Source organism: Pristiophorus japonicus, chromosome 11 (assembly GCF_044704955.1).
Source record: "Pristiophorus japonicus isolate sPriJap1 chromosome 11, sPriJap1.hap1, whole genome shotgun sequence".
In the NCBI taxonomy this organism is placed as follows: domain Eukaryota; kingdom Metazoa; phylum Chordata; class Chondrichthyes; family Pristiophoridae; genus Pristiophorus; species Pristiophorus japonicus.
This window is the reverse complement of record NC_091987.1, coordinates 83682873-83827051: the sequence shown is the minus strand read 5'-3', so window position 1 is coordinate 83827051 and position 144179 is coordinate 83682873. Positions and strand designations below refer to the sequence as shown.

Sequence of the window (144179 nt, the reverse complement as noted above, 5' to 3'; positions counted from 1 at the left end):
ATAACCTCACATTTATCCACATTATACTGCATCTGCCATGCCTTTGCCCACTTACCTAACCTGTCCAAGTCACCCTGCAACCTCTTAGCATCCACCTCACAGCTCACACTGCCACCCAGCTTAGTGTCATCTGCAAACTTGGAGATCTTACATTCAATTCCTTTATCTAAATCATTGATGTATATTGTAAATAGCTGGGATCCCAGCACTGTACCTTGCGGTACCCCACTAGTCACTGCCTGCCATTCTGAAAAGGACCCGCTTATTCCTACTCTTTGCTTCCTGTCCGCCAACCAGTTCTCTATCCACGTCAATTCATTAACCCCAATACCATGTGCTTTAATTTTGCACACTAATCTCTTGTGTGGGACCTTGTCAAAAGCCTTTTGAAAGTCCAAATACACCACATCCACTGGTTCTCCCTTGACCACTCTACTAGTTACATCCTCAAAAAATTCCAGAAGATTTGTCAAGCATGATTTCCCTTTCATATATCCATGCTGCCGTGGTCATCCTGTCACTGCTTTCCAAATGCTATTAAATCTTTAATAATTGATTCCAACATTTTTCCCACTACCCATGTCAGGCTAACCGGTCTATAATTCCCTGTTTTCTCTGTCCCTCCTTTTTTAAAAAGTGGGGTTACATTAGCTACCCTCCAATCCATAGCAACTGATCCAGAGTCTATAGAATATTGGAAAATGACCACCAATGCATCCAATATTTCTAGGGCCACTTCCTTAAGTACTCTGGGATGCAGACCATCAGGCCCTGGAGATTTATCGGCCTTCAATCCCATCAATTTCCCTAACACAATTTCCTGACTAATAAGGGTTTCCTTCAGTTCCTCCTTCTCGCTAGACCCTTGGTCCACTAGTATTTCTGGAAGGTTATTTGTGTCTTCCTTAGTGAAGACAGAACCAAAGTATCTGTTCAATTGGTCTGCCATTTCTTTGTTCCCCATTATACATTCACCTGATTCTGACTGCAAGGGACCTACATTTGTCTTCACTAATCTTTTTCTCTTCACTTATCAATAGAAGCTTTTGCAGTCAGTTTTTATGTTCACTGCTAGCTTACTCTCATATTCTATTTTTCCCCTCCTAATTAAACCCTTTGTCCTCCTCTGCTGAATTCTAAATTTCTCTCAGTCCTCAGGTTTGCTCCTTTTTTTGGCCAATTTATATGCCTCTTCCTTGGATTTAACACTATCCCTAATTTCCCTTGTTAGCGACAGCTAAGCCACCTTCACCGTTTTATTTTTACATCAGACAGAGATGTACAATTGTTGAAGTTCATTCATGTGATCTTTAAATGTCTGCCATTGCCTATCCACCGTCAACCCTTTAAGTATCATTCGCCAGTCTATTCTAGCCAATCCACATGTCATACCATTGAAGTTACCTTTCTTTAAGTTCAGACCCTAGTCTCTGAATTAACTGTGTCACTCGCCATCTTAATGAAAAATCCTATCATATTATGGGTATACCTAAGGGGCCTCGCACAACAAGATTGCTAATTAATCCTCTCTCGTTACACAACACCCAGTCTAGGATGGCTAGCTCTCTAGTTGGTTCCTCGACATATTGGTCTAGAAAACCATCCCTTATAAACTCCAGGAAATCCTCCTCCACCGTATTGCTACCAGTTTGGTTAGCCCAATCTATATGTAGATTAAAGTCACCCATGATAACTGCTGTACCTTTATTGCACACATCTCAAATTTCCTGTTTGATGCGATCCCGAACCTCACTACCACTATTTGGTGGTCTGTACACAACTCCTACTAGCATTTTTTGTCCTTTGGTGTTCCGCAGCTCTACCCATATAGATTCCACATCATCCAAGCTTATGTCCTTCCCTACTCTTGCATTAATCTCCTCTTTACCCAGCAATACTACTCCACCTCCTTTTTCTTTCTGTCTATCCTTCCTGAATATTGAATATCCCTGGATGTTGAGTTCCCAGCCTTGGTCACCCTGGAGTCATGTCTCCGTAATTCCAATTACATCATATCCGTTAACAGCTATCTGCGCATTTAATTCATCCACCTTATTACAAATGCTCCTCGCATTGAGACACAGAGCCTTCAGGCTTGTTTTTTTAACACTCTTTGTCCTTTTAGAATTATGTTGTAATGTGGCCCTTTTTGCTTTCTGTCTATGATTTCTCTGCCCTCCACCTTTCCTTATCTTCTTTCTACCTTTTGCTTCTGCCCCCATTTTACTTCCAACTGTCAACCTGCATAGATTCCTGTCCCCCTGCCATATTAGTTTAAACCCTCCCCAACAGCACTAGCAAACACTCTCCCTAGGACATTGGTTCCAGTCCTGTCCAGGTGCAGACCGTCCAGTTTGTACAGGTCCCACCTCCACCAGAACCGGTTCCAATGTCCCAGGAATTTGAATCCCTCCCTCTTGCACCATTCCTCAAGCCACATATTCATCTTAACTATCCTGCTATTTCTACTCTGACTAGCACGTGGCACTGGTAGCAATCCTGAGATTACTACCTTTGAGGTCCTACTTTTTAAATTTAACTCCTAGCTCCCTAAATTCAGCTTGTAGGACCTCATCCTGTTTTTTACCTATATCGTTGGTACCTATATGCACCATGACAACTGACTGTTCACCCTTCCCCTCCAGAATGACCAGCAGCCACTCCAAGATATCCTTGAACCTTGCACAAGGGAGGCAACATACCATCCTGGAGTGGAGCCTCGATTGCAGCCGCAGAAACGCCTATCTATTCCCCTTACAATAGTATCCCCTACCACTATAGCTCTCCCAATCTTTTTCCTGCCCTCCTGTGCAGTAGAGCCACCCATGATGCCATGAATTAAAAACTAAATTAAAAAGTAGGACCTCAAAAGTAGTAATCTCGGGATTGCTACCAGTGCCACGTGCTAGTCAGAGTAGGAATCACAGGATAGCTCAGATGAATACGTGGCTTGAGCAATGGTGCAGCAGGGAGGGATTCAAATTCCTGGGGCATTGGAACCGGTTCTGGGGGAGGTGGGACCAATACAATCCGGACGGCCTGCATCTGGGCAGAATCGGAACCAATGTCCTCGGGGGAGTGTTTGCTGGTGCTTTTGGGGAGGAGTTAAACTAATATGGCAGGGGGATGGGAACCAATGCAGGGAGATAGAGGGAAACAAAAAGGAGGCAAAAGCAAAAGACAGAAAGGAGATGAGGAAAAGTGGAGGGCAGAGAAACCCAAGGCAAGGAACAAAAAGGGCCATTGTACAGCAAAATTCTAAAAGGACAGAGGGTGTTAAAAAAACAAGCCTAAAGGCTTTGTGTCTTAATGCAAGGAGTATCCGCAATAAGGTGGATGAATTGACTGTGCAAATAGATGTTAACAAATATGATGTGATTGGGATTACGGAGACGTGGCTCCAGGATGATCAGGGCTGGGAACTCAACATCCAGGGGTATTCAACATTCAGGAAGGATAGAATAAAAGGAAAAGGAGGTGGGGTAGCATTGCTGGTTAAGGAGGAGATTAAGGCAATAGTTAGGAAGGACATTAGCTTGGATGATGTGGAATCTATATGGGTAGAGCTACAGAACACCAAAGGGCAAAAAACGTTAGTGGGAGTTGTGTACAGACCTCCAAACAGTAGTAGTGATGTTCGGGAGGGCATCAAACAGGAAATTAGGGATGCATGCAATAAAGGTGCAGCAGTTATAATGGGTGACTTTAATATGCACATAGATTGGGCTAACCAAACTGGAAGCAATACGGTGGAGGAAGATTTCCTGGAGTGCATAAGGGATGGTTTTTTAGACCAATATGACGAGGAACCAACTAGGGGGGAGGCCATCTTAGACTGGGTGTTATGTAATGAGAGAGGATTAATTAGCAATCTCGTTGTGCGAGGCCCCTTGGGGAAGAGTGACCATAATATGGTGGAATTCTGCATTAGGATGGAGAATGAAACAGTTAATTCAGAGACCATGGTCCAGAACTTAAAGAAGGCTAACTTTGAAGGTATGAGGCGTGAATTGGCTGGGATGGATTGGCGAATGATACTTAAGGGGTTGACTGTGGATGAGCAATGGCAGACATTTAGAGACCGCATGGATGAACTACAACAATTGTACATTCCTGTCTGGCATAAAAATAAAAAAAGGAAGGTGGCTCAACCATGGCTATCAAGGGAAATCAGGGATAGTATTAAAGCCAAGGAAGTGGCATACAAATTGGCCAGAAATAGCAGCGAACCTGGGGACTGGGAGAAATTTAGAACTCAGCAGAGGAGGACAAAGGGTTTAATTAGGGCAGGAAAAATGGAGTACGAGAAGAAGCTTGCAGGGAACATTAAGACGGATTGCAAAACTTTCAATAGATATGTGAAGAGAAAAAGGTTAGTAAAGACAAATGTCGGTCCCCTGCAGTCAGAATCAGGGGCAGTCATAACGGGGAACAAAGAAATGGCAGACCAATTGAACAAGTACTTTGGTTCGGTATTCACTAAGGAGGACACAAACAACCTTCCGGTTATAAAAGGGGTTGGGGGGTCTAGTAAGGAGGAGGAACTGAGGGAAATCCTTATTAGCAAGGAAATTGTGTTGGGGAAATTGATGGGATTGAAGGCCGATAAATCCCCAGGGCTTGATGGACTGCATCCCAGAGTACTTAAGGAGGTGGCCTTGGAAATAGTGGATGCATTGACAGTCATTTTCCAACATTCCATTGACTCTGGATCAGTTCCTATAGAGTGGAGGGTAGCCAATGTAACCCCACTTTTTAAAAAAGGAGGGAGAGAGAAAGCAGGGAATTACAGCCTGACATCGGTAGTGGGTAAAATGATGGTATCAATTATTAAGGATGTCATAGCAGTGCATTTGGAAAGAGGTAATATGATAGGTCCAAGTCAGCATGGATTTGTGAAAGGGAAATCATGCTTGACAAATCTTCTGGAATTTTTTGAGGATGTTTCCAGTAGAGTGGACAAGGGAGAACCAGTTGATGTGGTATATTTGGACTTTCAGAAGGCTTTCGACAAGGTCCTACACAAGAGATTGATGTGCAAAGTTAGAGCACATGGGATTGGGGGTAGTGTGCTGACATGGATTGAGAACTGGTTGTCAGACAGGAAGCAAAGAGTAGGAGTAAGTGGGGACTTTTCAGAATGGCAGGCAGTGACTAGTGGGGTACCGCAAGGTTCTGTGCTGGGGCCCCAGCTGTTTACACTGTACATTAATGATTTAGATGAGGGGATTAAATGTAGTATCTCCAAATTTGCGGATGACACTAAGTTGGGTGGCAGTGTGAGCTGCGAGGAGGATGCTGTGAGGCTGCAGAGCAACTTGGATAGGTTAGGTGAGTGGGCAAATGCTTGGCAGATGAAGTATAATGTGGATAAATGTGAGGTTATCCACTTTGGTGGTAAAAACAGAGAGACAGACTATTATCTGAATGGTGACAGATTAGGAAAAGGGGAGGTGCAAAGAGACCTGGGTGTCATGGTACATCAGTCATTGAAGGTTGACATGCAGGTGCAGCAGGCGGTTAAGAAAGCAAATGGCATGTTGGCCTTCATAGCAAGGGGATTTGAGTACAGGGGCAGGGAGGTGTTGCTACAGTTGTACAGGGCATTGGTGAGGCCACACCTGGAGTATTGTGTACAGTTTTGGTCTCCTAACCTGAGGAAGGATATTCTTGCTATTGAGGGAGTGCAGCGAAGGTTCACCAGACTGATTCCCGGGATGGCGGGACTGACATATCAAGAAAGACTGGATCAACTGGGCTTGTATTCACTGGAGTTCAGAAGAATGAGAGGGGACCTCATAGAAACATTTAAAATTCTGACAGGGTTAGACAGGTTAGATGCAGGAAGAATGTTCCCAATGTTGGGGAAGTCCAGAACCAGAGGTCACAGTCTAAGGATAAGGGGTAAGCCATTTAGGACCGAGATGCGGAGGAACTTCTTCACCCAGAGAGTGGTGAACCTGTGGAATTCTCTACCACAGAAAGTTGTTGAGGCCAATTCACTAAATATATTCAAAAAGGAGTTAGATGAGGTCCTTACTACTAGGGGGATCAAGGGGTATGGCGAGAAAGCAGGAATGGGGTACTGAAGTTGAATGTTCAGCCATGAACTCATTGAATGGCGGTGCAGGCTAGAAGGGCCGAATGGCCTACTCCTGCACCTATTTTCTATGTTTCTATGTTTCTATGAACTTGGCTGCTGCTGCCTTCCCCTGATGTGTCAGCTCCCCCAACAGTACCCAAAACGGTATATCTGTTTTGGAGGGAGATGACCGCAGGGGACCTCTGCACTACCTTCCTTCCACTGCTCTGCCTGATGGTCTCCCATTCCCTATCTGCCTGTGTAACCTTTATCTGCAGTGTGACCAACTCACTAAACGTGCTATTCACAAAATCCTCAGCATCGCGGATGCTCCAGAGTGAATCCATGCGCAGCTCCAGTGCCGCAATGCAGTCTGGCAGGAGCTGCAGCTGGACACACTTTCTGCACACATAATAGTCAGGGACACTGGAAGCATCCCTGACTTCCCACATAGCACAGGAGGAGCATGACATGGGGTTGGGCTCTCCTGCCATGACTTAACCCTTAAATTAACTTAATTTGGCAACAATGCCAAAGGTTACCTACTGATACTTACCCGCTTGGCTGTGACGTCACACTTTGATTTCTTTTTACTTCTTTGTTTACCTTCTGCCCCTGCGCCAGCTAGCTCCCAACTGCTGGGCCCCTTTTATGGACCTCGCTGCTCCCGACCTGCTCCGCTCCGACCTCTGCCGCTTCTTCGACTGCTGGGCCCCCTTTTATGAGATTGTGTAGCATGCAGCTGAGACTGCAGGAGAGCAGTCTGAGCTTCAATGCCAGCAACCATTCTCTGCATTATAGCACACGATGGTGCGTGGCTTCTGCAGGTACGGCAATGGAAGCTGCCACATCACCCATGTCACTCGTCATAAGGTCTGGGTCTGCACGATCTCTCTGGGAGTCAAACGTCATCTTTATTAGTCGGGAAATTGTGTTGGGGAAATTGATGGGATTGAAGGCCGATAAATCCCCAGGGCCTGATGGACTGCATCCCAGAGTACTTAAGGAAGTGGCCTTGGAAATAGCGGATGCATTGACAGTCATTTTCCAACATTCCATTGACTCTGGATCAGTTCCTATGGAGTGGAGGGTAGCCAATGTAACCCCACTTTTTAAAAAAGGAGGGAGAGAGAAAACAGGGAATTATAGACCGGTCAGCCTGACCTCAGTAGTGGGTAAAATGATGGAATCAATTATTAAGGATGTCATAGCAGTGCATCTGGAAAATTGTGACATGATAGGTCCAAGTCAGCATGGATTTGTGAAAGGGAAATCATGCTTGACAAATCTTCTGGAATTTTTTGAGGATGTTTCCAGTAAAGTGGACAAAGGAGAACCAGTTGATGTGGTATATTTGGACTTTCAGAAGGCTTTCGACAAGGTCCCACACAAGAGATTAATGTGCAAAGTTAAAGCATATGGGATTGGGGGTAGTGTGCTGACGTGGATTGAGAACTGGTTGTCAGACGGAAGCAAAGAGTAGGAGTAAACGGGTACTTTTCAGAATGGCAGGCAGTGACTAGTGGGGTGCCGCAAGGTTCTGTGCTGGGGCCCCAGCTGTTTACATTGTACATTAATGATTTAGACGAGGGGATTAAATGCAGTATCTCCAAATTTGCAGATGACACTAAGTTGGGTGGCAGTGTGAGCTGCGAGGAGGATGCTATTAGGCTGCAGAGTGACTTGGATAGGTTAGGTGAGTGGGCAAATGCATGGCAGATGAAGTATAATGTGGATAAATGTGAGGTTATCCACTTTGGTGGTAAAAACAGAGAGACAGACTATTATCTGAATGGTGACAGATTAGGAAAAAGGAAGGTGCAACGAGACCTGGGTGTCATGGTACATCAGTCATTGAAGGTTAGCATGCAGGTACAGCAGGCGGTTAAGAAAGCAAATGGCATGTTGGCCTTCATAGCGAGGGGATTTGAATACAGGGGCAGGGAGGTGTTGCTACAGTTGTACAGGGCCTTGGTGAGGCCACACCTGGAGTATTGTGTACAGTTTTGGTCTCCTAACTTGAGGAAAGACATTCTTGCTATTGAGGGAGTGCAGCGAAGATTCACCAGACTGATTCCCGGGATGGCGGGACTGACATATCAAGAAAGACTGGATCAACTGGGCTTGTATTCACTGGAGTTCAGAAGAATGAGAGGGGACCTCATGGAAACGTTTAAAATTCTGACGGGTTTAGACAGGTTAGATGTAGGAAGAATGTTCCCAATGTTGGGGAAGTCCAGAACCAGGGGTCACAGTCTGAGGATAAGGGGTAAGCCATTATTTTCTATGTTTCTATGTTTCTATCTGTCAGTGATGGGCTCCATGGTGTGCGCAGAGCTCTGTGCAATGTTGGAGGAGGGCTCGTCCACGCTCCTTACCATTGACGAGAGGCTCTCGGGCACCCTTGCCATTGCAACTATCATCTCGGTATAAATGGCCATCACCCTTCTTGTGAATGTCTCGCCATCGAGGCCCTCATCAGAGTCCTGGGCAGCAGAACACAGGCGCGAACTCACCCTCTGGGGAGCTGCCTCCCGAAGTACCCGGCTCCTGAGATAGCCTTTTCCTTTTGCCTTGCTGCAGTCCATTCGTCCCCAGTGTAGACCCCTCTGTAGGTGACCTGCAAGGAAGTGAATCTCCTGATGGCAATGGCTGATCCCAATCCCAGGGGAAAGGAATGCAGACTGTATCAGCAGCTGGAAAGTGATAAAGGCTTCTGGTGTGAGGGGGAAGTGGGATGAGAAAAGGAGAGGGGCCGAAGATCCCGTCATTGCCCCCAAAGGATTCAATATCGCCGACTGCCACAGCCCCCACCACCTGCTGCCCAATGAGCTGCAGCACTCCCTCCTCCAGCTCTGAGAGCTGCTGGAGCTGTGATTCACCCCCACCTGTCCTCCAATTGGGGGCCATCTTGGCCTGCAAAAGAATTGAATGTGTGTGAGTCAGAGCTCAGCTATGTGTTTGGGGGCTATGCCTGCCATCGTTGAAGAGCTGTGATTGTAGGCAAGGCGTGAGATGTGGATATGAGTTTGAGTAGTTGCAGATGTTTGGTGGGTGAATGGTGGGAGAGTGGTGCTTTGCGCAATGTGCACAGACAGAGGTTCGGATGCTGGTATGTAGGCTTTGTTGAAGCATGTACTCACCTCCATCTCCTCCTTCTGCACACATCTTCTCATCTTCGTCACTGCCTCTGCTCCCTCTCCCTAAGGTACTTTAGCGTTATGGGGATTGCCATTGGAGTCCCCATGACTTTCAGCAACTGGTCTGGTCAGAAGCTTTTAAAAAAGAATGAAGATATTCTCCACATGGCCCAACACTCCCTGTTACCTTAGAACCTTGAAAGAAGTTAATAAAGCTGCTGGAGTAGCAGAAAGTTGCCAGAGCCAGTCAAACTGCAGAGTCAAGGCAGCTACAGGTTGTTGCTGATGATCCCTTTATTAGCACTGCTGCAGCCCCCTTCTTGCTTCTCAATGCACTGGTACATTAAAGGGGAGGGCCAAGCTGCACTCTGCGGGGCCCTACCTGGATCAGCGGGAACAGAATGCCGGGCTGCCAGATCGCGGCATGGACTCCACGTTCAATGAGGCAACGGGCCGTGACAAGTAAGTTGGACAATTTTTTATTCATCCCTTTAACTAGCACCCTGCGAGCGGCCGGCCGCCATGTATGTGCCCCCTGAAGCTGTCTCTGGCATCGCCTGGCGCAGCTTCAGGGGGTGATACCGAATTTTTACTATGGGGCGAAAATGGGTCACTGCGCACGGGAATGAAGTCGTGCATGCTGGCGCAGCAGAGCGGGCACTACCGGTTACCACCGCAGGTAAACTCTGGCGGAATTTAGCGGGAGTCGTTAGCAGCGCCACATCCGGGCAAATAATGTTACACAATTGCTCGGCACATCAGGAATAAAGTGCTGGAATTAGAGGTATATGCAACGTCAATGGCCATCATTCAGAAAACAGCCTTCATTATGCGGCAATCCATAATGTCTGCATTACTTGAAGAAAAAGAAACACCGGGTGGATGGCTACTGAGAGGCCAGGGCTAATATCACTGAGAAATACCCTAACAGCAGGCTTATAGCCTAAGCATCTGTTTGCTGTGCCTCAGTCATCACTTCCATTTGCAAGAAGAGTGTGGCATCCAGTGTTGACACAATGAAATAATCCATACAGCAAAGATCATTATTGGTATAGTGTTTTAAATAGTATCTCCGAGGTGATTTTCCAGGGCTGTGCCACAAATCTCTTCCACGTTCACAGCGAGTACGAGGATCTGGGCGGCTGCATTGACTTGGTTGGCAATTGCCCTCCATGCAACTGGCACCTGTGCTTTAACTGGAGTTAGGGCCCCCTTCCTGCAGGATACCTCCAAATCCAAAGGTGCCTACAACAGGCCAAGCTCTCTGGAAAAACAATTGATGTGCCAGTTACTTAATAATAATAATAACTTTTATTTATGTAGCACCTTTAACATAGTAAAATGTCCCAAGGCACTTCACAACACTGTTACAAGACAAAACAGATGAATTTGACAATGAGCCACAAAAGAAGAATTTAAGGCAGTTGACCAAAAACTTGTTTAAAGAGGCAGGTTTAAGGAGCGTCTTAAAGGAGGAAAGAGAGGCAGAGAAGCAGAGAGGTTTAGGGAGGGAGTTCCAGAGCTTAGGGCCCAAACAGCTGAATTCAATTTAGGCCGAGGGACTCGTATCAGAACATTATTTAGAGCCTGCTCTCGGAACTTCCAGCACTTTGAGCTATCGACTCAGGTGAACCTGTGACAAGCAGAAGTACAACCCTATTTTTGCCTGACACGTGAGAAAATAAATCCTACTTGAACTAAATAAAGGTTGCTCCCAAAATGTGATTTACCTCATTACAAAACTACATGAAACATTAAATTAAATTTAGAGTATAAGATAGTATCTACAGCACCAAAGAATTAATGCAACATTCTTCTTACTTGTGTAAACATCGGCTCCCCAAGGATTGTTGGACATTGCATTTTAATATTTCTCACTGCAGGAAAAGCTGGAAACCTGTTGTAGGAGGGGCCCAGGTATTTTTCCATCCACATCTGATGGGCGGGGGAGATCTGGATCACGTTACAATGGCCAGGAGAAGGCATGTTACATTTTTGTGCAGATCGCCCAAAAATGGGCATTATTTCCGGTGTGGGAAGTAAAAATGGGTTTTCAGATTGCCGGCTTATCGCCCATTCTCAAAGCCCCTAGTCTCCATTTTTGAAATTGGGCGTTACCACAAGTGATATGAAATGGACGTTAGCGTAAAATCTCTGACCTTCTGCCGTAAAGTGTCGCCGTCCTTAGCAACGGCATGGCAACGCTCGTTTCCTGCGATTCAGGAGGTCAGTGGTCATCATTACATGTGCAGAAGAGGAGACAGAAAGAGAGGGAGCAGAGAGGGACTGAAAGCGTGTATGGTGTGGTGTGTGCTTGTTTGGCTGTTGTGAGAGGCACGAGGGAGATTCACCAGCAGCAAAAAGCCTACTAAGCACCAAGAACATGGTTGGCACCGAGTTTTTGTCCAACAAATAATATATAACATGGAAGGGATGGAGGAGGCCCTGGAGCTGGTAGCCAGGAACACTGGTGGCAGAGGGCTCCCAGTGGTCCCAGAGCACGGCACTGCACCCCAAGGTGCCGCACCCCATTGCCAACGACACATCAGAGCCAGGAGCAATATCTTGCTTCTGGCTCGGAGCACGTTCCCACCTTGGGATCGTCCTCTCCTGTATCCATCCAAGCAGCGGTTCGGCTGTCATCACCCCCTCCCAGTGAAGCAGCACCTGAGGAACTCTTCAGCCAGGTGGCTTGGAGTCAGGAGGGGAAGGGGAAGGGGTAGATATGGGGAAGAGAAGCTGGGGGCGGAGGGAAGGGTTGGTTTTTACAGAAATACTGATGACTTCAGACAAATGTTCAGTTTAGAAACATAGAAACATAGAAACATAGAAAATAGGTGCAGGAGTAGGCCATTCGGCCCTTCTAGCCTGCACCGCCATTCAATCAGTTCATGGCTGAACATGCAACTTCAGTACCCCATTCCTGCTTTCTCACCATACCCCTTGATCCTCCTAGTAATAGAAACAGTATTTTATTTAACAAAACCTTATTGCGCCTTGGCTCTGATAACTGTACCGTTACACGCTGGTGATTCCTTAACATCAAAGGGTATAATTACACTTAAATTCAATCAACTTAAACTTTAACTGTCACCAAGGTGATGCCCACCATTGATGTATAACTTGCACACTGCAGGGGAGGACGAAAACCCCTCATTTTACGCAAAAGGAAAAGAGCTGTGGGATCTGTCTGTGCTGCAATAAAACAACAGGCCAGTGTCCTGGAAGGAACAGGGAACCCAGAACCAGATGTGGATTGAAACTAAGATGGTGTGGCCTTGGCAGGGCAGTCATTGGACAGAGGAGGACATCGGAGGGCCAATGGTGGGACAGAGTCTGGGCTATTGTCTCCCCCATGTTTACACTAGGGAGGGATATTATGCAGGCCTTAAGAAAATTAGGGAACCCAAAACAAACCGAGGGCCTACACAATGGCTTCAGGAGGCCCACACCCTGCCAACCCAATTAACACCAACTCAACCCTTGATTAGGTTAACATCAGGGATGGCCAGTGGAAAAACCCCACAAAATCCAACACTGCTGCATTTTTCAAAAAACACAAGCCCACCAATAGGAAAGATTTATTTCAGCACGAAAGTCTGGCTGGATAACTGGATACAAGAAGGGGTTTCTGCCCTGACAAGTGGTTCCGTTCTCGTGTTCCAGCAAGCAGTCAGCCTTTCGACACAGAAGGAAGACCAGTGTCCGAAGACACCAAAGACAGAAGAAGCAAACCACCATCCTGAGACGGCATCAGTTCAGCCTCCTTTCGCTACTGGAGACTGAACCTTTTCTTTTTCCATAAGGATGCTCCCCTGAGAGCTGGACTCAGGTAGATCCACAGCAACAACAAGACGCAACAACCAAGTTTCCAAGAAAATCACAACCGAAAAAGTAACTTCAAGATCCTGAAGATAGCAAAAGGAGAACCCCGAAACCGCATTTTGACCTGGAAAGACTGTAAAGGCTGTGGTGAGTATAATCTTTGGTCCCCAGAACTCCCAACTCAGTTCGGTCAGGAAGGTGGGAGGTTGGGCATTGCACTGCTGTTAATCTTGCGTAAAAATTTTCGTTGTGTCCGTTTAGTGGGATTTAGGGGGATTGTTTTGTAGGTGTATTGCTGTTTGTTGAGATACACCTCGTCAAATAAATTGGAAGCTTAAAGTTCCTCTTGGAATCGCCTCGTCTCAATTCTGTTGTATTACATCTCCTGATCGTGAGTCTTGGGTCAGAACAGTGTAAGGGAAGCGAGGAGCGCCTCGAAAACGCTCAACTGTGTGCCTCAGGCTAGGGAAGAAAGGGATTAGGAGTGTTTGACACTCACAGGTGCCTCACAGGCTAGTCATAAGCTGTGGGAATGCATGAGTCTCAAAAACCCCTTCATAAGCTGTGGACACAGTCTCTCCAGGAGTGCTCTTGCAGCACTCAGGGTACCTCACAGGTCAGGCATAAGCTGTGAGGGCAGAAGCTCAGAGAGAGACACCCAAGGCACAACACTCTCCAGAACAACTTACAGAACGTGGTGACCGCGGCAGGACACAAGCAAACAGGAGATGTTAATATAACAGATGAGGTGATAAGAGAGGAAACTGAAATGGAGGAGAGAATTTCCTCATACATTTTTGGCAAGGTGAACCTCACCAAACCTTGGGTGCAAGCCCTCACTCGGGCAGAGCGCCCAGTGGATGCTACTGCTCAGTGGACAGCAGGGAAGGACCACAACCGCAGGGTGGAAAAGGCCATCTGGCTTATCTGCCTCACCTGCCAAGTCCGAAAGCTCGACCAGCGGGTGAAGGATTTGGAAGAGCCTTCAGAAATCAGAGGAACTTTCTGCTATCTGGGCTGCTGTTGGGGACAACCTGCTGGCCGAATTAACTGAGGAACAGCAAAGGAAGAGGCAGTTGGAGGAGACCTTCCGAAATAGCCGGGACTATCTTCAGTGTCAGGTTACTGAGGCCACGGGTAGTGAGGGGTCCCTCCGGGAATGGAACTCTCGGTACGCCCAGAAAATTAGAGAACTGGAGAATTAATTAAAAGACGTGCAGGCAGCTTATATGGTGGCCAGTAGCAGTGAGTTTCAAAAGACAGATCACGGTTCCCGCCCAGGAGAGGATTAAAACTCTCAACCACGCTCTATCCCAGGCAAAGGGGATGGTCGCCCTGATAGGACCTGGAGGGTCCACAGGAGACAAAGGAGAGTATTGCGGGGTAGAGGAGAATCCAAAGGCAAGAGACGCCCGACCACCTCTTGAGGCACTGATGGTTTGTCCGGTGGGGTACCAGGAGGAGCGGGGCACGCAGGTAGTAGCATACCCAGGGCTGGGGGCAGGACCAATGTGTCCCGTTCGGCAGCAGGGATGTGGGGCTCCCGCCGAGGGTCAGTTAAGGGCGGGATCAGGCGACCAGGCACTGTCTGCTGCACTGGGTATGGGGGGACAGCCAGAGGTAGAGGGACCAGCGCAGAAAGATCCTGAACCGGGGCAGATATGCCCTGTCAGGCAGCGCAAGTACGGTCCTCCACAGGCAGGTGGCCAAGGTTGGGGAGCGCTGGAGAGCGACTTTATTATTCCCCATGGAGTTCAATCACTCAGGGCCATGGTGGCCCATTTGGCCAAAGTCACTCGCACTGGGGACCCGTCTATCCACTTCATGGAGGTGGTGCAGGCAGGGGAAATTAATGGGTGCGACGAGGCAGAGACAGCCAAGCTGCTGCTCTTCTCTCTGGACAGCAAATTGTACCAGGCACCCCCAGCAGAATGCCGGAGGGGGCAGTGCACATTTGCTGAGGTCCAGAGGGCCGTCCTTGAGACTATGGGCTTTGATGACGATAGTCCTTTCAAAAGGGTCGAAAGGACAAGGCAGCTTGCAGGGGAAACCCCGCAGGCGTTTGCGGACAGGCTGTGGGTGGTAATACCACGCAGCCTGTGGGGAGCTCCTCGACCGGGCGAATCTTTCCGCGGTACAGACCGGCCACTGGCTGAAGATGCTGGTGGCGAACTGCTTGCCCCGGCTCAAGGCCAGTGCAGAACTGTGGTTCGATTCCCGGGACCCCAACCTCACCGAGGAAGCTGTGGTCAGGCAACTGGCACTGATCCAACAGAATGGAGGAGGGGAGGAGGAGAAAACCTCCCAAGGTCGCGTAAATGAAGTAAAACCCAACTCGATTCCCAAAAGGGAATGGCACCAGGAGGGTGGCCGCTCGTCTGATAAGGAGGGAGTGTGCTACGAGGGTGGGAAAGCTGGGCATTTTAAAAAGGATTTCAGGAGCCCAGCAAAGAGATATGGACGGGGGTGGGGGTGGAAACTCCTTCAGGAGCCGCCCAGAGTGGGGGAAGTGGAGGGAGCTCCTCACCATCCCTTGACGAGATAGTAGCTGCAGTGAGGACAGTGCTGGAGGGGACTGGGCAGCTAGCCACGGCAACAGGCAGGGAAGCACCAGCAACCCTGCCAGTCAGAGGCTGTGACTAGCCCAAACCCAGCCTGCATACCTGTGCCCACTAGAATACGACCCCTGGGGATGACCCTGGGTCAAGATGGAGGTTGAGGGTGTACTGGGTACTTGCCTTCTGGACACCGGTGCTTCCAGCACCATAGTCCATTCGGAGGACCCTGCAACCTCACCTCTATCAAACGGGGTGTGGTATCAACAATTGGGTTCACAGGAAATGAAAAGGCTGGGTTTTTCTCAGTCCCGCTCGCAGTTCGTTTAGGAGCACTCCAAACACAATGGAAGTGCGTCCTGATGAACTGGGAGCAGGTGGGAAAAGGGATCTTGGGGGCCGATTTCATCATCGCTCGCCAGATCCTAGTAGACTTGAGGAATCATTGTCTATGGGGCACAGTGGACACGAGAGTAGAGGGAGAAGTCATGGTTATTGATAAGAAACAGGGAAAAGGGACTCTGTGTACCGTGAAGCCAAAAGGGGGTTACGACTTGGAGGTTCTGGTCGGTAACACCCCGGCAGAGTACCGGGCCTATGTGCAAGCAAATCTTGCAGCATTTGCCACCCATAAACATGATTGTGGGAGAGTCACAGGAGTGGAGGTTAGAATAGATGGGGATCCCATGTCCCGCCCGCAAAAGCAGTATGGCTTTCCCCAAGATGCAGAAGCAGACTTGGAGACAACTTTAAGTTCGCTTGACGAGCAGGGCGTTTTGAGACCCATAGCCACCCATGTCAACTCCCCGTTTTGGCCGGTTAGAAAACCGGACAATTCTTGGAGGGCTACTGTGGATTACAGGGTGCTCAATAAAAACATCCCAGCTTGTGCTCTCACGGCTGTTGCAGATTTGATCGGGGAAATCCCTGCATCCGTAACCATGTTCACAGTGTTGGACATATCCAATGGATTCTGGTCTATCCCTGTATGGAGGGAAGACCAGTACAAGTTTGCCTTCACCTTCCTGGAACAGCAGTATACATGGAGCTGCCTCCCACAGGGCTTTCATAACAGTCCCAGCATCTTTCACCAATGCATGGCGAACTGCTTAAAAGGCTTCAGCCAGCCACACCAGCTGGTCCAGTATGTGGACGACCTGCTGCTGTTCACAGACAGCAGTGAGGTACATGGTCCACTGCTGGCCGAGCTGCTGGTCTTACTAAAGGAAGGGGGTTTTAAAGTTAACCCCAAGAAAGCCCAGATAGGTCTAGAGGAAGTAAAATTCCTGGACCTGACGATAAGGGCAGGAGAAAGGGCCATTGATGAGGCTAGAGGAAAGGCAGTGCAGGAACTCCCTGCCCCTACGAATGTGTCGGGGGTAAAGTCTTTCCTGGGGATCACTGGCTACTGTAGGGACTTCATCAAAGACTATGCAGCCACTGCCGCCCCTCTGCTCAGACTCCTACACAAGGGGGTCGAGTGGGAGTGGGACGAGGGCTGTGAGGCAGTAGTTGTCCATCTGAAGAGGGACCTGCAGGTAGCACCGGCCCTAGGGGCAATTGATGGGGGAGAGGAATTCTTCCTGGAGGTGGCAGCCAGTGGTGACAGCTTAAGTGTAGTGTTGCTCCAGGAGTGAAACGGCCAACTGAGACCGGTGATGTACTCCTCCAGGGTCCTCAACGTAAGTAGAAAAGGGATACTCCAATTGTGAGAGGCACTTGCTTGCCACTCACTGGGCAGTAAAGAGAGCTCAGATCTTTACTGGAGTATCCCCCATTACACTCCTCACCCATCATACCCCGACGCAGATGCTGTTGCACGGGAGGATTAAGGATGGGACAGTGAGCAGGGCTAGGATCACTCGCTGGACCCTCCTCCTCTCCCAAATGGCATTAAAAGTCAAGGGGCTCTGCGAGCCCAGGCTCGCAGCAAATCTAATCTATCCAAGGCAGCCGCATAGATGCTCTGTACAGAGGGTATGGGACATCAACTTTGGATTTCGGGCAGGGATACACCCCACAGGCCGTGAGATCTATGGTGATGGCTCCAGTTCAGTGTCCACGGGTAAAAGACTCACGGGCTGCGGAGTTTGGGATCCCAAGGCAGGGATTGCCTTGGCTCTTAAACTCCCATGCACCCTGAGCGCAAAGCATGCAGAACTCTCGGCGGTGATGTATGTGGTCACATACCCTGAGAAATTTCCTCCCCCATACACGATTTGCTCGGACAGCATGTTCACTTGCAATTCATGTACAGAATGTCTGGTGATTTGGTCACGCCGGGGGTGTTATGTCCTTACACTCTACTGCAAATCAATATGAGGCACATACCGGAGACAAGGTCACTCTGTGTCCTGTACCTTTATTCACAGGACCAAGGAGTGCTGACCCTGCGTGGGACCTCTCTTTATATACCTGGATGACCAGATGAGAAGTGTCTCCCACAAGTTCACGCCCTGTGATCAAGTTGTGCATTTCTTAGGTGTATACCATGTACAGTATTGTTATATGAAGGTTACAGTTACATGAAGATTACATACATGATATCACCTCCCCCCCACATCTTTGGGTCAAAGATTGAGTCTTTCAGGCAGTCGACGCTCTCTCGTGGAGTGCCGCAGTTGGGGCTCTGGTTGTTGAGCCTTGGCATGCGTCTTTGTCACCTATGGTGATTCCGGCTCGTCCGGGCTGGCCGCAGGGACTGTGCATGCTGCTGACGGTTCTTGTTGCTCGTTCACTGGCGGTGGTGTGGGCAGCATCTCATGATTTTCCTCAGGTTCCTCAGTGTCCATGCTGAACCTTTCTTTTACTTGGTCCAGATGCTTGCCGCATATCTGTCCATTGTTAAGTCTGACCACTATGACCCTATTCCCCTCTTTACCAATTACAGTACCCTCAAGCAACTTGGGCCCCAAAGCGTGATTAAGAACAAATACAGGGTCATCGATTTCTATACATCTCCGCTTTGAGTTACGGTCACGGCACTCATTTTGGGACTGGCGCTTGCCCTCTTGTATTCACTGGAGTTTAGAAGAATGAGAGGGGACCTCATAGAAACGTTTAAAATTCTGACGGGTTTAGACAGGTTAGATGCAGAAAGAATGTTCCCAATGTTGGGGAAGTCCAGAACCAGGGGTCACAGTCTGAGGATAAGGGGTAAGCCATTTAGGACCGAGATGAGGAGAAACTTCTTCACCCAGAGAGTGGTGAACCTGTGGAATTCTCTACCACAGAAAGTAGTTGAGGCCAATTCACTAAATATATTCAAAAGGGAGTTAGATGAAGTCCTTACTACTCGGGGGATCAAGGGTTATGGCGAGAAAGCAGGAAGGGGGTACTGAAGTTTCATGTTCAGCCATGAACTCATTGAATGGCGGTGCAGGCTAGAAGGGCTGAATGGCCTGCTCCTGCACCTATTTTCTATGTTTCTATGTTTCTATGTCTGACAGGACTGGATAAATGAGAGACAGCCGAGTTTTAAGTGTACGTTTCATGAGTAGTTCCGCTGGCGGGACTCCCGTGAGCGAATGCGGTAGGGACCTATAGGCCAGCAGGAGGCGCGATAGGCGGCATTGAAGGGAGGGTCCTTGAATCCGGAGCATGCCTTGTTTTATGATTTGGACCGCACGTTCCGCCTGGCCATTGGAAGCCGGCTTGAACGGTGCTGTCCTGACATGTTTGATGCCATTACCCGACATGAACTCCCGGAATTCATAGCTGGTGAAGCATGGGCCGTTGTCACTAACCAGGATGTCTAATAAGACGTGGGTCGCAAAGACCGCACGCAGACTCTCCACTGTGGTGGATGTCGTGCACGAATTCAATATGATGCACTAGATCCATTTCGAGTACGCATCAACAACAATGAGGAACATTTTCCCCATGAATGGGCCCGCGTAGTCTACGTGAATACGTGATCATGGCTTGGTGGGCCAGGGCCACGGGCTGAGTGGGGCCTCCCTGGGGGCATTGTCCAGCTGGTCACACATCGTGCACCTGCGAAGACAGTGTTCCAGGTCTGCATCAATTCCCGGCCACCATACATGTGACCGGGCAATGGCCTTCATTTGCACAATACCTGGGTGCTCGCTGTGGAGTTCCCTGATGAATGCTTCCCTTCCCTTCTGGGGCATAACTACCCAGCTGCCCCATAGTAGGCGGTCGGCTTGGATGGAGAGTTCATCCATCCGTCTGTGAAACGGTCTGACCTCTTCAGGGCATGCTCCGTGTGCAGGCGCCCAATCCCCAGTCAGGACACATTTCTGAATCAAGGATAGGAGGGGATCTCTGTTTGTCCAGGTTTTGATCTGATGGGCTGTGATGGGGGAGCCTACACTGTCGAAAGCATCGACAGCCATGACCATCTCAGCGCTTTGCTCCGCTGCCCCCTCAGTGGTGGCCAGTGGAAGCTTGCTGAGCGCGTCAGCGCAATTTTCGGTGCCTGGCCGGTGCCTTATGGTGTAGTCATATGCAGCCAGTATGAGAGCTCATCGCTGTATGCGAGTTGACGCATTGGCATTGACAGCTTTGCTGTTGGACAACAGGGATGTTAATGGCTTGTGCTCCGTTTCTTCTGCCAAAAAGGTACTGGTGCATCTTTTTCACCCCGTAGACACATGCGAGTGCTTCCTTTTCAACCATCCCATATTCCCTTTCTGCTTGGGAGAGCGACCTGGAGGCATAAGCCACAGGTTGGAGTTGGCCCTCATCATTACTCTGCTGCAACATGCACCCAACCCCAGAGGATGATGCATCACATGTCAAAACCAAATTCTTACAGAGGTTGTACAGAGTCAACAGCTTGTTAGAACAGAGCAGGTTCCGTGCCCGATTGAAAACCCGTTCCTGACAGTCCCCCCAAAACCAATTGCAACCCTTACGCAGAAGCACGTGTAGTGGCTCCAACAATGTGCTTAAGTTCGGCAGAAAGTTCCCAAAATAGTTCAATAGTCCCAGAAATGAACGCAACTCCGATGTGTTGCCCGGCCTGGGCGCGCGATGGATCGCCTCCGTTTTGGATTCGGCAGGCCGGATCCCGTCTGCGCCAACGCTGAATTCAACGGGCAAAATTATGCCCTCTCTTAGCAACCTGTCTAACTCACTCTCAATTTTCTCCCGCATCACATACGGCACAGCTCTGGCTTTATGGTGCACTGGTCTGGCGTCCGGGGTGATGTGTATCACTACTTTGGTACCTTTGAAAGTACTGACACCAGATTGAAATAGTGACTCAAACTTTTGTAGGACCTGTGAGCATGAACTTCGCTCCACAGAAAATGGCGTGCACATCTCCCCATTTCCAGTTCATCTCGGCTAACCAGCTCCTCCCCAAAAGAGCGGGACCATTTCCCGGGACAATCCAGAGTGGCAGCCGGTTCTCTGATCCATTATGTGTGACCACCAACATTGCACTGCCTAGCACTGGGATGATCTCTTTGGTGTACGTCCATAATTGCGTGTCAATGCGTTCTAGTTTGGGTCTGCTAGTTCTGAGTGGCCATAGTTTCTTGAATTGTTGGACACTCATAAGTGACTGGCTGGCTCCTGTGTCCAGCTCCATGTGTACCGGGATGCCGTTTAACAGTACTCTCATCATCATAGGTGGCGTCTTTGTGTATGAGCTGTGGATGTTTGCCACCTGAACCCGCTGAACTTCAGCGTCCATTGCTGTGTCCCAAGCATAACCCTGCCTTTCTGATCCCTCTTGTGGTTCATCTGCTTCATAAACCAGCCTCGCTGCGGGCTTGCTGCACATTCTGGCCAAATGCCCACTGAAGTTACAAGTTCTGCAGATAAATTGTTGAAACCTGCAGGTTTTCGCAGCATGTGTGCCCCCGCACCTCCAGCATGAGCTGAGATCATTGTGAACAAAAGAGCTGTTACCAGGCATTCCTCTCTGATTGTCTCTTTGATTATTCTTGAGCACTCTGTTAGTGGGTGTCAATGGCCCCATCCCGGGACGTATTGTCTCTTGTGATGGTGTAATTGTCCGTTTGACCTGTCATTGTCTCTGTTGAGGACCCACCCTAGAGTCTGTTACTGCCTGGTTGGTGTCGAATTGCCCTTGCCTGCCTGCGGGGTTCTGAGTCGCGTTTACCATGTTAACTCCCTGCTCCATCGACACATTGGGAGCAGAGTTGCGCGCGTATATGATCTTGGTTTCCTCCTCCCCCGCCATGAAGGTTTGAGCCATCAATGCCGCTGCTTCCAAGGTCAAGTCCTTGGTCTCAAATAGCTTCCTAAAATTCCTGGCATAACCAATGCCCTCAATGAAGTAATCCCGCAACATCTCCCCCGTGCAGGCGTCTGTGAACTTACAGAGGCTGGCCAAGTGCCGAAGGTCCGCAACAAAGTCCGGTATGCTCTGCCCTTCCCGACGTCGGTGCGTATAGAAACGGTGTTGGGCCATGTGTATACTGCTCACCGGTTTAAGATGCTCACCGATCAATTTTCTGAGCTCCTCAAAGGTCTTGTCCGCAGGCTTCTCGGGTGCGAGCAGATCTTTCATCAGCGCGTATGTCTTAGGTCCACAGCTGGTCAGTAGATGCACCCTTCGCTGCCGCTCCTAGCCAGTCCTTCGTGACAAAGCTCTGCTGGAGCCTCTCAACGAAATCATCCCAGTCCTCACCAATACAGTACTGTTCCTCTGTGCTACCGGTGGCCATTCTCGTGAGTCGTTGATTCCCGTTTCTCATCGCCAAATGTTATGTCCTTACACTCTACTGTAAATCAACACGAGGCACATATTGGAGACAAGGTCACTCTGTGACTTGTACCTTTATTCACAGGACCAAGGAGTGCTGACCCTGCGTGGGACCTCTCTTTATATACCTGGATGACCAGGTGAGAAGTGTCTCCCACAAGTTCGCCCCCTGTGATCAAGGTGTACATTTCTTAGGTGTATACAGTGTACAGTGTTGTTACATGAAGGTTACAGTTACATGAAGATTACATACATGACAGGGGGTACACCTCTGCGGATGGGAAGCCCGTTGTGACCAACCCCCTGCTAGAAAAGATCGTGGCTGCAGTGGGAGAAACCGGGGATGTGTATATCCATAAGGTGAAGGCCCACTCCAAAACTGAGCCACGGGGTAAAGGTAACCAGCAGCCAGACCTGCTGGCAAAGGAAGGTGCTCGTACAGGTTGCCTATGTGACCCATACGAGGCAGGCAGGATAGCAGCAGCAAGAAGCAAGCCAGGGACACAAGGGAGCGTAGGGGCAGCTGCGGCCCCGGACCTTAAAGTAGTCCAGATGCAGGATCCGGTCCTGAAGGCTGCCTTGGCTGCGATCAAAAAGGGGGAAAAGGCTGAGCTGTGCCGCAGATATTGCTGTGCGGGAAGGCATGCTGTTTAAAGGGGACAAATAGTGCCGCCACAACACCGGAGGGAATTCCTTCAACTAGCCCATGAGGGTTCAGGTGCGGGTCACCCCGAGCAGGAGTCTACCTGGCAATGGGTAGAAAAGGCAGGGTGGTGGCCAGGCCTCCGGCAAGACGTCCGCGACTTTTGTGCGGGCAGTCTGTTTTGCGCTGCAAACAACCCGGACCCCCAGAAAAGGAAGGTGTCCATGGGACACATCAGGCGGGTAGAGGGACCATGGGAATCGATCCAGATCGACTACATCGGACCCCTACCGGCCACCCAGGGAGGTTATAAATACTGCCTCGTCCTGGTGGATGTGTTTTCCAAGTGGATTGAAGCCTTCCCTTGCCGAAAAGCTACCGCAGTGGGGACTGCAAAATCCTGGTGAGGGAGGTGTTCTCTCGGTGGGGCCTACCTCAAATCGTGGAGACCGACCGGGGAAGCCACTTCACCGGCCAGGTGATGCAGGCCACCCTAAAGGTGCTGGGGATAAGAGCCAAATGGCATGTCACCTGCAACCCTCAGTCCTCAGGCCCCATAGAACGCCTGAACCGGACCCTAAAGGAAAGGCTGTGCAAAGAGATGGGAGACTCACCTAACAAGTGGGTGGAGGTCTTACTGTTGGTCATCATGGGAATCCGGGCCAGGCAGTCAAAGAGCATAGGGTACTCACCCCATGAGCTGATGACTGGCCGGATCATGAGAACTCCATTGCATGTGTTGGCGCCAGTTCTCACCGAAGGGCAGCTTCGAGAGGTGAACCGGGACCGCTTCGCAGGAATCTGTTCGAACAGCTGCAACAGATCCACTGGCAGGCGGCCGACAACATGAGAAAACAGCATCGCAGCAATCGGCTGCTGCTGGAACCCCACAGTCACCATGATTGGGAGGTGGGAGACCAGGTGATGGTGAGAAGCTTCGCCCGGGTCGGGGTATCTGAACCACTGTATATGGGACCATACAGCATAGTCGACAAGGCTAGCTCTATGGTTGATGCGGTTCAATTGCCTCGCCGAGTGAAGTGGTATCACATTAACCAGTGTAAGTTGTTTGACCCCAAAAGGGGTAACAAACAGAGGGGATGAGCAAGGGAAGGGAACCAGGCACTGGAGGAAGAACAGGCCCCGGTGGATTTGGAGGCTCCGGAGGAGGCAGCGGGCCCCGAAGCTCTACAGCCTAACTTGCCAAGGGAACATACCTCTGGAACGGTGGTGGTGGCTCTGAAAGCTCAAGAGGGACGTGGGAGACTGACACTCGGACTGGGAACGCCTGGATAATGATACCTACCGAACCATCACGGGGTCATCTGGCGGGGTCACGGTGTGCTGGGAGAAATGGTGGGCATACGACCAAGGGATTTATTTGTGATTGCGGGGATCCACTCGCGTGTGTTCAGCGGGGGTCTCCATTGCTTTCTATAGGTAGTGGCAGGATGTCAGGGATGGGGTGGAATGGGATCACAGCGGGGAGGCATGTGTGACCCCCAATCACCGGGTACCAGTAAACGCCACCGAACTAGTAGTTCAGGAAAGGAAGCCCCCATTCACGGCCAAGTCCACCGTCCCACACAGATGCCCGACAACAACCAAGGGGCCGGGGAATGGTTTATTGTTGATCCCCACTGAGAAACGACTTCATCAGGGGGTACACTATGCGGTGGCATCAGTGGTGCTAAATCTGACAGAAGTCCGCCTACCTACGTGGTGTCCCCAGGAAACCGAGCTGTTGTACCATGCTCTGCTGCGGGAGATGTTCCGGAAGTTCGACGAACTGGACTTCGGGGATGTCAACGTGACAGACTTGTATAAACAATGGGATAGGGCCGAACCGGGCAGGCAGAGGCGTGGCACTTTAAATGACATTTTCACGGGGTTTAACACCGGGGCGTCCACCATAAACAGTTTGGATAACGTGCAGCTGGCCCTCCAGATGAATGGGTTAAAGAACCAGCTGCGCAAAATCCTGGGGGACGAGAATACCATAGTGGGATCTGCGCTCCACGAAGATGTGACAATGACGGTTCACTTAAAGGAGATTATTTCTCAATTGGAGGCACAGGCCAGGGCTGTAAACGCTTTGATTCGGGAGGATAGAAACGCCTCTGATCAAGCTGCCCAAAATGAGGTGTGCGTGCTCTATGGGGCCTGGTTGCTGGGAGAGGGACGGAGTAACCTCGAGGATCTGAGACAGGGACAGGTCCCCTCCTGGATCAACAACCAGCACTTAGCAGCACTGCATCCTTATACTAATGTTTTGAGTCCTTGCCAACTTCGTGTAGCGTCAGAAGCCTACCCGGTACCGGTGGACTGTGGAAAGTCAAATCATACCATCATGGGTGTGGTGGTCAGGATGCCCGTGATGGGGGCGTCCACACGACCAGCCCCCCTGTACCGAGTGGAGAATGTGAGAGTCATTCGTAGAGGGGTGCATGTTCGATTCCAAAAGGTCCCACCTTATGTCACAATGTGGGAGCACACTGTGACAGGTACAGACCTCTCGGGTTGTCGGAGCAAGGGAGCACAGGTTATCCTGTGCCCCTAGCACTTGAACGCTTTTGCAAGGCCACAGTGCGGGTTCAGCCCCTGGGGCAGAGCCTATCAGTTGCACAATGGAGGTAATGGCCCCTAACCACATGCCTCCACAGTTTGCATATGTAGGCGGTAGGACATATTGTGTCACCACAAGTGCCCAACAGTATGAACATGGACCGGGAAGGTGGTATCCAATAGCCATACAGCAGCTTTTGCTTTAAACCCAGGGCAGAGATTCAAGTGGCATACACCAGAATCACACCCATCCCTGAACCTTCCACGATTCACCTCATGGTACAAAACAACCTCATCCACCTACAACAATATGTCGCCCATTTTGGCTATCCCATTGCCCCGCTACCTGAGAAACTTACAGCCCTCCTCCAGGCAGTGGATTTGTCTCAAAAACATTTTACATCATGGAGCAGAAAACTGAAATTCTAGCAGGGGAGATTGCCCAGATTAAACCCCCAGCATGGTGGGATTTGGGGATATGGGCAGACATACCTGCATGGATCCGGGTGGGATTGCACACCTTGGTGATCGGCCAACTCCTGATTGTAGCTTATCTGCTAGTTACAAGCTGTAAGCTCAGGAGAAAAAGGAAAAGAAATCAGTTCCTAAGGCTACTACACAGAGAGGAGAGCCGTTGCTAAACACTCAAACAAAGCTTGACTGCAACACTCAGGCTGTTTGTTATTCAAAGGGATTACCGTGTTTTCATATGTGGCCCCTGGGGAGTTTACAGGGCAGGTTTGTTTGTTTCGTGATTAAGTCTGAAATGACAATGTCTGGGGCAGCCAGAATGAGGCTCATTGGACAAATACTGCTGTAATCTTAGGCACATGTATACATTGCTGTTGTAAATATTGCAACCTGTTGGATTCTGTGTTCTGCACTGTGCTAAACAGGGATTACGATGTATATGGACTGGGACAAGTTTAGAGTTAAACTGGGGAAAGTTGGGCAATTTGGGAGACCAGGGGTTTTCTCAACACCCTGAACTTTGACACACTCGAGTGGTGTCTGACTGTGTCAGATGGGGGATTATGTAGGGGAGGACGAAAACCCCTCATTTTACCCAGAAGGAAAAGAGCTGTGGGATCTGTCTGTGCTGCAATAAAACAGCAGGCCCGTGTCCTGGAAGGAACAAGGAACCCAGAACCAGATGTGGATTGAAACCGAGATGGTGTGGCCTTGGCAGGGCAGTGATTGGACGGGGGAGGACACCGGAGGGTCAATGGTGGGACAGAGTCAGCCCGAAGCAAGGGACTCCAAGCCAATGGGAGTGCCCTTGCTTGAAAACTCGGGACTGACTCATTACCGATACCGGGCTATTGTCTCCCCCACGTTTACACTATGGAGGGATATTATGCAGGCCTTAAGAAAACTAGGGAACCTAAAACAAACCGAGGGCCTACACAATGGCTGCAGGAGGCCCACACCCTGCCAACCCAATTAACACCAACTCAACCCTTGATTAGGTTAACATCAGGGATGGCCAGTGGAAAAACCCCCGCAAAATCCAACACTGCTGCATTTTTCAAAAATCACAAGCCCACCAATGGGAAGGATTTATTTAAGCACGAAAGTCTGGCTGGATAACTGGATATAAGATGGAGTTTCTGCCCTGACAAGTGGTTCCGTTCTCGTGTTCCAGCAAGCAGTCAACCTTTTGACACAGAAGGAAGACCAGTGAAGACAGAAGAAGCAAACCACCATCCCGAGACGGCATCAGTTCAGCCTCCTTTCGCTACTGGAGACTGAACCTTTTATTTTTCCACAAGGATCTTCCCCTGAGAGCTGGACTCAGGTGGATCCACAGCAACAACAAGACGCAACAACAACCAAGTTTCCAAGAAAATCACAACCGAGAAAGTAACTTCAAGATCCTGAAGATAGCAAAAAGAGAACCCCGAAACTGCGTTTTGACCTGGAAAGACTGTAAAAGCTGTGGTGAGTATAATCTCTGGTCCCCAGAACTTCCAACTCAGTTCGGTCAGGAAGGTGGGAGGTTGGGCATTGCACTGCTGGTAAACTTGTGTAAACATTTTCGTTGTGTCCATTTAGTGGGATTTAGAGGGATTGTTTTGTTGGTGTACTGCTGTTTGTTGAGATACACCTTGTCAAATAAATTGGAAGCTTAAAGTTCCTCTTGGAATCGCCTCATCTCAGTTCTGTTGTATTACATCTCCTGATCGTGAGTCTTGGGTCAGGACAATGTAAGGGAAGCAAGGAGCGCCTCAAAAATGCTCAACTGTGTGCCACAGGTTCGGGAAGAAAGGGATTAGGAGTGTTTGACACTCACAGGTGCCTCACAGGCTAGTCATAAGCTGTGGGAACGCACGAGTCTCAAAACCCCCTTCATAAGCTGTGGACACAGTCTCTCCAGGAGTGCTCTTGCAGCACTCAGGGTACCTCATAGGCCAGGCATAAGCTGTGAGGGCAGAAGCCCAGAGAGAGACACCCAAGGCACAACACTCTCCAGAACACCTTACAACACCAAGCAGTGTGTCAGCCTTATAAATACCACCAATGTTCTTTCAGGCAAAGCGCTCATTTATGAGCACCTGACGTAAGAGTCTTGCAGCTATCATGCCACCAAGGGCGCTTTCATGCGGTCTACACGGGGGCCGGGGGCATGGCTTCAGCATCAGCCTGATTGTCTGGCCTGATGTCAGCATCCACCTCCTCGTCCTCCTCTTCGTCTCCCTGGTGAGGTGGACTGTCAGAATCATCGGGCAATTCTTGTCCCCTCCTGATAGCCAAGTTGTGCAGCATGGAGCACACCACCACGAATCAAGCTACGTGCTTAGGGTGGTATTGGAGCTCGCTGCCTGTGTGGTCCAGGCATCTAAAGCATTGCTTAAGCACTCCAGTGGTTTTCTCCATATTGCGAGTGGCTCTGTGGCTCTCATTGTGTCGCCTCTCGGCTGCGGTGTGGGTGTCACGCATGGGGGTCATCAGCCAGGTGGCGAGGCCATATCCTTTGTCACTAAGCATCCAGCATTGACCTTGTGGCTGATTGTTAAACAAGTCAGATACAGTGCTCTCACACAGGGTGTGAGCGTCATGGATGGTGCCTGGAAATTTAGCATTCACTGCCATAATAATTTGCTGGTGGTCGACAACGAGTTGCACATTCAGGGAGTGGAATCCCTTGCGGTTCCTGAAAACCTCTGCATCCTGAAAAGGTGCCCACATTGTGATGTGCGTACAGTATATTGCTCCCTGCACCTCAGGGAAGTTAGCAATTCGGAAGAATCTTGGAGCCCTCTCAGTCTTAGCCTCCTGGTAATAGAGAAGCTGGTGAAGTCCATCCTGCGTGCGTTACCTGTTACCTGTCTAATGCAGCAATGTGTGGCATGCTGAGACATACCGCAAATGTCGCCAGCTGAGGCCTGAAAAGAACCCGACGCATAGAACGACAGTGCTGCGGTGACCTTACCTCGACGGACAGTGCGGTCCTGATGGTGCTGGCAGGCTGCAGATCTCCCCTTATGACCTGGCATAACCTCTTTGTGGAAGCGCAGTCTCCGAAGGCAGGTGGTGTCGGGCAAGTTGAGGTAAGACCGCTTCTCCCTGTACTTGCGGGGTGTGTAACGTCTGGTCCTCCTCATCAGTCTGGCACGTCTTACATTGGGCACATAATGCTGTGGAGCGTACCTTCTGCCATCTCGAGTCTGCAGCATGTAATTTGTCATCAAGAGAGTGTGAGAAAGGACAGGGCCCATTCCAATAGCTATCTGTTTTCCACCGATTGGTCACAAAGAATGAATGTCCCGACGAAGACACCTATTAAATTCCAATCATCCACTGTACGATAAAGATGTTTGTTCAGATGTTCACATCACCTCCAAAGACCTCCAGAGTACATCCGAACTCCCCCGAGTTGAAGCAGAGCAGCCTTTTAAATGATGCGACATGTGATTTGGAACATGGCGTCCATACCGCTGTGACTAGTTCTGGTTAATTCCACTTTTTCCCGGCGGTTTTTTAGGCGAGCGATATTGTGGGCGAGATATGTGCGAGGTGGTAAAAATGACGCTGGGCGATCTCCTGGGTGTTAGTTTTGGCAAATGTGATCTGCACGACAAACTAAAGTGGTCAGTCGGTATGACTGAATTTTGGCATTAATTATGTGCGGAATGTAATGTTGAGCGACATGGGCATTGGTTTCGCCCATTCTGATGATTACGGCCAAAAAAAATGGGCAGGTGGTATTATTTTTTCCCGGCGTTACGCACATGGGGAAAGTAACACTCGGCGATAAATGTCCGAAAAATGGGTGTCAGTTTCCAGTTTGTGGCTAAATGGGCAATATCTGGGCGTTACATGTAATTTCAGCGGTAAAATGGACATTAAGTGGGTGCTATGCATACAAAAAAAGTGTAAAATCCCGAGTGTGTGCTGTGTTAGCTGATCTGCTCTGGAGTGGTGGTATTGTGCTAGAACCAGCCTCAGCACTCTTGGGCGAGTTAAGGTAGAGTCAGTCAGGATTCTTGGCGCTGATCACTATTCAGTACATTTGCTGGGAGTCTGCATATGTCTTCTCTTCTTAGGCGGTCCCTTGTATCGAGGATGACTTGTGTTGTGTTCCTAACACAGATGAGACTGCACACAGGGAGGTTAAAGTAACAGTGACCTCAGTCTTTATTAAGACACTCCAGAGTGAATAATAGGCCTTAGAGGCCGGATATATACAGTGTTCCCAAGGGATGCTGGGATCCCTTGGGACTTCAGGGGATGCACTCCCTGGTGGCGAAACATGGGAGTGCATGCTTTACAGATACACAACATCACTCCCCCTCAAAGTCAAAGTGAAAACTATTTACAAGGTGAGGCGGTCGGGAGCGTTTCTTTCCCTGGTGGACCGCCTCGGTACAAATGTCTGTTCTGGTGTGTTGGCTGTGCTCTCGCTGGGCTGGAGTGTTGTTGGCCCTGCAGGGCTGCTGGATGAGCCTGGCCTTGCTAGGCTGTTGGGTGTGATGGGTTCGATTTCCTGTTCCGGCGTGGTGTCGTTGATCCTTTGGGTGTGTGTTGTGGGCTCGAAAAAGGTGGTGTCTGCTGTGGATTGTTCAGGGCAGTCTGTGAACCACAGCCTTGTTTGGTCCAGGTGCTTTCTGCAAATTTGTCCATTGTCTAGTTTGACTATAAACACCCTACTCCCTTCTTTAGCTATTACTGTGCCCGCGATCCACTTGGGACCATGTCTATAGTTTAGCACATACACAGGGTCATTCAGATCAATTTCCCGAGACCATCCTTTACATTTTGTTGCTGCCGCCTGCTCTCTACCTGATCAAGCAGGTTGGGGTGAACCAGTGAGAGTCTGGTTTTAAGTATCCTTTTCATGAGTAGCTCAGCCGGGGGCACCCCTGTGAGCGAGTGGGGTCTCGTGCGGTAGCTGAGCAGTACTTGGGACAGGCGGGTCTGGAGTGAGCCTCCTGTGACTTGTTTAAGGCTCTGTTTGATTGTTTGTACTGCCCGCTCTGCCTGCCCATTAGAGGCTGGTTTAAACGGGGCCGAGGTGACATGTTTGATCCCATTACAGGTCATGAATTCTTTAAATTCGGCACTGGTGAAACATGGCCCGTTGTCACTGACCAGTATGTCAGGCAGGCCGTGGGTGGTAAACATGGCCCTCAGGCTTTCAATGGTGGCGGTGGCGGTGCTTCCCGACATTATTTCACATTCAATCCATTTTGAAAAAGCATCCACCACCACCAGGAACATTTTACCGAGAAACAGGCCCGCATAGTCGACATGGATCCTCGACCATGGTCTGGAGGGCCAGGACCACAAACTTAATGGTGCCTCTCTGGACGTGTTGCTCAACTGAGCACACACGCTGCATTGCCGTACACAGGACTCTAAGTCAGAGTCGATACTGGGCCACCACACGTGGGATCTGGCTATCGCTTTCATCAACACTATACCGGGTGTGTGCTGTGGAGATCCGAGATGAACATCTCCCTGCCCTTTTTGGGTAGCACTACGTGGTTACCCGACAACAGGCAGTCTGCCTGAATGGACAGCTCATCCATTAGCTCTTGATTAGCTCTTACATTTCAATGGGGATGCTGGCCAAGCTCCCATGCAGTACACAGTTTTTTACTACGGACAGCAGAGGATCTTGGCTGGTCCAAGTCCTAATCTGACGGGCATTGACAGGTGATGTATCATTTTCAAACATTTCCATGACCATCAACAAGTCTGCAGGCTGTGCCACCATCAAAAAGTTTGCAGGCTGCACCATTTCCACCCCCGTGGTGGGCAATGGTAGCCGACTGAGAGCATCCGCACAGTTCTCGATGTTTGGCCTGTGGCGGATGGTATAGTTATATGCTGATAGCGCGAGTGCCCACCTTTGTATGCGGGCTGAGGCATTAGTATTTATCCCCTTGTTTTCAGCAAACAGGGATATGAGGGGCTTGTGATCGGTTTCCTGCTCAAATTTGAGACCAAACAGGCACTGATGCATTTTCTTTACCCCGAACACACACGCTAATGCCTCTTTCTCAATCATTCTGTAGGCCCTGTCGGCCTTAGACAAGCTCCTGGAAGCATAGGCGACAGGTTGCAACTTCCCCGTAATGTTAACTTGTCGTAATACACACCCGACTCCATATGACGATGCATCATATGCTAGCACGAGTCTTTTACACGGGTGAAACAATACAAGCAGCTTGTTGGAGCATAAAATGTTTCTGGCTTTCTCAAAAGCAATTACTTGTTTTTTTCCCCATACCCAGTTCCCACCCTTATGCAATAACACATGTCGGGGCTCTAAGAGGGTGCTTAACCCCGGTAGGAAGTTACCAAAATAGTTGAGGAGTCCAGGAATGACCGCAACTCCGTGATGTTCTGTGGCCTGAGCGCATTCCTGATAGCCTCTGTCTTGGCGTCTGTGGACCGAATGCTGTCCGCCGCGATCTTTCTCCCCAAAAACACCACTTCAGTTGTCATGAAGAGGCATTTTGACCTCTTCGGCCGCAGCCCTACACGATCCAGTCGCTGGAGACCTCCTCCAGGTTTTGTAGGTGCTTGACGGTGTCCCGACCCGTGACCAATATGTCGTCCTGAAAAACCACCGTGTGTGGTACCGACTTGAGTAGGCTCTCCATGTTTCTCTGGAAGATCGCTGCAGCCGACCGAATTCCAAACGGGCATCTGTTGTAGATGAACAGTCCCTTGTACGTGTTGATGCAGGTGAGACCCTTCGAAGACTCCTCCAGCTTCTGGGTCATGTAGGCCGAAGTCAGGTCGAGCTTGGTGAACGTCTTGCCTCCTGCCAGGGTTGCAAATAGGTCATCTGCTTTCGGTAGCGGGTATTGGTCCTGTAGCGAGAAACGATTAATAGTTACTTTATAATTGCCGCAAATCCAGACCGTGCCATCACTTTTGAGTACTGGAACAATCGGGCTGGCCCACTCACTGAATTCCACTGGGGAGATGATGCCCTCGCGTTGCAGCCTGTCCAGCTCGATTTCCACTCTCTTCCTCATCATGTGAGGTACTGCTCATGCCTTGTGGTGAATGGGTCGTGCCCCTGGGACGAAGTAGATCCGCACCTTCGCCCCGGAAAAGTTTCCAATGCTGGCTCAAAATGGGAAGGAAATTTGTTAAGAACCTGGCTACATGAGGCCTCATCGAAATAGGATAGCACTCGGATGTCATCCCAGTTCCAGCGGATTTTGCCCAGCCAGCTCCTTCCAAGCAGTGTGGAACCATCGCCCGGGACAATCCAGAGTGGCAGTTCGTGCACCGTGCCCTCGTAGGTGACCTTGACCATGGCGCTGCCCAGGACAGTGATAAGCTCTTTGGTGTACGTTCTCAGTTTCGTGTGGATGGGGCTCAGGGCTGGTCTGAATGCTTTGTTGCACCACAGTCTCTCAAACATCTTTTTACTCATGATGGATTGGCAAGCGCCAGTTCCATGGCTACGGGTAAGCCATTCAATTTTACATTTAGCATTATCGGTGGACATTTCGTCGAAAATGTGTGCACCCCGTGTACTTCAGCATCTGCCTCCTCTCTCTGAGGCTTGAAATTGCTTTGATCCACCATGGACCAATCTTCCTCTGCCACGTGGTGGTTAGCAGGTTTTGCAGAGCTTGCAGCTCGTTTTCAAGCTCGTTGGAGGTGTCCTATTTTTCCACAGCTCTTGCAAACATACCCTTTGAAGCGGCATGAATAGGCTGAATGGAAGCCTCCACAACGCCAACAAGGTGTGAATTGTCTTGCATTCATCCTTTGTTGGGGACTCTGATCATCTGGGTCACCTGAGGCCTGCTGGCAGTTGCAGACTCATGGGTTCTGCCCTGTACATTTCTGCTCGCAAACACAGTTCCAGTTAATTTATGAACATTGCTAGCACTTGTGTGCTGAGAGATTTGTTTGATGTTGTCACTGGTGGACATAAACGCCTGTGCTATCGCAATGACCTTACTGAGGGTCGGTGTCTCTACAGTCAAAAGTTTTTGTAGGATGGTCTCGTGGCCAATGCCCAGTACAAAAAAGTCTCTGAGCATTTGCTCCAGGTAGCCATCAAACTCACATTGTCCTGCAAGTCGCCTTAGCTCGGCGACGTAGCTCGCCACTTCCTGACCTTCAGATCGCTGGCACATGTAGAACCGATACCTCGCCATCAGCATGCTCTCCCTCGGGTTAAGATGCTCCCGAACCAGTGTACACAGCTCCTCATACGACTTATCTGTGGGTTTCACCGGGGCCAGAAGATTCTTCATGAGGCTGTAGGTCGGTGTCCCGCAGACCATGAGGAGGACCGCTATCCTTTTTGCAGCACTTCCTTCTCCGTCCAGCTCGTTGGCTACAAAGTACTGGTCCAACTTTCGACATAGGCTTCCCAGTCCTCATACTCCGAGAGCTTCTCCAGGATGCCCACAGTTTGCTGCATCTTTGCGTTGGATTTGTGTACTCGTCGCCAGTTGTTGTGTTCCTAACACAGATGAGGCTGCACACAGGGAGGTTAAAGTAACAGACCTCAGTCTTTATTAAGACACTCCAGAGTGAGTAACAGGCCTTAGGGGCCGGCTTATATACAGTGCTCCCAAGGGATGCTGGGATCCCTTGGGACTTCAGGGGATGCGCTCTCTGGTGACGGAACAACTTGCTTCCATGCCAAAAAGGGATAAGTTCACAGGTGTTTCAATGAAGGACCTAATAGTCCAGGTCCCAAACTACATATTGAAGTGTGGAAGATACCTGTGCGTGGATTTTTTTAACGTGTGGTGGCCGTTGCACACCAGCCACCACACCGACTTTACAGAGCTAGGTCTTGGTCCAGTGGCAAGGATTAACCAAGATGACTGGAGACCCGCTCTGCTGCACGGACCTGGTGCACACATATATCGCAGTGTGGGCTCGCCCGTGCTGCACTAGGGCCCTCGCCTCTGCTGGGCCCCGAACTCACGCCTCCCCTGAGCCCCGATCATGTTCCTCTGCAAACTCTCGCCGCTCCTTTGCCACGACCTCGCCAATCCTGCTGTACCTGCCTACGCTCCAATCAGCGACCTGGGTTATGGTGATGTCCAATACAGTTGCCCTCCTCCAAGTCGTCGCTCTCCTGCACCAGCTTGCGCTGCTCCCTGAAGTGGTATGCTGCCATATTGGTTCCAGGGCCGCTCGTCCCCACTGCCCCGACTTGCGGCTGGTGCCCCCCCCACAGGTTGGGGCCGCACCCAGGAGGAAACACCAGCCATAGGCTGGGGCCACAAAAGGCGACCGGCCCCAGAACCAGCGCGGCAGCCTCGATCCACGAGGATACACCAACCACAGGTCGGGATCGGAACAGGAGCCCCAGCAGGCACTGCAGCATGGAATAGAATAGACATATAAACTATGTGGGAACATGATGAAGCTATGTGGGGACATCTGAAGGGAATTTTAATCAAAATAAATAAGGGAGGGTCAGACTAAATTAAAGAATTGCAAGAAGCACTAAAAACAACCTTGCATATGGTACACAATTTTTGAGAGATTCAGGATAAGGTTAATGAGATCATTAAAGAATTTGAAGGAAGTATGGACCAGTCTTCTTAGGGTATCACGTGTGTCATGTATGGGAGTTTCCTATTGGATCAGGTGCAGAAAGGTCTGATGAACATTGAGCATAATAAGATACCTAACTTTGTGTATGACAAATATTTAGAGAAATGGTTCAACAAGACTGAACCATGGTGTGCTGTTCGGAAACATGGGTCAGCTTACTATGCGTAATTACCATGCCCAGACAGGGAGAATAAAACCTTCTCATACCTTTAGTCTTATGGTTGCCCCGATTAAACAAAACAAATAAGTGGGAAGTGTTCAAAGTAGAATCAATAGGATCTATGGAAGGGAAGGAACTCAAACAATATGCAGTATACTTGATCAAGCAAGGCGTGACCTGGAAGACCCCCTAATTTGGATTGTTGTGCTAAAAATAAAGGATCATGGATGTAGAGATGTGACAATCTCGAGCCAGGAATACCAACATGCGGGTTCACCATAGATGAAGAGTCACCGATTTGCATTATCCAGGTACAAACATGGGGCAATAATTGAACTTCGGTTAGTTACCTAAGCCACGCACGTTATACATACATACATACATACATACAAAATAGGTGCAGGAGTAGGCAATTCGGCCCTTCTAGCCTGCACCGCCATTCAATGAGTTCATGGCTGAACATGCAACTTCAGTACCCCATTCCTGCTTTCTTGCCATACCCCTTGATCCCCCTAGTAGTAAGGACTACATCTAACTGCTTTTTGAATATATTTAATGAATTGGCCTCAACTACTTTCTGTGGTAGAGAATTCCACAGGTTCACCACTCTCTGGGTGAAGAAGTTTCTCCTCATCTCGGTTCTAAATGGCTTACCCCTTATCCTTAGACTGTGTCCCCTGGTTCTGGACTTCCCCAACATTGGGAACATTCTTCCTGCATCTAACCTGTCTAAACCCATCAGAATTTTAAACGTTTCTATGAGGTCCCCTCTCATTCTTCGGAACTCCAGTGAATACAAGCCCAGTTGATCCAGTCTTTCTTGATAGGTCAGTCATGCCATCCCGGGAATCAGTCTGGTGAACCTTCGCTGCACTCCCTCAATAGCAAGAATGTCCTTCCTCAGGTTAGGAGACCAAAACTGTACACAATACTCCAGGTGTGGCCTCACCAAGGCCTTGTACAACTGTAGCAACACCTCCTTGCCCCTGTACTCAAATCCCCTCGCTATGAAGGCCAACATGCCATTTGCTTTCTTAACCGCCTGCTGTACCTGCATGCCAACCTTCAATGACTGATGTACCATGACACCCAGGTCTCGTTGCACCTCCCATTTTCCTAATCTGTTACCATTCAGATAATAGTCTGTCTCTCTGTTTTTACCACCAAAGTGGATAACCTCACATTTATCCACATTATACTTCATCTGCCATGCATTTGCCCACTCACCTAACCTATCCAAGTCACTCTGCAGCCTCATAGCATCCTCCTTGCAGCTCACACTGCCACCCAACTTAGTGTCATCTGCAAATTTGGAGATACTACATTTAATCCCCTCGTCTAAATCATTAATGTACAGTGTAAACAGCTGGGGCCCCAGCACAAAACCTGGCGGTACCCCACTAGTCACTGCCTGCCATTCTGAAAAGTCCCCATTTACTCCTACTCTTTGCTTCCTGTCTGACAACCAGTTCTCAATCCATGTCCGCACACTACCCCCAATTCTATGTGCTTTAACTTTGCACATTAATCTCTTGTGTGGGAGCTTGTCGAAAGCCTTCTGAAAGTCCAAATATACCACATCAACTGGTTCTCCCTTGTCCACTCTACTGGAAACATCCTCAAAAAATTCCAGAAGATTTGTCAAGCATGATTTCCCTTTCACAAATCCATTCTGACTTGGACCTATCATGTCACCTCTTTCCAAATGCACTGCTATGACATCCTTAATAATTGATTCCATCATTTTACCCACTACCGATGTCAGGCTGACTGGTCCATAATTCCCTGTTTTCTCTCTCCCTCCTTATTGTGTGAGCACCTCTGCTACCCAATTTAACCACGGGCTAGACACCTGTCAGGTCAGATGGCCAACCTTCTGCCTGAAACTACTGAAATGTCTAGGGTAGGAAATACCCATTTGATTCCCATAAGAACTCCCAATATAACCCAAATACAAATGAATATTACCTATGCAACAGGAGGCGCTAGAGACAGTGGTAAAATTTGGACATCCGATTCCATCACTATCTCTCAATTTAAAGTCTATTATTGAAAGAAACACCCGGTCAAAATGCAGCAAAGAACGTCCACATCGAGAAAGCAACAAGACTGAACCATGGTGTGCTGCTAGGAAACATGGGTCAGCTTACTATGCCTAATTACCATGCCCAGACAGGGAGAATAAAACATTCTCATACCTTTAGTCTTATGGTTGCCCCGATTAAACAAAACAAATAGGTGGGAAGTGTTCAAAGTCGAATTAATAGGATCTATGGAAGAGAAAGAACTCAAACAATATGCAGTATACTTGATCAAGTGGTGGGAAGCAGCGTACAATGTCAGCCAAACTCCCTGGTTAAGAATGCTGGCCTTATTCTTAGGAATAGCTGTTGTCGGGGAGCAGCGGGAGTTCGTGGAGGCGGAGCGGCAGCGTTGGAGAGGCTAGCTGGTGCAGGGAGAGGAGGCAAAAAAGAAGTAGAAAGAAATCAAAAGGTGATGTCACAGTCATGGGGGTAAGTGACTAGCTGGTGATTGGTGAGTAGTTTTTCTTTTTTTTCTTTTCCTTTATCAGGAGGTAACCTTTATCATTGTTGTTACCAAATTAAGTTAATCTCGGGGTTAAGTCATGGCAGGAGAGCTCAGACACATGTCATGCTCCTCCTGTGCTATGTGGGAGTCAGGGACGCTCCCAGTTCCCTGACGACTACATGTGCAGGAAGTGTATCCGGCTGCAGCTCCTGACAGATCGCATTGCAGCACTGGAGCTGCGGGTGGATTTACTCTGGAGCATCCGCGATGCTGAGGAGGTCGTGAATAGCAGGTTTAGTGAGATGGCCACACCGCAGGTAAAGGATACACAGCCAGATAGGGGATGGGTGACCAACAGGAAGAGCAGTGCAAGGAAGGTAGTGCAGGGGTCCCCTGCGGTCATTCCCCTGCAAAACAGATGCACCACTTTGGGTGTTGAGGGGGATGACTCATCAGGGGAGAGCTGCAGCAGCCAGGTTCATGGCACCGTGGGTGGCTCTGCTGCACAGAGGGTAGGAAAAAGAGTGGGAGTGCTATAGTGGTAGGAGATTCTATTGTAAGGGGAATAGATAGACGTTTCTGTGGCCACAATTGAGACTCCAGGATGGTATGTTGCCTCCCTGGTGCAAGGGTCAAGGATGTCTCGGTGCGGCGGCAGAATACTTTGAAGGGGGAGGGTGAACAGCCAGTTGTCGTGGTGCATATAGGTAGCTACGATATAGCTAAAAAACAGGATGAGGTCCTACAAGATGAATTTAGGGAGCTAGGGTTTAAATTAAAAAGTAGGACCTGAAAGGTAGTAATCTCAGGGTTGCTACCAGTTCCACATGTTAGTCAGAGTGGGAATAGTAGGATAGCTCAGATAAATACGTGACTTGAGGAATGGTACAGAAGGGAGGGATTCAAATTCCTGGGACATTGGAACCAGTTCTGGGGGAGGTGGGACCAGTACAAACCGGACGGTCTGCATCTGGGCAGGACCGGAACCAATGTCTTAGGGGGAGTGGTTGCTAGTGCTGTCGGGGAAGGGGTAAGCTAATATGGCAGGGGAATGGGAACCTATGCAGGGAGACAGAGGGAAGTAGAATGGGGGCAGAAGCAAAAGATAGAAAGAAGAAAAGCAAAAGTGGAGGGCAGAGAAACCCAAGGCAGAAAGCAAAAAGGGCCACATTACAACAAAATTCTAAAGGGGCAAAGTGTGTTAAAAAGACAAGCCTAAGGCTCTGTGCCTCAATGCGAGGAGTATTCCTAATAAGGTGGACAAATTAACTGCGCAGGCAGCAAGTTACGAATATGATATAATTGGCATCACAGAGACATGGCTCCAGGGTGACCAAGGCTGGGAACTCAACATCCAGGGGTACTCAGCATTCAGGAAGGATGGACAGAAAGGAAAAGGAGGTGGGGTGGCGCTGCTGGTTAAAGAGTAAATTAATGCAATAGTAAGGAGGGACATTAGCTTGGATGATGTGGAATCGGTATGGGTGGAGCTACGGAACACCAAAGGGTAGAAAACACTAGTGGGAGTTGTGCACAGACCACCAAACAGTAGTAGTGAGGTTGGGGACAGCATCAAACAAGAAATTAGGGATGCGTGCAATAAAGGTACAGCAGTTGCCATGGGCGACGTTAATCTACATAATGATTGTGCTAACCAAACTAGTAGCAATGCGGTGGAGGAGGATTTCCTGGAGTGTATTAGGGATGGTTTTCGAGACCAGTATGTCGAGGAACCAACTAGAGGGCTGGCCATCCTAGACTGGGTGAGGTGTAGTGAGAAAGGACTAATTAGCAATCTTATTGTGTGAGGCCCCTTGGGGAAGAGTGACTATAATGTGGCAGAATTCTTTATTAAGATGGAGAGTGACACAGTTAATTCAGAGACTGGAGTCCTAAACTTAAGGAAAGGTAATTTCGATGGTATGGAGACGTAAATTGGCGAGAATCGACTGGCGAATGATACTTAAAAGGTTGATGGTAGCTACGCAATGGCAAACATTTAAAGATAACATGGATGAACTTCAACAATTGTACATCCCTGTCAGACGTAAAGATAAAACGGGGAAGGTGGCTCAACCGTGGCTAACAAGGAAAATTAAGGATAGTGTTAAATCCAAGGAAGAGGCATATAAATTGGCCAGAAAAAGCAGCAAACCTGAGGACTGGGAGAATTTTATAATTCAGCAGAGGAGGACAAAGGGTTTAATTAGAAGAGGGAAAATAGAGTATGAGAGGAAGCTTGCTGGGAACGTAAAGACTGACTGCAAAAGCTACTATAGCTATGTGAAGAGAAAAAGATTAGTGAAGACAAACATATGGCCCTTGCAGTCAGATTCAGGTGACTTTATAATGGGGAACAAAGAAATGGCAGACCAGTTGAACAAATACTTTGGTTCTGTCTTCACGAAGGAAGACAAATAATCTTCCTGAAATACTAGGGGACCGAGGATTTAGTGAGAAGGAGGAACTGAAGGAAATCCTTATTACGTGGGAAATTGTGTTAGGGAAATTGATGGGATTGAAGGCTGATAAATCATCAGGGCCTGATGGTCTGCATCCCAGAGTACTTAAGGAAGTAGCCCTAGAAATAGTGGATGCATTGGTGATCATTTTCCAACAATCTATCGACTCGGGATCAGTTCCTATGGACTGGAGGGTAGCTAATGTAACACCACTTTTTAAGAAAGGAGGAAGAGAGAAAGCGGGTAATTATAGACCAGTTAGCCTGACATCAGTAGTGGGGAAAATGTTGGAATCAATTATTAAAGATGAAATAGTAGCGCATTTGGAAAGCAGTGACAGGATTGGTCCAAGTCAGCCATGGATTTATGAAAGGAAAATCATGCTTGACAAATCTTCTAGAATTTTTTGAGGATGTAACTAGTAGAGTGGACAAGGGAGAACCAGTGGATGTGGTGTATTTGGACTTTCAAAAGGCTTTTGACAAGGTCCCACACAAGAGATTGGTGTACAAAATCAAAGCACATGGTATTGGAAGTAATGTACTAACATGGATAGGGAACTGGTTGGTAGACAGGAAGCAGAGAGTCAGGATAAATGGGTCCTTTTCAGAATGGCAGGCAGTGACTAGTGGGGTGCCGCAGGGCTTAGTGCTGGGACCCCAGCTATTTACAATATACATTAATGATTTAGATGAAGGAATTGAGTGTAATATCTCCAAATTTGCAGATGACACTAAGCTGGGTGCAGTGTAAGCTGTGAGGAGGACACTAAGAGGCTGCAGGTTGACTTGGACAGGTTAGGTGAGTGGGCAAACGCATGGCAGATGCAGTATAATGTGGATAAATGTGAGGTTATGCACTTTGGTGGCAAAAACATGAAGGCAGAATATTATCTGAATGGCGGCAGATTAGGAAAAGGTGAGGTGCAACGAGACCTGGGTGTCATGGTACATCAGTCATTGAAAGTTGGCATGCAGATACAGCAGGCGATGAAGAAGGCAAATGGTATGTTGGCCTTCATAGCTAGGGGATTTGAGTTTAGGAGCAGCGAGGTCTTACTGCAGTTGTACAGGGCCTTGGTGAGGCCTCACCTGGAATATTGTGTTCAGTTTTGGTTTCCTAATCTGAGGAAGGATGTTCTTGCTAATGAGGGAGTGCAGCGAAGGTTCACCAGACTGATTCCCGGGATGGCAGGACTGACATATGCGGAGAGACTGGATCAACTGAGCCTGTATTTACTGGAGTTTAGAAGGATGAGGGGGGATCTCATAGAAACATATAAAATTCTGTCGAGACTGGACAGATTAGATGCAGGAAGAATGTTCCTGATGTTGGGGAAGTCCAAAATCAGGGGACATGGTCTTAGGATAAGTAGTAAGCCATTTTGGACTGCGATGAGCAGAAACTTACTCAGAGAGTTGTTAACCTGTGGAATTCCCTACCACAGAGAGTTGTTGATGCCAATTCATTGGATATATTCAAAAGAGAGTTAGATATGGCCCTTATGGCTAAAGGCATCAAGGTGTATGGAGAGTAAGTAGGAAAGGGGTACTGAGGTGAACGATCATCTATGATCTTATTGAATGGTGGTGCAGGCTCGCAGGGCCAAATGGCCTACTCCTGCACTTACTTTCTATGTTTCTATGTTTCTCAGGATCCGTACTGATGATCTTGGTAATATTGTTCCAAAGATTGCATCAAGGCTCACCTCCAGTACTCTGACATCCGACCAAAGGACCTCGAGAATACAGCAGCTAATAAAATCCAGTGGCGAACCCTCACGTGGACTGCCTGCCAGACCTTCGAAGAAAGCCGATGTCAACGTCTGCGGGACACTAGAGATAGACGACATCAGATGGCAGTACTGACAGCATCAGGCACATCGAACTTCCCTTGTCCGACGTGCAAGAGGCTATGTGCATCCAGAATTGGTCTGTTCAGCCACTTGAAGACACATGCCATTGATGATTAGCACATCAACGTCTTTGTTGGATACGACAGACTACCAGAACCTACGACACTTGATCAAAAGAATAGGGAGATGAGCCTATAACTTAGAATTAGCTAGTGTAGCCAAAAGTATGTTGTGAGAAGAAGGGAATTGTAAGAAATAGTTATTCGAGCCAAAAATTGAGTTTTAATTCTTAGGGAACAGAATGGGTTTACAAACGGAAGAAGTGTAGCCAGGAACCAACTGGAGGAATGTCAGTAAGGTCAGATAACAAACACAGAGAACAGATGGCCGAGGCCAGAACATCGAAGTGATAAGGGAGTCGTAAAATACAAGACAACAATCAAAATGCAGGATGGTAGAATAAACTAAGGACTAATGAGTTTGTCTGACACCATACGCTACCCCCCACCACCCGCGGTCCCCCAACCCACCCATCACCCTCTCGATGTGAGCATCGTTCCGCTGCACCCAATCAAGCCCCTCTCCCTCAAGGACTCCGAGGAAAAACCCAACAGCCAGACAACACGGAGCCAGAAAGTCAAAAAATGTCCCCAAAGAAACACAACAAGACACTCCCCAGAAAGACAAGAGAAAGGCCCCGTCGACCATCCAGGAAGGGACGGCGAGGGATTTCCCATTTCACAATTGGATTATAGATGGGGAACAAATGATTGACACCAGGTAATCACCAGCCCATCGAAATAAAGTATAAAATTAGGGGAACGAGAAGGAAATAGTCAGACAGCTAGGGGCGAAGGCTTCCTCGAGGTGGAAATCAATGCTGGCTTAAGGCCTAACACCTTGATCAAGTTTAGTCTCTGAGGTAGATCGTGCTGGTTCATAACCTAACACCTCCAACAGCTCGAGGGACGAACCAATGGAAGTGACCGCTGCCGTAGACTTCAGAGATCCACTGACCTGAGACCACCACGTGTCTCATCAGGCATCTAACCGTGTGTCTGTCCATACGTCCGTCTGTCCGGTCGTGGCATTCCGCTTCAAGGGTGGTAGATCGCTCTCTACGGTCACGGGTTGTATGTCTATTATACTCATCTTAACCACATGTAATATCTGATTATGCTTTAAACTGTAGCTCTTTGATAAAATACCTTGAAACTCCTAAGATGTTTGAGTATCTGTGTGTGACCTGTGATCCAAATCTTACAGTGGTGTCAGAAGTGGGATCCACAGTGTTTAGGAGTTTTAAGGGTGCGGGTTAGTGGTGGACCAGGGAACTTGGTCAAACGCACATGATCATTGCTTAGACTGAGTAGTTTTCTCTCTGAAAGAAGGGAGCGGGAAAGACCGTGTTAAAAAGTAAAACCAGAAATACAATGATGTTGGCATTTCACCGAGAATTGTTAATAGACAGCCTGGCAGAAAAGGTCGGTAAGGCTGCGGCAACGGGCGTTCAAGGAATTTTAGAAGATAGTAACAGGGACTATGATTATCTGCTTGACAGACTTTCTGAAAACTAACCTGGGGGTGGTGGGGGTCCCCACCGACCCCCTAATGCATCACTCCACTCAGCTCATCTCCCAGCACCGACCCCCTCGAACTCAGGCAGCGGTGGAGAATATTTTGAATCACCGATCCAGAACGAGAAGGGAGCAACCTTAAACGTGTCCTCCTGGAGGCAAGTTCAACAGAGCTAAAACAAGAAATGGGAGGGCATCCCATTTGCCATGGGATCCAGGGCAAAGTGGCAAGTTGGATCCAAAATTGGCTCAGAGCAGGAAGCAAAGGGTAATGTTTGATGGGTGTTTTGTGACTGGAAGGCTGTTTCCAGTGGGGTTCCGCAGGGCTCACTGCTAGGTCCCTTGCTTTTTGTGGTATACATCAACGACTTGGATTTGAATGTTGGGGGTTTGATTAAGAAGTTTGCAGATGACACAAAAGTAGGCTGTGTGGTTGATAATGAAGAAGAAAGCTGCGGACTGCAGGAGGATATCAATGTTCTGGTCAGGTGGGCAGAACAGTGGCAAATGGAATTCAATCCAGATAAGTGTGAGGTAATGCATTTGGGGAGGTCAAACAAAGCAAGGAAATACACATTAAATGGTACTACACTGAAAAGTTAGAGGAACAAAGGGACCTTGGAGTGCAGTTCCACAGATCCTTGAAGGTAGCAGGCCAGGTAGATAAGGTGGTTCAGAAGACATATGGAATACTTATTAGTCGAGGCATAGAATACAAGAGCAAGGAGGTTATGCTTAAACTGTACAAAACACTGGTTAGGCTGCAGCTGGAGTACGGTGTGTGTTGTGTATGTAAATAAACAGACTAACTGAAACAGGAGTAAGGTAACTTAACTGTGGACTTTATAGCAACAACCCAAAAAGGTGTCCAACACCAGCATGAACTACAATGTTTCCACCAGTGTGTGAATAGCTCCTGCAGGGTCGTAATGCCTGTCTAGTGAGCTGTAACACATAAATAGAGTATGAACACAATAATGTGCAGTTCTGGTCACCACATTACAGGACAGATGTGATTGCACTGGAAAGGGTGCAGAAGAGATTTACAAGAATGTTGCCTGGACTGGAGAATTTTGGCTATGAGGAAAGATTGGTTACGCTGGGTCTGTTTTCTTTGGAACAGAGGAGGCTGAGGGGAGACCTGATAGAGGTGTATAAAATTATGAGGGGCCTTTCTGGAGTGGAGTGGATAGGAAGGACCTGTTTCCCTTTGCAGAGGGGTCAACAACCAGGGAGCATAGATTTAAAGTAATTGTGGGGAGGTATAAAGGAGATATTAGGGGAAAGTTCTTCACCCAGAGGGTGGTCGGGTCTGGAACTCACTGCCTGAAAGGGTGGTGGAGGCAGAAAGCCTCACCACATTTAAAATGTTGGTGGAGAATAATGTGCTTAAAAACAACTTCCCTAAAGGCAATTGAATGCTTGACACAAAGTTACCGCTCATGAGTTTTAAGTATAGATTCATTTCAATAATTGGAACAATTTGGGCAGTGTGAGTGAGGGGTTTGGAGCAAAACATTTATCCCATTAAGATACCATATGCACAGTTTTTTCACACCTTATGATTTTCTGGAGTTTTAGCTCTCAATCGCATAACATTCCCTGTCAGGGAAGTCGGAAGTTGACCAATTCCAAGGATTCTGGCAATGATGCCCTTCAGACAGCTCTATGAAGTGTACAAGAGTGGCCGAGGTTTACTTACCCGTTGAATTTTACTCATTCATTGTAAAATTACTAAATTAACAACCACTTGCCTCCTATTCAACAGCTACTCATCTCCAATTGAATGTTATGAAAAGTGGACGGTAATTTTCCATGTTCAGATTTTTAAATTGACATTCCAGCAATGACAGGTCTAGTTGTAGTCTCGGTACGGGCTCGATGGGCTGAATGGCCTCCTTCTGTGCGGTAACCATTCTGTGATTCTATAAAATGAATTCATCAATCCCACGCTCTCAGCAGGAAGCCATGCTGAAAAGGAGTTTGGATCAGAGATAATGCTACAACACTGTAGTATTGAATCTCCAACCCTTTGGGCTCAATTTTCCCCAGTCATTTGCACCATTTTTTCTGGTGTATTTATTTTTTCCAAGTTTCCCCCTGCGATCTGCACCAGTGTAACTGACTAGGTTACGATTTTTCTAGGTCAGTTTTTTTTTTGACGTCATAGGGGATGTTCCCTCATGTCTGCGACGGTTTTTTCAATTGTTCGCAGTTTGGCCAACATTTTTTCCTCTTCGGTCGGCATATCTGGTGAGTTAAGAAAACCAGCGCACATTCACAAATCTGCGCTGAAAGAGGCCATTGTTTTTAAATCGAAGATTTTGGAGGGAGTCACGAACACTGTCAAAATCAATAATAAAGTTCAACTTTTTTTTACCTGTCAACATAGAAGTGTAAATCTGTTGGATTTCAGAAGTTTTACTCACTCACATGCCACCATCGAACGTCTTGAAGCAGGGCTGAAGGGTCGTAGGTTTGGCCGGCAGAATTGGCCTCACGCCCGGACACAGCGGCTCGGGGTTCGGCTACAAAAAAAGCCGTGGGGTGGGGGGGGCAGGAGAGAGAGCGAGGTGCCATCGGAAGGCTTGGAGCCCGGGAAGGGGGAGGGAGAGAGAGAAGTCACAAGACTACAATTAGTAAAGGCTGGGTGGGGGTGGGAGGGGGAGGCGCGGGGGGGGTGAGGAGAGGAGAGAGAGAGAGCGAGGTGCCGATCGAAAGGCTTGGAGCCCGAGGAGGGGGAGGGGGAGAGAGGAGTCACAAGACTACAATTAGTAACGACTGAGTGGGGGTGGGGGGTGGGGGGTGGGGGGAGGCGCGGGGGGGTGAGGAGAGGAGAGAGAGAGAGCGAGGTGCCGATCGAAAGGCTTGGAGCTCGAGGAGGGGGAGGGGGAAGGAGAGAGAAAAGTCACAAGACTCAAGGGGGAGGAGTGGGGGGGGGGGGAGAGTGAAGTCACAAGACCTTTGGGTGTGGTCCATCCATACAGACTTGGAGAGCTACAACTGCGAACCTGTGCTGCCTGCTCTCCTGCCGTTTTGGGCTTCTTTTAAGTATGGGGGCAATACTGACAATCCCATACCTTGTGCGAGCCTTCTGCATCGTGGTGCTACATAGGAGACAATTGATTCGACTTCATCGCATCAGGAACATCAGAGCCCATAGGGTGTTGGGCAGGCGGCCTTACCCACCTTGGGTATATCGAGACAGGTGTTTGTACCTCCACCTGAGTGATGCAGACTGCGTCAGAAGGCTGCGTGTCCGCAAAGAAGTTATAACTGAGATCTGTGAGTTGATCAAAGCAGACCTGCAACCTAGAAGCATCAGGAGGAATGCTTTGTCAGTTGAAGTGAAGGTTACCCCAACACTGGGACCCTCAACCTCGGAAGATGTGAAACCATGGAATGTCCCACCAACATTCAAACCACTAGTCACGGAACGGGCTGTCACCTCCATGAGCGGCACCTCCTCCCAAGTCAGTACAACAGTGGGAGTTTCATCCAGCTCCATCCCCTCCCCTTCAGCCTCATGGATGGATTGGAAGATGTTCTTCTCTTCAGGCTAGTCTGTGTCTGAATCTTTTTCTGCACGGGCAGGGTTGGCCTCAAGTTCTGCAAACTATAACAGAAAAGTCAAATGCTTAGCAGCAGAGGAGGGGGCAGGGTGGGTGGCATGAGTAGGCTCACACATAGCAGGCCAGGCAGCAGGTTGATTTGAAGGACCATGATGAATTTGCAGGACTTACCCTCTCCCTCGAGTGTGGGCCCAGCTTGTGCAGTCATGATTGCTTTTTTCCAGGCAGGACCCATCGAAGCAGCGACCCTCTCTTCCAAGGGTGTCAGTGGGTGGAGATTTGCCGGGCCTCCTCCTATTCGAGTTCTTTCCCTTTTATTATGTGCCACCTTCCTCTGCAAAAATGAAAATGCAACTTTTTAGAGAGGGGGTCCTACTTACACTAACTACTTGACCAAGGTCCTGCCACTTCTTTTTACACTGGCCTCCAGATCTCGGGGTGGTCACCACTGCACAGTAATCTCCTGCAAATTGGTTCCGGCGTTTCTTCATTTCTTTGGATGGAACCTTTATGTGACCTCTGCTGGTGTCCAGCTCCTGCCATCTATTCTCAATCACAGTAACTACTGCCTCCATTTCTTCCTGTAAGAAATTCTTGGTCCTTGCACTGCGTTGCATCTTGTATTACTGCAGGTGCGATTTTTCCAATGCTCTCACAACACTCCTTCTCTCACACACACAACTGGCTCTTTAAAAATGGGCAATTGCCAAATCCAAGCTGTAATGAGCATGCGCATCCATTGGAACGATGTCAAAAACGTAACTTTTTTTCCACGTATGTGCAGAAGGTGCGGTTTTGTTTTTCGGCGCAGACAGCAGGCTCCACCCCCCGAGGCGACTGGACACGCTGCACGGCGCCATATTCAAATTATACATCAGGGAAACTTTGGCAAAATATTTCTGGCACCTTTCTGGCCTAGAAAAACGGGTGTAACTCTGGCAATATGCCAGAAAACGGGCTTGGAGACAATTGAGCCCATTATCCCTTCAATTGCACTGGAACATGAGGTTGGTGAATTTATCCTTGTCTCATAATCTGAGCTCGGGATGTGAAGCAAAGTAAAACAAATATATAAATGAGAATGTTCAGTGCCATTCCTTGGAAATAATGTCCTTCTTCTCCTTTTAAGAGCTTGTGCTTACCACTGCACTTTCTAATTCCTAATTATCTAGCCTTTGACCTGCTATTCTTCACGACATCTTTGCAGCTACTTATTAAATCACACTCTCTCCATCAACTTTAATGCCCTTGGCCCCTACTTAAACCATTACTATCTCTCACCCTGGTTGTTCCCCTGGTATACCCCTCATCTCTGCTCCCTTAAACCTAAGGGACGCAGACTTGAATGTCTTTGGCGGACAAGTGGTCTAATTATACAACAACCGATTTGGCTGGACCAGATAAAGCACTACTGGGTGGTGCTTTCCATCACTAAAACCGCCGAGTATTCTAATACCATCCAGGATGGCAAATATAACACCAGGCTTCTCTTCACCACTAATCAGCTTCTCCAACCACCCTCTTCTGCCTCTTCCTCCTTCACCCCCAACAATAATTGTAAGGAGCTCATGAATGTCTTTGTTAAAAAGATTGATAACATCCATTGAACTGCTTCTGCTTTCAATTCCCCACTTCCCTTGCCCATCGGATCTTACTTCCTCTCCATTTTCCCCTACCCTAACCCTAAATTTGCATAATTCTCTAATTTCTCTCCCATCTCCGCTCTTGTCCTTTCAAAGCTGATCATGTCAATGAGATCGACTGTCTGCTCTCTTGATCCTATTCCTACTAAATTGCTGACAGCCAACTTTCCTTTCTGGCTTCCATGTTAACAGATATTGTTAATAGTTCTCTTGTATTGTTCCCCTTTTGCTTCAAATCTGCTGTCATCATCCCTCGCCTCAAAAAGACCCCTCAACCTCTCTGTCCTTGAAAACTATCTTTGACCTCCCTTTCCTCTCCAAAGTTATTGAATGCTTTGTCACTTCCCAAATCCATGCCCAACTTTCCCAGAACTCCTTGCTTGAATTCCTCCAATCTTGCGTCTGCCCCTGCCACAGTACTAAAACTGCTTTTACCAAGCTCACAAATCATATCCTAATTGACTGCAAAGGTAATCTATCCTTTCTTGTCCTTCTGGACCTGTCCGCAGCCTTTGACACGGTTGACCACAAAATTCTGCTCCAACACCTCTCCACTGTCATCCAGCTGGATGGGACTGCACTTGCCTGGTTGCATTCCTATCTTTCCAGCTATTCCATGGAATCACCTGCAATGGCTACTCTTCCCGATCCCGCACTGTCACCTCTGGTGTCCCCTAAGGATCAATCCTTGCCACCTCCTATTTCTCATTTACATGCTCTCCCTCGGTGGCATCATCCAGCACCACAATGTGAGTTTTCACATATACGCTGATGATACCCAGCTCTACTTCTCCTCCACCTCACTTGAACCCTCCACTGTCTCTATACTATCAGACTGCTTGTTCGACATCCATTGCTGGATGAGTAGAAATTTCCTCCAATTACATATCAGGATGACCGAAGCCATTGTCTTCAGTTCATACCACAAACTCCATTCCCCTTCCACTGAATCGATCTCTCTCCCCGGCAAAGATACAAGGCTGACCAAGTCTGTTCATGACCTTGGTGTCAGATTGGATCACCATTGAGCTTCCTACCTCAGATCCGTTTTATCACAATGACAGCACATTTCCACCTTCATAACACTCCCACCTCTGCTGTTACCTCAACTTATCTGCTGCTGAAACCCTCATCCATGTCTTTATCACATCTAGACTTGACTTTTCCAATGCACTCCTGGCCAGCCTCTCTAGTTCTACCCTCCATAAACTTGAGGTCATCCAATACTCTGCCGCTCGTGTGCTCGAATACACCAAGTCCCACTCACCCATCTCCCCTGTGCTTGCTGATCTACGTTGGCTCCCAGTTAAGCAACACCTCGATTTTAAAATACCCATCCTTGTTTTCAAAACCCTCCATGGCCTTACCCCACCTTATCTCTGTAATCTCCTCCAGCCCTATAATGCCCTAAGATCCCTCTGCCCTAACATTTCCTTATATTGTTTGGTGTCAAAATCTATTTTGTTAACACTCATGTGAAGTGCTTTGGGACGTTTTATTATGTTAAAGGCACTATATAAATAGAAGTTATTGTTGTTGTTTCCCACACCCTGCCCAGTAACCTCCAGCATTTCAAGGAGCTTCGGTGTCTGGTCCCACCCCAAAATCCACTGTCACCCACATTAATTGTGTAGCCAGTCCTTTTAAAACATTGTTTTTTTTTCGAGGTTCACGCACATCTAAATGTCACTTGGCTGAGGGATGGACCGGCATGGTACCCATGGAAACATATATCAGGAAGTGCGTCAATCCTTCATTAAAAAAATGGTGTTAAGGTAAAGAAACAATAATATAACCACATAACACCCTTCCTGCAGGCATCTTGGCCCGTAGAGGGACCGGGACATTGGCAGTCATGATGACAACCAATGTAACTGCATTGTTATCCAGCAGTCGTAGAATTGATCTACAGATGTTCTGTAGTCTATGGTTGTATAGTTCTACGAGAAAAGTATTGAAATGGCACCAAATGGTGAAGGCTGTAACTGTGCTTTTTTCTCCTTTAATGTCATTTAGTATACAACAAGGAATAAATATGCATCAATGCATATTCCACACATTGGAATATGACGAATTTTTGAAAACAGTACAGCCTATAGATTTTCAACATTTTGTTTCAAAAAAATACATTCATTTAAAAAGCTTTTCCTACATTCTTGGAATTTTGATTGCTAATCTTTTTATTCTGTCATATTATGAATCTCATAATTGCCAAAAGCTAGTTGGCACCGATCTAAATCAGCCTTTAACCCTTTTTCAAAGGGCACACATAGGAAAGAAACACATCTACTTCATTCTTTATAATGACTCGCTTGGGATGTAAGTTATGTGGCAGGTAATGTGCTATCGTCATCTCCCAAGCATTCACAAATGCCACCTTGATGCCTTCAAACATTTTTCTGAGCAGTAAATCAAGCTGATAGGAGTACCAGTCACTGTTGTAGAGACTGGCCTGCCGTGGAAGGGCCTGGACATTGGCAGTCTTTATTACAATCAGTGTATCTGGACTCCTATCCAGCAATCGCAAAATTGATCTCCGGATGTTCTGCAGCCTTCGGATGTATGTTTCTACTGGAAAAATGTTGAAATGGCACCAAATGGTGAAGGCTATAACTGTGCTCTTTCCTCCTTTAATGTCATCCAGTTTATTTGCCATGAATGGCAGGTCCTGAAGCGAAATAGGAAAGATTCGGATTGGTTTGCCATGGGCATAATATTCCAGCTTGATCTTTTTATCAATATCCAAAGCGAGGTGAGGGCTGGTATTTGGAGAATTGCCAAGATCAAACTTCCTGAGACCGAAAACAAAAGATGTCACAGGATCAAACATGATGCTGTCATAATTCTGCAGATAATAATTATTAGCCATGAAATGAACGTACAGTTTTGGTCTACATATTTAAGGATGGATATACTTGCATTGGAGGCTGTTCAGAGAAGGTTCACTAGCTTGATTCCGGAGATGAGGGGGTTGACTTTGAGATAAGTTGAGTAGGTTGGGCCTATACACACTGGAGTTCAGATCTTATTGAAACATATAAGATAATGAGGGGGCTCGACAAGGTGGATGCAAAGAGGATATTTCCACTCAAAGGGGAAACTAAAACTAGGGGACATAGACTTAGAATAAGGGGCTGCCCATTTAAAACTGAGATGAGGAGAAATTTCTTCTCTCAGAGGGCTGTAAATCTATGGAATTTTCTGCCCCAGAGAGCTGTGGAGGTTGGGTCATTGAATATATTTAAGGCGAAGATCGACAGATTTTTGAGCGATAAGGAAATAAAGGGTTATTGGGAGCGGACAGGGAAGTGGAGCTGAGTCCATGATCAGATCAGCCATAATCTTATTGAATGGCGGAGCAGGCTCGAGGGGCCAAATGGCATACTCCTGCTCCTATTTCTTATGTTCTTATGTTCTTATGTCATTACGTCAAAACTAAGGTCACATCTGTAAGAACCATTCAGGCTCAAGGGCCGTGTCAGCTATCAGATTCGGAGGCACCCAGAGCAGAACAATGCACTGGAGGTGGGCAAGCAAGTGAATACATGATGTAGGAGGCCTTGTAGTTGGATGGGGCAGTTTCTGTAGGGCAACCTTTAGGATGGGGCAACCACCCTCCCCAAACAAGAGATAATACACATCAGAGGGAGCATGGCCAGGGGAAGGGACTTTTTCAGATAAGTGAAAACAACTGATATAGTGACTTTAACATACAAAAAACCTCCCAAGCCAATACGTGTAATCAGGCAAAAATTACTGAGACAAAGGAGATATTAGGGTGGTGACCAAATGTTTGGTGAAAGAGGTGGGGTTTGAAGAGTTTTACAAAGGATGAGAGGGACGTGGAGTGGGAGAGAGGTTTAGGGAGGAAATGGCTGAATTTGGCCTTGATTCTGAAGGCAATTCTACCAATGGTGGGGTGAAGGGAGTGGGAGATGCACAAGAAGCCAGAGGAATACAGATTTCTAGGAGAGTTAAGGGATGGAGAAGGTTACAGAGATAAGATTAGAGGAGGCCATGAAGGGATTTGAACACAAAGATTAGAATTTCAAATTCGAGGTAATTGTTGGATTGGAACACAAGAAATGTCAATGAGCACAGGGGTAATGATTGAGTGGAACTTAGTGTGAGTTAGGACAGGGCAGCGCATTTCTGGAGGAGCTGAAAGTGGATGGGAACCAGCAGTTATGCAGGAAGCATTCTCACAAATAGGTAAACAGAAGGGCTAAGAACCACTCGGCCGAGTGGGTGTGTGCATCGTCAAGAGGGCATTGGTAGAGTAGAGTTTGGAGGTGACAAACGAATGGATGAGTGTTTTGGCAGCAGATGGGTTAAAGCAGGGGAGATGTTGCTGAGGTAGCAGTAGGCAGTCTTTGTGATGGGAGGGATTTATGGTTGGACTTTCAGTTCTGGGTCACAGAGTGCCAACAGTCTGCTTCAAACTGAGACAGTGGTCGGGCAGGGAGATGAGATAGATGGCAACAATATGGAGTTTTAGAAACATAGAAATATAGAAACATAGAAAATAGCTGCAGGAGTAGGCCATTCGGCCCTTCGAACCTGCACCGCCATTCAATGTGTTCATGGCTAAACATGCAACTTCAGTCCCCCATTCCTGCTTTCTCACCATATCCCTTGATCCCCCTAGTAGTAAGGACTACATCTAACTCCTTTTTGAATAGATTTAGTGAATTGGCCTCAACAGCTTTCTGTGGTAGAGAATTCCACAGGTTCATCACTCTCGGTGAAGAAGTTTGTCCTCATCTCGGTCCAAAATGGCTTACCCCTTATCCTTAGACTGTGACCCCTGGTTCTGGACTTCCCCAACATTGGGAACATTCTTCCTGCATTTAACCTGTCTAAACCCATCAGAATTTTAAACGTTTCTATGAAGTCCCCTCTCATTCTTCTGAACTCCAGTGAATACAAGCTTAGTTGATCCAGTCTTTCTTGATATGTCAGTCATGCCATCCCGTGAATCAGTCTGGTGAACCTTCGCTGCACTCCCTCAATAGCAAGAATGTCCTTCCTCAAGTTAGGAGACCAAAACTGTACACAATACTCCAGGTGTGGCCTCACCAAGGCCCTGTACAACTGTAGCAACACCTCCCTGCCCCTGTACTCAAATCCCCTCGCTATGAAGGCCAACATGCCATTTGCTTTCTTAACCGCCTGCTGTACCTGCATGCCAACCTTCAATGACTGATGTACCATGACACCCAGGTCTCGTTGCACCTTCCCTATTCCTAATCTGTCACCATTCAGATAATAGTCTGTCTCTCTGTTTTTACCACCAAAGTGGATAACCTCACATTTATCCACATTATACTTCATCTGCCATACATTTGCCCACTCACCTAACCTATCCAAGTCACTCTGCAGCCTAATAGCATCCTCCTCGCAGCTCACACTGCCACCCAACTTAGTGTCATCCGCAAATTTGGAGATACTACATTTAATCCGCTCGTCTAAGTCATGAATGTACAATGTAAACAGCTGGGGCCCCAGCACAGAACCTTGCGGTACCCCACTAGTCACTGCCTACCATTCTGAAAAGTACCCATTTACTCCGACTCTTTGCTTCCTGTCTGCCAACCAGTTTTCAATCCACGTCAGCACACTACCCACAATCCCATGTGCTTTAACTTTGCACATTAATCTCTTGTGTGGGACATTGTCGAAAGCCTTCTGAAAGTCCAAATACACCACATCAACTGGTTCTCCCTTGTCCACTCTACTGGAAACATCCTCAAAAAATTCCAGAAGATTTGTCAAGCATGATTTCCCTTTCACAAATCTGTGGACCTATCATGTCATCTCTTTCCAAATGCGCTGCTATGACATCCTTAATAGTTGATTCCATCATTTTACCCACTACTGAGGTCAGGCTGACCGGTCTATAATTACCATAATCACATTTACAAAGGATGTTGTTTTTGACTTTTATGAGAGCAGCTGGAGCCAACTTCAAAACTATTTTAACAATTTGATTTTTCACATCCTGCTAGTTTCAGCCAACATCCCATAATCCTCCATCACCATCCCTGGGTATGGCCTGTCCCACCGGAAGGACAGATCCACCAGAGGTGGCCGGACAGTGGTATACAGTCAGGAGGGAGTGGCCCTGGGAGTCCTGAGCATTGACTCTGGGCTACATTAAATCTCATGGGTTCAAGTCAAACATGGGCAAGGGAACTCCCTGCTGACTACCACATACCGCCCTCCCTCAGCTGATGAAATAGTATTCTTCCATGTTGAACATTATTTGGAAGAAGCACTGGGGTAGCAAGGGCACAGAATGTACTCTGGGTGGGGGACTTCAATATCTATCAGCAAGAGTGACTCGATACCACCATTACTGACCGAGTTGGCTGAGTCCTGAAGGACATAGCTGCCAGACTGGGCCTGCAGCAGGTGGTGAGAGAACCAACACAAAGGAAAAACCTACTTGACCTCGTCCTCACCAATCTATCTGTTGCAGATGCATCTGTCCATGACAGTATTGGTTGCAGTGATCACCGCACAGTCATTGTGGAGACGAAATCCAATCTTCACACCGAGGACACCCTCCATCACTAAAATCACAGGGTGGCACTATGACCTTGCTAAATTGGATGGTTTTAGAACAGATCTTGCAGCTCAAAACTGGGCATAAGGAGCTGTGGGCCATCAACAGCAGCAAAATTGTATTCCACCATATTCTGTAAACTCATGGCCCAGTATTTCCCTCACTCTACCATTACCATCAAGCCATGTGACCAAAACTGGTCCAATGAGGAATGCAGCAGAGCATGCCAGAGGCAGCACCAGATGTCCCTAAAAATGAGGTGCCAACCTGGGGAAGCTGCAACACAGGACTACATGCATGCTAAACAACGGAAGCAGCATGCTATAGACAGAGCTTCGCCATCCCTCAACCAATGAATCAGATCAAAACTCTGCAGTCCTACCACATCCAGTCATGAATGGCGGTTGACCATTAAACAACTAACGGGAGGTGGCGGCTCCATGAACTCAGGCTCCAGGTTCAATCATGGCAGAGCCCAGCACTGGAGTGTAAAAGACAAGGCTGACATGTTTGCAGCCATCTTCAACCAGAAGTTCCAGGGGATGACCCATCTCAGCCTCCTCCTGAGGTCCCCACCTTCACAGAAACCAGTCTTCAACCAATTCGATTCACTCCATGTGATATCAAAAAATGGCTGAGCGCACTGGATACAACAAAGTCTACGGACCCCGAAAACATCCTGGCTCTCGTGCTGAAGACTTGTGCTCCAGAACTAGCTGCGCCTCTAGCCAAGCTGTTCCAATACAACTACAACACTGGCATCTACCCGGCATTGTGGAACACTGCCCAGGTATGTCCTGTCCACAAAAAGCAGGACAAATCCAATCCAGCCAATTCATCATAAGCAGTCCCTCAAAATTAAGGAAGACTTGCTTCCACTCTAAAAGTGAGTTCTTAGGTGACTGAACAGTCCAATACAGGAATTGCAGTCTTTGTCACAGGTGGGACAGATAGTCGTTGAAGGAAAGGGTGGGTGGAGAATGTGTCTTGCCGCACGCTCCTTCCACTGCCTGTGCTTGCTTTCTGCATGCTCTCAGCGAGGTGCTTAGCGTCCTCCCGGATGCACTTCCTCCACTTAGGGTGGTCTTTGGCCAGGACTCCCAGGTGTCGGTGGGGATGTTGCATTTTATCAAGGAGGCTTTAAGGGTGTCCTTGAAGCATTTCATCTGCCCACCTGGGGCTCGCTTGCCATGTAGGAGTTCCGAGTAGAGCGCTTGCTTTGGGAGTCTTGTGTTAGGCATGCGGACAATGTGGCCCGCTCAACGGAGCTGGTCCAGTGTGGTCAGTGCTTCGATGCTGGTGATGTTGGCCTGATTGAGGACACTAACATTGGTGGGTCTGTCCTCCCAGGAGATTTGCAGGATCTTGCGGAGACATCGTTGATGGTATTTCTCCAGCGATTTGAGGTGTCTACTGTATATGGTCCATGTCTCTGAGCCATACAGGAGGGTGGGTATCACTATAGCCCTGTAGACCATAAACTTGGTGCCAGATTTGAGGGCTTGATCTCCGAACACTCTCTTCCTCAGTTGGCCGAAGGCTGCACTGGCACACTGGAGGCAGTGTTGAACCTCGTCGACGATGTATGCCCTTACTGATAATAGGCTCCCATGGTATGGAAAGTGGTCCATGTTGTCCAGGGCCGCGCCGTGGATCTTGAGGACTGGGGAGCAGTGCTGTGTGACGGGGTCAGGTTGGTGGAGGACTTTTGTCTTACGGATGTTTAGTGTAAGGCCCATGCTTTCGCACGCCTCAGTGAAGATGTTAACTATGACTTGGAGTTCACCCTCTGAATATGCACAGACAGCCAATTAATGATGGAGGATTATGGGATGTTGACTGAAACTGGCAGGATGTGAAAAATCAAATTGTTAAAATAATTTTGAAGTTGGTTTCAGCTGCTCGAATCACATTCATAAATTACATCCTCTGTGAATGTGACTAAGGTACATCATCCTTCCTTATTCTTCTCAACCTCTCTACACCCTTTCATACTGATGTCCACCTCATCTCCCAACTCCCTTTTCCACTTTTACCTATCTAACCATAGCCAGTGCATTTCCAGCAATGTCTACTCTTCCCAGCCTTCATATCATCTTTACCTCTGCATCAGTCTACTCTCAATCATCAGCAAAGTGATGAAAAGTTGCCATCGACATTTCTATCAAGCGGTACTGACTCACCAATAACCTATTCACTGATGCTCACTTTGGGTTCTGCAATGACTACTCGGCTCTCATTGCAGCCTTGGTCCAAACATGGACTAAAAAGCTGAATTCCAGAAGTAAGATGACATCAAAGTAGCATTTTATGGAATGTGGCATCAAGGAGCCCTATTAAAATTGGGAATTTGGGGAAAGACACTCCACTGTCTGAAGTCCTACCTAGCACAAAGGAAGATGGTTGTGCTTGTTGGAGGTCAATCATCACAGCCCCAGGACATCACAGCAGGAGTTCCTCAGGGCAGTGTCCAAGGCCCAACCATCTTCAGCAGCTTCCTCAATGATCTTCCTAAATAATAGGGTCAGAAGTGGGGATGTTCGCTGATGATTGCAGTGTTGAGTTCTATTCACCACTCCTCCGATATAGAAGCAGTTCATTCCCGCATGCAGAAAGTCCTGGACGATATTCAGGTTTGGTCTGATAAATGGCAAGTAACATTAGCGCCACACAAGTGCCAGGCAATGACTAGCTCCAAAAAGAGAAAGTGCCTAACTACCGCCCCTTGACATTCAACGACATTACCACTGCCAAATCCCCCAACATCAACATTCTGGGCGGTCACCATTGGCCAGAAAGTAAACTGGCCAAGCCACATAAATACTGTGGCTACAAGAGCAGGTCAGAGGCTGGGTATTCTGCGGCAATTGTTTCACCTCCTGACTGCCCATAGCTTTTCCACCATTTACAAGGCACAAGTCAGGAGTGTGATGGAATATGCTCCACCTACCTGGATGAGTGCAGCTCCAACAACACTCAAGAAGCTCGACACCATCCAGGATAAAGCAGCCCACTTGACTGGCATCCCTTCCACCACTGGCGCGCCATGCCTGCAGTGCGCACCATCTACAAGATGTACTGCAGAAACTCACCAGGGTTTCTTCGACAGCACCTCCTAAACCAGCGACCCCTACCTCCTTAAAGGACAAGGCCAGCAGTTGCATAGGAACACCATCACCTCCAAGTTCCCAATCTTTCCGTTCGACTAGTTTTAATCTGCCTATTTTTATTTTAATAGTTACCACATTTGCTAGTTTGTGATGAAAATAAGATCTATGTGAATGTTTTATTGGTAATAATCTTCTCAGAGTGCACTGGCATGAATATCAAGAATGGGCTCCCTCCAGTAAAACATTCACCCTGTGGAAATTTCCATTTTCCAGTTGCTTCAGTTGTGTTGTGTAGAAATGGCGACCTATATATTCATGTTCATGGAAGCAAAAATTGCTTGCTAAGTATACAAAACTGCATCTGGATTGGAGTATACGTAATATGAAGCAGATCACACGAAAATAGATAATTAGAAATAACTGGACTTAATCTGGCACAAATTCTGTCAAATATTCAAACCACTGGCGTATAGTGGAATCTCCAAAAATGAAAACTTTTTTTCCTCGAAGGCAGTCTGTAATACTTGCAGGTGTGTCGAAGCGCTGAATGTTACAGGTTTTTGCCATCCACTGGTCCTGATAATAAAATCCAGATGGTGAAAGCAGAGGCTTGCCAGGCAAACATTTTCCAAGATCTGTGCCTGAAAATAAAGAGAAAGGAATTGAGATACACAAATACCAATGCACTGCACCATACACATATGTTATCCAAGGATTTTTCATTTGGCTAATCATGGTTTCTGGGACAATGACGAATCCCAAAGGGCCTTCTGTAGTTATGAAAGTTAAACAGAAAAATAAAAGAGAAATAGGTGGGGAACTGTGATGTGGGAAGAATTGAAAAACAGAATATTTTTTTAAATTGTGAGAAACTATTAAATCTTCATGTTCATTGAGATTTAGGCATGCTAGTACAGGAAATGCCATGTATTCAACCAGCATTGTAACCCATGTATAATCTGACCTAAGTTGTACACTGTGAGAACAATAACCACGAGGTGGGAGACACTCCTAACCTGGGCCTTCAGGTACAAAAGGGGAAGCTCCACCCACCTTCATCACTTGGAGTGCTGAGGAATAAAGGACAGGTCACAGACTGACCTTCTCTCAAGCATGGTCCTCGTGTGCATTTATACTGTATAGTAAGGACCTATCAGGAAACACAGAGGAGGAAAAACTTGTGTTCGCCAAAGTTGCCTGTGTCACAGCAACTGCAGTTCACGGCCGCTGGATATGGCCACAAAGTTAAGCGAGTGAAATTGGTCTGGGGGCATGGAGAAAGGCGGTGCAACACTCACTTTCCATGCACTGCCATCCTGGTAGCATTGCTGGAGCGATCCGGGATGAAGTTTCTGTCAAGGTCAGGCATTGCAGCTTCCCACAGCCGCTGTACGCAAAACTGTGGAGCTCGCAAGGCATTGTGGGCAATGAAGAGGTCTGAATTTTAAAGGGGCCATGCACACCATAGCAATACAAAATAAACTGCAGTGAATCAGTACATTTTTCAGTCCTTTCTGCCTTTTAAGAAATATTCAATATTTAAAAGAAGTTCCAAATGTGAATAGCCAGCTGTTATAGCTGAATTATCTTCCTATCTTCAACAAATGGGAAAACAGCCTCAGCACTAACACAAATGGCTAAGCAAGCCAGGGAAGTGGAACCAAGGGTCTCACACACAGCACTCCAGCTTTGTGCACGGCAAGCGCAGCCTTCTACCCACAGGGGCCAGAAGGCCCTCCAGAAAGGATGATGTGAAAGTACATCACCAAGGCCATCACTGCTAGCAGTGTCAACACACCACCTGGCTCCAGTGCCCAAGGAAGCTTCATGGCCCCACACCACTGGTCAAGGTCAGTGAATGCATCTTCAAAAGCTGTTTCCTACCACCCACACCATTGCCTCACACACTGCTCAATGCACAACCACCAATCACTCACCTACCAACAATCTGCACCAATGATGTTGCACATCTCCCATTCCTAGCCTCACCTCGCCCCCTTGGAGGAGATGGTGCAGCTCATTGTTGGCAGGGGCATGGTTGCATCCTTGGCCAGTGGCAGGGCTGAAAATATACAAGATATGGGCATCCTTGTACGCTATCCTCATTCTGGCATTCACCGCTTGCTTTCCTGCCCTCCCATCAGCACACCTCTACCCTTGTGTCTCCAACATTTCACACACCCAAGAAATGCAGCCTGCCCAGCCAGTGGTTCAACAAGAGGAGGCACCTTGCCCAGCCAATGGGACCACAGATGGATGATTCCATCCCAGATATCCCGGCCACAAAGGGGCTGTCTGGGATGCATCCTTCGGTCTGATTCCTCCTCTTCGGCTTAGCCCTCTTCTGTGTCTTCCTCTTAGCTCTGCAAATGGATGCTGTCAATGTGAAATGACAGCATAAAATGCTGGAAATACTCAGTGGGTCAGGCAGCATATCGACTTGAGACGTAAATTCTGTTTTACTCTCCAGGGATATTGTGTGAATTGCTGAGTATTTGCAGCATTTTCTGCTTTCTCAAAGCCTTCCTTTACCATCCAAGCCCTTGCAAGTGTCCAGCAGCACTGCCCACACACTTAAAAAACTTTTCACATCTATTGCAGCAAGCCAGCACTTCAATAACATTTTTTAAAAGTCCAAACCTTTAAATTCAAACTTAACTGAATGAAGTTTGTGTCCCTTTAAGAGCTTCAGTCTTCACCAATGGCAGCCTGCTTGCACACTAGGTTAACCTGATGAGCCTAGGACCTGGGGCTGAATTCAGTGTTGTGGTCAAAGTTTGTGTTGGTGACGTTAAGTCGGCATTGCGCCGACTGACGTCACTACGCCGCGATTTTTTTTTACACAGGGTGCTGACAGTTACTGGCAGTGTGAAGGGGGAGTGGAATACGATGGCCACTGCGGGACCCACCATCAGCTGGTGAAAGAGCGGCGGCTGCCATTTTATTGCCATTTCATGGCATTATGGAGTGACGGTAAGTGCATGAATTTCTAGCCCTCAAGTTAGCATGTAGGTACAGCAAGCAATGAGGACGACAAATGAAATTTTGGCCTTTATTGCAAAGTGGCTGGAGTACAAGAGTACAGAAGTCTTGCTGTGGAAGTGTCAACTATGGCTCAGTGGGTAGCACAGTCATATCTCCGTCAGAAGGTTTATAGGTTCAAGTCCCTCTTCAGCAACTTGAGTACATAAATCTAGGCTGACACTCCTGTGCAGTACTGGGGGAGTGCTGCACTGTTGGAACTGCTGTCTTTTGGATGAGACATTAAACTAAGGCCCTGTCTGCCCTTTCAGGTGGATGTAAAAGATCCCATGACACTATTTTGAAGAAAAACAAGGGAGTGATCCCTGGTGTCCTGGCCAATGTTTATCCCTCAATCAAGGATTGATAGGATAGATGCTGAGAGGTTGTTTCCCCTGGTTGAAGAGTCCAGAAATAGGCGGCATAGTCTCAGGATCAGGGGTCGGCCATTTAAGAGTGCGATGAGGAGGGATTTCTTCACTCAGAGAGTTGTGAATCTTTGGAATTCTCTACCCCAAAGGGCTGTGGATGCTAAATCATTAAGTATATTTAGATAGATAGATTTTTGCACTCTGGGGGAATCAAGGCTTATGGAGATCTGGCGGGAAAGTAGAGTGTGAAGAGGTCAGGCACGGGCAGCGGAAGGAGCATGCGGCAAATCAGTCCCAGCCCCCTTCCCCCGACGAATGTCTGTCCCACCTGTGACAGGGTCTGTGGCTCTTGCATTGGACTGTTCAACCACCAAGGGACTCACTTTGGGTGTGGAAGCAAGTCTTCCTCGATTCTCAGGGACTGCCTATGATGATGATGAGAGTTGAGGTCGAACATCAGTCATGATCTTCTTGAATGGTGGAGCATGCTCGAGAGACCGTATGGCCCACTCCTGCACCTAATTCAAATGTTCTTATGTTCTAGTTAAATGACAATATTGTGAACAATATCCTGTCATTTCTGCATTCAGTTCTGGTCAAAAAGGCATAAGGACTATCAATCCCTGGAAGACCACAAGGCCTATGCCTGGTATTAGAGGACTATGTTATGTGGAACGATTAGAGAAACATGGAATCCTGAGCATTGAATGAAATGGTGAAAAGGGGACCTTACAGGAGGTATACAAGCTAGTAAAAAAGTTGAGCACAAATTCTAGACTGAAAATCCCGTGCAGTACTGAGGGAGTGCTGCACTGCCGGAGATGCCATCTTTCAGATGTGATGTTAAACTGTGCCCCAACTGTCCTCTCAGATGGACGTAAATGATCCCATGGCACTATTTCGAAGAAGAGCAGGGGAGTTCTCCCCAGTGTCCTGGTCAATATTTATCCCTCACAACAGTGACTAATTTTTCTAAAATAATTCATTGGCTATCAAGCACTTTGGGACATCCGGAGGTCATGAAAGGCTCTATATTAATGCAAGTCTTTCTTTTTAAATGGAATAGGAACAGTTAATTTTTTGCACTATTGCAAGTTAAATAACAACTGAAGGTCATGGACACATAGATACAATCAGACAAAAGGCAACATCGGGACCAAGGACAGGAATCACTTTTTCTACAATGAATGATTAAAAGGTCTTCTAACTAGGGTCTTGGGGACAAAATCTCTGGAACCATTGAAAAGGTTGTTGGATGCTGTGATAGGGGATCACTATGGAAGGGTGAGCTAGATGGGTCGAATAGCATCACTCATTTTTGTGACTAAATTTGAATATATTGATGCAATGCTGAGCCAAACAATACAGAGTCAAACTAATTAGGATGACACCATATTCCATTTTGAATAATTGGTCAATTTTAGCCAGGTCCAAGGACAAAAAAAATAATAAATGAGTCAACCAAAGTTACCACTCAAAGTAAACATCCAGTGATCCCTAATGACAAATGCACCAAATGCAGCTAAGGCAAGATTAGGATTGCCCTCAGCTAAGATGCCACCATCAATTAATTTGCTAACCCCTAGTCTCACATACAAAACACGGCCTATTGAGTAAAGTACTTGAAGGTGTCTGTCACCTGTGGAATAATATTCCAGCTGGGCGTTCAGTCAGACAAAAGCGTGTTCAGCGCTAGGCTGAACGCTACAATCAGGGAAATAAGCAGGCAACACAAAGTTCGCATTTTGCCTGCAGGCCTCTGAACGAGCTTGGATTGTTAGCAGATCACGAATCCCGCGCCCGTTTTGGGGGCCAAACACATTTTTAGGCCTATGAGTCTGCACCAACCCCACCATCCCTGCCCTCCTCACCGTTGTATTTACTGGGTGCGTGATTAATGCAACACAACCTCATATATTTCTATTATCTTTCAGAAGGCAGATTGAAAAGCACTGTAGTGAGATGAAGCCATCTGCAAACCAACTAAGTGGCTTGAATTCCACTCAACTGCCTCCATGAACCCCTCATACCTGCTCCCTCCAGCCTTACCTCCTGCAACAAGATCATAAAGTTCTTTGTCACTATGATTAAGGCCATTCATTCATCTAAGTATAGGCAGACCTGGTAGAATAGCCATAGTAAGCTTTTAAAATCTATATCCACATATTAGCACTCATTCTGCAATGGGTACATGAGACTTGGAATGCTACAGAAAACTAATAAGTTGTGATGGAATGTCCAAAGTGTAATAAACTACCCAAGGCATCAAAGGCATGCACAATGAATGGTCGTAGCTAACCTTACCATTAAACGAGTTTAGATATCAACAGCATGGACATAGAATGTGATGACAAAGGGGACCCACAATTATCCGATGTAAATAAACCTATAAAAGATACAGCACACTGGAGCTCCTGCGGAACTTCAATCTAGTCTTGCTGAGGGCAGCATATGCAGTCAGGACGGCACGTTTGTGATCTCCTGAACGAGTCCTTGGTATGTGTAATGGTACTTCTATCTCATATACACTGCATGGCCAAGTGGTTGTGTTTTATTATATTATTGATTTCATCTAATAAAGTGTATTAATCAAACTTTGTCAATGTTTCAAAGCCCTCAAACTTTTATTAGGAGGTAAAGGATAATGACAATATCCTAGAATACCTCCACATCAGGGTAATAGGGATACAGTATCAAATTTTGTCCGATTATGCTTCCATGAAGTGCTGTGGAACTTTTTTCTATGTTAAAGGAGCTATATAAATGAAAGTTATTGATGGAAATTATTTTGGGGTTCGCATAGCACCCCATGACCTAGATAGGAAGGAGAGTTCAGAAGCAGACAACAAATACAGATGCAATGAGACCTGCGGCGTTTTCTCTGCACCAGCCCCTACCCCGGAACCCCATATATAGACCGTTCTATGTATATTTCAATATGTCAGAGGATACCCATCTTTGCTGCTTCCACGTCACAAGAAATACCGCTACCAAGATGTGCCATCTACTGCACAATGACCTGCCAACAACATCTGGAAGAGAGGCACATTTTCCCTTAGAAATGAAAGTTATGTTTGCAAGAGGGCAATATGTTCATCACTTTCCCCATGGAAAGGAGGCATCACCTGGACAGTACAAAGCTTTGAGCAAAAGGCAAAGTTTCCTCAGATATAGAGCACTGTTAGTGACACTCATGTGACCAATAGGATTCCTCATATTAACCTCATGGTTTACGTAATCAGAAAGGATTTGCAATAATATTAGGGTGGTATCTGAACACATAACCACAAAACATCAAAGTTAATAGCAGAAAGATCAAATGATTGAGAGAATGTTTCGAAGGATAGGCTCAAAAAAATTATACAATTGTTCAGCACATCAGGAATAAAGTGCTGGAATTAGAGGAATATGTAACGTCAATGACCATCATTCAGGAAACAGCCATGAAGCCTTTATTATGCGGCAGTCCATGATGTCTGCATTACTTGAAGAAAAAGAAACATGGTTATTGAGAGGCCAGGGCTAATATCACTGAGAAATATCCTAACAGCAGGCTTATAGCCTAAGCATCTGTTTGCTGTGCCTCAGTCATCACCTCAATTTGCAAGAAGAGCGTGGCATCCAGCTTTGGCACAATGAAATAATGCATACAGCAAAGATCATTATTGGTATAATGTTTGAAATGGTACCTCAGAAGTAATTCTCCAGGGCTGTGCAATGGATCACAGACGCCACACGAAGTGTGTGCAAAAGTGAGGCGCATACTCACCATTACCTTCTTCCCCATACCAGCAAATCTCTTCTGTGTTCGCAGCGAGTATGAGGATCTTGCCATGTATCTTACATGGCCACAGTTGGTACTGTATCAAGGTGTGCCACCAGAGGGCACAGCAGTGGGAGACTCGTAGGTTACCTGTACAGGTGTGCCTGGCCGTGCATAAAAGGCAGACCACCAGGTGTGATCCTCACTCTGGAGTTAACCAATAAAGGACTAAGGTCACTACAGTTCAAGTACAACACACTGCCTCGTGGAGTCATTGTTAGAGCATCTAAGGACATAATAACTGGTGACGAGATTTCGAACTTTCACGCGAAAATGGCTACCCTTGGTACGTTGCAACAGATCGCCGATGATGATGATTGGGACGCCTTTGTAGGGAGGCGAGAACACTTTTTTTACAGCAAACGACCAGGCAGGAGACGAACTGGCCACGCTAGCTGATAAACGGCGCGCTATCCTACTGACCAGTTGTGGGCCCAACGTCTACGGCCTCGTTAGGGACTTGCTGGCACCAGCGAAGACAATGACCAAGTCGTACAAGGAGCTCGTAACCCTGATCCAGGAGAGCCTCAAGCCCAAGGAGAGCATCCTCACAGCCAGTCACCGGTTCTATCCCCACCGTCGGCTTGAAGGCCAGGAAATTGCGATGTACGCCACAGACCTCAGGAGGCTGGCGGCACCGTGCGAGTTCGGCACCCACCTCAACGAAGCGCTGCGGGACATTTTCGTCATTGGAATCAGCCATGAGGGCCTTCTTCACAAGCTACTGTCGGTGAATATCACAGTCACACTGCAGAAGGCCATCTCTGTGAGCCAGTCTTTCATGATCTTGACCTGCGGCTCTCAGCAGATGTCTCACCCTCAGGACTCAAACCCGGCAGGTACTGTGCACCGAGTGGCGCCGTTCAGGAGCTGGACTATAGAGAGCGCACCCTCTCAGGGGCAAGGGAACAGGCCCCCCGAGTCCATTAACTCAGAGTACGCCGAGGGAGGGGGGTTAATCGAGTAGCACCATGCTGGCATTGCAGAGGGAATCACAGGGCTCACCAGTGCCGTTTTAAAGACTATATTTGCAAAACCTGTGGCACAAAGGGCCAGTTCCAGCGAATGTGTAAGGGAAATAGGACTCACTGTGTCTATGAGGAGTCTGCAGATGGCCATGAATCCAACGTGGATTACGAATTGTTAGACAGAGAGGCAGCCCAGCCCCACAATGAGGTATATAGCATGTGTACCTGCACCACCGAGTGTTCCCCGTTGAGGATGGAAGTCGAGATGAATGGCATTCCAGTCATCATGGAAGTGGACACGGGGGTGAGCCAGTCAGTGATGAATCAAGAAGCCTTTGAGAGGCTATGGGACAATCCGGCTGAATGGCCCGAGTTGGCCCTGGTTCAGGCAAAACAGCGCACCTACACCGATGAACTTATCCCAGTCGTTGGTAGTGCGAATGTAAAGGTACTCCATGATGGAGCGGTACACAAGTTACCTCTGTGGATTATTGCAGGTGATGGAACAACGCTGCTCGGCAGAAGGTGGATGGAGAGGATCCAGTGGAAGTGGGAATACCTCACCCCTCCAACGATCGAAGCCCTTTATGCTCAGAGGCAAAGCAAGCCCTCACCTGAGGGTGGATCCGGCACCGATGAGCTGACCAACACGGCAGCCGAGATACAGACCGCTCAGCACGACTGCGTGGAGATGATCCAGCTGAGACGACCTGAATGCACCTTCCAGGCTCCAGTGGCAGGACTCAGGAGGGAGAAAATCGGATCCAGTAGTGACTTCCCAGCTTTCGTGGCAGAACCCGGGGAGAAGAGGATCACCGCGGTCGACATCGTGGACGAAGAAAAGATGGCGCCCGAACCATGAGGTGATGCGCTGCAGACAAAGATGGCCGCGACCAGACCACGAGGTGCAGCGCTGATGGAGCAACACGTGCCACCAAACGGAGAAGCGGATTGGGGTAAAGCAAGCAAGGCTCTCTTAAAGAAGGCCTGCAAACCACTGAAATTAAAGGGACAGTTCCACACAATTAAGCAATGTAACAAGTACTGAAAGTCAGAGAGTAGAAGTGCAACGGATCATGTAAAATATGTAACTGACCATGTAAAATGCGCAAATGATGATCGGAACTGTATATATGCAACCAGCGAGGAAAAGTCGCGTGATCTTGTTCGGACTCCCAGAGTGTCCATCATAAGCAAGGAAAAACTGTGCGAGACAGGGTTCCCACTGCATGCAGCCAATGCAGCGGACAGACCCCCATCGGGTGCACACAGGTCCAGCAGGGTACCCAATGCTGTAGCCTGCGTCCCGGGGACCAGGGTCAGGCACCACGAAGCGTGGCCACAAGCAGCCAACATACACGAGCTGCAAAGCAAGCGACCGCAGCAGGGCAACGGCAACGATAGTGAGACCATGCCCTGGGTCGGCTCCATCTCTCAGGCAACCGAGGACTCCAATTACCACAAGGCTGATGGAGCAGAGTGCACTAAGGCCATACCCCTAGGTGTAGGATCACTCGCCAATGTTTCCCCAGAGGAAACAAGCACCAGCCAGGATCATGAACCAAGCGACGCTCAGGTCAGCGAGTCAGCAGTTCCCTGTGCACTGCTAGACGACAGCTCCTCAGGGAACAGCTGGGACCCAGGGCGTAAAGAAAGAACTAGGGGGTCACAGACATCTGTGAACCTGCCTGCTGCTAGGGACCATGGCAACAGCCCCGAGAGCAAGCTATGCGAGCCAACCGGCTTCCCACTGCCAACACCGGGCACTGAACCACCACCAGACTGCAGTGACACCACCCAGCAGCTTGGGAACGAGCCATCCTTACGCACCGGTCACCACATCTTGTCGCACCACAAACACAAACAAAAAAAAAGGAGAGAAACGCAAAACCCACTCACCTGAACTTGTAGGTACATGAAAGCCAAGAGCCTCTGCCACACCAATGTGGGAAGGGGGGCAAAATGGAGTGGTCAGTAAAATACACACACACAAACTGCAACCACCAGCACGCTACTGCACCAACTACCCACCCAAGGTCGAGCCGGCCCGCCAGAGGTCTACCAGACAGAACCCACATAGAGCTAAGCCCAGAGCATAGTTAATGAAAAGCCGATTTGTGCTGAGGGTTCAGGGGGGAGTGATGTCATGCATCTTACATGGCTACTGTTGGTACTATATCAAGGTGTGCCACCAGAGCGCACAGCAGTGGGAGACTCATAGAAACATAGAAACATAGAAAATAGGTGCAGGAGTAGGCCATTCGGCCCTTCGAGCCTGCACCACCATTCAATAAGATCGTGGCTGATCATTCACCTCAGTACCCCTTTCCTGCTTTCTCTCCATACCCCTTGATCCCTTTAACCGTTAGGGCCATATCTAACTCCCTCTTGAATATATCCAATGAACTGGCATCAACAACTCTTTGCGGTAGGAATTCCACAGGTTAACAACTCTCTGAGTGAAGCTGTTTCTCCTTATCTCAGTCCTAAATGGCCTACCCCTTATCCTTAGACTGTGTCCCTTGGTTCTGGACTCCCCCAATATCGGAAGCATTCTTCTTGCATCTAACCTGTCCAGTCCCATCAGAATTTTATATGTTTCTATGAGATCCCCTCTCATCCTTCTAAACTCCAGTGAATACAGGCCCAGTCGATCCAGTCTCTCCTCATATGTCAGTCCTGCCATCCCGGGAATCAGTCTGGTGAACCTTCGCTGCACTCCCTCAATGGCAAGAACGTCCTTCCTCAGATTAAGAGACCAAAACTGAACACAATATTCCAGATGAGGCCTCACTAAGACCCTGTACAACTGCAGTAAGACCTCCCTGCTCCTATACTCAAATCTGTTAGCTATGAAGGCCAACATACCATTTGCCTTCTTCACCGCCTGCTGTACCTGCATGCCAACTTTCAATGACTGAAGTAACATGACACCCAGGTCTCGTTGCACCTCCCCTTTTCCTAATCTGCCACCATTCAGATAATATTCTGCCTTCGTGTTTTTGCCTCCGAAGTGAATAACCTCACATTTAGCCACATTATACTGCATCTGCCATGCATTTGCCCATTCACCTAACCTGTACAGATGTGCCTGGCCTAGTATAAAAGGCAGGCCACCAGGTGTAATCCTAACTCTGGAGTTAACCAATAAAGGACTAAGATCACTACAGTTCAAGTACAACACACTGCCTCGTGGAGTCATTGTTAGAGCATAACAGATCTGGGCGGCTGCATTGACTTGGTTGGCAATTGCCCTCCATGCAACTGGCACCTGTGCTTTAACTGGAGTTCCAAATAGGGCCACCTTCCTGCAGTATCATCATAGGCAGTCCCTCGGAATCGAGGAAGACTTGCTTCTACTCTGAGCATGAGTTCTTAGGTGGCTGTACAGTCCAATACGAGAACCACAGTCTCTGTCACAGGTGGGACAGATAGTCGTTGAGGGAATGGGTGGGCAGGGAGCCTGGTTTGCTGCTCACTCCTTCCGCTGCCTGCGCTTGATTTCTGCATGCTCTCGGGGACGAGACTCGAGGAGCTCAGCATCCTCCCGAATGCACTTCCTCCACTTAGGGCGGTCTATGGCCAGGGACTCCCAGGTGTCAGTGGGGATGTTGCACTTTATCAGGGAGGCTTTGAGGGTGTCCTTGTAATGTTTCCTCTGCCCGTCTTTGGCTCGTTTGCCATGGACGAGTTCTGAGTTGAGCGCTTGCTTTGGGAGTCTCGTGGTCTGGCGTGTGAACTATGTGGCCTGCCCAGCGGAGCTGATCAAGTGTGGCCAGCGCTTCAACGCTGGGGCTGTTGGCCTGGACGAGGACGCTAATGTTTGTGCGTCTGTCCTCCCAGGGGATTTGCAGGATCTTGTGGTATTTCTCCAGCGACTTGAGGTGTCTACTGTACATGGTCCTCGTCTCTGAGGCATAGAGGAGGGCGGGTATTACTATGGCCCTGTAGACCATGAGCTTGGTGACAGTTTTGAGGGACTGGTCTTCAAACGCTCTTTTCCTCAGGTGGCTGAAGGCTGCACTGGCGCACTGGAGGCGGTGTTGGATCTCGTCGTCAATGCCTGCTCTTGTTGATAGGAGGCTCTTGAAATAGGGGAACTGGTCCACGTTGTCCAGGGCCACACCATGGACCTTGAGGTCTGGGGGGCAGTGCTGTGCGGCGAGGACAAGCTGGTGGAGGACCTTTGTTTTACTAATGTTTAGCGTAAGGCCCATGCTTTCATACGCCTCGGTAAGTATGTCGACTATATCCTGGAGTTCAGCCTCTGTGTGTGCACAGGCGCAGACATCGTCCGCGTACAGTAGCTTGATGACAGAGGTTGGAGTGGTCTTCGACCTGGCCTGGAAATGGCGAAGGTTGAACAGCTTCCCACTAGTTCTGTAGTTTAGTTCCACTCCAGCGGGGAGCTTATTGTGGAAGAAAACGATAAGTCCTATTATAAAGGAAAGGGTGAAGTTCACTTTTTGCTGAGTTTGTAGAATTAGTGGAGCTAGAAAAAACACCCAAACTTCTCAGCCTTGAAACAAAGAATGTTGTAAATACATGACTATCTGGTGTTTATATGAGTTTCCAGATACCCTGCTTATCAGGATACGGACAGGGAGAAACTATGCAAGAACAGATAAAGTGTGTCTCCTGGAATGACCTTTGTATTTACAGGATGTATGATTAATGTTCATGTGTGGTGTGTTTTAGATAAAGTTCCTGCTTTGATTGCATTTACAGAATGTATGATTAATGTTCATGTGTGGTGTGTTTTAGATAAAATTCCTGTTTTGACTGTATAAATATAGAGCGGGTTTGCTTGTAAAACTCAGAGTTTTTGCCTCGGTGCGGACTGAGCAAGCTCTCCGAGATATCTCGTTTGTAAAATAAAATTCTCTCGAAGCACAACTCTGAAAGCCTCCACCTGAGTTAATTTAAGCTAAAATTTCCTCGACAGATTCTGGCGTAGTCAGCAAGGTCTCTAAAAAACGAGATCCAAAAGAACTAAATTTAACTTTTAAAGAGAAAAGAGGAATTTTAAGGACCTTCCTAGCTGAAAGGGGGAAGGTGCCTAGGCCGTCCTAGCTAAAAGGGGGACGGGCCGCCGAGATCCCCGAGAGGGTGAGGTATAAGGTAGCTACCGCAAAGAAGCTAAAATAACAAAAAGGCAAAAGGAGACCCCGAGCTGAGCGGAAAAGAGAACACCGGTGAGCGCTTTGTAAATTACTGTATATTTTGTAGGATTGTCCTAATTCTCATTTCAGAAAAGATTGCGAGACGTTGCACCCGGAAGAATGGGAAACGGCTCTAGTCGAGCAGGGCGCTCGCGCCCAGCTCCTAGAAAAGGAAAGAAAGATGACCTCTCAACTGAAAGAATGAAAGTACATCCTAAGACCGAGAAAAGAATCCATAAGGTAGTAAAGCAACGAGAGAAGGTAGGAGATCCCATTGTGCCGCCCGGCTCGCCGGCGGACACTGTAATTAAAGAAACAGGAGACGACAGATACGCGGTAACGTTTAGCAGCAATTTGTACGGTTGGTCTGATGGGGATTGGCCATATGGAGGAAGTTTTAAGTTATCTTTGATTGAGGAATGGAGAAAAACAACCAAGGAAGGAGGGGGAGACCCCACTTGGGATAGGGACTATATGGAAAACTGTTTTTAAAAAATGGACAGAGGTTGCTAAGAGGCACCAACCCCCTAAGATTAAATCAGAAGAAAAGGAAAAAAGGGAAAATGAAAAACCTCCCTCTTATAGTCCTCCGGGCCTTCCTATCCCCTCAGCACCAGCAGTAGGACTCTATCCCCGCATAGAACCCCCAAAACAAGATAGTTGGCAGGAAATTATAGAAATAATCGCTGCCCATAGAAATCAAGTTCCGAGGGAACTAGCAGCCCCTCCGGATCAGCCATCTAACGGAGGAGCCGGTGGAGGAGATCCGGGAGCATCAGGATCAGGGGAAGCCGAAGCAGTAGAGGGAGGGGTAGCAAACCAGGACACAGGGAGGAGAGGTCCTCACCAAACAAGGCAACAAATGGCAAAAGAAGCAGCCGACTCTACCGTCCACCAATATCCAAGGGTAATGATAGGAACTACGGCAGTTCTGAAACCCTGGTCCCCTGGAGAAGCCAGAGATATGATCTCAGCCGCCCCAAATCCGGTAAAGAAACCGATAGCATTTCACAACTGGCTTGAGCAAACGTGTACAATTTACAATCCGCTCCCAGGAGATGTTAAATTATTATTGCAAGTGGCCTATGGATCTTCCTGGCAGGGAGTAAAAGATATGTTCCACATCCCACTCGGGGAAAATGGAGACTGGAGAGTTGATGATGACTTGCTGAATGACGGCAATGAGTCATTAACCCATTGGCTGAAAAACCGAGGAAAGAACGCAATTCTGCAAGGGGCTAAAAAGCATGGGGATATAGGGGAAGTCACCCACTGCTTGCAGAAAGCTGAAGAATCAATGATAGATTTTGCAGGCAGATGGAAAAATAGTTGGGACGAACATGGAGGAATACCGATGGATCAAAATGAACCTTTGGCAGTACAAACCTTGTTAAATTGTATGTTGCCACAACAAGCAAGAACATACAAAATAAAGGTTTTGGACTGGCAAGGAAAAAGTTGGAAAGAGACAATTACAGTACTGGCCAATATGGATAGGGAGGGACTATTCACCTATAAAGACAACAAGGCTAAAATAACAGGTCAATACTATCAGCAAAAGGGAAGAGGACAAGCACAGAATAATAGAGGAGGGTTTGGGGGACGAGGACGAGGAAGAGGAAGGGGACAGTGGCCCCAACGAGACCGCTCCCAAGATGAGTGTAGAAATTGCGGAAGGAAAGGGCATTGGGCTCGAGATTGCAGATGCCCCCCGAAACAGGGTGGAGGGTTACAAGGGGATTTCCCCGAACCTCCACCTTCACTGGCCCCTCAGTTTTCGTTCTCTAACCCCAACCTGCACCAATCAGCATAGGGATGCCCCGGAGGCTTAGTGGTACAGGCGGCAGTCCTCCGCTTATCAGCAGACACAGAAGAAAACCCTTTAGCAATAGTGAAAGTGGGAAACACGTATGTGAAGTTCCTGGTGGATACCGGTGCTACTATGTCTTCTGTACCATCCTCTGTGGGATTACCTGTAAGCAACACCACCGTCTTGAGTTTGGGTGTGGCCGGTATCCCCATGAAAGAATTTTTATCTGAACCTACCAAATTGATAATTGAAGGACAACAAGTTAATAATGAGACTTTGATAGTCTCTAAAACAACACCTCTCCCTTTATTAGGAAGACAGACTTTGTGCAAACTAGGAACCACAATTTATTGCACAAAGGAAGGAATGTTCATGGAGCTCCCTCCAAATAAAATCCATCAGTTCTTTAATGGGATTGAAGAAGAGAAAAGGGAAGATAACAAAGAAAAGGCTACCCTCTATTGTTGGCAATTGAATGGCAACTTCTATTCCCCCTTGATACATGAAGTTATACAAAATTTAAAAGCAAAAATTGACTCTAATACTGAAGAATTGATGTATATAATTTTGACAAGCTTTGAGGCAGTTCAGCTTCACTGTACAGCCTGGTACACTCGACAAAAAGCTGAAACTTACCAGTGTTTGGTACAATCCTTTTTAAATAAAGTAGAAACAGTAGAAGCTACGCCCCGCATTTATTTTGGACCAGAAGGATTGGGGGTAGCCATGGATTTGACACCCTTACAGCAGCAGCGGTATAGAGAAGCGAACTTGACACCCCATCTGACATTGGCTACAAAATTGTCAGCGAAACCTAAAGATATGGGTCCGATGATTGTAGAAATAGAAAAGGAAAAACAGCAGCAAGGCTATCAACCTTGGGCAGTAATAGAATTGCAGAATGTTCAGATAGAATTTGTCACCCGCACCAGGGGGATTCTCCAGTGGAAAGGTAAAAGTCATGCCTCCACTTTTGAAAAACAGCAACCCCCTGGACAACCAAGCCCTAAGCTGCCAATGGCATTGAATCAAGTATCTTCGGAACTTTGGGCAAAACATAAGAATCATGTTGGGCAAGTACATTCTGCAGTACCCCATTGGGTACAATTGATAAAGAACGCCGTGTTACCAAGCATTAGGCAGTACAGACTGCCTCCAGAGGCAGAAGATGGGATAGAGCCAGTCATTTCTGCATTGTTGGAACAGGGAGTTCTAGAAAAGACACAGAGTCCGTGTAACACTCCGATACTGCCCATACCAAAGGTTAATAGGCCGAATGAGTGGAGATTTGTGCAAGATCTGAGAGCTATTAATAAGATAGTAGTCCCTATCACTCCTGTGGTACCGGACACCAACATTATACTATCTGCTATCCCACCAACAGCAACTGTCTTTACTGTGGTAGATCTGTGTTCAGCCTTTTTCTCCATCCCATTAAATCAAGAGAGTCAGTATCTGTTTGCTTTCACCTACAAGAAACAGCAGTACACATGGACCAGGTTGCCCCAAGGATACACCGAAAGCCCCGCAGTATATGCAGCAGCAGTAAAAAGAGACCTCGAAGACTGTTCATTATCGGACCAGTCTGTGCTGTTGCAGTATAGAAACATAGAAACATAGAAAATAGGTGCAGGAGTAGGCCATTCGGCCCTTCTAGCCTGCACCGCCATTCAATGAGTTCATGGCTGAACATGCAACTTCAGTACCCCATTCCTGCTTTCTCACCATACCCCTTGATTCCCCTAGTAGTAAGGACTTCATCTAACTCCTTTTTGAATATATTTAGTGAATTGGCCTCAACAACTTTCTGTGGTAGAGAATTCCACAGGTTCACCACTCTCTGGGTGAAGAAATTCCTCCTCATCTCGGTCCTAAATGGCTTCCCCCTTATCCTTAGACTGTGTCCCCTGGTTCTGGACTTCCCCAACATTGGGAACATTCTTCCTGCATCTAACCTGTCTAACCCCATCAGAATTTTAAACGTTTCTATGAGGTCCCCTCTCATTCTTCTGAACTCCAGTGAATACAAGCCCAGTTGATCCAGTCTTTCTTGATAGGTCAGTCCCGCCATCCCGGGAATCAGTCTGGTGAACCTTCGCTGCACTCCCTCAATAGCAAGAATATGCGGATGATTTGCTTGTGGCTTCTAGCCACGGATACAGGTGCATGCAAGATTCCTTGAAACTGTTACAGCACCTATGTGAAAGAGGGCACCGAGTGTCGTTACAAAAGTTACAATTTTGTCAGACTCAAGTCCAGTACCTGGGTTTTCACATAGCTCAAGGGCAGAGTCAGCTAGGACCAGAAAGAATTCAGACAATTCAAAGTGACACCATACCAAAGACAAAGAAGGATATCTTGTCATTTTTGGGGATGGTTGGGTACTGTAGACAATGGATCCCCGATTATCGAGAATGGGATGCAGTCCTAAGATCAGCTGCCCTAAATGATGCCCCACCCAAGGTGGAGTGGACCCCAGAGAGAGAGGAGGCATTTAAACAGTTAAAGAAAGCCATCACTAATGCTCCGGCGTTGGGACTTCCGAATTATGGAAAACCTTTTCAGATGTATGTGAATGAGAAAGAAGGATTTGCAACAGCAGTGCTAACCCAAGAACATGGTGGGGGAAATAGACCAGTGGCTTATTATTCGGTTTTGCTGCCTCCAGTAGTAAGGGGAATGCCAGCATGTCTACGTGCTGTAGCTGCTACTGCGGTCATGGTGGAGAAGTCGGTACCTATTGTTTTGGACTATCCATGTACTGTCATTACAGCCCATGCTGTGTTATTACTTTTGAATTCAGCTGCCACACAACACTTTACAGCATCTAGAAGAACAGGTTATGAAGTATTACTGCTGTCACACCCTAATTACACCTTTCGACACGCACCGGTAGTAAACCCAGCCACCTTTCTTCCTACAAAAGAAGTAGCGGATCCAGACCAGCATGATTGTCTGTTAACGGTGGAAATAGCCACCTTACCAAGACCAGATTTGCTCACAGAGCCAATGGACAATCCTGATCTTATTCTCTATACGGATGGATCATCGTACAGGCCGTCGGATGATTTGCTTTTGGCAGGCTATGCTATTATAAACCCCCACGAAACTGTTGAAGCATTCGCCCTGCCTCCCGGAACCTCGGCTCAGGCTACTGAATTGTTTGCCCTCACTAGAGCTTGTATAATAGCTAAAGATCAAACTGCTAATATCTATACTGATTCTAGATATGCATTCGGTGTGGTCCATGATTTTGGACAACTGTGGAAAAACAGAGGCTTTATCACCTCTGGTGGAAAGCATATTAAGCACTCTCAACTGGTGCTTAATCTATTAGACGCCATTCAGTTGCCAAGTAAGGTAGCCGTTATCAAGTGTGCAGCTCACACAACCGGTGAGGATGAGGTATCAGTAGGAAATAGGAGGGCTGACAAAGCAGCCAAACAGGCTGCTTCGGCACAGGCAGACTGCCTTCAAGCAGTCGCAGTCTCCCCTCCACAGATACTAGACATCCAACAACTTAAAACAGCCCAACAACAAGTTACTATACAAGAAAAAAGAACTTGGGAAAACCAAGGTTGTTTTCTCAAAAACGACATCTGGTGTCACCCTGATGGGCGAACTATTTGCCCTAGATCTCTATTTTTGCCCCTGTCTCGCCTAGCACATGGTCAGGCTCACATGGGCAAAGGAGGGATGATACATGCTATTAATGCACAGTGGTATGCACCAGGAATAACAGCATTAATTGAAAAAGTTGCTAGAACATGCCAAATTTGTCAACAAAATAACAGAGGTAAAATACCTGCTGAATATGATCATCTACCCCAGCCAAGTATGCCCTTTTGAAAATTTGCAAATTGATTTTGTCCACTTGCCTCCAGTATCAGGTCTTAAGTACCTATTAGTCATAGTAGATATGTTCACAAGGTGGGTAGAAGCGTACGCCACTAGGAGAGACGATGCCCGAACAGTAGTAAAAATTCTATTTAAAGAAATAGTACCAAGATATGGGATACCTATGGGAATCAACAGTGACAGGGGAACACACTTCACAGGAAAAATAGTGCAAAATCTTGCAGAAGCATTAGGTTTCCAGTGGAAGTTACATATACCATATCAACCACAGTCCTCAGGAATGGTAGAAAGAGTAAATGGGATAATAAAATCTACCCTTACCAAGGTATGTCAGGAGACTGGACTAAAGTGGCCAGATGCCTTACCATTGGTATTGTATACAATTAGAAACCAAAAAAAAACTAAACACTGGTTTGACACCACATGAAGCCTTGTTGGGACGACCAATGCCTACTGGCATAAAACCACCACTGGTGGCTGAAAAAATAGCATTAATTTGGAATGATGAAAAATCACTAAAGTATGCTCAAGCCATGTGTGAAATAGCGAGGAGTCTGCACGAACAAATAAAGCAGACACAGGTGCCCCCGTCGGAAGGAAATATGCACCCTTTCAGGCCTGGAGACCAAGTGTTGGTAAAAACATTAAATAAAGAATCCTTTTCTCCTAGGTGGAAAGGACCGTATCAGATAATTCTCACAACATGAACCGCTTTGAAGTTGGAAAAGCACCCGAACTGGGTGCATGCAACCCGCTGCAAATATTATTTCCCCGACGAATTACAGCCGAAAGAAAAGGCATTGAACCAGGACGAGCTATGGTTGCCCGACTAAGAAAACAGCCATCTTCTCGCTAAAGAACTGTACCTGCTCTTATTTTGTGTTCACTCATTGTGTATTTTGGACTTAAAAGTATCTATAGTTACCCAAAAGTCCAGGGACGAATGTCAGAACTCATTTGTATGCCAGTTTGGGCCTTTATTATTTGGGTTACTGTTACTATCGTGCTTGCGTGTTGTTATTGTAACGAATTAGTTCAAGAGTGTTATAGAAGTAAACAGAAAAGGGAAGCTGAGGCGGGACTCTTGGAAAAACTATAAGCGGACATTGGGCATTCTGATCATTTTAGCAGAAAAGAAAGTCAGACAGGAAGAAGAATTACTTGAAGAAACAGGTACACCCATTGTATGTTTAAAGAAATGATCAGACAGTTGTTGAGAGCCGAGCTAGAAAGGAAAATATTATCCTTCCATGCTGACACATGGGAAAGGTTGCTGAAAATCAATCAGAAGGATAAGCTTCTTAATTTAACCATTAAACACCAAGAAAGATATACCAGTTGTGATTCAAAAGGATGTAACATAACTATGGAAATAGTAAATAAGACGAGAAAAGAAATTTGGTGTCAGTTCCAAGTAATGCCCCAGTTGTTTGGACAGAACTTTTGGTACCCAGAATTTAAAGGAGATTGGGTCGATGAAAAGAATTTGACACATCACCAGAGGGGATGTGCTAGGTGGCCATTCGGAATGGTATGTCCTTATCAGACTGCCACATACGAACCATACTCATTACAGCACTCCATTGGAGTATGTAAATGGAACTAAAGCCAACAAATTGAGGAAGCTCTGTCAAAACGAGGCAGAGACATCCACCAATTTAGAGTCGAAATGAGTTACAAGAAGGGGCAACTAGTAAGAATCGCAGATGAAGTCACCTCTTTGACAGTACACCACTGGTGGGATGTGTTTTTCAGATGGTCCCCAAAAGCTTCAGCAGTACTGAAGCTTGTCATACACCCCATAGTAATCTTAGGTGTGGTTATGCTTATATTGTTAATAATCATTTGTGGAATGTGGATAAAGTTGAAAAAAATTAATTAGTCAAGTAATGGGCCTGGTATCCCAAGTAGAAAGGAAAAGTGTGTTCGTGAAAGGAAGGTTAAGTCGCATAGAAGGAAAGTATAAAACACTGTGTTGATCTAGTAGAAGATCAACAAGGAGGGAATTGTGGAAGAAAACGATCTATGTCCTATTATAAAGGAAAGGGTTAAGTTCACTTTTTGCTGAGTTTGTAGAATTAGTGGAGCTAGAAAAAAACACCCAAACTTCTGAGCCTTGAAACAAAGAATGTTGTAAATACATGACTATCTGGTGTTTATATGAGTTTCCAGATACCCTGCTTATCAGGATACGGACAGGGAGAAACTATGCAAGAACAGATAAAGTGTGCCTCCTGGAATGACCTTTGCATTTACAGGATGTATGATTAATGTTCATGTGTAGTGTTTTAGATAAAGTTCCTGCTTTGATTGCATTTACAGAATGTATGATTAATGTTCATGTGTGTTGTGTTTTAGATAAAGTTCCTGCTTTGATTGCATTTACAGAATGTATGATTAATGTTCATATGTGGTGTGTTTTAGATAAAATTCCTGTTTTGACTGTATAAATATAGAGCGGGTTTGCTTGTAAAACTCAGAGTTTTTGCCTCGGTGCGGACTGAGCAAGCTCTCCGAGATATCTCGTTTGTAAAATAAAATTCTCTCGAAGCACAACTCTGAAAGCCTCCGCCTGAGTTAATTTAAGCAAAAATTTCCTCGACACTTATCATATACCTCCAAATCCAAAGGTGCCTACATATTGCCAGTGTGTGATTGAGAACATTAGTTCATTGTTCTGTCACTGTGACAGCAGGCCAAGCTATCTGGGAAAGCTATTGATATGCCAATAACTTATTCAATTTTGGACATCGCATCAGAACATTATTTCGAGCCTGCTCTCGGAACTTCCAGCACTTTGAGCTATCGACTCAGGTGAACCTGTGACAAGCAGAAGCACAACCCTATTTTTACCTGACATGTGGAAAAAATAAATACTACTTGAACTAAATAAAGGTTGCGCCCAAAATGTGACTGAACTCAATAAGAAACTGCATGAAACATTAATTAAATTTAGAATATAAGATAGTATCTGCAGCACCAAAGAATTACTGCAACATTCTTCTTACTTGTATTCCCTCTAATATACTAAACCTCTATCCTGCAATAATTTATATTTCTCTTACCTGTACGAGGTGAAGGTTCAACAATGACATAACCCGAACCACTGGGTAATATGGGCTCCTTGATATTGACCCCACTGAAAATAAATTATTATTATTGTTGTATGTTAAGCCACAATCTATGAATTGTAATAAGTGAAAGTTTCAAATGACTGGAAGTTTAGAAATACAAGGTGGCATTGTATTATTTGGGCACATGGTCAGCAGAACACAAGCCCCTCCCTGACCTCCTCCCATGACATACCCGAGTGCTGAGGACCATTCCTTTCGTCTGTGATTACGCTCCCACCCACTGCTCAGCTGCCTCTTCCTGCCAGTTTTGGGCAGTACTGGCTATGTATGTGAGCTTCAGCCCCCGTCCACCCAGGTTATAATCGGAGCTTTTTTCCCCACCAAAGGAGGAATTTTAACTTCCTCACTTCCAGCTGTTTCTGGCGCGGAGCGGTGCCGGCGCCAATTTGGGCAGGTTGGCTTACTGGAAAAATGGTTAAGTGTCAGATTGTGACGCCAAGACCTGCTATTTTAGACGTTGCTGCTCGAATGTTCGCCCTCTCCAAAGCAGACACATCTGAAGGTGTGTTCAGCTGCATGACAGACCCACACCAGCGCTACTTAAAGAGACACACACAACTTTCAAGTAAGTTTTGATGGTTCCTGTACAGTTTATTTGAGTAGGGGGTCTTGGTGTAAGACATTTAAAAAGTTGTTAAAGTGCAGAGAGAATGCTGCTGGACATTTGAAAGGCTTTGGCCGAGAAATTCGGGTCATTTGCACCTCCCGTTAGCACACCCAGCGGTTTGCTAACGGGCCGTAAATGATTTTTCACCTAGGTGTGGCACCGCTAACAACTCCCACTAAATTACGCGGAAGTTTAGTGCCGTCAGTAACCCATAGCGGCCCGCTCCACTGCGCTGGTATTGATGACCTCATCACTGTGCGCAGTGCCCCGTTATTGCCCTGGAACAAAAATTGGGGAGCACCCCCTGAAGTTGCGCCGGGCAATGCCAGCAACAGCTTCTGGGGACGTGAACCATGCTGCAGGCCGCTCTCGGGCAATACTGAAAGGGGAGGTGGCGGCCATTTAAAAACTGACAAATATCATCTGTGCCCCTTAGGCGCTTCGATCGCGGGGACCATGCCGCGATTGGTCAGCTCGCCACTCTGCTTGAGTGCCAGGCTGTTGGCACAGCACCCCCGCTCCCCGCTGGTCCAGGGAGGCCCATTTCTTCACTGCAGAGTTTGCAACTTGGGCCCTTCCCTTTAATGAAAGGAAGAACGCCTCCTATACGGCAGCGCTACACGGCCCAGTGCATAGTGCTGCGGCCTGCTCCCATCCACCTTACTACCAGCCCAGAAATGAAGTGGAGCGCTTTATTTTGTGCTGCACTTACTTTCAGGGGAGGTAAACTGAATTTTGTGAGTCGGGCAGGTCTTCGGCACCTGACGCGAAATGTCCAGCTTCCAGGATGTTACCACCCCCCCAAACGCGGTGCAATGGAATTTCACCCCATTTGTCTCTTAAAAGGAGGGGTCTTGAGACCACCACTTGCTCCCAGTCCTGGGGGCTCCAGTCCCCCTTGGGCTACAGCACGGCATGGAGATGGAGCAGAGACAGCAAAGGGAACAAGCTGCTTGCAGAGAGAAGTGGAGGAGGAAGAGAAGGAGGAGGAAGTGGAAGAAGTGAATGGGAGGAAGCGGAAGAGGAGGAAACGGATGTGGAGGAGGAAGAAGTAGAAGGATGGAGGCAACCCAGACAGCCCCTTTCTGGCCGTGACATCTAGAATCAAATCCACACTCCCCACACACACACTCCCAACACTCCCCACAAACTCTCCACACACACACACTCCCCACACTCTCCACACACTCCCAACACTCTCCACACACACACTCCCCCCACCCACCGCCCCTCACACACTTTCGCCCCACATACTTCCCCCCATCCCGCCCAAACACTTCCCGCCCAACCCCCCCTAACGCACACACTTCTCCCCCACCCCCACACACTGCCCACCTGCCACACACACACACACACCCACATGCACACACATACTCCCCCGCAACACACACACACTCCCCTGCCCCCCCACCACCTCCACACACACTTCCCACCCCAACACACTTCACCCCCCCATTCACAGACACCCCCCCACACCCCCCCCACACACCTCCACGCACCCCTCCCCCACACACCCCTCCCCCACACACAGCCCCCCCCACACGCACACTCCCCCCCCACCACACAGCTCCAACCCCCACACAAACACCCACCACACCCTCCACCCCCCACACACACTCCCCCCTTTACCCACACACACACCCCCACTCCCCACACACACTTCCCCCCCACACTACCCCACCCACAGACACCCCCCTCACACACCCCCATGCACAACTCACCCACACACCCTTCCCCATACACCGCTGACCCACACACCCCTGCCCCGCAACACACACACACACACGTTCCCCCCCCACACACATACACACATCCCCCCCCCCACACACATACACACACCCACCCCCCAAACACACATACACGCACCCACCCCCCAAACACACATACACACACCCACCCCCCAAACACACACACATTCCCACCCACCCCCACACACACACATTCCCACCCCCCCCGCCCACACATACACACATCCCCCCCCCACACACATACACACACCCAACCCCCAAACACACACCAATCCCCCCCGCACACACGCACTCCCCCCCTACACAAATGTACTCCCCCACACGCACACACTCCCCCTCACACGCACACACTCCCCCACACACACACACACTCCCCCACACACACACACACTCCCCCTCACGCACACACTCCCCCTCACACACACGCACTCCCCCTCACACACACACTCCCCCTCACACACACACTCCCCCTCACACGCACGCACTCACCCTCACACACACACTCCCCCTCACACACACACTCCCCCTCACACACACTCACACTCCCCCACACACACACACACCCCCACCCCCACACACGCACTCCCCCCCCCGCACACACACACACACACCCCCGCACACACACACTCCCACCCACCACACACACACACCCCTACACACACCCATCTCACCATTCACCCCAGCCCCCATACACACTTCCCTCCCCCACACACTTCCCCGCGCCACACACACACTCCTCCCACCCCCACACGCACTCCCCCAAACAACCCTCCCACACACACCCCTCCCCCATCACACACACTCACCCCGCCATATACGCACTCTCCCCTCGCACACACACGCATTCCCCCCTCCCACACACACTCCCCCCACCCCACACGCACACACTCCCACCCCAAGCGCACTCTCCCCCTAACACACACACCCTCCCCCACACACACTCCCCTCCCCCATACACCCCTCCCCCCACACACACACCCCTCCCCCATACACACACACCCACACACACTCCCCTCCCCCCTACAACCGCGCACACACACTCCCCCACATCGACATCTCCCCCACACACACTCTCCCCCCACACACACACTCCCCCCCACACATACGCACTCCCCCCCGACACACACTCCCCCCCACACACACACACTCCGCCCCTACACACACACACTTCCCCCCAACACACACACTCCCCCCCCACACACACACACCCCCCAACACACACACTCCCCTGTCCCCCACATCCCCACCCCCACTTCCCGCCCCAACACACTTCACCCCCCCATTCACAGACACCCCCCCACCCCCCCACACACCCCCACGCAGCACTCCCCCACACACCCCTCCTCCACACACACCTCCCCCACACACCCCTCCCCCACACACACACCCCCACTCCCCACACACACTTCCCCCCCCACACTACCCCACCCACAGACACACCCCTCACACACCCCCACGCACAACTCACCCACACACCCCTACCCCACACACCGCTGACCCACACACCCCTGCCCCGCGACACACACACACTCTCCCCCGGCACACACACCCACCCGCCGCACACACATTCCCACCTCCCCCCACACACACACACATTTCCAGCCCCCCCCCACACACACACATCCCCCCCCCCACTCACATATACACACCCACCCCCCCAAACACACACCACTCCCCCCCGCACTCCCCCCTACACACATGCACTCCCCCACACGCACACACTCCCCCTCACACACACGCACTCCCCCTCACACACACACTCCCCCTCACACACACACTCCCCCTCACACACACACACTCCCCACAGACACACACACTCCCCCACACACATATATACTCCCCCACCCCCACACATGCACTCCCCTTCACACATACTCCCCCTCACACACACACTCCCCCTCACACACACACACTCCCCACAGACACACACACTCCCCCACACACATATATACTCCCCCACCCCCACACATGCACTCCCCTTCACACACACTCCCCCTCACACACACACTCCCCCTCACACACACACTCCCCCTCACACACACACACTCCCCACACACACACACACTCCCCCACCCCCACACACGCACTCCCCCTCACACACACTCCCCCTCACACACACTCCCCACACACACACACACACACACCCCCACACACACACACCCACCCACACATACACACACCCCCCCCACACACACACACACCCCCACACACACACACTCCCCCCCACCACACACACACACCCCTACACGCACCCATCTCACCAGACACCCCAGCCCCCACACACACTTCACTCCCCCACACACTTACCCGTGCTGCACACACACTCCTCCCACCCCCACACGCACTCCCCCAAACAACCCTCCCCCACATACACCTCCCCCACACACCACTCCCCCACCACACACACTCACCCCGCCATACACGCACTCTCCCCCCGCACACACACGCATTCCCCTCTCCCACACACACTCCCCCCACCCCACATGCACACACTCCCACCCCACGCACACTCTCCCCCAACACACATACACCCTCCCCCACACACACTCCCCTCCCCCCATACACCCCCCCCCACACAGACTCCCCTCCCCCCATACACACACCCCCACACACACTCCCCTCCCCCCCACAACCCCACACACACTCTCCCCCCACACACACACTCGCCCCCCACACACCCACTCCCCCCCGACACACACACACTCCCCCACCACACACACACACTCTCCCTCCACACACACACTCCCCCCCCACACACACACACTCCCCCGCCACACACACACACTCCCCCCCACACACACACACTCCCCCGCCACACACACACACTCGCCCCCCACACACACACACTCCCCCGCCACACACGCACACTCCCCTCCCCACACACACACACCCCTCCCCCCCACAAACACACACTCTCCCCCAACACACACATACTCCTCCCACACATACACAAAGCACCGCCACACACGCACACTCTTTCCGCCCCCACCACACACACACACACACTCTTCCCCCCTACACAATCCCGCCCCCCCACACACTCCCCCACTCACCCCACACTCTCCACACACACACTCCCCCCCGCCCCCCACGTACACTACCCACCCACCTCCCCCACACACACATACACACACTCACACACTTCCACTCCTACACACACTCCCCCCCTCCACACACACACTACACAACCCCCCAGACACACACCCACCCCACACGCACCCACACAGACACCTCCCCCAAACGCCCCACACCCACACAACCCTCCCCCACACAGCCCACCACCAACACACTCACTCCCCCCAAACACGCACTCCCCCCACAGCCCCCCCCACAAACCCCCCCAACACACACACACCCACAGCCCCCCACACACACACAGTCACACATAGACACCTCCCCCAAACACCCCACCCCAACACACCCCTCCTCCACACAACCCTCCCCCAACACACACGCTCCCTCCCCTCATGCGCATACTCACCCTCCCACACACACTACGCACCCCACACACACACTACCCCCCCACATACACTCCCCCGCAACACACGCACTCCCCCCCCACACAAACTCTGCTCCCCCCCACAAACAACCCCCACAAACAATCCCCTCCCCTCCACGCACACTCCCCCCCCCCACACACACATACAGCCCCCCCACACACACACACTCCCCCCCCACACACACACTACCCCCCCACACACACACTCCCCCCCCACACACACACACACTCCCCCTCCCACGCAAACTCTGCTCCCCCCCCCCGCCACACACACACACATGCCCCAAACACACACTCCCCCCCCGCCACACGCACACACTTCCACTACTCACACACACTCCCCCCGCCTCCCACACACACACGCTACCCACCCCCCCCGACAAACACCCATCCCACACACACACTCACACAGACACCTCCCTCAAACACCCCACGCCCACTCACCCTTCCCCCACACAACCCTCCCCCAACACACACTCGCCCCCCACACACACACACACACACACACTCCCCCTACCACACACACTCCCCCCACCACACACACTCCCCCTACCACACACACTCCCCCCCACCGCACACACTCCCCCCACCACAACCCCCCCCTACCCATACACGCTCTCCCCACACTCTCCCCACCTTCATTCTCCTCTCCTTCATTCTCCTCTCCTTCATTCTCCTCCCCTTCATTCTCCTCTCCCTCTTCTTGACCCAATGGCTGGACAGGCTGAATTTGTTGGCTGTGTGAAATGAGGAAGGCACAAGGGGAGGACTGTGGTGAGGAGAGGGGAGGAAGCTAAAGGTGCACCATGTGCAGCTTGTACATCAGAAGAGATTGTGGGATAAGGGGAAGTACGAGCGAGGTACCTCACATGGGTCTGGAACAAAAAATCTATCCCATTAACTTACCATCTGAGTGAAACGTTTCAGACTTTATGATTTTGCTGCGTTTTAGCTCTCTCCCTCTGTACCACATAAGAGTCCCTGTCTGGGAAACAGGAATTTGACCAATTCCAATGCATCGGGTAATGATGCCCTTCAGACAGCTCTTGGAAATGTTCGAGAGTGGCCGAGGATTACTTACATTTGAAATTTCCTCCCTCATTGTATAATTACTAAATTAACAACCGCTTGCTGCCCACTCAACAGCTACTCATCTCCAAATACTTGCTATGACAAATGCCGGAAGTTTTCCATGTTCAAGTTTTTAAATTGACATTCCAGCTTAGATAGGCCTAGTTCTAGTCTAGGCACAGGCTCGACGGGCTGAATGGCCCCCTCCTGTGCTGTAAGCATTCCATGATTCTATAAAGTGAATCCATCAATCCCATGCTGAAAAGGAGTATGGATCGGAGATAAGGCTACAACACTGTAGTGCCTCATCTCCAACCCATGATCCCTTCAGTTGCACTGGAACATGAGGTTGGTGAATTTATCCTTGTCTCATAATCTGAGCTCGGGATGTGAAGAAAAGTAAAACAAACATATAAATGAGAATGTTCAGTGCCATACCTTTGGAAATAATGTCCTTCTTCTCCTTTTAAGAGTTTCTGCTGATAACCTCCCATTATATGGTTGATACGAGCAGAGCAGGGGAGTTTCTGTGGTTTGTAACAGAACCAGGGCTCCCCAGTCCTGGGATCAGTAAAGTTACAGAGCGGTTCAGTTTGAGGCAAACACAGATCACACACAGTGGTCTCAGAGATATCCCCTGATTTGAAGGTACTTTTAAAATACACTCTCTCTGGCCAATCATCGCGTAGCCTGTCAAGTGCTTGGATCCCTTCACTGGGATGAACCAAGGAAACAGACACTTCAACTTTCCCTGGCCAAGATAAATTAAAATTTATATAATAAAATCCATTTTGATTATCTACAACTGTTCCTGCTGAGCCGGCTTTTAAAGCTGGGGTGTGGATCCGGCCTTGGAGATAGTCACCCCCATATTGCTTTGGGTGTCCTTCAGAATCATTCATACGCAGCATCACTTGTAACTGATCTCCAACATAGAAAGTCTTTCCAGAATTTACAATAACAAAGTGAACATGTGATGGGTCGCTGCTTTTCAGAAAGGGCACAGCAGGCTTGGGTGGTTTTGGGCATTCAATCATTTTCATAAGGATTGTCCCCTCTGACCTTTCTTCAGGGGTGAAGCACTGATTCTGGTAGCCACATTGCAACAGTCGGACCGTCCAAAGAGATGTTGTTTTGTCCTTTGGGTGTTCCATTATGGGATCAGATTTCGGAGCTGGGTAACTCTTCCAATTTGCCTCTGATCCAGAGGTTGAATATTTATTGCCCTGTGGAAAGGAACAACTATTTAAAATTAACATATTCGTACTTCAGGTGCACTTTCTAAATCACACCCACCTCCAGCCAAGAAAGATGCATGGAATTAAAAAGGGGAAACAATTCTTAGAAAGTTGTTCAGGATCTTGCTGGATGGGAACATGTTTGAAAATTGTTGAAGGAAGGAACCGAGGCCTGGAAAAGAGCATTCATTGACTCAATCCCTTTACCTATTGCTTCGATGAGGTTTCCTCTCAGCTGTAGTTGACAGGATTCATGACCATATTTATCACATTTCCCAAGCCTATGATCTCATCCCCTGTCGCTTCTCTCATAGCAACAGGGACTCCTCACCTTCCCCTTCCATCCCACCAGCTTCCCCTATGCCAAATTATTTTCTGTCACTTCTGCCGCCTAAGGACATGACCCCCACCATCAAGTGCTTTGTCCCCTCTGGGATACAGTCGTTCATTCTTCTTCCAATCTATCTTCCAGCTGCCCTTCCCAACCCCGCTCCCTGAAACCTCAGTAGATGTAAGAAGAATTGATTCACCCATTCCCACACATTGTCCAGGGCACCAATTATTACAGTTTACCTGTATGTTGGCAGGTCTCGTACATTGCATTTACTCAGCTAGATTTGGGTAAATCAATTCAATTATCACTTTTTTGAACACCTTTCTGTCCACAAGATTGAGTCATAACTTCCTCTGGCTCATTACTTCCAAATTTCCCCTCCCATTACCACTCTGAAATCTCTGGCATTCTTCCCTGGAATGTTGCAAGCATCAGGAACAGAGGGCAGCCCTCTGCCACAACATGTAGCAACTGCAGACCTGAGCTCCCTTTCTTATTTGCTTCGAGGTTGGGTTACTGGAGAGGCATGAGTGTCTGAGGGAAGATATTTGTGCTCAGTGATTTGTGCTGTTTTTTGGAGCAGGCTGCTTTTTTGGAGCAGGCTGCTTTTTTTCTCCTAAGTTGAAAAACCAGTTTCCCCAATCAATTTGCATCAATGTAACTCAGTTGGTTACCATTTTTTTCGGTCAGTTTTTTTTTCAGTCAAAGGGGTCGTAACCAGCCACCTACGCCAATTCTGGCCATTTAGGGAAGTTTGGCCAGCTGAGAGTTACTCCAGTTGTGCTTAGGCCAGCGTATGTGACCTCTGCAGAAAAACCTTCCGGAGAGTTAAGGAAATCAGCACAGGTAAGGAAATCGCACAGCAGATGCCCGGATACACACTAAAAGAATTGAAAAACACATAGCAGCAACTTACCTCCAACCCCGCCCGAAGGCTGTCCGGGTCCCTGGTTCACAGAGAGAGAGAGAGAGAGAATGTGAATGAATGAATTGGAGAACCGAACCGGGGACCAAGATTGGGACTGGACTGGAAGAATGGGGACCGAGAATGGGAACGGACCGGCAAGCTCCTCGGGCGGGGTTGGAGGTAAGTTGCTGTTGTGTTTTTCAATTCTTTTAATGTGTTGGGAGCTGGCTGTATGCTTCACTTTGCGGCCTCAGCTCGCATTGTGTCCCTGGTTACCATGGTAGCCTGATCTTTTTGGTGCAGATCAAGGCTCCACCTCCAAAACTAAAGGTAGGGTTAGGCCACGCCAAAATGAAGAAATCCAACGGGGAAACTTAGAATATATTTTTTGGCGTACTTAGGCCCCCAAAAATCGGGCGTAACTCTTCAAGTACTCAAAAAAAATGCTTTGGGGAAAATTGAGCCCAATATTACCAGTGTTTACCCATTGTTGGAACATACTTCTAGCCCTGGGGTCTTTATTTCCAGGAGCAGGGAGCCTGCTGTCTGCTCCAAGCATTTTGAGGAAGCTTTTTTACTGCCTTCTTTTGACTTGGGGCTCAAGGTGCCAACATCTGCGGACTGCCTCCTGGTATTTGTGTTGTTGAGTCTTTTTCTCCATGGTCCAGCAGCAGAATCACTGGCTCCTGTAAAACTGGGGGGCAGATTTGAGGACACATGGATGCCAGAGGCCAGCTCACAGGCCATGAGACAGCCAATTCATCTAAAGAAATTGTTCCATTGAGTGGTCCTACAAAGCAGGAGACCCACTGGAACAATACCAAGAAAATGAATGGGCAGTGGTGGAAACAGAGGCACTCACAGTCGTGGGAGGGGAGGGAAAAACCCGAGTCGGGGGACACCCAAAGGTGCACTCCTGCTCCTCCTGGCCCACAAAGCAACTTGCAACAACAATCTCACCATTTTGCCATCCCCTGGCCCTTCTGCTGCTTGGCTCCGTGTTTCCCGGGTGATGTTGACATCCCTGTTACATTGTGAGGGCTGCTCCCGGGCTTCCCCAGGATTTCTGGCTAAAGCACCTGATCAGCCCAGTGCAAGCGACTTGTGCTGAGAGCAGGAAAAGGTTTCCTTGTGGGCTAAAGAGGGGCCTGAACTGCAGAGCAATGTGCAATTGATGCAAGAAGGAATCAATGCCATTTCTAAAATGGCCCTTTGATTTGGGATGAGATCAGTGGCAAGTCAGCAGGCGGATGTTCCATCCCTCTACACTTCTGCAGGCGTAAAGCTGCCACAGAATTTCTTCCCCAATATCGTTAACTGCAGATCAGGAAAGGCATAAGTTCCATTTCCAGTCAGTGCTGAGTTGGCTGGTCTCAGCCAGGCAGCAGTAAGCGTGCTACAATTGGTCTCAGCAGCTGTAGGTCTCCACACCCCCTCCCCAGTCTCCCCAACCTTCCCAGTCTCTACATCCCCTCACCAGTCTCTCTCCTCAACCTTCCCAGTCTCTCTACCCCCTCCCCAGTCTCTCTCCCCAACCTTCCCAGTCTCTCTACCCCCTTCCCAGTCTCTCCCCCCAACCTTCCCAGTCTCTCTTCCCTGTCCCCAGTCTCTCTCCCCAACCTTCCCAGTCTCTACATCCCCCTCACCAGTCTCTCTCCGCAACCTTCCCAGTCTCTCTACCCGCTCCCCAGTCTCTCCCCCCAACCTTCCCAGTTTCTCTACCTCCTCCCCAGTCTCTCTCCCGAACCTTCCCAGTCTCTCTACTATCCCCCCCCACCAGTCTCTCCCCGCAACCTTCCCAGTTTCTCTACACCTCCCCAGTCTCTCCCCTGAACCTTCCCAGTCTCTCTACCCCCACCCCAGTCTCTCCCCCCAACCTTCCCAGTCTCTCTACTATCCCCCCTCCAGTCTCTCCGCGCAACCTTCCCATTCACTCTACCCCCTTCCCAGTCTCCCTCCCCCCTCTCAGTCTCTTTCCCCGCTCCTCAGTCTTTCGCCCCCCCCCTCAGTCTCCCTCCCCCCTCCCCAGTCTCACTCACCTCCCTCCCCAGTCTCACTCAAACCCCTCCCCAGTCTCTCTCACCTCCCTTCCCAGTCTTTCTCCCCGCCTCCACAGTCTCTCTACCCCCTCCCATAGAAACATAGAAACATAGAAAATAGGTGCAGGAGCAGGCCATTCGGCCCTTCTAGCCTGCACCGCCATTCAATGAGTTCATGGCTGAACATGAAACTTCAGTACCCCCTTCCTGCTTTCTCGCCATACCCCTTGATCCCCCAAGTAGTAAGGACTTCATCTAACTCCCTTTTGAATATATTTAGTGAATTGGCCTCAACTACTTTCTGTGGTAGAGAATTCCACAGGTTCACCACTCTCTGGGTGAAGAAGTTTCTCCTCATCTCGGTCCTAAATGGCTTACCCCTTATCCTTAGACTGTGACCCCTGGTTCTGGACTTCACCAACATTGGGAACATTCTTCCTGCATCCAACCTGTCCAAACCCATCAGAATTTTAAACGTTTCTATGAGGTCCCCTCTCACTCTTCTGAACTCCAGTGAATACAAGCCCAGTTGATCCAGTCTTTCTTGATAGGTCAGTCCCACCATCCCGGGAATCAGTCTGGTGAATCTTCGCTGCACTCCCTCAATAGCAAGAACGTCCTTCCTCAAGTTAGGAGACCAAAACTGTACACAATACTCCAGGTGTGGCCTCACCAAGGCCCTATACAACTGTAGCAACACCTCCCTGCCCCTGTACTCAAATCCCCTCGCTATGAAGGCCAACATGCCATTTGCTTTCTTAACCGCCTGCTGTACCTGCATGCCAACCTTCAATGACTGATGTACCATGACACCCAGGTCTCGTTGCACCTTCCCCCTTCCTAATCTGTCACCATTCAGATAATAGTCTGTCTCTCTGTTTTTACTACCAAAGTGGATAACCTCACATTTATCCACATTATACTTCATCTGCCACGCATTTGCCCACTCACCTAACCTATCTAAGTCACTCTGCAGCCTCATAGCATCCTCCTCACAGCTCACACTGCCACCCAACTTAGTGTCATCCGCAAATTTGGAGATACTACATTTAATCCTCTCGTCTAAATCATTAATGTACAATGTAAACAGCTGGGGCCCCAGCACAGAACCTTGCGGTACCCCACTAGTCACTGCCTGCCATTCTGAAAAGTACCCATTTACTCCTACTCTTTGCTTCCTGTCTGACAACCAGTTCTCAATCCACGTCAGCACACTACCCCCAATCCCATGTGCTTTAACTTTGCACATTAATCTCCTGTGTGGGACCTTGTCGAAAGCCTTCTGAAAGTCCAAATATACCACATCAACTGGTTCTCCTTTGTCCACTTTACTGGAAACATCCTCAAAAAATTCCAGAAGATTTGTCAAACATGATCTCCCTTTCACAAATCCATGCTGACTTGGACCTATCATGTCACCATTTTCCAAATGCACTGCTATGACATCCTTAATAATTGTTTCCATCATTTTACCCACTACTGAGGTCAGGCTGACCGGTCTATAATTCCCTGTTTTCTCTCTCCCTCCTTTTTTAAAAAGTGGGGTTACATTGGCTACCCTCCACTCCATAGGAACTGATCCAGAGTCAATGGAATGTTGGAAAATGACTGTCAATGCATCCGCTATTTCCAAGGCCACCTCCTTAAGTACTCTGGGATGCAGTCCATCAGGCCCTGGGGATTTATCGGCCTTCAATCCCATCAATTTCCCCAACACAATTTCCCGACTAATAAAGATTTCCCTCAGTTCCCCCTCCTTACTAGACCCTCTGACCCCTTTTATATCCGGAAGGTTGTTTGTGACCTCCTGAGTGAATACCGAACCAAAGTACTTGTTCAGTTGGTCTGCCATTTCTTTGTTCCCCGTTATGACTTCCCCTGATTCTGACTGCAGGGGACCTACGTTTGTTTTTACTAACCTTTTTCTCTTTACATACCTATAGAAACTTTTGCAATCCGCCTTAATGTTCCCTGCAAGCTTCTTCTCGTACTCCATTTTCCCTGCCCTAATCAAACCCTTTGTCCTCCTCTGCTGAGTTCTAAATTTCTCCCAGTCCCCAGGTTCGCTGCTATTTCTGGCCAATTTGTATGCCACTTCCTTGGCTTTAATACTATCCCTGATTTGCCTAGATAGCCACGGTTGAGCCACCTTCCCTTTTTTATTTTTACGCCAGACAGGAATGTACAATTGTTGTAATTCATCCATGCGGTCTCTAAATGTCTGCCATTGCCCATCCACAGTCAACCCCTTAAGTATCATTCGCAATTCTATTCCCCTCCCCCCAGTCTCCCTCCCCAACCTCCCAAGTCTCTCTCCCCCCCTCCCCAGTCTCCCTCCTCAACCTCCCCAGTCTCTCTCCCCCCCTCCCCAGTCTTCCTCCTCAACCTCCCCAATCTCTCTCCAAACCCCTCCCCAGTCTCCCTCCACAACATTTACAGTCTCTCTACCCAATCCTCAGTCTCTCTCCCCAACCCTAAAAGTGTCTGTACCCCCTCCCAGTCTCTCTCCCCCCTCTCAGTCTCTCTCCCCCTCCCCAGTCTTTCAACCCCCTCCTCAGTCTCTCTGCCCCCTCCCCCATCTCTCTATTCCCTCCCCAGTCTCTCTCCAACCCCCTCCCCAATCTCTTTTCCCCCCCCTCCCCAGTCTCTCTCTTTCCCCCTCCCAGTCTCTCTCTTTACCCCAGTCTCTCTTCCCATCTCTATCTCTAACTGCACCCCCTTCCCAGTCTCTCTCTCTGCCCTGCCCCCAATCTCTCTATCCCTCCCCAGTCTCCCCCTCCCAGTCTCTCACCTTCCCTCCCCAGTCTCTCTCTCTCTCCCTCCCTAGTCTCTCTCTCTCTCTCTCGCTCACCGCCCCCCACTCCCCCCGCCCAAGTCTCTTTCTCTTTCCTCCCCCCAGTCACTCTCTCCCTCCCCCTCCCAGTCTCCCCCCACCCCCAGTCTCCCTTTCTCTCCACCCTCACACCATCTCTCTAACACTCTCACCCTTCCCGAGTCTCTCTCACCCCCCTCTCCAGACCCTCCCACTCTCCCCACTCTCTCGCACGCCCTCTCCCCAGTCTCTAGCTCCCTCTCTCCCCCCAAGTCTCTCTCCCCCCAGTCTCTCTCCCCATCCTTCCCAGTCTCCTCACCAAAGTCGCTCTCTCCCCACCCTCCCCAATTTCTCTGTCCCTCCCCAGTCTCTCTCACCCTCCCTCCCCAATCTCTCTCCGCCCTCCCTCCCCAGTCTCTCTCACCCTCCCTCCTCATTCTCTCCCTCCCCCACTCCCCAGTCTCTCTCTGTTTTGGATCGATAATAATAGACCCAGGTTCGGGATCTGGATGAATGTTAAATAAGCGTCAAGACAAATGAAGTCAAGAATAAAATACCGTTTACTGAGAGAAAAGAAACATAATAATACAGTTTACGAAGAAAAGAGAAGTATGATAAGATGCAACAAAGCTCACAGCCTTCAGCCCGTCGGGAACTCCGCAACGACGGCTGGTCTGGAGTCTTGGGGTTCCCGGCACCGCCCGCGAATCACGGTCCATGGTGAAGTTCAAAGAGCTAGGGGACAGTGCCGCTCCTTTATACTATTAAACAAACATACTATTGAGCAAATCATGGGTGCATGTGGCTTATGGCCAACTCTGAATCTGTAAGGCCCCAGCTGCTCATCCACAAAGCATGAGATCTCGAGGTGCCAGACGTCTCATAACAAGCTTCCCTCTCTCTCTCTCTCTCTATAGCAACAACATTCCACGGGGCATTGGTCAGAGACACACTGTAAATGTCTAAATATCATAATTAACAGTATGTGATTAACCCCATACAATACACTATCTCTCACCCACCCCCTCTGTCTGTGTGTGTGTGTCTCTCTCTCTGTGTCTCTCTCCCCCAGTCTCTCTCTCTCCCTCCCCAATCTCCCTCCCTCCACCCCCCCGAGTCATTCACCTTCCCTCCCTGGTCTCTCAGTCTCAACGCCCAGCCCCCCCACCCCACTATTATTTCTCTCTCCCCCCAGTCTCTCTCTCACCCCCTTCTCCCTAGTATCTTTCCCCCTCTCTCCCCAGTCTCTCTATCCTCTCCCTACCCGGTCTCCCTCCCTCCTCCGTCTCTCTACCCCCTCCCTCCCCAGTCTCTCTCCCACTCCCCATTCTCTCTCTCTTCCCGATTCCCCATTCTCTCTCTCTCTCTGCCCCTCCACAGTCTCCCCCTTCAAGTCTCTCACGTTCCCGCCCCAGTCAGTGTCTCTCTCTCTCTCTCTCTCTCTCATCCCCAGTCTCTCACTCTCTCTCTCCTCAGTCTCTCTCCCACCAGTCTCTTGCTATCCCTCTCTCCCCCATTCCCCAGTCTCTCTCCGCCACTCCCCAGTCTATCTCTCCCCGACCTCAGTCTCTGTCCTCCCCACCATAGTGTCTCTCCTCGCCTCCCTTCTCAGTCTCTCGCCACTCACTCCCAGTCTCTCCTTCCCCACACCCAGTCTCTCTAACGCTCTCACCCCTCCCGAGACTCTCTCACCCCCCCCTCTCCAGTCTCTCCCACTCTCCCCAGTCTACCCCCCGCCAAGACTTTCTCCCCACAGTCTCTCTCCCCATCCCTCCCAGTCGCTCTGCCACCACTGGCTCCCCCTCCCCAGTCTCTCCCCCTCCCTCCCCAGTCTCTCTCACCCTCTCCCCAGTCCCTCTATCCCCCACCCCCAGTCTCTCACCCTCCCCAGTCTCTTACCCCTCCCCCAATCTCTTTCCACCATTCCACAGTCTATCTCTCCCCCAGCCCAGACTCTCTCCCCTCAACCACAGTCTCTCTCCTCCCCTCCCAGTCTGCCCTCCTCAGTCTCTCTCTAATTCTCTGCCCTCCCCAGTCTCTCTCACCCCGCTCTCCAGTCTCTCTCTCCCACTCTCCCCAGTCTCTCTCTTTCCCCCTCCCCAGTCACTCTCTCTTCCCCCCTCTCCAGTGTCTCTCTCTCTCTCTCTCTCTCTCTCTCCCTGCCCGGTCACTCTCTCTCACCTCGACTCCCCCAGTCTCTCCTCTCCCCTCTCCCCCCACCCCGCTGCAGACTCTCTCTCTCTCTCTCTCTCCTCAAGTCTCCCTCTCTCTCCCCTCCCTCCAGTCTCTCCCCCCCCAGTTTCTCAATCCCCAGTCTCTCTCTCTCCCGCTCTCCCCTCAGTCTCTCTCCCCCACAATCTCTCTCCCCAACACCCCCAGTCTCTCCCCTACGCAGTCTCTCCCCAACCCCAGTCTCTCTACCCCCAACCACAGTCTCTCACCCATCTCCCTCCCCAATCTCTCTCACCCTTTCCCTCCCCAGTCTCCCTCCCTCCTCCCTCCCCAGTCTCTCTCTCTCTCTTTCTCCCCATCCCCCAGACTCTCTCTCTCTCTCCCTCCCTCCCAGTCTCTCCCCCGCCCCCGCCAAGTCTCTCAACCCCCAGTGTCTCTCTGTCTCCCGCTCTCCCCCCAGTCTCTCTCCCCATCCTCCCCAATCTCTCTCCCCCACACTCTCCTCCTCCCTCATCGCTCCCTCCTCCCCAGTTTCTCACATCCGCAACCCCAGTCTCTCACCCCCTCCACCACAGTCTCTCTCCTCCCCTCCCGTCCACGTCTCTCTCCCCCCTCCAAGATTCTTCCCAGTCTCTCTTTCCCCCCTCCCAGTATCTCTCCATCCCCTCCCAATCACACTTTCCTCCCTCAGTCTCTCTTTCTCTCCACCCCCAGCCCGTCTCTCTCTCCCCTCCCAGTCTTTCTCGCCTCCTCTCCCCATCTCTCTCTCCCCCTACTTTCCCAGACTCACTCTTCCCCCCCTCCCCAGTCTCTCTCTGCATCTCTTCCCCACTCCCCAGTCTCTCCCTCACCCATTCCCCATTCTCTCTCCCCAACTCTTTCTCTCTCCCCAACTCTTTCTCTTTCTCTCTTTGCCCCGTCCCCAGTCCTTCTCTCTCTTTCTCCCCCTACCCCAGTCTCACCTCCCAGTCCCCTCCCCCTCACTCCCCAGTCACTCTCTCTCTCACTCCTAGTCTCTCTCTCACACCCCCCACTCCCCCAGTCTCTCTCTCTCTCTCTCTCTCTCACTCCCAGTCTCTCTCTCACACCCCCCACTCCCCCAGTCTCTCTCTCTCTCTCTCTCTCTCTCTCACTCCCAGTCTCTCTCTCACACCCCCCACTCCCCCAGTCTCTCTCTCTCTCTCTCCCACCACAGATTCTCTCTCTCCCCCCTCAAGTCTCTCTCTCCCCTCTCCCAGTCTATCTCTCTCCCTCTCTCCCCTTCTCCCCTCAGTCTCCCTCACCATCCCCCCCAATCCCTCCCCCCCCTCCCCATCACAATCTCTCACACCCTCCTTCCTCAAACTCACTCCCCCTCCCTCCCCAATCTCTTTCTCCCCCTCACTCCCAGTCTCTCTACCCACTCCCTCCCCAGTCTCCCTACTCAATCTCTCTCACCACTCTCTCTCTCTCTCTCTCTCTCCCCAGTCTCTCTCCCCACTCTCCCCAGTTTCTCTGTCTCTCCCCAGTCTCTTTCTCACTCTCCCCAGTCTCTCTCTCACTCTCCCCAGTCTCTCTCTCACTCTCCCCAGTCTCCCTCTCTCACTCCCCAGTCTCTCTCTCCCACTCCCCAGTCTCTCTCTCGCACTCCCCAGTCTCTCTCTCACTCTTCCCAGTCTCTCTCTCGCACTCCCCAGTCTCTCTCTCACTCTCCCCAGTCTTTCTCTCACTCTCCCCAGTTTCTCTCTCTCACTCCCCAGTCTCTCTCTCTCCAGTCTCTCTCCAGTCACTTTCTCTCCCCCTCCCCAGTCTCTCTCTCTCCCTGTCTCTTCCCCCCCACCCCACGTCTCACTCTCTCTCTCTCTTTGCTCCCCCCGTCTCTCTCTCTCTCTTCCAGCCCCTCCCCACAGTCTCTCGCTCTCTTTCTTTCCGCCCACCCGCGTCTCTCTCTCTCCCCATCAACCCCCCCCCCAACCCCCCACTGGTCTCTCTGTCTCTCTCCCTCCACCCCCCTCAAGGTCTCTCTCTCTCTTGCTCTCCCCCTCTCCTCCTGTCTTTCTCTCGCTCTCTCTCTCTCTCCCCACCCCCCACTGGTCTCTCTCTCTCTCTCCCTCCACCCCCCTCAAGGTCCTTCTCTCTCTTGCTCTCCCCCTCTCCTCCTCTTTCTCTCGCTCTCTCTCTCTCTTCTCCCCACCCCCCACTGGTCTCTCTCTCTCTCTCCCTCCACCCCCCTCAAGGTCCTTCTCTCTCTTGCTCTCCCCCTCTCCTCCTGTCTTTCTCTCGCTCTCTCTCTCTCTTCTCCCCACCCCCCTGTCTCTCTCTTCACTCCCTTTCTCTCTCTCTCTTCCCCCACCCCTCTCTCTCCACCATCCCCCACCCCCACGTCTAACTCCCTCTCTCTCTCTCTCTCTCTCTCTCTCGCAGCACCCCCCCCCCCACCCCACCCCCGTCTTTCTGTCTCTTCCCCCCACCCCCCCCGTCTCTTTGTTTCTCCCTCCATTCTCATTTTTTTGTCGGTCGGTCGGTCTTTCTCTCTCTCTCTCCCCCACCTCCCATCTTGTTCTCTCCTTCTCTATCTTCCCCGTCTCTCTCTCTCGCTTTCCTCCCCATCTCTCTCTCTCTCTCTTCCCCCCCCCATCCCTCTCTCTCTCTCTTTGCTCCCCATCTCTCTCTCTTCCTTCCCCCATCTCTCTCTCTCTCGCTCCCATCTCTCTCTCTTCCTTCCCCCGTCACTCTCTCGCTCCCGTCTCTCTATATCTTCCCCCATCTCTCTCTGCACTTTCTCCCCATCTCTTTCTCTCTCTCTCTCCTTCCCCCATCTATCTCTCTCTCTCTCTCCCTCTCTCTCTCTTGCTTTCCAACCCCCATCTCTCTCTCTCTCTTCCCCCCATCTCTCTCTTTCTCTCTCTCTCTCAATCCCCAGTCTCTATCTCTCTCTCTCTCACTCAATCTCACTCCCCAATCTCTCTCTCTCTTTCTCTCTCTCTCTCTCACTCTCACTCCCCAGTCTTTCTCTCGCTCTCTCTCTCTCTCTCTCGCGCTCTCTCTATCCACAGTCTCTCTCTCTGTATCTCTCTCTCTGTGATATGTTCACAGAGCACAGCACACCCAGCTTCTAACATGGCAGACAGCTCTCTCGGAAGCCACCGGAACCTGCCTGGTTCTGTTTATTATTAACTCTGTAGTTGCAGTCCACAATACGTCCACATCCACAATGTGGAGCTACAAACATTACAAGCTCACAGACATTACACTTCTCCCTCCTTAATGAAGAAGTTATTATAACAACATCATACATAACTTGCATGTTTATACATAACACAGGATATAGACTTTTTTTTCATATTTACAAATTTAACTTAAACACTTGTTTTCTGTTTTTCTGTTTCGAAGAGGATATCTTAGCTCTCGAACAGAACCTTCCAGACATGGTGTCGAATCTAAACTCATTTGAGACTCATCCTGAGGAATGTTTTCCTCCACGGAATTTCCTTGATTTTCATTTGAACTCACTCTAACTTCAGACTCTTTGTTTTCCTGACTCGGACTCAGACTTACATTCTGATTTTCACTTGGATTTATTTCCAGTACATTAGATGTAGAATATGCTACTGGTATATCAAAACTATCTGATGAGTCAGAAATAATTGAATCATTCCCACCTTCAACTCCTTCCATGTCTGTAGGTAAAATATGATCAATATGAACAAACCTAACCTGTCCATTATCAAACATCTTGACCAAATATGTGCGAGGACCACATGTCTTCACCACTCTTCCTAGTAACCACTTTAACCATTTATGGTGATGGTTCTTTACTCTCACCTTCTGGTTTAATTTCACACTTTTCTCTTTTACTCTACCTCTAGCATGATTCTCGTTCTGTCTTAATTGTATCTCTTCTACAGACTGTGCCAAATTTGGTTTTAACAACGAGAATCTGGTTTGTGGCTGTCGTTTGAGAAACCACTCTGCTGGTGTTCTATCAGTAGTTGTATGAGGAATATTACAATATGTAATTAGAAAATTAGCCAATTTATGATCCAATGATAACTTTCATTTCCTTGGATTTGGATCTAACATTTGTTTTATGAGGGCACATTTTACAATTTGTGCAGTGTACTCTGCTGCACCATTTGAAGCAGGATGGTACAATGGAACCTTGGTATGTTTCACACCATTTTTGCTCATGAACTGTGCAAATTCTTCTGAACGAAATTGTGGTCCATTATCCAAAACAATTTCTTCTGGGAGGCCAAATGAAGAAAATAAACTTCGCAAAATGTCTAATGTTTTACTTGTTGTTATTTTCCACATTGGAAACACCTCAACCCACTTTGAATGGCTATCAATCACAATGAACAATTGTTGTCCTTCTAACTCAGCAAAATCAATATGTAGCCTTTGCCACACCCTGAGAGGCCATTTCCATGACTGTAATGGTACTGATTGATGAAGGTTGTTTGCTTACCGATTGACATGTCGTACACTGACTCACGATGTACTCTATATCTTTATCAAGACCTGGCCACCATAAGTAACTGCGTGCAAACTCTTGGTCAAGCACATTCCTAGGTGCTGGTCATAAAGGTCTCCTAATAATTTGGACCTGAATTTATTTGGTATAACCAATCTTGCACCCCACATGATACAATCTTTATTGACTGATAATTCATTCCTACAAATGAAGAATGGATGAATATCCTTGTCTGTTACATGGTTTGGCCATCCATTTGCAACACAATCATAAACCATTGACATCACTGGGTCACGTTTGGTTGCTCTACCAATCTCTTCAGCTATGACTGGCAGTTCATCAATGTATGAAAAATAGAACACTTCTTCCCTATCGGGTGTAACTTGTGATGGGGAAGGCAATCTAGACATTGCATCAGCATTACTGTGATCAGGTGATTGTCTGTACTCAATGTCATATGTATATGCTGACAAAATCAAAGCCCATCTCTGCATTCGGGCTGCAGCTAATGTTGCAACTGGAGATTTTGGATGGCAGATTGCTGTTAGGAGCTTATGGTCCATAACGATGGTAAACTTACAACCATATAAGTATTTGTGAAACTTCTTAACCCCAAAAATTAATGTCTAAGCTTCCCTTTCAATTTGCGCATAATTACTCTCACTGGCACTGAGAGTGCGTGAAGCAAAAGCAATTGGTCTCTCCTCCCCATTACGTAATACATGAGAGATTACTGCCCCAACTCCATACGGAGAGGCATCACATGCTAGCTTGATCTCCTTAGATATGTCATAGTGAACTAACATGGTGCTCTCTACCAATTTGCTTTTACTCTCCTTAAATGCTGTATCGCATTCTTTTGACCACTTCCAATGGACCTGTTTTTTCCATAGTTCACTCAGTGGATGTAATACTGTAGCCAAATTTGGTAGGAACTTACCATAATTGTTCAAAAGACCCAAGAATAAACGAAGTTCAGTGACATTCCTGGGAGTGGGTGCATTTCTGATTGCATCCAGCTTTCCCATGGTTGGATGTAAACCATCTTTGTCTATTCTGTACCCTAAGTACTCCACTGAGTTTTTAAATAACTCACACTTACAAGTAGACATTTGTACTCTGTGCTCCTCCAGCCGTTTGAGGACTTCATTCAATATGTTATTATGAATTTGCCTATTTGGTGCTGAAATTAGTATGTCATCCAAATAACATACTACCCCTTCAATACCTTGCAAAATCTGGCTCATCACCCCTTGGAATATGGCAGGGGTGGAAGACACTCCAAACGGTAGCCTATTAAATTGATATCGGCCTAGATGAGGATTTATAGTCAAGCATGACTTGGACTCCTCATCCAGTTCAAGCCGAAAGAAGGCATTCGTAAGTTCCAGTTTTGAGAAAATCTGACCACCTGTCAGTGTTGTGAACAAATCTTCTATATTTGGCAATGTATTGGGGACATTACCCTCTAGAATCATTTATAATCACCACACAATCTTACCTTACCGTCGGACTTAGGTACAACAACAATGGGTGTAGCCCAATTACATTGATCTATCTTACAAATAATGTTCTCAGTCTCTGGTCTTTTGGGTTCTTGTTCAACTTTCTCCTTGAGTGCATATGGTACGGAACGTGGCTTGTAGTAAACTGATCTAGCGTCCTTCTGTATCCTGACACTCGCCTTGAAGCCTTGGACCAGACAGCACGTTTCGCAGAACACCTTTGGATACTTCTTGATAACCTCATCCGTTGATAAAAATCTTGCTTCCACACGGAAAATCTCACTCCAATCCAGCTTCAGTGATCTCAAACAATTTCTTCCTAGTAAGGCAGGCTTGTCTCCTTTCACTACTATTAGAGGCAAGTTCTGAAATTGATCCTTGTATTTCACCGGTATGGTGATACGACCTACCACAGAAATTTTCTCTCCCGAATAGCCTCACAGCTCGATCTTGGATTTCTCCAATGGGAAATCACGCAATTTGTCGAGATATAGCGACTCCGATGCTACACTCACGGATGCACCCGTGTCAATTTCCATTGGTATTTTGAATCCCGCAACATCCATGTGGATTTTGATACCTTCCAAATCGCTGTCTGTTAACCTCGTGCTCCTGATGACGTGTAACTCCAGCATCTTCTCGTCCTGTCGTTGTTTTCCCATGCTACGTAGTCTCTGGGGATTTCTACTCATAGCTTTAAAAGCTGGTTTACCCTTCAGTCGGCATGCCTTCGCAAGATGCCCAGTCTTTCTGCAGAAGAAACACTCTGCCTTCACATATGGACAACTTTGAGCAATGTATTGTCCCAGGCACCTATAGCACGACTTTGGCGCTCTGTTAGAATTTCCAATTTCTGAGACTTTGGGCCCCCACCGCTGTTTACTTTGAATCTGCAGGCGATTTACCTCGGTTGACTGACGACCGTAATTATTACTTAATTCTCGGGAATATTGATCGGCCATGCCCATCAACCTCGCTGTCTAACAATCTCAAAAGTCAAGTCATCCGTCGTCAATAACTTTCTTCTGATCGCATCATTTTTCACCCCACAAACAAAACGATCCCGCAATGCTCGGTTTTGAATGTTTCCGAAATTACAGTGAATGGATAGCTTTTTTAATGTAATCACTGATACAACCATCAGACTTTTGATTCCGTATCCCGAAACGATAGCTTTCAGCAATTTCTAACAGTTTGGGGTTATAGTGCTGCTCCAGCTTTGTTAAAATCTCTTTAAGCATTGTTTCCTTTGGCTCGTCGGACACAAGCAGATTTGCAAGGGTTTCAAACAATTCAGGTCCAGCTGCAGATAAGAAAATAGCTCGCTTCCATTCCAATATCGCCTGATTCTGGACTGCATTCGCTGGAACTTCGATTATGTTATTTGCAGTGAAATATATTTCTAGCCGATCCACATACGCTTGAAAACGTTCCCGGTCGTGTCTATATTCACCCAAATGTCCCATTACACCTGCGGGTGCTGCCATTTTAATTTCTAGCTGTTCACACAATGTGCTGTATTTTACCTCGGATTTTGTAGCTTTTTCCAAAGACAGAAGCTTCCAAAGTCTCTCTGTCGGCTGGCTGAATCCTTCACCGACAAAATTTCAGCTTGAAATCATCCGAAAAATCCCACCTCGCCGCCAAATGTGATATGTTCACAGAGCACAGCACACACAGCTTCTAACATGGCAGACAGCTCTCTCGGAAGCCACCGGACACTCTCGAACTCCCCAGTCTCTCTCTCTCTCTCACTCTCACACCCAGTCTCTCTCTCACTCTCACTCGCACTCTCACTCACACTTTCACTCTCTCACTCCTCAGTCTCTCACTCTCACTCACATTCTCACCCTCACTCACTCCCCAGTCTCTATCTCACTCTCGCTCTCATACTCTCGCTTTCACTCTCTTGCTCTCACACTCTCTCTCTCTCTCACGCTCTCTCTCTCACTTGCTCTCACACTCTCTCTCTCGCTCTCACACTCTCTGGCTCTCACTCTTTCTCGCTCTCACACTCTCACATTCTCTCTCACACTCTCTCTCACACTCCGAGTCTCTCTCATTCTCTCTCACTCCCCAGTCTCTCTCTCACTCCCCAGTCTCTCTTCCACTCTCTCACTCCCCAGCCTCTTTCTTCCACTCTCTCACTCCCCAGTCTCTCTCTCTCACTATCTCTCTCTCTCCCTCCACCCCCTACAGCTCTGTCTCTCGCTTTCCCCCTCTGCTCCCATCTTTCTCTCTCTCTCTCTTTCTCTCTCTCTCTCTCTCCTCCTCTCTTTCACTCACTCTTCATCCCCTTTCTCTCTCTCTTTCTCTTCCCCCACCCCTCTCTCTCCACCATCCCTCACGCCCACATCTCACTCTCTCCCTCTTTACCCTTTCCCCATCTCTCTCTCTCTCTCTCTCTCTCAAAGCCACCCCACCGCCCCCCACACCCCCCAGCCTCCGGTCTTTCTTTCTCCCTCCGGTCTCATGTCTCATTCTTTTGTCGGTCGGTCAGTCTTTCTCTCTCTCTCTCTCCCCCTGTCTCGTTCTCTCTCTCTCTCTCTATCCTCCCCCATCTCGCTCTCTCTCTTTCCTCCCCATCTCTCTCTCTTCCTTCCCCCGTCTCTCTCTCGCTCCCGTCTCTCTCTGTATCTTTCCCATCTCCACCCATCTCTCTCTCCCTCTATCTCTCTCTCTTCCCCCCCATTTCTCTCTCTCTCTCTCAATCCCCAGTCTCTCTCTCTCTCTCTCACTCTCACTCCCCAGTCTCTCTCCTTATCTCACTCACCTCTCTCTCTCTCTTTCTCTTTCTCTCTCTCTATCCCCAGTCTCTCTCTTGGTATCTCTCTCTCTAACTCTCCAGTCTCTCTCTCACTCTCACCCTCACTCACTCCCCAGTCTCTTTCTCTCTCTCTCACTCTCATGCTCTCTCGCTCTTGCTCCCACTCTCACATTCTCTCTCATTCTCAAACTCTCTCTCGCTTTCACTCTCTCTCGCTCTCACACTGTCTCTCACTCTCACACTCTCTCTCTCGCTCTCACACACTCACACTCTCTCTCTCACACTCTCTCTCTCGCTCCCCAGTCTCTCTCATTCTCTCTCACTGCCCAGTCTCTCTTTCTTTCACTCACGAATCTCTCTCTCTCTCTCACTTCCCCATCTCTCTCTCTCTCATACTCTCTCTCTCGCTCTCACACACTCACTCACTCCCCAGTCTCTCTCTCCCACTCTCTCACTCCCCAGTCTCTCTCTCTCACTCACTCTCTCATTCCCCAGTCACACTCTCTTTCTCTCTCACTCTGCCCAGCCTCTCTCTCTCTCTGATACGTCCTTACTATACAGTATAAATGCACACGAGGCCCATGCTTGAGAGAAGGTCAGTCTGTGATCTGTCCTTTATTTCTTAGCACTCAAATGCAGGAAGTGGGTGGAGCTTCCCCTTTTATATCTGAAGGTCCCGGTTAGGAGTGTCTCCCACAATTTCACCACCCAATGGTCATTGTTCTCACAGTGTACAACTTAGATCAGATTATACATGGGTTACATTGCTGGTTGAATACATGACATCACCTCCCCCCACCCCCCAAAAAGTCTTATTGGGATCACAGGTTGAGTCTCTCTGGTGGTTTACGCTCTCTTGTAGAGCACCTGAGTTGGGGCTCCGGTTGTTGGGCGCTGGCCTGAGTGTCTGCTGTTTGCGGTGCCTCAGGCCTATCCAGACTGCCCATAGTGACTGGGCTCTCCTCCCTTTGGTCCCTGTGTTCGGTCACCTGTGGAGGAGTTAACTCTATATTGTGTTCTTCCTCTGCTTCTTCTATGGGGTAGCTGAACCTCCTTTTTCTTTGATCCACATGTTTGCCACAGATTTGTCCATTGGTAAGTTTAGCTACCAGAATCCTATTTCCCTCTTTGACAATCACAGTGCCTGTGAGCCATTTGGGCCCTGCAGCGTAGTTGAGGACAAAAACAGGGTCATTTACATCAACACATCGCGCCCTCGCATTCCTGTCATGGTAGTCATATTGTGACTGGCGCCTGCTCTCGACAATTTCTTTCATGGTGGGGTGCATAAGAGATAACCGGGTTTTGAGCGTCCTTTTCATTAGCAGCTCTGCGGGTGGAACCCCTGTGAGCGAGTGTGGTCGGGATCTGTAGGCCAACAGGAAGCGTGATAAGCGGCTTTGTAGGGAACCCCCTTGGATTCTGAGCATCCCCTGTTTGATTATCTGCACTGCTCGTTCTGCCTGGCCGTTTGAGGCCGGCTTGAACGGTGCTGTTCTGACATGGTTAATTTCATTGCCTGCCATGAAGTCCTGGAATTCAGTGCTTGTGAAGCACGGGCCATTGTCGCTGACCAAGATGCCTGGTAGATCGTGGGGGCGAACATTGCCCGTAGACTTTCTACCGTGGCAGAGGATGTGCTTGAATTTAAAATGTCACACTCGATCCATTTGGAGTAGGCGTCTACTACAACCAAAAACATTTTTCCCATGATAGGCCCTGCATAGACCACATGGATGCGTGACCAAGGCTTGGCGGGCCATGGCCAAGGGCTAAGGGGGGCTTCCCTGTGTGCATTGTCCAGCTGGGCACACGTGTTGCACCTGCGAACACAAAGTTCCAGATCTGCGTCTATCTCTGGCCACCAAACGTGTGACCTGACAATTGCCTTCATTATGACAATGCCCGGGTGCTCATTGTGGAGTTCTCGGATGAACACCTCTCTGCCCATCTGGGGCATGACTACGATGTTTCCCCACAGTAGGCAATCGGCCTGAATCGAGAGTTCATCCCTGCGCCTGTGAAATGGTTTAAATTTCTCAGGGCATGCCCTGTACGTGGCTGCCCAGTCCCCATTCAGGACACATTTCTTGACTAGAGACAATAGCGGGTCTCTATTTGTCCAGAATTTAATCTGACAGGCTGTCACGGGTGAGCCTTCGCTTCCAAAAGCTTCAACAGCCATGACCATCTCAGCAGCATGCTTGGTAGCCCCTTCAGTGGTGGCTAGTGGGAGCCTGCTGAGTGCATCGGCGCAGTTTTCGGTTCCCGGTCTGTGCCGAATTGTGCATACATAGGCAGCTAACGTGAGTGCCCACCTCTGTATGCGGGCCGATGCGTTTGCATTTATGGCCTTGTTGTCGGCCAAAAGGGACGTTAGGGATTTGTGATCTGTCTCCAGCTCAAATTTCCTGCCAAACAGGTACTGGTGCATTTTCTTTACAGCAAATACACATGCAAGTGCCTCCTTTTCTACCATCCCGTAGCCCCTTTCTGCCTGGGACAGACTTCTGGAGGCATAAGCTACCGGCTGTAACTGACCCTTGGCATTGACATGCTGCAACACACACACCCGACACCATAGGACGACGCATCGCACGTTAACACAAGTTTCTTACATGGGTCATATAGCGTTAACAGATTGTTGGAACATAACAAATTGCGTGCTCTATTAAAAGCCCTTTCCTGGCTGTCCCCCCAGACCCATTCATGACCTTTGCGTAGGAGCACGTGTAGTGGCTGTAACAGCGTGCTCAATTTGGGAAGAAAGTTACCAAAATAGTTCAGGAGCCCCAGGAACGAACGCAGCTCCGTCGTGTTACGGGGTCTGGGGGCTCTCTGGATCGCTTCCATCTTGAACGCAGTAGGGCTGATCCCATCTGCTGCTCCCCTCATCCCCAGGAATTCTACCTCTGGAGCTAGGAAGACGCACTTCGCCTTTTTCAGTCGCAGACCTACCCGGTCCAGTCTGCGTAGCACCTCCTCCAGGTTGTGGAGGTGTTCTTCAGTATCGCAACCCGTGATGAGGATGTCGTCTTGAAAAACCACCGTCCTTGGAATCGACTTGAGGAGACTTTCCATGTTTCGTTGAAAGATCGCGGCGGCCGAGCGAATCCCGAACAGACATCTGTTGTACTCAAACAACCCCTTGTGTGTCGTGATGGTGGTTAGCTTCTTCGACTCACTCGCCAGCTCCTGGGTCATGTAAGCTGAGGTCAGGTCCAATTTTGAAAAAAGTTTGCCACTGGATAGCGTCGCAAAGAGGTCCTCCGCTCTCGGTAGCGCGTACTGGTCTTGGAGTGAAACCCGATTGATGGTGGGCTTGAAATCACCACATATCCTGACCGATCCATCCGCCTTGAGCACCGGCACAATCGGGCTCGCCCAGTCACTGAATTCGACTGGCAAGATGATGCCTTCCCTCAGCAGGCGGTCCAATTCGCCTTCTATCTTTTCCCGCATCACGTACGGCACCGCTCTGGCCTTGTGGTGTACTGGCCTGGCGTCCGGGTTTATATACATGGGTTACATTGCTGGTTGAATACATGACACTCTCTCTCCCCCCAGTCTCTTTCCCTCTCTCTCTCTCTCTCTCTCTCTCGCTCACTCCCCAGTCACTCTCTCTCTCTTTCTCCACTCACTCCCCAGTCTCTCTCTCTCTCTCTCACTCCCCACTCTCTCTCTCTCACACCCAGTCTCTCACGCACTCTCACTCACACTCTCAGTCTCACTCTCACTCCCTCTCACACCCAGTCTCTCTCTCACTCTCACCCTCACTCACTCCCCAGTCTCTCTCTCTCTCTCTCTCTCGCTCTCATGTTCTCTCGCTCTTGCTCTCACTCTCTCACTCTCACACTCTCCCTCGCTCTCATACTCTCTCTCTCGCTCTCACACTCTCTCGCTCTCACACTCACTCTCTTGCTCTCTCTCGCTCTCACACTCTCTCTCTCGCTCTCACACTCTCTGTCTCGCTCTCACTCTCTCTCTCTCACTCTCACTCTCACACTCTCTTACTCATTCTCACACTCCCTCTCAAACTCGCTCTCACACTCTCTCTCACACTCTCACACTCTCTCTCACTCTCACACTCTCTCTCTTGCTCTCACACTCTCTCTCTCGCTCCCCAGTCTCTCTCATTCTCTCTCTCACTCCCCAGTCACACACACTATCTCTCTCTCTCTCTCTGCCCAGCCTCTCTCTCTCTCTCTCTCTCTCTGACACTCCCCAGTCTCACTCTCACTCACTCACTCCCCAGTCTCTCTCTCTCTCACTTCCCAGTCTCACTCTCACTCAATCTGTCATGTATCCCAAATTATTATATATAACTGTATCCTAACATGCTGTACATGACTGTAACCACCAGCATACCTTACCACCAGGAGTGCACTTGCAAGAGACAGGTATATAAGCACAGGTCTCAGGCAAGTGCAGTATTCCAGAGCTGTGAAATAAAGGTGCAGGTACAGAATGACCTTGACTTCACTACATGCCTCGTGTGAATCTGTACTGAGGGGACAGGACTTGACAGTAGCGATGAGTTACGGGATTACAGAATTCACAGAATGGCGAACAACGGATCAGATGAAAAGTATAATGCGGGAGACAATTGGGAGGACTTTATAGAAAGGCTCCAGCAAAGCTTTGTAACCAAAGACTGGTTAGGCGACGATAAGGCAGACAAGAGAAGAGCCCATCTCTTGACCAGCTGTGGCTCGAAAACATACGCTTTAATGAAGGATCTGTTGGCATCCGAGAAACCAGCAAACAAGTCGTTTGAAGAAATGAGCACACTGGTAAGAGACCCGCGAGCAGCCTACACATGGCCAGACACAGGTTCTACAACTCCAGATGCTGTGTGGGCCAGAGCATACCCGACTTCGTGGCGGAACTTCGGAGGTTGGCTAGTTTATCTGAGTTCCCCGATGAACTGAGGAGAGAAATGCTGAGAGACTTTTTCATTGAAGGAATAGGCCACGCAGGCATATTCTGAAAGCTCATAGAGACCAAGAACCTGACCTTAGAGGCAGCAGCACTGGTTGCACAGGCATTCTTGGTAGGGGAAGAAGAAATGAGGTTGATTTACAATGCAGGTACAACAACTAACGAAATATCGGAACAAGAAGTATACAGCACTAAACAAGCTGCTACCCCCACACACAGACAAAACCGGGAGAACAGGCTCTCGACAGCAGGCAGAAGCCATCAAGGGCCACAGGAACGGCCGTTCACATCTCATCAACCCACAATGCGAGCAATCAACTACAAAGTGAGAGAAGCTCAAGAGAGATCAGCCAGATGCAGCTCATTCTTTGGGAACACTTTGAACAATGGAACAGGTTTGTGCTGGAGGTGTGGGGGTGGGCACTCATCAAGGGGATGTCGATTTCAGCAGGCTGTTTGCAGAAATTGTGAATATACAGGGCATTTGGCCCGCATGTGCAAAGAAACGGCAGCTCGGCTGGTATACGAATCGAATGGATCGGAAAGTGGACCAGAAGATGGTGGGGACAGTACCCGGGACACCGATGTACAGCGGGTCAACACGATCAATGACCGCTGCTCCTACAACAGGACGCCTCCTATAATGATGAGGGTCCTACTCAATGGGATATCTGTCAACATGGAGCTGGATACGGGAGGAGTCAATCTCTCATGGGCGCTCAACAATTTGAACAACTGTGGCCGCATAAAAGAGACAGACCAAAACTCACAAGGGTTGACACCAAACTAAGGACCTACACCAAAGAAATCATACCAGTCCTCGGCAGCGCCATGCTCTCTGTCATACACAAAGGGACAGTGAACTGACTTCCCCTGTGGATTGTCCCCGGAGATCCCCCAGCACTGCTGGGGAGAAGCTGGCTGGCAAAACTAAACTGGAAATGGGATGATGTCCATGCCATGTCATTAGAGGAACGGACCTCCTGCTCAACAGTTATAAAGTGATTTGAACATCTCTTTCAGCCAGGTGTGGGCACTTTCAAAGGGGCCAAAGTCAAAATCTACATCACACAGGATGCTAGACCGGTCCATCACAAGGCCAGAGCTGTAACCTATGTGATGAGGGAAAAGATTGAACATGAACTAGACAGGCTTCTGCGGGAAGGCATTATATCACCTGTGGAATTTAATGATTGGGCAAGTCCCATCGTCCCAGTCATGAAGCCTGATGGATCCATACGAATCTGTGGGGACTACAAATCTACCATAAACAGAGTCTCCCTACAGGACCAGTACCCGCTGCCCAGAGCGGAGGACTTATCTGCCACATTGGCTGAAGGTAAACTTTCCTCAAAATTAGACCTCACACCTGCGTATATGACGCAAGAATTGACCATGGGATCCAAGCTACTCACCACCATCAACACACATCGAGGCCTTTTCATGTACAATCGATGCCCATTCGGCATCAGGTCGGCAGCTGCCATATTCCAACGCAACATGGAGAGTCTGCTCAAGTCCATCCCGGGGACGGTTATATTGCAAGACGACATACTTATCACAGGCAGGGACACCGACTCCCATCTCCGTAATTTGGAGGAAGTATTAAAGCGGGTGGATTGGGTAGGCCTAGGAGTCAAGAAATCTAAGTGCCTGTTTCTCGCACCCGGGTTGAATTTTTGACAGAAGGATTGCCGCTGATGGAATCCGCCCAACAGAGTCCAAAACAGAAGCAATTCGCCTGACACCCAGGCCCCGGAATGTCTCAGAACTGCGCGCCTTTCTCGGGCTACTCAATTACTTTGGGAACTTTATGCAGAACTTAAGCACGCTGCTGGAGCCTCGACATGTGCTACTCAGGAAGGGGTGCAATTGGTTTTGGGGGGACGCCCGGGAACGCGCCTTCAATAAGACACGCAACCTTCTGTGTTCTAACAGTGTTTTGACTTTCTTTGATCCAGGTAAAAAGCTAGTTCTCACATGCGATGCGTCAGCGTATGGGGTCGGGTGCATTTTGTAACGTCAAAAGTGCGGGCAAATTACAAGCCATAGCTTATGCCTCCAGGTCACTTTCGCGGGCGGAGCGCGGGTATGGAATGGTAGAGAAGGAGGCGCTCGCGTGTGTGTACGGTGTCAAAAGGATGCACCAATACCTTTTCGGGGCCAAGTTCGCATTAGAAACCGACCACAAGCCCCTCACGTGCCTCCTCTCCGAGAGCAAGGCAATAAATGGCAACGCCTCAGCGCGAATTCAACGGTGGGCACTCATGCTGGCGTCCTACGACTATACCATAAGGCACAGTCCAGGCACAGACAACTGTGCCGACACACTCAGCAGGCTACCCTTGGCGACCACGGAAGGGTCTGACGAACAGGACTGTGAGATAGTCATGGCAATCAATGCCTTTGATTCCACAGATTCGCCCATGACGGTTCGCCAAATCAGAGCCTGGACGGCCAGCGACCCCACATTATCCTTAGTAAAAAGATGTGTCCTAACCGGTGATTGGGCAGAGGCTCGTGATGCCTGCCCCGAAGAATTAAAACCCTTTCACAGGCACATGCATGAGCTATCACTACAAGCAGACTGCCTGATGTGGGGCAGCTGAGCGAGGCAGAGAGGCATTTGTCCGGGAGATCCACCGCGAGCACCCGGGGATCGTTCTCATGAAGACCATAGCCAGATCCCACGTCTGGTGGCCTGATATTGACATGGACTTGGAGCTCTGCGACGGATGGTGCACCAAGTCAGCAATGCCCCCAAGGAGACTCCACTGAGCCCCTGGCCTACCAAACCGTGGTCGCGGGTGCACGTAGACTATGCGGGCCCATTCATGGGCAAAATGTTCCTCGTAGTTGTAGATGCATTTTCAAAGTGGATCGAATGCACCATTTTAAACTCAAGCACAATGTCCACCACTGTGGAGAGCCTCGCAACCATGTTTGCAACGCACGGAATCCCTGACATATTGGTCAGTGACAATGGTCCGTGCTTCACCAGTGCAGAATTCCAAGACTTTATAATTGACCATGGCATAAATCACGTCAAGGCGGCACTGTTCAAGGCCCCAACGGCCAGGCGGAGAGAACATAAGAACATAAGAACATAAGAATTAGGAACAGGAGTAGGCCATCTAGCCCCTCGAGCCTGCTCCGCCATTCAATAAGATCATGGCTCATCTGGCCGTGGACTCAGCTCCATTTACCCGCCCGCTCCCCATAACCCTTAATTCCCTTATTGGTTAAAAATCTATTTATCTGTGACTTGAATACATTCAATGAGCTAGCCTCAACTGCTTCCTTGGGCAGATAATTCCACAGATTCACAACCCTCTGGGAGAAGAAATTCCTTCTCAACTCGGTTTTAAATTGGCTGCCCCGTATTTTGAGGCTGTGCCCCCTAGTTCTAGTCTCCCCGACCAGTGGAAACAACCTCTCTGCCTCTATCTTGTCTATCCCTTTCATTATTTTAAACGTTTCTATAAGATTGTGGATATCTGAACGGAATATATGGAATTAAGGACAGTAAAGTAAACGGGATATATGAAAATGTATAAGCCATGGAAGAATAGCTGGGAGAATGTCAGATTGCAAATAGTGCAACATCAGCATAGCTAACAGTCTGTCTCAAGGTTTCAAGTCACTAATCCTGCCAATAATATATAATTGTAACATGAAATACATCTGCAGAATTGCAAGGTCTCAGTAAATAGTCACACCATTAGATTGAAACATTTAGAGGCAATACTTGAGCTTTCAAGAAGAACATCTCATATAGATTGACTAATGAGTGGCTGAGTTAGACTGTCAATCCATTTGTATTTTGTTATCTGATTTCAAAACTGTATAACTGTTAACGCTTTACGATGTAACTTCACCTATCCGTAGGGAGTGTGTACGCTCTATCCAGAGAGTATATCTTCTGTCTGATAGGTCTTACTGGCCGGTAATAAAGACTGCTTTGTTCAAAGCACAAGAGGTATTCGACTCAGTAATTTTACTGAACCAGATTGAAGTAAAAGAATCCAGGAATTAACATTTGGTGTCAGAAGTGGGATCTCAACGGACGACTGCCGAAAACTTGCGAATTAAGAGCCAGACTAGCCTTGGACGAGACGAGGGGAAAATGGCCACTGGAGTGAGTATGATTTCAATACTGCTCCAGTTTCCCCCGGTTTCAAAAGTCTGAGGAAAGTTTAGCCACTCGCTGGTTCTCAGGTAGTGTCTGAACGAGATCCAGGACAATCTGGTGAATACCTTTCAAACTTAGAATAGGGATAGAGATAGGGAAATTGCGCGATGTCGCAAACCAAGCGGCGACTTGGAAAGGGAAAGATAGTTAGAGCTAGATAGGGATAGATGATCAATCATGGATCCAAAAATTAATAGGAAAGAAAAGAGACTCTTGTGAATGTCTGTTTAAATGAGAAATGCTTCTGTGACTTTTACTGTAAAAAAAAAAGCCGGGGAGTTGTGGTTTGTTTTATCTCAAACAGAATGAAAGTTTGTTTTAACCCTTCGTAGTGTTGTCCTGTATGTGGGAAGTTTAAGAGTGTGAACCTTATTGAATTACGTATATTCGGATGATAAGTTACGGAGCCAGGAAATGCCCAAAGGATAGGTTTGTTAAAAAAAAAAGAAAAAATTACATGGTCCCGGTGGTTAAAAAAAAAAGAAAAACTTGTTGAAAGAAAACATTCAGAGAAGGCACAGCAAAACAACTGAGATGGATTCAAAAGGATTTAAAAAAAAATATTAAATAACACGACCTTGAGGCTGGAACAATTGAGATAACGAAAAGCAGTCCACAGCCTACGTGCCAGACTTCTCTCTAGTTATAAAAAAAGTAACGTACTAAATAGGTGCCGAAAGAAAAAAAATGTTCTGAGATTTTAAATACATCACTCCTGTCCAGTTGGCAGAAAAACTCCATTAAATTAGGGCTTTCATTGACTGGATTTAAACTGCGCAGTAACGCGAAAGGATAGGGAAATTTGGAGACTAAAAGAAATTAATTGAGGCTCATAAGAAATCAAAATTAGAAAATTAGGCTCACAGGGAATAAAATGGGGATTTAAATAGAAGATAGATGTTCAACTTAGGTACGACGTCGACCTTGTATATCACTTGGCCCGTCTAGGCTCTGATTGAATTTAAAAAAAAACCCCGCAGCAACTCGGAAAGTAGGGCCGAAGCGAACGCGCAGTGACGTAAACGCGCAGTGAAGCGAACGCGCAGTGACGTCAACGCGCAGTGACGTAGACGCGCGGTGACGTAAACGCGCAGTGACGCCGACGCGTAGTGACGCAGAGGCGCAGCAACGCGAATCGCGAAAGTCAGTGCTAATGGCAGTATGTCTGTAAGTTTTAAAGTGTTTAGAGTTTTAAGTAAAGTTTTAAGTATTGAAATCGCGCGGCGACGCGAACCGCGCGGCGATGCGGGTAAGTGTTAGAAGTCTTTGTCTATTTTGTAAATCGCGCGGCGACGCGAACCACGCGGCGACGCGGGTAAGTGTTAGAAGTCCTTGTTTATCTTTTAAAGTTTAAAGTATCTTAACTCGCGCGGCGATGCGAGCCACGGGTCGACGCGGATTGCGCGGCGACGTGAACTGCGAGGCAACGCGGATTGCGCGGCGACGTGAACTGCGAGGCGACGTGGTAGTTTAGTATTGAAATCGCGCGGCGACGCGGGTAAGTGTTAGCATTAGTAAAGTTTGGTTATTTGGAGTTAGTTAAAGTCAGTGTTAGTTCTGTAAAGTCTGTGTCTATTTTTAAGTTTGTTTAAATTGCATGACGACACGAATGCGTAGCGACACAGTAATACGAGGGGCAGTGTGAAAATGGGTAATCAGTTGGATAAAACCACGGATGCGGATAATCCGCTACAAAAGCTATGTGAGGAATTCCCTGAAAGAGCTGAAGACTTTAGAAAATTATAAGGAGCCCTGAACAAATTATTAGGGGATGACCAGTGGCCTCTAGGTGACACTAGAAGCGTAGAGGTAAAAAAAAAGCACAGGGATTAATTTGGAGAAGGGGACGAGGAAAAGGGGATAAAAAAAATTTAATTGCAACCTGGCGACATTATTGTCAGAAATTAAAAGATGCATCACTTCTATCGAGTTGGCAAACAAATGCTATTAAATTAGGACTTGCATTGACAGAGGGAACACATGTTAAAACTGTAGACGTCTTAAAAAAAAAAGAATGAATGTGCGCACGAGAAACTTGCTAAGAGATCCTCTGGGACCTCTGAGAAAGGTATTGATCAACTACAAGTTAAAATGGCTGGCTTTGTGTTAACCAAGGCTGATGATGAAATTGATGAGTGGCCACTGACTCAGCGCCCAACGGCGCCTCCCGCACCCCCTGGCCTCTTGCTCCAGTCCTCTTCCCAACACGCTCCACCTAACACTCCGGTAAAAAGAGTTAGGAACAACCACATATCACCAAAGCAACAAACCCAAACTGACTCCTCATCCTCTGATAGCGATTCGGATCCCCAGTTCACAGGCAATATAGCCGAAAGGACCAGATCTCACACTCGAAAGGGCAGAACTATATCTCAACATCACAAACAATCCCGTAAATCTTCTAGTCAACCTACCAGTCCAAGTTGTGAAAGACATAGCAAACACCCCCGCCGATCGAGACGCAGAACTGTCAAGCAGTCAGACAGCTCTGAAACATCCTCCGGCCTAGAAATGATTTCCAAGATCCCAAAGTCCCGACACCAATTCCCTGTCAGACCAATGCCAAACCCTGATGCACAACAAGCTGCAGACCACCTCTCTATAGATGTCTGTGATCTTCAAACAACTATTTGATTGCTCACGCTATCCGGACAGATGGAAAGGGCAGTTAGATATTATTGGCAGAAAAAGAAAGGGGAGGGGGGAGGTGCACCCCCAACCCAGGTCAAGACTGAATACGTGACTAGAAAGGAAGAGCCATCTCGGGAGGAAGGATCAATAGAACCGCAGTGTTGCATACAGGATTGGATGGATAAGCAGGGATACGGTTATACTAAACAACCAAACGGCCCGAGCCCTGCTAATAAACCTCCCTATTGTCCCCGGCATGGTATGGGAAGAGGCCGGGACTGGGTAAGAGGAATTGACTGTTTTAATTGTGGGCAGGAAGGACATTGGAATAAAAATTGCCCCTACCGTCAGCATGGAAAAGGAAGAGGAGGAAGAGGAAGGGGGCAAGGGGGGAGAGGAGGATCTTACACTAACTTCTCCCAGAACAACCTCTTTGGTCAATTGTCCCCCGATTGACTACGCAGCTTGATTGTGCAGGGATCCTCCCCGGACGACGAACCCATTCTGAATGAGTGGCAACCCTTTTTGATAGATACGGGAGCCTTCATGTCTTCTGTACAATCAAAGCTTAAACTCCCTGCTTCTACTGAAACACAGGAACTTTCAGGATTCCTGGGACAAATCTCGACATTCCCGGTGTCAGAACTAGTTAAAGTGGGTTACCAAGAAGAATTGGTAGAACATCGATTTGTCATCACTACCAATCTGGACTGTAACTTGATGGCTAGAGACCTCCTTTGCAAATTCCAGTTGCATTTGGAGTATGGAGATTATTGTAAAACAGGAAACCCTTAAGCGGCAGTATTATACCACTAGAACCCCTCAGTGGTGGTCTCTGGACCTGCCGCAGGCACCCTATCACGTGACCCTAGCATACGATCCCAGTGGAAAGAATCAGGACCTGCAGAACTTTTATCAGGATCACGAAGGGGAAGTGAAGGGAATTCTATTAAGGGCTAGAGTGACTGGACTGGAAAGAGAGGCAGATTTTGTGGAAGTGGATAAGAATCTGTGGAAACAGCCCCTAACAATGGCACCGTATATTGCTCGTGAAGTATTAGCCCCTCACCATGCTAAGGATTTGGGAGTTATGGTACGCAAGGCCATAGATGAGGCTGACCCTACCAGCCGGGATGTGCAAATTGTAAAACATGGCCGAACAGTCCAATTTAATGGGGACCCCGAGAAAGTATTAACAACTCTACGGCATCATACTGGCTCGGACATACCTGACTATGTGGATCCTCATGTGTGGGCAGAGGACCCCTTTCCAAGTGGGTTATACTCCCATTAATTGAGATCCCAGTGCAGGGCAATGTGGACTGGCCCTCTATCCGACAGAACCCACTGAAATCACAGGCAATCCTAAACTGACTTTTCGGCACTGTACTGCAATTAATCCGGCCTGTTTTCTTACTGAGCCACCCCAAGATGAGGAAGAACCCAGTCATGATTGGTTATCTTTAATTTAAGAGGCCACATCAGTCAGGGAAGATTTAGTTGATGGAAGATCCAGACTGTATTCTTACTGAGCCACCCCAAGATGAGGAAGAACCCAGTCATGATTGTTTATGTTTGTTGACGGAAGTACTTCTATTAATCCAGAAGATACACGAATCTTAGGATACGCCATAGTAAACCAGGAGAATCAGGTCTTGGAATCTGCTGCTTTGAAACCGCCTATTCTGCTCAACAAGCTGAACTATTCGGCCTCACCCAAGCCTGTATCTTGGCCAAAGATCTCAAAGTCAATATCTATACCGACTCTAGGTATGCCTTTGGGGTGGCGCATGATTTCGGACAATTATGGAAAAATAGGGGATTCCTAACCTCACAGGGGAATGAGATATCTCATAAACAGCTAGTATCTGATTTGTTGCAAGCCCTCATGTTCCCCAAACGCATTGCCATTGTACCAAGAGGCCAAACAGGCCTCTCGTGACCAACAGATGGTAGTGCCCAAAATTATGAGTCAGACTAAAAATCCTGCGAAGGATAAGTTAGCCTCGGAAAAACCAATGCCAACCATCCAAGATGTTATAAAAGCACAGGAGGACGCTCCTGAAAAAGATAAACTGTTGTGGAAATATTATGCATGTACTTATGACAATGTTTCTAAACTCTGGACCACTCCCGCGGAACAGACTTGCATGTCTGACGAGTTGGCCTCATGGGTTATAGAATGTCTGCATTTTGCTACTCATTGTGGAGCAAGGGCAACAAGTGATACGCTTTTGGCTACTTGGTGGCACCCTAAACTCCAGGCGCTCACCCAGAACATCAGTAGTCGTTGCCTGGTTGGCCAGCAACATATTCCAGGGAAGGGAGTCCCCTGTGATTGGGGTAAAACGCCCCTACCCGAAGGTCCCTTTGAGACATTTCAGTTGAACTACATTGAGTTGCAAAAAGTTCAGTGTTACAGATATGTGTTAGTAATAGTAGATGTGTTTAGCAGATGGATTGAAGCCTACCCTAACCTGGACAATAAGACTCAGACTGTTGTTAAGGTGTTAATGAGGGAAATTGTTCCTAGATATGAGATCTCAGCTAGACTGATGACCACCTATGTTCTTTCTCTGACTCAGGCTCTGCGACTAGTTCACAACCAGGTTCAAGATGCTCACCTCGACCTCCCAGTTTTACCCGAATTGTCCCTCGTGGCACCAGGGAAGTATGGATTCGGAAGGGATTAGAGCCACAATAGGAGGGGCCTTTTTAGGTGTCACTCACTACCCCCACTGCAGCCAAGGTTGAGGGGAAAAGTGCCTGGGTTCACCTGCACCACTGCAAGCTCATCACCATTTAAACAAATTTTGCTGGTTAGTCTAATTCCTGTTTCTGTTCCAGATCTCCTCCTCCCTATAGCTGAACAAGGCAGTTGAAGGAGGATTAGTTTGAACTCTTACCTGTCAGACAGCCAAATACACTGACGGAGACCTGAAGGGAAATGTGAAAACAGAACTCTTTTTATCAGCTAAATAATTGGACTATTTATAAGATGAGACTGTGTCTGTATGCTACTGTCTGCATAATAGTGTTGATATATGACAGTTTTGGTGCACGGGAAGGAAGACAAAGGCGAGAGCTCCATGTAAACACCTTTTTGTATATGTCTTACGTTTATGCGGAAAAAGGGCACTTCACTAGATGCTGGGTGTGTTCACATATCCCTATACATTCTAAAGGGGGAATTCCTTTGCGCACCGTTCCCCAGACCCTAACTGAGACTGTTAGATGGATTCAAAGAAACGATATTGGAACAGGTAGCTAACCGCACTGCTGAGGCTGTGGAGGGCATCACAGCTGAAATGGTAGCGATAAGGACCGTAGCATTACAAAACCGAATGGCCCTCGATTACGTGTTAGCTGAGAAAGGGGGAACGTGTGCCCTGATAGGATCTGAATGTTGCACTTACATTCCTGATAGTTCAGAAAACATAGCCCACCTTGCCGATCACATAAGGAGGGAGGTGAAGAAGTTATCCACACCAGCAAAGGAACTTAGCAGGTTTGATTGGTTTCTGGGTGGATCTTGGAGATCCTATCTAATACATGGGGCAATTGTTCTCATCGTAATAATAATTACCTGCTGTTTGATTGTTGGTTGCCTTAACCTCTGCTGTAAAGCAATGACAAGGTTAGCAGACCCTCTTGTGGTCAAGGGTTCCCGGGTTATGATCCAACAAATTAGAGAACTACTCAACAATGCAATACTCATAGAATGATCCTAAATGTTATCATAGAATGATAAAAGGGGGGATGTGGATATCTGAACGGAATATATGGAATTAAGGACAGTAAAGTAAACGGGATATATGAAAATGTATAAGCCATGGAAGAATAGCTGGGAGAATGTCAGATTGCAAATAGTGCAACATCAGCATAGCTAACAGTCTGTCTCAAGGTTTCAAGTCACTAATCCTGCCAATAATATATAATTGTAACATGAAATACATCTGCAGAATTGCAAGGTCTCAGTAAATAGTCACACCATTAGATTGAAACATTTAGAGGCAATACTTGAGCTTTCAAGAAGAACATCTCATATAGATTGACTAATGAGTGGCTGAGTTAGACTGTCAATCCATTTGTATTTTGTTATCTGATTTCAAAACTGTATAACTGTTAACGCTTTACGATGTAACTTCACCTATCCGTAGGGAGTGTGTACGCTCTATCCAGAGAGTATATCTTCTGTCTGATAGGTCTTACTGGCCGGTAATAAAGACTGCTTTGTTCAAAGCACAAGAGGTATTCGACTCAGTAATTTTACTGAACCAGATTGAAGTAAAAGAATCCAGGAATTAACAAGATCACCCCTCATCCTTCTGAACTCCAACGAGTAAAGACCCCGTCTACTCAATCTATCATCATAAGGTAACCCCCTTATCTCCGGAATCAGCCTAGTGAATCGTCTCTGTACCCCCTCCAAAGCTAGTATATCCTTCCTTAAGTAAGGTGACCAAAACTGCACGCAGTACTCCAGGTGCAGCCTCACCAATACCCTATACAGTCGCAGAAGGAATTCCCTGCTTTTGTACTCCATCCCTCTCGCAATGAAGGCCAACATTCCATTCGCCTTCCTGATTACCTGTTGCACCTGCAAACTAACTTTTTGGGATTCATGCACAAGGACCCCCAGGTCCCTTTGCACCGCAGCATGTTGTAATTTCTCCCCATTCAAATAATATTCCCTTTTACTGTTTTTTTCCCCAAGGTGGATGACCTCACACTTTCCGACATTGTATTCCATCTGCCAAACCTTTCGCCCATTCGCTTAACCTATCTAAATCTCTTTGCAGCCTCTCTGTGTCCTCTACACAACCCGCTTTCCCACTAGTCTTTATGTCATCTGCAAATTTTGTTACACTACACTCTGTCCCCTCTTCCAGGTCATCTATGCATATTGTAAACAGTTGTGGTCCCAGCACTAATCCCTGTGGCACACCACTAACCACCGATTTCCAACCCGACAAGGACCCATTTATCCCGATTCTCTGCTTTCTGTTAGCCAGCCAATTCTCTATCCATGCTAATACATTTCCACTGACTCCGCATACCTTTATCTTCTGCAGTAACCTTTTGTGTGGCACCTTATCGAATGCCTTTTTCAAAATCTAAATACACCACATCCATCGGTACACCTCTATCCACCATGCTCATTATATCCTCAAAGAATTCCAGTAAATTAGTTAAACATGATTTCCCTTCATGAACCCATGCTGCGTCTGCTTGATTGCACTATTCCTATCTAGATGTCCCGCTATTTCTTCCTTAATGATAGTTTCAAGCATTTTCTCCACTACAGATGTTAAACTAACCGGCCTATAGTTACCTGCCTTTTGTCTGCCCCCTTTTTTAAACAGAGGCGTTACATTAGCTGCTTTCCAACCTGCTGGTACCTACCTCCCCAGAGTCCAGAGGATTTTGGTCGAATTTTGGTAGAGAGCAGTGCAAATCGTTAAACAAGGCATGCTTAAAATCCAACGTCCCAAGCTGCAGGGTCGCCTGTCGCGACTGCTGCTGACATACAGATCTCGTCTGCACTCACTGACTGGGATCCCCCCTGTGCAACTGTTGATGAAAATGACTTTAAAAACAAGGCTCTCATTAATCCTCCCAGACATGCACGAAATCGTTGAGGCAAAGCGCCGTAAGCTGACTGAGTACCATGACAGAAATTCGAGGAGGAGATGGAATGAGATAGGGGACAAAGTGTTTGTACTAAACTATGGCAGGGGTCTCAAATGGCTTGCAGGGACAGTAACGGGCAAGGAAGGAAACAGGCTACTGGTAGTACAAATGGACAATGACAAAACCTGCCGGAGGCATGTAGACCAAGTCAAAAGCAGATTTACCAACAACACTGTGGAACCAGAGGCAGACTACAATATGGAACTCGCACCACAGCTGGTGGACAGACAGAGGGAACAACCTGAGGAAAGGGCAATCCCAACAGACAGCCCAGGCGAGTCAACAACAATCACACCAATTGAAACAGACAGCCCAGGCGAGATACCAGCAACCACACCCAAAGAAAAACAGACACCAAGGCAAACAACTGAACCACAACTCAGACGCTCCACGCGAGAGCGTCGACCACCTGAGAGACTGAACCTATAAAGACAATAAGACCTTGGGGGAGGGTGATGTCATGTATCTTACATTATTATATATAACTGTATCCTAACATGCTATACATGACTGTAATAAGATATGACCTGTAACCACCAGCATACCTTACCACCAGGGGTGTACTTGCAAGAGACAGGTAGCTAAGGACAGGTCTCAGGCAAGTGCAGCATTCCAGAGCTGTGAAATAAAGGTGCAGGTCCAGAGTGACCTTGACTTTACTACATGCCTTGTGTGAATCTGTACTGAGGGGACAGGACTCTACACCCTCCACCTGCATCCCTCTCTCTCTCTCTCTCTCTCTCTCCCTCCCTCGCACCCCCCCCCCCCTTCCAGGTCTCTCTCTCGCTCTCCTCCTCTCCTCCCGTCTTTCTCTCTCTTCCCACCCCTCCATCTTTCTTCACTCCCTCACCCCAACCCCACCGTCTCTCTCTCTCTCTTTTCCTCCCCCTTTCTCTCTCTCTTCCCCCACCCCATCTCTCTCTCGCTCTCTCTCTTTCCAACCCCATCCCCGCCCCCCATGTCTCTCCCTCTCTCTCTACTCCCACCTCCCCCATCTCTCTCTCTCTTTCCCACCCCCATGTCTTTCTCTCTCTATATCCCCAGTCTCTCTCTCTTCCCAGTCAGCATCTCTGTCATGTATGTACTTTTGCCATCACTAGCCACTAGATGGCGTCACTGTTGGAGGCCATTGGGCTGCACGCATGTGTGTGCAGCGCAAGTTTAAAAGGCCAGCCATTTTGTATATTAGTCACTTTGGGCCTTAATAAAGCAGAGCCAAGGTCATACCTCTTGGAGTTAAACAGTACTCAGTCTAACAATTATTGCATACACAACATTTGGCGACGAGGCAACAAGAACTTTTAGATGCAAAAATGAGCACAATTGGATTGTTGGAGCGATTCGTGGAAGGAGATTGGGCGGACTTTGTGAGCCGTTTGAGCCAGTTCTTTGTGACCAACAAAATGGAAGAGGTCGGCGAAACAAATCGGTGTCCCTCACGGTTTGAAGTCCAAAAATTTATGGTCTGATAAAGAATCTACTCCTGCCTGTGAGTCCAACAGAGAAGACGTATGAAGAATTGTGTACACTGGTAGAAGACCACCTTAAGCCAGATGAAGGCAGCATCATCTCGAGATACAGGTTTTACACGCACGTTTGCTCAGAGGGCCAGAATGTGACAGAATTCATTGCTGTCCTGAGATGTCCAGTGGGACCGTGTGAGTTCGGGGCTGTGTTGGCAGACATGCTGTAATCGGCATCAACCACGAATTGATCCTGCGTAAACTACTGGCGGTGGAGATGTTGGACTTGAACAGGGCCATCACAATCGCTCAGTCATGCATGATGATGGATAGAAGTCTAAAGCAGATATCAGTGAAAAATCAAAACTTGGCAAGTACTGTAAAAATGATTGGTTCGCCGTTCGGCAGAGCGGCACATGGCAGGGCCTACTCAACTGCATACGCGAAGCCTGTGGTTGCCCAAAGTCCGCCAGCGGGAATGCATTCTCCGTGTTGGCATTGTGGGGGAAATCACCAGCACCAGCAGTGCCGGTTTAAGCAATATAGTTGCAAAGGCTGTCTGAGAGTGGGGCATCTCCAGCGCAATTGTCCGCAGATGGGCAAGTGTGCTGCGATACACTACGTGGAGGATGATGGTCAGACTAGCGCGGATCCGGATACACAATCCGAGATACCAGAGGAGGAAGTGCATGGAACTGTACTCATTCCTAACTAAGAGCAAATCGATAATGATCAAAGTGAAATTTAATGGGGTGCCGGTATCGATGGAACTGGACACGGGGGTGAGTCAATCGATAATGAGCCAGAGGACATTCGACAAGCTGTGGGATACTAAGGCTGTGAGGCCCAGGCTGAGTCCAGTCAATGCCAAGTTGCACACGTACACCAAAGAACTCATTATGGTGATTGGCAGTGCCACAATTAAAGTGTCGTATGATGGTGCGGTTCACGAGTTAGCGCTATGGATTGTCCCAGGCAATGGCCCAACGTTGTTCGGCAGGAACTGGCTTAAAAAAATCAGATGCATTTGGAACGACATCAAGGTGTTGTCGTCGGAGAAAGATACATGTGCCCAAGTACTGAGCAAGTTCCCCTCGCTGTTCGAACCAGGCATCAGCAACTTCACGGGAGCCAAGCTATAGATCCACATGGACTCGGATGCAAGACCCATCCATCATAAAGCTTGGGCAGTTCCATACATGATGAGGGAGCCGATCGAAATCGAACTGGACAGACTCCAGCGTGAAGGAATCATATCACCGGTTGAATTTTAATGAATGGGCCAGTCCCATTGTTCCTGTGCTGAAAAGTGATGGCACAGTCATAATCTGTGGAGACTACAAGGCTACGATCAACAGGGTTTTGAAACAGGATCAGTAACCGTTACCAAAGGCTGATGACTTGTTTGCGGTGCTAGCCGGGGGGGAAGTCGTTCACCAAACTGGACTTGACGCTGCCTCCATGACACAGGAGCTGGTCGAGACGTCAAGGAGACTTGTGTGCATTAACACACATAAAGGACTGTTTATTTATCACAGGTGTCCTTTTGGAATTTGCTCGGCTGCAGTAATATTTCAGAGGAACATGGAGAGTCTACTGGAGTCCGTTCCCAGAACCGTCGTGTTCCAAGATGACATCCTGGTCACAGGTCGTGACTCCGAGGAACATCTGAACAACCTGGAAGAGGTTCTACATCATCTGGACAAAGTGGGACTCAGACTAAAATGCTCAAAGTGCCTCTTCATGGCACCAGAGGTCGAATTTCTGGGGAGGAAAATTGCTGCTGACGTCATCAGGCCCATGGACGCGAAAACCAAGGCCATCAAGAATGCACCCAAGCCGCAGAATGTGATGGAGCTGCGTTCGTTCCTGGGTTTACTCATCTACTTCGGTAACTTCCTACCTAAATTGAGCACCTTATTGGAACCACTGCACATGCTGCTAAGAAAAGGCAACAACTGGGTGTGTGACAGAGCTTTTGAGAAAACCACTAATCTGCTTTGTTCTAACAAACTGCTGGTACATTATCACCCACGTGAATGTTTAGTATTGGCCTGTGGTGCTTCGTCATATGGAATTGGTTGCGTACTCCAACAAGCTAATAAGTCGGGTAAACTTCAACCAGTCACATATGCTTCAAAAAGTTTGTCTAAAGTGGAAAGAACCGACAGCATGGTAGAGAAAGAAGCATTTGCCTATGTGTATGGGGTTAAAAAGATGCATCAGTACCTGTTTGGTCTTCAGTTTGAACTGGAGACAGATCACAAACCGCTCATTTCACTGTTCTCTGAAAACAAAGGTATCAATACCAATGCTTCATCCCGCATCCAGAGGTGGGTGCTGACATTATCTGCTTATGATTATGCCATTCGCCATAGACCTGGCACCGAGAATTGTGCTGATGCTTTGAGTCGTCTGCCGTTGACCACACCGGAGGTGGAAATGCCACAACCGGTGGACCTATTGTTAGTTATGGATATTTTTGAGAGTGAAGGATCCCCTGTCACGGCTCAACAAGTTAAGACCTGGACCAGCCAGGACTCAATTTTATCGGTGGTGAAGAGTTGCATCCTTAAAGTTGATTGGTCTGCCATACCCAAGCAAACGTGCGAGGAGACCAAACCTTACAATCATCGCAAAGACGAACTGTCTATTCAGTCGGATTGTATACTGTGGGGCAATTGTGTTGCTATGCCCAAGAAAGGGAGAGAGAAATTTGTACGTGACCTACATAGCACACATCCCGGCATTGTAATGATGAATGCCATTGCCAGGTCTCATGTATAGTGGCCAGGAATTGACTCTGAGCTTGAATCATGTGTGCATCAGTGCAACACTTACATGCAGCTCAGCAAAGCACCAGCGGAATCGCAGCTGAGTCTGTGGTCATAGCCATCCAAACCATGGTCCAGGATCGACATAGACTTCGCAGGTCCCTTCCTGGGGAAGACGGTTTAGTTGTGGTGGATGTATATTCGAAGTGCATAGAGTATATAATCATGTCATCCAGCACATCCAAAGCTACCAATGAGAATCTCAGTGTCATGTTCGCGACACATGGTCTGTCTGACATCGTTGTTAGTGACAACGGATCGTGCTTCATCAGTCAAGAGTTCATGAAATTCAATGGTATCAAACATATAAGGTCAGCACCGTTCAAACCTGCATCCACTGGGCAAGCAGAACGTGCTGTCCAAATCATAAAGCAGAGTATGAAGCAAGTAACCCAAGGGTCACTGCAGACCCATCTGTCATGCATACTGCTTACATAGAAACATAGAAACATAGAAAATAGGTGCAGGAGTAGACCATTCGGCCCTTCGAGCCTGCACCACTATTCAATATGATCATGGCTGATCATTCACTTCAGTACCACATTCCTGCTTTCTCTCCATACTCCATGATCCCTTTAGCCGTAAGGGCCACATCTAACTCCCTTTTGAATATATCTAACGAACTGGCATCAACAACTTTCTGTGGTGGAGAATTCCACATGCTCACAACTCTCTGAGTGAAGAAGTTTCTTCTCATCTCGATCCTAAATGGCTTAGCCCTTATCCTTAGACTGTGACCTCTGGTTCTGGACTTCCCCAACATCGGGAACATTCTTCTTGCATCTAACTTGTCAAATCCCATCAGAATTTTATATGTTTCTATGAGATCCCCTCTCATTCTTCTAAATTCCAGTGAATATAAGCCTAGTCGATCCAGTCTTTCTTCATATGTCAGTCCTGTCAGCCCGGGACACAGGCTATAGCATTGGGTAGCTCGCTGCACCTGTGTGCTCCCGATGGGTGTTTGCCCGCTGCATTGGCTGTATGCAGTTGAAATCCTACATCGCACAATGTTTCATTTCTTATGGTAAATAACCTGTAGCTCTGATCGCGATCGCACAACTTTTCCTTGCTTATTGCATGTACACAACTCTAATCATTAATTACACATTTTACATCTAACTCACAGTTGCTATTACATTGATTGAGAGTGTGGAACTGTCCCTTTAAGTGTGGTGAGTTGCAGGCCTCCTTTAAGAGAGCCTTGCTATCTTTACCCCAATCCTCTTCTCAGTTTGGTGCCACGTGTTGCTCCATCAGTGCTGCACCTCGTGGTCTGGCCGCCGCCATCTTTATCTTCAGCGCCTCACCTCGTGGTTTGGGCGCTATCTTTCTTCCATCCACGATATCGACTGCTGTGATCCTCTTCTCCCCGGGTTCTGCCACCGAAACTGGGGAGTCGTCTCTGGGTCCGATTTTCTTCCTCCGGAGTCCTGCCACTGGAGCCTGGAAGGTGTGTTCGGGTCGTCTCAGCTGGATCATTTCCACGCAGTCGTGCTGAGCGGCCTGTGCCTCAGGTGCTGTGCTGGCCTGCTCTCTGTTGCCGGACCCAACCTCAGGTGAGGGCTTGCTTTGCCTCCGAGCGCGGGGGACGTCGATCGCTGGAGGGATGAAATCTTCCCAACTCCAATGGATCTTCTCCATCCACCTTTTTCCGAGTAGCATTGGTCCATCACCTGCAGCAATCCACCATGGTAACTTGTGCATCCGCATTACCAATGACTGGGATAAGTTCATTGGTGTAGGTGCACAGCTTTGCCTGAACCGAGACCAACTTGGGCCGTTCAGCCTGATTGTCCTATAGCCTCTCAAAGACTTCTTGATTCATTACTGACTGGCTCGCCCATGTGTCCACTTCCATGAAGATTGGAACGCCATTTATCTCGACTTCCATCCTCAATGGAGAACATTTGGTGGTGCAGGTAAACATGCTATATACCTCATCATGGGGCTGAGCTGCCTCTCTGACTATCGCTTCATAATCCTCGCTGGATTCATGGCCATCTGCAGACACTTCATCAACACAGTGAGTCATATTTCTTTTACACATTCGCTGGAGGTGGCCCTTTGTGCTGCAGCCTTTACATACATAGTCTTTAAAATGGCACTGGTGAGCACTGTGATTCCCTCCGCAACGCCAGCATGGTGCTACTCGATTAGCCCCCCTCGGCGGACTCTGAGTTAAGGGACTCGGGGGCCTGTTCTCTCTCTCCTGATAGGATTCACGTTCTACCATCCAGCCTCTAAAAGACGCCATTCTGTGCAAAGTACTTGCCGGGTTTGAGTCCTGAGGATGAGTCATCCGGCTAGAACCACAGGTTGAGGTCATGAATGCCTGGCTCACGGAGATGGCCTTCTGCAGTGTGACTGTGGTATCCACAGATAGTAGCTTATGAAGAAGGCCCTCATGACTGATTCCGATGACAAAGATACCCCGCAGCGCTTTGGTGAGGTGGTCGCCGAAATCACACGGTGCCACCAGCCTCCTGAGGTCTGCAGCATATTTCGCGATCTCCTGGCCTTCGGTCCGTCGGTGTGTATAAAACCGGTGTCTGGGCTTGAGTTGTTCTTGGATCAGCGTTACAAGCTCCTGGTATGTCTTGGTCGTTGTCTTCGCTGCTGCCAGCAAGTCCCTGACGAGGCCATAGACAGTGGGCCCACAACTGGTTAGCAGGATCGCTCTGCGCTTATCAGCCAGTGCGGCCGGATTGTAGCCTACCAGGTAGTTTGCTGTGAAGAAATGGTCGAGCCTCTCCACAAAGGCTTTCCAACCATCACCATTGGTGAACTGATGCAACGTACCAATGTAACACTGTCTCTCTCTCTCTCTATCTCTCTCTCGCTCTCACACTCTCTCTCACACACTGCCTCTCTCTCTCTCTCTCTCACACACTGTCTCTCTCTCTCACACTGTCTCTCTCTCTCTCTCACACACACACTGTCTCTCTCTCTCACACTGTCTCTCTCTCTCTCTCACACACACACTGTCTCTTTCTCTCTCACATTGTCTCTCTCTTTCACACACACTGTCTCTCTCTCTCTCCCTCTCTCTCACACTGCCTCTCTCTCACACACACTCTCTCTCTCTCTCTCTCTCACTGTCTCTCTCTATTTCTCTCTCACTGTCTATCTCTCACACACACACACTGTCTCTCTCTCTCTCTCTCTCTGTCATGTATGTAGACCATGTACACTAACTGTATAGTCACTTAAGGTGACACTAGAGGGTACTGCAGTTGGAGACCTGAGGGTCACCTGCATAGGTGTGCAGGGCCCAGTATAAAAGGCTGCCCACCATGCTTGTGCCTCACTCTGGAGTTACAATAAATGGGACTAATGTCACAACAGCTCAAGTACAATACTAGACCTCGTGGAGTCATTCATAAGAGTATTAAAGACATAACAACTGGCGACGAGATTACGAACTTTCACGCAAAAATGACGAACGTCGGTGCATTAGAAAAGTTCCCATAGGGTGAAGATTGGGAAGCCCTTACGGAGTGGCTCGACCAATATTTCATAGCAAACGACCTGGTAGCCGATAATCCGGCCACACTGGCAGATAAGCACAGAGCTATCCTGTTGACCAGTTGTGGGCCCGCGGTCTACGGCCTCGTCATGGACTTGCTTGCACCAGAGAAAACAATGACCAAGTCATACGAGGAGCTGAAATTGCTAATTCGGGACCAACTCAAACCGAAGGAGAGCACCCAAACGGCCAGGCATCGATTTTATACACCCCGCCGTTCCGAGGGCCAGGAAATCGCGAAGTACACTGCCGACCTCAGGAGGCTGGCAGGACCGTGTGAATTTGGTGCCTCCTCGCCGATGCGTTGCAGGACATCTTTGTAATTGGCATCGGTCATGAGGTCCTTCTTCACAGGCTACTGTCTGCCGAAAGCACCGTCACTCTGCAGAAGGCCATCAGTGTCAGCCAGGGATTCATGACCTCAAGCTGCAGTTCCAAGCAGATGATAACTCACTTTCAGGACTCAAACCCAGCAAGTACTGTAAATAGAATGGCGCCTTTCACAGGCAGAACTGTTCAACGTGAATCTGCCCAGGGCAGAGCATACAGGCCCCCAAGTCCTTTAACTCAGAGTCCGCCGAGGGGTGCAAACGTAAATCGAGTAGCACCATGCTGGCGTTGCGGAGGTAATCACAGGGCTCATCTGTGTTGGTTCAGAGACTCTGTGTGCAAAGGCTGCAGCACAAAGGGTCAGCTCCAGTGAATATGCAAAAGAGCTGTGACTCACCACGTGGAAGAGGAGTCAGCAGATGGCTGTGAATCCAACACAGATTACGAGGAGATGGTTAGAGAAGCAACTCAGTCCCAGGATGAAGTGTATGGAGTATATACCTGCACCACAGATTGTCCTCCAGTGATAATGGAAGTCGAGATAAATGGTGTTCCAGTCTTCATGGAAGTGAACACAGGGGCGAGTGAGTCAGTAATGAGCCAGGAAGCCTTTGAGAGACTATGGAACGATCAAGCTGAATGACCCAAGCTGGTCCCGATTCAGGCAAAGCTGTGCACCTACACCAAGGAACTGATATCAGTTGTTGGTATTGCGGATGTAAGTGTATCCCATGATGGCATGGTGCACAATTTACCATTGTGGATTGTTTCAGGTGATAGACCAAAGCTACTTGGAAGAAGATGGATGGGGAAGATTCATTGGAACTGGAAACATAGAAACATAGAAACATAGAAATTAGGTGCAGGAGCAGGCCATTCAGCCCTTCAAGCCTGCACCGCCATTCAATAAGATCATGGCTGATCATTCAACCTCAGTACCCCTTTCCTGCTTTCTCTCCATACCCCTTGATCCCTTTGGCCTTAAGGGCCATATCTAGCTCCCTTTTGAATATATCTAACGAACTGGCCTCAACAACTTTTTGCGGTATTCCTAATAAGGTGGATGAATTAACTGCACAGGCAGCAATTAATGAATATGATATAATTGGCATCAGGGAGACATGGCTCCAGGGCGACCAAGGCTGGGAACTCAACATCCAGGGGTATTCAACATTCAGGAAGGATCGACAGAAAGGAAAAGGAGGTGGGGTAGCATTGCTGGTTAAAGAGGAAATTAACGCAATAGTAAGGAAGGACATTAGCTTGGATGATGTGGAATATGTATGGGTGGAGCTGCGGAATACCAAAGGGCAGAAAACGCTAGTGGGAGTTGTGTACAGACCACCAAACAGTAGTAGTAAGGTTGGGGACAGCATCAAACAAGAAATTAGAGATGTATGCAATAAAGGTACAGCAGATATCATGGGCGACTTAACCGACATATAGATTGGGCTAACCAAACTGGTAGCAATACGATGGAGGAGGATTTCCTGGAGTGTATTAGGGATGATTTTCTGGACCGATATGTCGAGGAATCAAATAGAGGGTTGGCCATCTTAGACTGGGTGATGTGTAATGAGAAAGGACTAATTAGCAATCTTGTTGTGCGAGGCCCCTTGGGGAAGAGTGACCATAATATGGTAGAATTCCTTATTAAGATGGAGAGTGACACAGTTAATTCAGAGACTAGGATCTTGAACTTAAGGAAAGGTAACTTCGATGGTATGAGACATGAATTGGCTAGAATAGACTGGCAAATGATACTTAGAGGGTTGACGGTGGATAGGCAATGGCAAAAATTTAAAGATCACATGGATGAACTTCAACAATTGCACATCCCTGTCTGCAGTAAAAAATAAAACAGGGAAGGTAGCTCAACCGTGGCTAAGGAGGGAAATTATGAATAGTATTAAATCCAAGGAAGAGGCATATAAATTGGCCAGAAAAAGCAGCAAACCTGAGGACTGGGAGAATTTTGTAATACAGCAGAGGAGGACAAAGGGTTTAATTAGGAGTGGGAAAATAGAGTATGAGAGGAAGCTTGCTGGCAACATAAAAACTGACTGCAACAGCTTCTATAGATATGTGAAAAGAAAAAGATTAGTGAAGACAAATGTAGGTCCCTTGCAGTCAGATTTTACAATGGGGAACAAAGAAATGGCGGACCAGTTGAACAAATACTTTGGTTCTGTCTTCATGAAGGAAGACACCAATAACCTTCCGGAAGTACGAGGGGACAGTGGGTCTAGTGAGAATGAGGAACTAAAGGATATCCTTATTAGGCGGGAAATTGTGTTAGGAAAATTGATGGGATTGAAGGCTGATAAATCCCCGGGGCTTGATAGTCTGCATCCCAGAGTACCCAAGGAAGTAGCCCCAGAAATAGTGGATGCATTTGTTAGCGCGAATGTTTTCCTGCAAGAATCACTCGACACTCTGGGTTGGTTCCAACACCAAAACGGCTTTTATTATGCGGGCGGGGAGAGAGCCTCTGGTCCAACTCCAGGCACTCCACTCCACCGAACAAAGAAATTCATCGATATTTATATATTTTACAATAGTTCCTTACAGTTACTCAGCCCACTTCGGCTGGACACAATCCAATCATAACGATTATAGATTACATATAGGTTTCTTTAACCCAATAGAATTCCCCTGGTACATCGGGGGGGATGTATGTTCGGTTCCTGTCAGCTCGGGCTGATTCATGACCCTATGGTGTAATGCAGGCCCCCCCTTATCCCTGTTACTCGGGGCTCTGCTGTGACCCTGCTGAGCTATCTCAACATGGTTTCTAAGCACTCCATCTGGAGTCATCAATTAAGGACATTCCGTACCAGGCACTATAACAGTTTGTTATGGTTATCTTGTCTTATGCTGTTGATCCAAGACATTCCTGGTATCAGGCCTCACAGGGGCTATTGTTCAGTCAGCCTCAGTCAGCAGTTCATTGCTTGACTAACTGAGTTCCCATCATGCTTGGAGGAGACCCCTGACAGCCATTTTATATTTGGCTACCATTTTAAACACATACATGTGTATATATATATTCAGCAGGTGCCTAATGCCCTACAACAATTCCCCCCTTTCGGTAAAGGGACTAGTCCTAGTCCCCCTTTAACCGACCGTCCTATCTCCATCCCTAATAGATTTTGTGCACGGCCCGGTATTCCCTGCCCCAATGTGCTGGCCAGTCACGCGGTTTCAGGAGTCCCGGTTGCTTAGATCAAATTGATGAAGGCTAAGTCCTCCTGCCCCTCTGTTAGACAGGCTTTATTCATTCCCAGGGACCTGGCATGGATCCTTCTTTGTTGTGCATGGTGCCTGCACGCCTGGCAGGCCATTATACCCCATGTTACTGCTAAGATCAATTGTACCCCAACCAGTATGTTTGAAATTATTCGAATCCAAGGATGGATGTTCACATTCATACCCCAGTCCCAGACCTTTCTCCACCAACTCTGATTTTGTATGTCTAATTTTAGTTTGCAGTTGGTGGTAGAGCTTTACAGATTGACCCACCCTGCGCATTAATTCCCGTAATACCTCGGTTAGATGTGGGATGGGGACCTGGTCATAATCCTGCAAATGATCGTGGAGCTGATCGATCACATTGATACCTTCGGGCTTCCGGCACCTAACCTGGGTGATATGCGCTTGCCCGACCGTGACAGGTCGCAGCGGCGCAAAGCAAAGGTTCGGCTGTGGTATCGGGCACTGCAGGTCATTATACTGGTACGAACGCTCGGTAGTAGAGACGCTCTGTAGCCGGCCCTTGCAAAGTGCATGTGTGCGGGCACTATTTCTAATACACATCCATCGGTTTGGTTAAACCCGCACTCGTCTAGCTCCCCTTGGCCCACCGGGTGAGGGCATACTGTGATCTCCCCCCTTTGCTTGCATCCTGTTTGGGAAATCCCGGTAAGTATGTCATTTCGGCGAACGGCGGAAGTGGTGGTCAGATAGTAACGGATGGAGACATTTTCCCGTATTACCCCGATATTCTCTAGTTGGTACAGGGGGAACGGCCCTAAGTCCGGCGTGGCTATAGGGATCATTAGGACTATCCCTATCCCAGTATTACTACCCATCTGGCAATCTGGAATTGCTAGGTATACTTGGGTCAGCCCCTTCAGAGTACAATTATCCAGTGTCCCCCTCTGATTGGCCAACTGAGCCAAATGTGAATTGTCTATCCAATCGGGTACCTCCCCGCTTTAGATCTGATCAAGATTGTGGCAGATCTGTCCCACCATCCACAGGCCATAAGCATGACAGAGTTGCCCCTGTCTTTGCTTTCCGGTATCTTCTCGTTCTCTATCAATGAGGTGATTAATGGTTTTGGCGTGAGCTTCCATTACTGAGATGCCATCCAGCTGGATTTCGGCACCCTCCTTTCCTAGGTTGGCTTGATCTTCCTGGTTTTGCTCCACTCTTTCTAATAACCCCTTCATCACCTCTTTAAGCTGTTCCACCCTTTCGTTTAACCCTTGTATGTCTAGCGAGTTTACTACGGAGGTTCCTGCATTGAAGCCGGTAACAACATCATTAATTATTTCCCTCTTTATTCTGGGGGCTAACTCCTGTCCTCGGAATCTACTGGCACCCATTGCATCGGCAACCTGCTGCATTACAACTTTACTTAATACATTATACATTTTCCTTGAATGTTCTGTACAATATTCCGGCATCTGGATGCCTGAAATATTGATCAGGACAGGCACAATTTCATGCTTAACATTATCATACAACAATTCCCCTTCGTTGAACAGTACGATCCCATTTTCTGGCCCCTTGGTATTTGTTGGACAAGGCAGTTCCTCGGGCAATGTAGTAGTTCGTATGGGGCGTGGTGTCGGCGGGGGTGAGAAGCATACATACAACGATATTGCGGCAGCCTCTACCTCCTCATAGTATCCACACCCCTTTTTGTGGGTGACTAACGGTTGTGGTTGGGCAGGGGGCGCACAAATTATCCCAAATACATTTATCGAGCCCCCTGGCCTCCCTTCGCCCAATGCAACTGCTCCTTGTACCCGTGGAGCATTGCACACATACTTTGTCCTTATTCAGGTTCACTTGTAACCATGCATTAAAATAAGTCCTGTCCTTGCTCCAGTCCTTGGCTGCTGGGATGCACATTCCATCCGTTAAATTAAACAAGACTCCATAGTTCATGTAGTTGTTTATTTCCTGAGTGCGCTGCAATCCGTTGGTATCATCCAGTGTTTGTGTGGATGGTTCCCAATATTATGAGTTGAATCAGTCGTCGCGGTCCCACCTCGGTGAGTTTTATCTGCAATTTTAAACAGACAGCCTGGTCGTCACCAGGTGTTAGGTTCTGGTCTACTTGTGTCACGGTCACTCTGTGGAATCGGAGGTAAGGATTAGGTTAACCATATTCTTTACAATCGTACCATCTCTATCACTTCATGTCCCTGTCTGGGCTGCCGTCGGTTTTGTATTTGAGCCTGTTGTGCTCGAGCCTGCATGATGACCCATCTAAATATTATCCAAACTCCAATCAACACCAGTGCCACCACTATTCCTCTAAACATCCCAGTCTGCTTTACTGTTAGGTTGGGTTTGTGGACTACACCTACCCCCTGTGGGGTACATTGGCTCGATTGCCATAGGTGATGGTGCTATGGCTGCACACTGCACTATCCGTCTGGTCCCGTTTTTAAAAATCTCTTCCAGCCTGTTTATCTTAACTTTTAATTCTTGACCAGCTAGTTCTGTTTTATTTTTATTCTGACTATCTCACCATTTCCTCTGTCTGTCAGGTGAGTCTTCTTTATTTTAGTAAGAAATTCAAATTAGTAAGGTCCAGTGTAAAACAGCTGTCAATGGAAAGGGTTAACTCCTTTACAGGTTTGTAAGAAGGCCTGATGTCATTACGTGACTTTGCGTAATCATCCAAATCTTTGTGCCTTCAAAACTTGCTTAGAAATTAGGAATCCGTTAAAACAACAGAAATCATTAGTAAAGTGGTCATAATAAAAATCTTCTCATCGTGAAAGACAGCATTTTAGATTAAACTCCAAATTTTCTAAACTTCTAATTCAAGTACTTGCCAAATATGTTTTTTTTAATTGAGAGACTGAAATCCAATTTTCATACAAGCTGTATACATTCCAACATTTCGGTTTTTTTTAACGGTTCCGTTCACTGGGCAAATCTTGTGTTTTATTTCTCTCTCTGCTGAGTTTGCATAGCTTAGATCTTTTCTCCTCAGTTATTTTCAAAACCCTCCTGCTTGTTTAGACTGTTCGGGACTTTTCTTGATAAACACCGTATATTCTGGAAATCTTTTCAAACTGCAGTAAAACTTTCTCGTAATTTAAAATCATTATCAATGTAGAGTGTCTTTTACCTCTTCCAATTTTTTTTTTCCTTTTCCCAATTAAACCAATATCTTTTTCACAGCAAACATCAACTAGTATTTAGTAAGTTATGTCTTTTTCCATCGCAAACACATTTTATTCAGCACTTATTTAGTACGTTACATCTTTTTTCAAACCTTTTAGTTTTATTTATTTTTTTAAAAAGAGATCAGATTTAACTTTTTGTTTTAAATGTATCGCATTTTGTTGTGCCTTTTCTTAACTAGTGGTACTTGAAACCTTCACAACAAAATTAATTCTTCACTGTTCCCATCCTAATTTCTGCTCCCCTTTTGTAGAATTTATATTTATTGTTGAATTACAAAATGTCAAATATAGTAATACTGTTTTTCTTTGCCTAACTTCTGTTTTAGAAGCTGATCAAAAACTTTAATCTTTTGCTCTGTAACTTCAATTTTGTGATACAGTATCTCATAAATTATAATTTTTTTAAGCTTTAGCTTCTGACGCAGCATGTGTAAAAATCTCTTTACTGAGCTAGAAGCTTTCGCGTCAAGGATTTACACAAAGGAAAAATGGGACCTTACTTCCCCAGCCTGCAGCCTCGACACACCTACACAGGCTTCTTTTTTTTAAAGGCATTACAATTTCCCTTCTCTGTTCTTTATCTTATTCCTAGGCAGACATTCACAAAAGTCTCTTTTCATTCAACAAAGTTTATTGTTTAGCTGGCTCTATTCTTGGATCCATACTTCACTTAAGATAATCACTATCAGGTTTTTTTTATTTCTTACATATTGATTTACTTCCTCTGTTAATTTTACGTGGGCTCGCAGTATCAAGACCACAGCCTTTTCATTTTTATCTTTCTTTTCCTTCTCCCACCATTCCCGCAGATTTGCTGGCGGGTCCTGGGTGTCCCATCCTGACTTAATCATCTTCTCAATTAGTTTATTTTGTTTTTCCATCAGGTGGCGGGTAAGGGACCCTTCTGGTCCCCACTCGAGGTTATTTGCTTTATTGGCCATTCCTGGGTAGGACTAGAATCATTAGGAATCTACTCTCAGAGGTCCGCTTTCTACCTAGCGTGACTTGTAGTAGACCGTCTCCTGGCTACTGTCAGGTCACAAGTTCTGCTGTTACACAAACTTATACAATTCTTAAAATGCGTTTAAGCAATTCCTGCAGTGCCCCACGCCTCCTTAACAACTACCTACCACCGTTTTGTCTGTCGGTCCGACCCTGTTCACAGGGTCGCTGTGCACCGCCTGGTCTCTGGGGTATATTTTCAAATCACACTACTGGGTCCGGGAAGTGTCGCTCGGTATCACGATCCCACGGTCTAAGTGTGTTCCCTATGCCTACTTAGTTCCTGGCCGTCACGTGGGACAAAAGTCCTCTTAATTCAGGCTCAGGCTAGGCGTTTGAGATATTAGACCGTCTCCTTGTGTCGATCAACCGGCTTCCACCTCCCACACCCTTTATAATTAAACATTTTTTATACTCACCCGGGTTTTTCCAAGGGCATCCAGTGATTGCGGGAAATCCTGTTCGTGACGCCACTTTTACGCGAATGTTTTCCTGCAAGAATCACTCGACACTCTGGGTTGGTTCCAACGCCAAAACGGCTTTTATTACGCCGGCGGGGAGAGAGCCTCTGGTCCAACTCCAGGCACTCCACTCCACCGAACAAAGAAATTCATCGATATTTATATGTTTTACAATAGTTCATTACAGTTACTCAGCCCACTTCGGCTGGACACAATCCAATCATAACGATTATAGATTACATATAGGTTTCTTTAACCCAATAGAATTCCCCTGGTACATCGGGGGGGATGTATGTTCGGTTCCTGTCAGCTCGGGCTGATTCATGACCCTATGGTGTAATGCAGGCCCCCCTTATCTCTGTTAATCGGGGCTCTGCTGTGACCCTGCTGAGCTATCTCAACATGGTTTCTAAGCACTCCATCTGGAGTCATCGATTAAGGACATTCCGTACCAGGCACTATAACAGTTTGTTATGGTTATCTTGTCTTATGCTGTTGATCCAAGACATTCCTGGTATCAGGCCTCACAGGGGCTATTGTTCAGTCAGCCTCAGTCAGCAGTTCATTGCTTGACTAACTGAGTTCCCATCATGCTTGGAGGAGCCCCCTGACAGCCATTTTATATTTGGCTACCATTTTAAACACATACATGCATATATATATATATATATTCAGCAGGTGCCTAATGCCCAACAACACATTGGTGATCATTTTCCAACAGTCTATCGACTCTGGATCAGTTCCTATGGACTGGAGGGTAGCTAATGTAACACCACTTTTTAAAAAAGGAGGGAGAGAGAAAACGGGTAATTATAGACCGGTTAGTGGGGAAAATGTTGGAATCAATTATTAAAGATGAAATAACACCACATTTGGAAAGCAGTGACAGGATCGGTCCAAGTCAGCATGAATTCACGAAAGGGAAATCATGCTTGACAAATTCTCCGGAATCTCCCGAGGATGCAACCAGCAGAGTCGACAAGGGAGAATCAGTGGACGCGGTGCACCCGGACCCCCCAAAAGGCCCCCGACAAGGTCCAACGAAAGACTTCATCCCTCCAGCGATCGATGTCCTCCAGGCTTAGAGGCAGAGCAAGCCCCCACCTTCGGTTGGACCAGGCACCAGAGAGCAGATCTGCGCAGCCCCCAAGGCAAAACCGCTCATCACGACTGTGTGGCGATGATCCGGCTGAGACGACCCGAACGCACCTTCCCGGTTTCAGTGGCAGGACTCTTGGGGAGGAAGATTGGATCTGCGGGCGCCTTCCCAGTTTCAGTGGCAGAATCCCTGCGAAAGAAGATCGCGGCAGTCGACAGCATGGACAGGGAAAAGATGGCATCCAAACCAAGAGGTGCAACGCTAATGGAGCAAAGACACGTGGTTCCAAGCAAGGAAGACGATTGGAGTAAAAGTAGTAAGGACATTTTAAAGGAGGCCAGCAACCTGCGATTGTTGAATGAACTGCTTGAAATTGGTAACCAATGTAAAAGTCCAGCTGTAATGAGCAAAATGTTGTTGAGTGATGTCAGGTGCAAATTGCAATCAGCCAATGTAGTGGGTGAACACCTAACGGTCGTATACAGGTCCAGCGGGCTACCCAATGCTGTAGACTGCGTCCCCAGGACCAGAACGATGTATCATAAATTGTCCCCACAGCTGACAGAAGTAGACAAGCTGCAGAGTAAACGATCCCCGGAGAGCAGAGGCACTGGTAGCGATACCCTGCCTCAGATTGGTTTAACATTGCAGGCACCCGATGGCATGAACCGCCACGGGCCAGAAACAGTAAACTGCGCCTATGCTCGCAGTCGGCTACCGTCGCCCACCACCCGGGTGCAAAAGGCGCAGCCCACAAACCCCCCTCGCCACCACGGCAATGCCCAAGAGTGAAGGGTCACCTGCAACGGCTCCTCCGAACGGGACCTGGACCAGGCAGGATCCCAAACTATAGCGTGCTCACAATGGTGCCCTCAAGGAAAATGAGTCAGCAGTCCCCTGCGAACTGCTAGACAAGACGAGGCAGCCCCACCGTCACTTAGACAAAACGCTTACTCGCTCAGACCGCTTCCCAAGGAGCAGCAGCGACACTGTTCAAACAAAAAGGACACATCAGCTGTCTTTGGGCCTGCTCGACACTAGGCGTAACAGCAAGAGCCCTGAGCTCTGGCAACTCGAGTAAAATGAGCTCACCTCGCCCACAGACCCACTAGCATGGGGCGCTGCGCTGCCACCAGACGACCCAGATCTCACCCGGCCGTGCTGGAACTAGACTGTCCTTGTATACCTGTATTGATATACCTGTACTGATCATGTAAATGTACCATACATAAAGAAACGCAATTGTAATCCACCCAACAAATGTACCAAGATGTAAATATAAAACCCATGTGGTGAACTTGAATGCAACTTGCATGTAACGGGCCATTAGCATGATCTCTGTGTGGGGGGGAGAATGGAGTAGTCATGGACTCACAACCAGAAACCACTGGTGTTATGTCTTGAATAGAGTCAGACTAGATACTGCAAGCTCAAAGTAAGGATGACCGTAGTCCTTTATTACAGATTTCTGAGTGCCTCTCCAGCCTGTGAGGCCTCCTTATATACAGGTGCACCCAAGGGATTGTGGGATTCCTTGGGACTCCAGGGGATAAGCCCTTTGGTGGTTAGACATGGTATTTACAGGTTTACATATATAACAACACTCCGCGCCCCCCCAAAGTCAATAGTGTAACTATTTGTTAAGTGAGTCGATCAGGGGCCTTTCTTTACCTGGTTGACTGTCTCGGTGCAAATGCTGGTTTTGCTGAGTCATTTGTTGGGCCCTCGCTGGGCTTCAGCGCAGCTGGCCTTGCTGGGCTGCTGGGGGTGGTGAGTCCTGCTGGGCTGCTGTGGGTGATGGGTTCTGCTTCGTGGTCAACCGCTGGGTCGATTGCCACTTGTGTATGTGTTGGAGGGTCGATAAAGGTAGAGTCTATTGTGGGTTGTTCTGGATAGTCCGTAAATCTGAGTTTGGTTTGGTCCAAGTGTTTCCTGCAGGTGAGTCCATTTGAGAGTTTGACCTGAAATACCCTACTCCCGTCTTTGGCCAAAACCATGCCACGAAGCCAGTTGGAACCTTATCCATAGTTCAACACAAATACAGGATCATTTATCTCAATTTCGCGTAACACATCATGATATGTATTCTGATGAAGCCGCCTGCTCTCTACCTGTTCATGTAGATCAGGGTGGACTAACGAGAGCCTTGTCTTAAGTACCCTTTTCATGAGCAGTTCAGCGGGAGGGACCCCAGTGAGCGGGTCATGTGCGGTAACTAAGGAGAACTCAGGATAAGCGAGTCTGCAGTGAGCCTTCAGTTACCATTTTCAAGCTCTGCTTGATTGTTTGAACTGCTCATTCTGCCTGACCGTTGGACGCTGGTTTAAACGGGACAGATGTGACATGTTTGATCCCATTGCGGGTCATGAACTCCTTGAAATCGGCGCTGGTAAAGCACGGCTCATTGTCACTTACAAGGACATTAGGCAGGCCGTGGGTGGCAAACATGGAAAAGGAGGCTTTCAATGGTGGCAGCGGACGTGCTTGCCGACATTATCACACATTCAATCCATTTGGAGTATGCATCTACAACCACTAAGAACATTTTTTCCAAGAATGGACCTGCATAGTCGACATGGACCCTAGTCCACAGTTTGGAGGGCCAGGACCAAAGGGCAGAAAACACTCGTGGGAGTTGTGTACAGACCACCAAACAGTAGTAATGAGGTTGGGGACAGCAAAAAAAACAAAAATTAGGGGTGCATGCAATAAAGGTACAGCAGTTATCATGGGCGACTTTAATCTACACATTGATTGGGCTAACCAAACTGCTAGCAATGCGTTGGAGGAGGATTTCCTGGAGTGTATTAGGGATGGTTTCCTCGACCAATATGTCGTGGAACCTACGAGAGGGCTGGCCATCCTAGACTGGGTGATGTGTAATGAGAAAGGACCAATTAACAATCTTGTTGTGCGAGGCCCCTTGTGGAAGAGTGACCATAATATGATAGAATTCTTTATTAAGATGGAGAATTACACAGTTAATTCAGAGACTAGGGTCCTGAACTTAAGGAAAGGTAACTTCGATGGTATGAGACGTGAATTGGCTAGAATAGATTGGCGAGTGATAGTTAAAGGGTTGACGGTGGATAGGCAATAGCAAACATTTAAAGATCAAATGGATGAACTACAACAATTGCAAATCCCTGTCTGGCGTAAAAATAAAACGGGGAAGGTGGCTCAACCGTGGCTAACAAGGGAAATTAGAGATAGTGTTAA

At 48.2% G+C, this 144179-nt stretch overlaps 1 pseudogene; it reads right to left on the bottom strand.

The window, feature by feature from the left end:
* Window positions 1-51413: 51413 nt before the first annotated feature.
* Window positions 51414-104245, bottom strand: LOC139275547 (NXPE family member 3-like; annotated as a pseudogene).
* Between the last annotated feature and the right edge of the window lie 39934 nt (window positions 104246-144179).